Source organism: Typopeltis vanoorti, chromosome 21 (genome assembly GCF_054136105.1).
Source record: "Typopeltis vanoorti isolate ZY-2024b chromosome 21, IOZ_Tvanoo_1.0, whole genome shotgun sequence".
NCBI lineage: Eukaryota > Metazoa > Arthropoda > Arachnida > Uropygi > Thelyphonidae > Typopeltis > Typopeltis vanoorti.
Window position 1 is genome coordinate 79,328,520 of NC_143569.1, and position 144,179 is coordinate 79,472,698.

The window sequence follows — 144,179 nt, forward strand, 5'->3', positions numbered from 1 at the left end:
TAGTAGGCTTGATTACATGAACAGGGTACTTCGTAGACTCCTGTTTTTTTTTTTTTTTTTTTTTTTTTCCAGATAGAGGGTGCCAAAATCAGGACTCTAGTCTTTGTGTTGCTGCTACAATTTTGTTTAACTAGTCCGTTGATTACAGTCCATGTTGTTATAGTCTTGCGTATTGTGACAAACTGTGTTTTTGTGCTCTGAAGATGCTGGAATGAGAGAGCACAATAAAGTAGAGACCCCAGCATATGAGGAACCTGAAATATCAATAAGATTTCTTTGAAGCTTCCAACTATTACAAAGTAGAATCTATTTTTTTTCCCCCTGGCATTCTGTCATGCACGACAAAAAAGAATTAATGTATTTATATGTTGAAGATAAGAAAAAATTTTTTTTAACCATTAATCTGAATTTTGTTTGTTAGAAAATTTGTGAAAGAAAATTATAATTTCCTTTCTATCGATGTCTTAATTTAGGTCAGAAGCAAGAGAAATGAAGCGGCTTAATATGGTACAACTGAAAATACTTCATGCATGAAATGTACTTGCCAATGGTTCTGAACTGATCTCTATGGTTACTTCATTATAAATTCTTTCAATTTTCTATATTATTTATTGCTGTTGCTATTTGCTCAGTAAGAAAAAATTACATCACCAGAAACAAATGTTTCCCTTATCAGTCAGTATTAAAAGAAGGGGAATAATTAAATAAAGAAAATAAAGGCACAATTTTTAGTGAAGATGGTAAATTAAATATGGAATTAGACAACAGAATTAGTAAAGCTGGTATGATAAGAAGTCAACTGAATAAATTTATATGAAATAAGAAAGAAATTAGTCAAAATATTAAATAGTTAGCTGTATACAAGACAGTGTTAAACCAATTTTAACTTATGGATCTGAGAGCTGGGTTAGAAATAAAACATTTGATCAAAGATTGGAGACCTCTGATATGAGAGTTCTGAGAAAGATTAGCGGAGTGAACAGATGGCATCAATGAGGATATTAGGAAAGAGCTTGCCATTTTTAGCATTCAGGAATATGTTAGTAGAGCTGATCTCAGGTGTATGACCACTTAAATAGAATGAGAGAGAGGAAAGATCAGCTAAACAAATATTCTTTGCCAGATTGGCAGGGAAAAGACCAAGATGTAGATGGATTGATACAGTAAAAAACACCTTACATGACAAAAATATAAGATCTGATAATATTGGAATCTTGACAGATAACAGATTAATTTGAAGGAAAATTGTTGATCAGAAGTTAGTAATGGTGTAACTTTTAGTACCATCACCATACTACTCTCATAATTATCCTGTACCCCCCCCCCCTGCCTCCCCACAAGAGTACATATCAGGAGTTTGACGATGAAGAAAATTAACTTGCACCTGATAGGACAGCATGAGAAAAAAATAGCCTAGAAGGATAAATACTATTTCTGGGTAATGAAATGTTTGCTACACTGTACAGTTTTTATGAAATAGACTATTTCACAACATGGCAACATAATACATTGCAAGTGCTACCTGCAATATGATCTGAGGTAAATAAAGGATGGGATAAAAAAAAAACAATTTCATTGACCTGTTCAAACCAAGAATGCTGAGAAGAACTGAATGTTGGGTGTGAACCAGATACAAAGCCATGGTTTACAAAAGTTGTACCACAAGCAGTTAAAAGGTCATATCACAGGTGAATTGCAACAAGAACCTCAGCTTCATACACAACCTATGTCAAAGCATGCAATGCAATACAAAACCATTAGCAAATCAAAATCTGACTTTGCAAGGGTTAATAGCAGGAACTCACTTCCTATCCAAATGGAAGATGTGCCTTCTGGTCCTCCTGCAAAAACCGATGGATACAACTTCTGCTCATCTGTGCTTCCAATTCTTTCTCATCCAGATAACATGACTATTATAAAATAAATCTCCTAACATCATTCTTCAACTCCTGCATAGATGACCAATGCAGATTACCTCCTACCATATCAAAAAGAAACAGAGCACCATATGATTCCTGTGGTTTTTTGACACACACACACACAAAATCTGGGATGCTCTCCAGAAGAACCCCTCATCAAATGTCCTGCAAATGCTATTTTTCTTCTTTGGATACTAGCCATATAGTCTCTTTTCATTTTGAATCTTTTAAGAACCTCTTCATTGCTCACTCTTTCAGTTCAACTGATATGATCCATTTTTCTCAAGCACCACATTTCAAATGCATTCACTTGGTCACTCATCTCCTTATTGATCGTCCAGGACTCGCATCCATATGTCCCCATGCTCCAGATGATTGCCTTGAGGATTCTAACTTTCAGCTGTTTATTCAGATTTCTATTTCCTAATATGTAGTATATTTGGAAAAATACTGCTTTTGCTTTTTTAATTCTGTTCTTAATTTCATAATTAGATCTATTATCTTCTGTTATCCAACTCCCAAGGTATTCAAAACTTTTTACATTTTCTATTCTTTGTCCGTTCAAAGTGATTTCCATCCAATCATTTCCTTTCCTTGAAATCTTCATCACTTTTGTCTTCTGAATGCTTATTTTCATTTCACATCTCTCATTTCTTTCCTCTGTTTCGCTCATAAGTACAATGTCATCTGCATACCTTATATTATTTATCAGATGTGTGTTTATCTTTATTCCATCCTTCAGATCTCCCAAGGCCTCCCTCATCATCCATTCACTATAGACATTAAAAAGGGGTGGGGATATCCCACACCCTTTCTTATGGGGGATCCATTCAGTATCCTCTCCTTCAAATCTGACCCTGGCTTCTTGAGTTTTGTATATTCCGAACAAAATTCTCATAATATTTTTATCTAATCCTATTTTATGCAAAATATCAAATAAAACAGAGTGAATAACATTATCAAAAGCTTTTTCATAGTCCACAAAGCATAGATATAAATCTTTATTGCACTCGATCATTCTTTCCCCCCAATATTTGTAATGTTGTGATAGCTTCCCTGGTTCCCCTGAAACCAAACTGTGATTCATTTAATTCCCTCTCTATCATCTGTTCCATTCTTCTATATATATATATATTATGTTGATTACGACTTTTGCAACGTGGCTAATCAAGCTGATAGTTCTGTGCGTGCTGCAATCCATTATTCCTGTAGTCTTGGGAATAGGAATAAAAATAGATCTTACAAAGTCTTTAGGTATTCTATCCTCATCCAGACTTCTATTAAAGATGATGGAAAGAATTATTCCTTCCTTTCCCAATGCCTTCAGTAACTCTCCTTGTCCACTCCTGGAACTTTCCTATCCTTTATTCTTTTAATGGTTGTTTCAGTTTCCCATTCCTTAATTTCTGGGGCATTATCATTTTCTATCTGATCATATTCCAGATTATCTACATCATAAAGTTCTGTAACATACTTCTTCCATCTTATCATTTTTTCTCAACAAAATCTTTCCTCTTTCATCCTTTAAAGCAGTGCTTTGAAGGATGAAAGCAGTATACTACTGGTCACCTTAAATCTGGCAGATTCACACCTACTGTATACCAATTTTTTATCTGTCTGTCAACCATCCACTGATCCAAGTCAATATTTTATATTCCAATCCTATATTCTCCAGTTTATGCGACAGTCTTTCATGTCCTATCAAATGCCTTAGCAAAATCCAACATTATCATAGTGTATCCAATCCCTTTATCCAACTCAGCCATAACATTGTTATAAATATGAGCAAACTGCTATGACATGACATTCCTTTAGTAAAACCATGCTGCTCCTTGCAGAGTATAGCTCATTTGTCTACCCATTTCTGAATGCAAGTTCTTATAAACTTCTCTGAACTCTTCACTACCACACCAGGGATACTGATAGGTTGGTAGTTAGACACATCAGTTTTTGCACCACCCTTGTACAATGGAACTATCATACATTCATTCCATTCCTGAGCTGAGACTCAAGTTATATAAACATGTTGTTATACCCTGATAAGCTTAGAACGTCACGATTCTACTTATCACCGTTAACAGAGTATAAACTATATACAATGCTTACTGAAAATACTTGTTATCTGGATAATAGTAATGTGTACTTTAAATACCAAGTGTATTAACAAGAAAAGAAAGGAAGAAATTGTAAAATATCTAGAGGAAAGGTTATGTACTAGTGTAAAAAGAAAAAAAAAACGTGTTTACTTTAAGAAATGGAAAGAATATTTAAGAAGATATGCTAATGTTGTATTGATAGTAATGCTTAAATTTTGGTCAAATTGTTTTTTCATTTTATAAAAAAAAAAAAAAAAAAAAAAAAAGGAAAACAATCAAGAAAATTCTATGCTTACATATACTCCAAGAGAAGAAAGGGGGAAAGCAAACCGTTACCCCATACTGTCCCGTGCTAGTAGTGGGAGAATCAGAAGCTGTGACGTCACAAGCATGTTCGTGCCTCAGGTGAACGGCCAAGTTTACGGTAGCGACCGATAGGAGAGTGGAAAAGTTTTTTTTTATGTTGCAAGTAAGAGGAAAAATGACTATGGTAGGATGGCTTTAAACAATACTCATGGTAGGAAGGTGACAGAGGTAAAAAAAAATAGTTGACTTGCTGAATGATCATTTTGCCAAAGTGTATCATCCAGGCAGAGACTTTGCAGTTGCTGATGTGGCAGACGTATATCAAAAAATATGAATGTGAACACAGCAGCAGGACTGGATGGCACATCCTGTGTGATACGTGAATGTGCAAGAGAATTGGCTCTGATGAAGTTGTTCGATCTAAGTTTCATCTCTAGCAGGGTTTCAAGGAAGTGGGAAGGGGGTAAGATAGTACTATTGCATAAAGGCAGCTTCAAGACAGAGGTAGCAAACTACAGACCAATTAATATATTGGGAGTGGTTGTTAAAGTATTGGAAAGGTTGGTTAAAGATAAAATCCAACACTGGGTGGACAGGGATGCGATACTCTATAGTGGGAAGCATGGCTTTGTAAAAGTTAGGTCCTGTCTTAGTAATTTATTCACATTTTATAATAAAATGACAACAGAATTGGATAAAGATACTGACTACACCATGATACTGCTGGGCTTTGCAAATGCATTTGAGAGAATACCACAGGAAAACTATTGCAAAAGTTGGAGCAAATGGGAATGGGTATGAAGCTAGTAGCATGTATGGGAGAGAGGCTGACAGACAGACACCAGAGAGTAGCATTTGGTGAAATGGAATCTAGGAAAATTAGGGTGACTAGTGGAATACCTCAGGGTTCTGTACTAGCAAATTAAAGAGGCAACTCTTTAATTTGTATATCAATGATACAGAGAAAGAATTAGGAGGAGATATTCAGTTGTTTGCTGATGATACAAAACTAGGAAGAGCAATAGTAGATAAAGGTGATATAGATATCCTGCATGATGATTTAAATAAATTGGCATTATGGGCAAAGGATAATGATTGTATGAATGAAGGATAATGATGGGATTGAACTGCAGGAAATTGATGAGGCTAGGATCTTGGGGATAATGGTGGACAAAGAATTGGAATATGCCATCTGAAGTTCAGAGGGCATATTGCAAAAGTTGGTAAAATGACTCAAAGGATTACTTGGATGTTGAAAAACACGCCAACAAATAAAGATAGGGAAGTTATTACCCCTCTTTTTAAGGCTATGATTCAGCCACATCCTGACTACTGTGTACAGATTTGATCACCTGGGTTTCTTGGGACCAGGAGGTGGGAGAGAAGAATCAGAGATGAGTGACCAAGCATGTGATAGGTCTGTGGAATCCTCCCTATGATGACAGGGTGAAAGTTTTTGGATCACAAAGTTTAGTTAATAGGTAGAAAAGAGGGAACATGATAAAAACTTTTAAGATATTAAAGGGAATTTATAAAATTGATGCAAAAGGAAATTTTTCAGTATATGACAAACAGAGAACTAGGTGCCATCTGTGGAAGCTTTGTAAGAGTGTGGTTAGTAAGGGTGTGCAGACCAGATTTTTTGCATGAAGAGTGGAATGAATTGCTAGAATTAGTTGTAAGTACCCCAACAGTGAATGAGTTTAAGGAGAGGTATGATAGGATGTGTGTGTGAGTGTATGTATAATAGTTTGGGTCTCCCATAATGAGTCTCTGAACTGCATGGAGATACCATATAATAATAAAAAGAACTGAGTAGTCTCTGAATCAAACCTACCAATAAAGAATTTAAAAAATATAAATATACATTTTGTAAATGATAATTATTGGCAGATCATATATGCAAAACATTAGAAATCAGCATAGAAAACTAAAATTATATGACATTTAATACTATACATACAAAAAATGTTTCCTCAGTGTAGCACACAAACAATTTTGATTACATTTGGAAGAGCAATTCCCATATAGCTGAAGTCCTTGCCTTCATTTTTAATGCATTATTGGCTGGCACAGACAGACTCAACTTATACTGTAGACAGACAACAGCCACTGATATGCTAAAAATCATTCATAAGACATGAATATAGCAAAGAAATCTTGTATGTAGGACTACTTTTGTATTCTGTGCAGTTTAAAGACATTTGCAAGGAAATGATGAATGTTGCAAAGCATTCTACCATTAAACCTAAATTACAAGACTTAATTGGCAATAGAACAAAAGTGATGTTTTATTTTATTTTAATCAGTTTTGCAAAAACAGCTGATGCATCATTATACAATTACTATTATTTTATAATTCTGCATTATTACAAAACAGTATAAAAAGAAAATAACTCATGGAAAGTCTATTAAGAATGTGAAAGAGTGACATGATAACTAAAAAAAAAAAAAAAATGAAGCTCACCTGGGTAATTAAAAATTAAAACTTTTTTCACATTTTACTTTAGATCTACTGAAACAGTGACTTTTAGCTGTACTTCATGGATGGGTGGTTGAATGTGCTTCCATAACAGTGATCAAAGTAAATAAAAAATATGTCACATATCTAGAACTCTCCCACATACATAGTTTTTCAAGCATTAGTTCTGGACTGAAGTAAAGGAGTTTTATCATCACAGTAATTATAAGAACTTGAAAAATTCTGACTAGAGCTCTGTTCACAACGTAATGAATTTTTGAAAGAATCATATAAGCATTCAAAAAAAGTCCTCGCCACTGGCATTTCTGATTCGTGGAAATCAAAGTCAGCAACTTCAACAGAATACCTGTTTTTATTATGTATGTAAACAGCAACACCAACAGAAATGATTATCACTGCCATAATACTACATACAACTGGAATAATTATCACAGACAACTGTGGCTGATTAGACACTGAAAAATAAATAAAATTAACAGTTAAAAGTAATTCATAAAAAAAAATTGATATTTTAAATGAAACATACTATTTAATACGGTATTTAAAATTTAAATACTTAATAACATTGAAGTGATTGCTTCTCTTGGTAATTCAGATCACAGTCTTATCTGAGTTTCATCTCTTGTGGAACATCCTCCCCTCAGCTATCCATGAGTGTGTACTTTTGACACAACAGCAATAAGTACACACTCATGGATAAGTACTCACTCCTGCTTTCCATGGTCAGACTACTGTTTCTGTTCTTCAGATTCAGATACTTCTCGCACTTTTAGTTATGGAAATTATCAATGCTGGAATAGAGGTTTTTATTCTTCACTCCATTCAAAATTCCCAACCTATATTCAAACCATGGTTTTCCAAAAAAGTGTACCAGGACAGTCTAAAATAAGAAAACAGCTTATCCAATGTGGCTTGAGAAACTCCAGCTTCACAGCCTACATTAAAGCTTGCAATAATTGCAAGCTTCAGTGTTCATCTATCTTGGAATAGAGGTTTTTATTCCTCACTCCATTCAAAATTCCCAACCTATATCCAAACCATGGTTTTCCAAAAAGTGTACCAGGACAATCTAAAAAAGAAAACAGTTTATCCAATGCTTAAGAAACTCCAGCTTCATTCACAGCCTACACTGCAGCCTTTTTAATAATTGCAAAGCATTATTAAAAAGGCTAGATCTTATTTTGGTAGGGATAAACGTATCAAGCTCACCAATTGTTCCAATGGCAGTCATTGCTTCTGGTCCTTTACAAGAGACACTGGGTGTCAGTTTTGTCTATCTCTGTGCTTCCACTTCTTTCTCACTCAAAGAATCATTCTTCACATCTAACTCCTACATATATGAAGGCAAATCATCTCCTTTACTTGGAACATTGAAATGTATGTCTTAAGCAGCCACAGAAAGCCATCAGAAGAATCTCGAACAACCTGAAAACAAAAAAAAAGAGGCTTCTAGCTCCTGATGTTATCCAAAGATGATAAGGTGTACTAGGTTTAGTGAGTCTGCAGTTTAACTGTAAAAGGAAACGATGTTGGGCAAATGCTATATGCCTAAGGTTTAGCAGAAATGGGAAGCATAATAGATGCTAGTTCTGCTGAATAGTGCCCATGGAAATATCTGTACAAAAGACACAATATGGAAAATGACTCTATGAGACAGTGGCTGGAGAGAATCTGTGAATGAGAGCATCCACCGAACAATCTCTTCTGAATCAAGAATTTTTATACAGGTCTTAGGTTTTGAAAAAAGGTTGCCAAGTTTTCTGGAAGCTGAAGAGGTGATTATGCCACTGTATAAGTTTGACTATAAAGATGAGGGGAGAGTGCTTGCATCATAAAAATCTGTGGGTAGGATTTGAGGTTAGTGAGAGAAAATCATTTAAATATATATATAAAGAAGAGGATGGGTGAAATTACAGAGCCCTGAAGGAAATGCATTAACAGGAAAATCTGAAAAGGGAACACTTTCCACCATCATATGTAGTCAATGAACCTGTGAGAAAACTGGCAATCCAACATTAAAGGGAGGACGGCAGACAATAACATAGCAATTTGCTTAGAATCCCTCATTCCTTTTTGGATAAAGACCATTGTATTCCCATGATTTCTGAAGTATTTGTCTTAAAAGTGAAAATCTGATCCTAACAACCTCTAGTTTGCCTGAACCCACTTTGTTCTCAAGCCTCCCTGAAACAATTTTTCTTTTGAAGTATACTTGCATAAATCTTACCTGGAACTGCCAATAAGGAAATTCTTCTGTAATTCTCACATTTCCCTTTTTATAGATGGTTACTATAAAAGCAGTATTCCAATACTACTCTAGTTCTGGAATTTCACTTCCTGCCCATGATTTCTATATTATGCAATGAAGTAAACAGTAAATCTTGCATATCTCTATATTTGAATATTTTTGGTTGATTATCAACTAAGTAGAGCTTCTTTTCCACATTTGAGGTTATTGGCGATTTTGTGTATACCACTAATATTGATATGTACTGCTGATTGCATCCCTTGTGAAAGTTTCCTACAACTATTCTATCACTTCTTGTTTAATTTAGCAATCTTTCAAATTAGTGCAGACAAGTAGATATCTTCAATTTTATATCCAGTTTATCTCTAATTCCTTTTATAGTACTCATTCCTCCATTTCTAGCCTTTCAGAACAATCTCAAGATCATTTTATCCCCTTCCCAATATTTATCTTCGTTATTCTTACCAAGGCTTCTCATGATTTTGTTCAGCTAATTTACACACGATACTTTGCTTTCTTACATTTTTCTTTGTATTCTTTCGAGAACATGCTGATTTACTTATTGGAAACTTTCAATATTCCTTCTTTTCCATACCCTACCTACCTTTAACTTCCTGAGAACAGTACGGGGTTCTGATTTTTCTATCCTTGCAGAAAACTTCACCAATGCTTCCCGATAAGTCTCTAAGGTTAGATTCTTGTCTTCATACTCTTTAATATTTTCCTGAGTAACCTTTGTATACTAGTCTACAGTCCATTTCTGAAAGCTGCTGAAAGTTTTAAAAGCTGTTTTATTTTTTTTAAAAACTTTATTACTAATTTGTCATTTCAATATGTCATTCATTGGAACCCAAGTCTTTTCAACCAAAGGGTATTGTTGGTAATGAATGAATTATGCAGGCTCACTAATTGTAGTGTCTTGACACCATATCACATGCTTATCCTGATCTACAAAAGTTAAATACTGTTGTTATATTCCCATGATTTCTCAACAACTTGCCAAAGTAAAAATCTGATCATAACAATCCTCATTTGGGTTGAAATAGCAGTCTGATTCTTTTTAAAATGTGTGTATACAGTAGATTCTGGTTAAATGGGACACATCAGCACTAGAATATTCTGGCACAATTAACTAGCTGCCCCAGTCATGCAAGCGAAGTTTCATGTTAATAGTTAAAAAGACTGAGCGACAAATCACTTATTCAAATTAATGACAATAGTGAAATATATACATATATTTAAATTTTCCTCATTGTCAATATCAACAGAGACCTGTTTGTTTTTCAATGTAATCCTATTAGAACAACATACACAACACATTAGAAAACATTTGATATTTAAACATTAAATATATATAACTTGAATTTAATATGTCTACATTTCCAACTAGATAACCAACCATCTGTTGCTTTAAAATCACCATGACTCAGCTTGTTCCTCTGACTTCTTTTTTAACATTGAACCACTGATTTAGGGCATCCTCAAAATCATCCTCCCCCTCTTCTCTATGGTGTGTCCATTCTTCTAACAGTTTATCTTGCTGTTGTATCAAGCACCCAACTGTAGATTTCAGCCAGACAACAATGATCGCATTTAGCAAATGGCCTTTGATTTGATCTGGTAAGGCAATTTCTTCAGATAGTGACAAATTTTTATGTGGCATCTTGGTAAGAGTCCAAACTTTTATCATCATCATCATCAAATTCCTGACATGTACCCTCAAGGGGTGTACAGGATGTGATAGTACTACATGAAAAATTTACATCATTACTAACTTCCTATCTACAATTTTCCTCCAAATCAGTCTGTTACTTGTCAAGACTCCAACATTATCAGATCTTATATTTCTATTGTCTAAGGCACTTTGTACCATATCAATCCATCTATATCTTGGTCTTCCTCTGGGTCGTTTTCCTGCCAACCTGGCAGAGAACACTTGTTTTGCTAATCTTTCCTCACCCATTCCATTTAAGTGACCATACCACCTGAGATTAGCTCTGCTAACGCATTCCTGGATGCTGACAATGTCAAGTTCTTTCCTAATATCCTCATTTTTAATATGATATTGCCATTGATGCCATCTGTTCACGCCTCTAATCTTTCTGAAAACTCTCATACTTCACCCAGCTCTCAGATCCATGAGTTAAACCTGGTTTGAACACTGTCTTGTGTTCAGCTAATTTAGTGTTCCGACTAATTTCTCTCTCATTCCATATGAATTTATTCAATTGACTGCCTACCATACCAGCTTTGTTGATTCTGCTGTCTATTTCCATATTTAATTTACCATCTTCACTAAAAATCGTACCTAAGTAGCTGAAATGTTTTACTTGTTCCACAGGTTCCCTATTCACAACACAGTTGACATTTTCAACAATTGTACCTATTTTCGTTGTCTTTTTAATGCTGACCTTCATACCATATCTATTACAACAGTTATTCAATTTAGTCAGGGAATCTTGCAAACTTGTAGCGGATTTATTTTGAAGTATAACATCGTCTGCATAAAGCAATGAGCTGAGACCAACATCTCCAATTCTGAAATCATGTTTAATACCACTTTCCTTCATAATGTGATCCATATAGATAATGAATAACAGAGGGGATAAAGTACATCCTTGTCTCACACCAGATTTAACATTAAACCATATTCCTGTACTTCCTTCAATTCTAACTGCTGACTTACAACTCAAATAAAGACTAAGTATTGCTTGATATAATGCCCCATTGACACCATATAATTGTAGCGTATTGAATAGCTCCTCTCTTGGCACCTTGTCATATGCCTTTTCCAGATCGACAAAACTTAAATATAGATCCCTGTTATATTCCCATGCTTTCTCAATTTTTTGTCGTAAAGTGAAGATCTGATCCTGACAGCCTCTATTTGGCCTGAAACCAGCTTGTTCTTCCACAATTCTTCTCAAGCGTTTCTCAAGTATACTTGCATAGATCTTGCCAGGGAACACTCAGTAGGGAAATACCTCTGTAATTCTCTTTATGTTGGAGGTTTAATGGATTTTTTACAACACTCAAAAAGAATTAAAACAGAATTTAATACTTCCTATATTTCGTCCTAGTCACTAGGACATCAACGGGGATTACAAAAACAATTAATGTAACATGCACACAAAAACTTACAATACTAAGCCCAACCACGTGGGTGACACTAAAGTCCTATCTAGGTGGAGCGCCCTCTAAGGGCAGTAGTAGGTGGCCTGGAATGTAAGGTGGGACCTCTGGTGATGAGCGTTTCCCAAATCTTCGGAAGCTTAATGCAACCGTATTTGTTAAGATTTGGTTGGTTTCTGAGAGCTGCTGCTGCTGCTTCTAAGAAAAGTCTCTCTTTCTTGAATTTGCTGTGGTGCTTAATGCAACAAATACGGTTGCATTAAGCTTCCGAAGATTTGGGAAACACTCATCACCAGAGGTCCCACCTTACATTCCAGGCCACCTACTACTGCCCTTAGAGGGCGCTCCACCTAGATAGGACTTTAGTGTCACCCACGTGGTTGGGCTTAGTATTGTAAGTTTTTGTGTGCATGTTACATTAATTGTTTTTGTAATCCCCGTAGATGTCCTAGTGACTAGGACGAAATATAGGAAGTATTAAATTCTATTTTAATTCTTTTTGAGTGTTGTAAAAAATCCATTAAACCTCTAACATAATGTCCTCACAGCACTTAAGCCTCTACACAAGAATCTGTAATTTTCACATTTGGTTTTATTTCCCTTTTAATATATGAGTACTATTAGAGCTCTACTCCAATCATCGGGAATTCGTCCCTCTGTCCAGGCTTTCTGAACTATGCACTACAGCCACTGTAAGACTCTTATACCACCATACTTCAGCATTTCTGGTCGAATATCATCTACTCCTGCTGCCTTTTCACATTTCAAGCCTTTGATGGATTTTTCTACTTTAAGTATGGATATATATTCCTGACTGTATGCCTGTTGAGTGTTTTTTATCACTGTGCACTCACTGCTTGTTTCATTTAGCAATTTTTCAAAGTAATTATTCCATACTTCAAGGTTATCTTTTTCTCCTGTTTTCATGTCACCTTTATCATCTCTAACTCCTTTTACAGTACTCTTTCCTCCATTTCTAAGCTTCTTCAACAACCTCCAGATTAGCTAGTTTTAGACAGTGTTTAGCTTCTTACATTTGTCTCTGTATTCTCTAAGAGCAAAAGCTGACTTATTTGCCAGGAACTTTTGATATGCTTTCTTCTTTTCCTTCTGCCTCTTTAACTTCCTGTGTCCACCATGGAATTCTGATTTTTCTATCCTTGCAGACAACCTCACCACATGCCTCTGGCTGAATCAATCAGGGTTTTCTTCAAGGCTTGCCACTGAATCTCCAAGGTTTGGTTCCTGTTCTCAAACTATTTCATTTTTTCTTCAATAATCTTTGTGTATTTTAGTCTACAGTTCACATCTGAGAGCTGCTCAACTTTTATTCGCTTTAAAACTTTCTTACATGTTATTCTTTTCAATATGAAATTCAATTTTATCCTGCTCAAGACTAAATAGTGATCACTTCCAATTTCAAATAATTTGTACACTCTGGTGTCCTGCACCAGGGAGAAAACATCACTATCAACAATAACATAGTCAATGAGACTTTTCTTATTCCTTACTTCTTCTCTCCATGTGAATTTGTGCACATTTTTATGTTGGAACATGGTGTTAGTAATAACCAGTCCATGTCCTGAGCAGAAATCCAACAGGTATTTGCCATTATTATTAGCTTTGCTCTTTTCTCCAAATTTTCCCAAAATATTTTTGTATGGCTGACAATCATTTCCTACTCTGCTATTTAGATCCCCAACAAGGACCAACTTTTCCTTTTTCATTGTGTTAGTTGCTTTTTCTAAAGCTTCAAAAAATTCCTCCACTTCTACCTTAGTAGAACCTTCTGTGGAACCATAGGCACAAATAAGTCTCATTGTTCAATTCCCCATTCTGATATTTGCCCACATCACTCTACTTGAGACTGCCTGCCATTCAAGAAGATTAGCCTCGTATTTTGTGTTGAATACTATGGCTACTCCTTCTTTCCTTGATTGTCATTTCCTGAATATAACATTTTGTATTTATTGCTCAGAAAGATCTCACCAGTTTTGGTCTTTTTTGTTTCAGTCACCCCTATTATGTCGATCTGGTACTTATCTAATTCTTCAGCTAGCTCCATTTCTTTGCCATTCAGGTTTCTTATGTTGATAGTACCGATCTTTAGCTTTGGTGATGTTGAGTTTGGGGTGTGCTTTCAGATTTGTTCTAGTAGCTGACTTTTCGATGTTCGCCCTGGTTCCCTGGAGAAAACTTTATAAATTTAAAATTAAAAACAAAATGATCAAAAAACAGAGCACTAAAAAATCTCTACTTTTCTGATTAGGCATTGCTTAGCATGAAAGATGATACAAGTGCATTCAACTAATGATAGCTAGAAACAGCCTTCCCCTTTTTTTTTGAAAGGGGGGGGGGGGCTGTCACCAGCATTTAGGAATATTTATTTATTGGAAGATGGCAGACGTTTAGTGAGACCTCATAGCAGACTGAAACTGATACATTTCGGACTATTAATTTTGTTTTGTGAGAGAATGTAAAGATATTTACTTCAATAAGGAATTTGTGTTTGGAGTCTCCAATATGGTGAAAATAAACCAACAAGACCAAATTCTCCTGAACGGAAACAGACACTAAAGAGCAATAAACTCAATTCTTGCTTTATGAGTTTTTTTTTCTTTTTCAAATATCAACAAAATCAAATACATAAACATTAATTGCAATTGGTTCAAGCAGATATGACTGTCTCATTCAATGATATTACAAAGAGTGATTGTGCTATGCTTCATTTTCCTTGTATTCTCTTATTTCAAATTTAAATCTCTTATTAATACTGTACAGCATGCCAAAAATGACATAATACTGCAGAGGGTGATGTAAATAAAAAGAAATAGTGAAAAGGGATAATAATGAATTATAATCTTGTTGCTTATAAGATCATAAGCAAACATGCAGTTAGAATGACTGCTAAAAATCTTTGTGCTATTTAAATATCATCTAAGTGCTTCAACTATGTACAATTTTAAAGGATATGTTTTCATTTCTTTGGAGACAAATAAATCAATATTTAATCATAAACTTTTTTGTTGACCTTGATTTAACATTACAATGGACAAATAAATTTGAGTGAGAAATAAATTCCCACTTTATGTATTTTCATGTTTACAAGTGCACTAGGATTTAACGCATAAAGTCAGAAACTGCCTGTATATTCAGAGAACTAATTACTGGTTTTTGCAATCTTTCTAATTGAAGATAGAGAACTTTGAGAAAGCTATTTGAACTAAAGATGACAAGTTACGTTGCCGTTATCTCTATGAATACATATCAAGTATATACAAAATATTTGCTGTTTCTCATCAAAGCACAGGGAAGCAATTCTTATTTATGTTACATTTGACAACAGAAAGCTAGTAAAAATTCAAACCTAAAATGTAATATTATCATGGAATTTTGCACACTCTTGAAGGTACATATAAAGAACAATGATGATAATTATTGCATGTTTTCTCTTTCTTTTTTGGGAGGGGGGTCACATTATAAACTGATTATGTGATAAATTTTAAATAAATTCAAGTAAATTCTGTGAGCCACATGACTTCATCAAATTCTGGTTTGGGGAGTTTATCTGCTCTTCACATTTGAGAAGAGATGGCAGAGAGACTATATATAAATGTATAATTCAAATTTAATTAAAACACAATTCATTCTCCCCCCCCCCCCCAGGTAATTATCCATGCTCTGCTGTTTGATGCATTTTGGAGTTTAAGAAATGAAATATACTTACCATCATAAACTTGAACATCAATAAGCCTTGTCTTAACACTTACATCATTTTCTATCCGAAGAAAGAGTTTATGAGAGCCAAGAGAAAAATAACGTTTTATGTCCAGGTGTGTCTGAGTTGTCATAAATGCTGGGCAAGATTTATTAGTCTCTGTTTCATTATTTTTAAGCACAAACACGCAGTAATTAAAGGGCCCACTGGATGAAAGAGAAGGGAAAAAAGCTTTCATCAATTTTTTTATAACAAATGATTAATAAAATCTTATGTGATATCAAAAAATAAAAATCATGATATACAGAAAAATGCTGAATATCAGATATGGAGAATTGAAGAAATATATAACATCTGACTAAATTAAGTGGTTTATAGCTAATTTAACTATATATATATATATATATATATATAGGTAATGGGATTGTGATATAATACTCAATTTTTAATGAGAAAAAAAAACTAAATATTTACAAACATAATTAAAAGAAAACATGAAACTAGTAGGTGCAGAGAAGAGATCACCAAATGGTCTGGATGTATGAAACAAAACTGCACATTTTTCCAAATCAATAGCATTCAGTGACTGCCTTAATGCAATTTTGTAGTCTTCACATAACTTACTGTTATGGTTTTAAGGGTGTGCATGGAAAGCGGGTGGGGGACAGCCACTACTAATTCTTTCACAAATCTCTGATCAATCCACCTAGATTTGAAATTTCCTCTGAGCCTTTTTTTTCTCTCTGAATCTGTCTGGGTCACAAATAACTTTTTAGCTAACCTTCCTCGTAAGTTCTGTTTAATGGTGGATGTTAGACCATCTCAGATCAGCTTTGCTCACATATTGCTGAAAGCTAATAACATCAAATTCTTTCCTAATATCCATCATCATCAATGCTAACAATGTCACATTCCTATCTAATATCATTGCTTTTAATATGATTCTGCCACCAATGATGCCATCTGTTCACTTATATAATCATTCTCAGAATTTTCATATCTGTGGTCTGCAATCAATGATCAATCATTTTTATTTCTAATATAGTTTTCAGATTTGTTAAGTTAAAATTGGTTCGAATACTCTCTCTGTTTTATAAACAGTCAGTTTAGTATTTTCACTAATTTCTCTCTTATTCCCTATAGCTTTATTTAGCTGATTTATATTCCATATAAATTTATCTAGCTTTCATCCTTTGTTAAGAGTCAAAGCTGATTAACCTGCAGGAGACTTCCAGATAGCCTTTTAAGGAATGTGGAGAACAAATTAGTGCTTTTTACCTAATGTCTAATATCTAGATACTGAATGAACAAGGATGGAGTGAGAATTTGGGATTTAGACAACCAAACTGTATTCATCACGGCATAAACCAAAACAAAACGATGGTACAACATGAAGAGAATATACACACCCACATATACACAGTAATTCCTCCATTATTAGATCATTATTATTATTATGGGCAACTCCAAGGAGTCGACAGACTCATCGAGGGAGGCCCTAACATCATGTCAAGAATAACTTTGTATCATCAGCATATTCGTCTTTCTCACAGTATCTATTATACCTCGCCTTAAACTCATTCATGGTCATAGCACCCACAACAGACTCTGGCAGCTTATTCCACCCATTTACCAAGTAAAGAACTAGCTCTAACACCCCTGTTAAAAACATTTTTGCCCAGCTTCCATGTATGGTCCCTAGTCCTCCCGCCAACAGCCCTATTCTCAAAAATATCTTCTGGATTAATCTCATAGAAACCCTTCAGTAATTTGAATGTCTCAATCATATCACCCCTTTTCCGCCTATTAACCAATTTTTGCAACCCACAAATCTTCAATCTGTTCTCATAAGGTTCATTCCTCAGATCTTCCACCATCTTGGTCACTCATCTCTGGATCCTCTCCACCTCCTCCCCATCAAGAAGAAACCCTGGCGCCCATATCTGGGCACAGTAGTCCAGGTGGGGTCTTATCAGGGCTCGATACAGAGGAACAATAACTTGTTTGTCTCTGCTCATTAAAGTATTTTTCAGTAACCAAGTGATTTGATGAGCTGTTTTAGCCACTTTTGCAATGTGTCCCCTAAACTTCAACTCCCTATCCACCAACACTTCCAAATCCCTGGCCACATCTATCTCCTGGAGTACGGTTCCACCAATGTGATATACTGCTGCTAATCTTTTCACTCCAAAATGCATAACCTTACACTTTGCCACATTAAATTGACATCCATTTTCCTTAGCCCAGTCCTCCAAACTATCCAAATCATCCTACAAAATTTTGACATCCTGTGCACTCACTATTGCTCTACCCAACTTTGTATCATCAGCAAACAAGTGAACACTTCCTCTCAGATCCTTTCCTATATCGTTAATAAACAAATTGAAAAGTAGTGGTCCAAGAACAGAACCCTGCAGCACACCACTAGTCACAAGCCATCTTTTGGACTCCACTCCTGAATAAACTACTCTCTGGTATCTCTCCATCAACCACCCACCTATCCACCTCACCAACCCTATATCCATTCCCATATGTTGCAGTTTACTGATTAGCATACCATGTGGTATCCTATCAAAGGCCTTGGCAAGTTCCAGTAGAATCACTGAAAACCCATTACCCTTATCCAGTTCAGTCATTACTGTGTTATAAAACATGAGCAAATTACTGAGGCAGATCTACCCTCCCATTTTCATCTATCCAATCCTGTATTCTTCTCTTGACTAGTTTCTCCAAGACCTTGACAACGATTCCTGATATGCTAATCGGTCGGTAATTTACAACAGCAGTCTTGCAACCTCCTTTATGCAGTGGAACTATTTTCCCCTCTTTCCACCCCCTCAGGACTAACCCAGACCCGAGACTCAGATTAAACAGAATGGTCAAAGGTACTGACAATTCTTTAGCCACTTCACATACGACACAAGCTGGTATACCATCCAATCCCACAGATGTATTGACATTGAGGTTTTGTAATAGACCACTCACCTCCACCTCATTCACCACAATTCCCGTATAAACTTTTGGTTCATTCATTCATTTCTGCAATGTCACCACCTGGATGATATACTCTTGCAAAGTGCTCACTCAGTCACTCAGTTTCCCAAATCAACTATATCAACTGATTCAGTTACCTCCCTACGATCGGCATTCTTTAAAATCATTCTGCCATATACATTTTTTCTTCTACTTGCAACATATCGAAAAAACTGTTTAGGACTGTCTTTAGCCTGTATGCCCAATGTTCTTTCGTAATCCTTTTTTTGCTTTTCTTACCATACTCGTTACCCTTCTGACCTGGGCTTTATACTGTTCGTGTGTCTGCCGGTCATCTTTCTCCTTAAATTCCCTCCATAGTTGTTTCTTTTTTTTGCAGCTCAAGCTTAATGGTGTTATTCATCCATTTAACTCCTACTTTATTATTCGGACTCTAGGTATACAGTCAGCCATTGCTTCATGCAAACACTTCTTAACCGCTTCCCATGCACTGTCAACTTCTAGTCCTTGCAATTTTACATGCCATGGCACTGTACCAATCAATCTCCTAAGCTTGTCATACTTACCAGCCCGTTAATTCCACATGTACCCTGTCTTAATTGTAGATTCAACACCTTCAGCCACCTCCCAAGTAAAGATCATATGACCATGTTGCCACCATTTGGTGGCAACCTGGTCATATTTGTTACAGCCAAATTCTCAGATGCAATTACTAAGTCAAGCACTCTCTGACCCCTAGTATTTTCCATTACATGTTGTTGCAGATAGTTATCCCTTAATAACCACATAAAATCCAATTCCTTCCTCCCATGTGTCCTCTCCTCCTTCCAATCAATGTAACCATAGTTGAAATCTCCCATAATAATTACCCTCCTTCCACTCATATCTTATATTTGCTTATGCATACTATCTCCACCATCTATTCCATCACTTGGTCTATAGCAGCACCCAACTGTATATTTTGTTCTGCTAGTTTCACTCTCACACCTTATAGCCTCAAATGTACTCTTATCTCTATCCTGTGGTTCCACTTCAATTCTCCTTGGCTGTAGCTCATCCGTTATCATCAATAACACACCTCCCCCCATTTTATTCTCCCTGTCTCTCCTGAACACACCATACCCCTCACATTCAATCCCACTAGCTGTATCATCTTCTGTCAGCCATGATTCACTAATGCCAATAACCTGTGGTCTGGAAGTGCAAACCAAGGCCAAAAATTCTTCCTTCTTGTTCCTAATACTTCTGGCATTTGTATACATGAACTGAAGAAGCCGATTTGTCCCATCCCTATTTTGATGCCTTATACTAACTATCCCATTCTGATTTGTGGTCTTTCCTACTCGCTTGGGCATATTACACACTCAACTGTTTCCCTAAAATCTGCATATCTACTCCCCTCCCCCCTTAATAACTCTAGTTTCCCTGGTTCTGTACATTCACTTCCACCACATTCAACAACACCTTTTCAAATCTCTGCACACCAAATCCATTCAAATGTAATCCATCCATTTTATATAAATCCTTTTGCCCATCGAACCCATTCCACACCACTCATCAAACATAATTCACGCATAAAGTTATTAGCAATTATGGCCCTCCTTCTATACTCTTCACTGCCATGCTGTGGCAACAGACTCACCTAACTCTCTACTCTTTTCTTTTGCTACCTCAAGCAATGTCCTCACTCATAGCCTTTTTGTTTCCTTTCAAATCATTTGTACCCGCTACCACTATCAGTTCCTTCACCTGCTGCTTTTGCATTCTAATTGACTCGCTTACATTCTTTACAGTCGCACTGGGTTGGTACGATTTTGTTAAACTCTCAACTAACACACCTCTTTCTAGGGAATCTCCATACAACACATGCTCTTTCATTTTGTTTACACTCATTATCATACCCTTATTTTTTCTATCATACTTTTGGCAATTATTAGTCGGTACGCTTGTTAAAGATTTTTGTCACCGTTCCAGTTGCTGGTTAACTTCATGTATTGCTCCGCGTAATAGAGCTATTTCACTCATTGCGTCAGTGTCATCACTTTTATTTTCCGATGATTCATTCAATCGTTCTGTATACTTAACTTCATTCTCTCTTACAATGCCACTCTCACAGCTATCAGGTACTACCTCTCAAATATCCTCATTCATACCTCGAATAACGCTGTTATCTAGATTCTCACTTCCGACAATGTTATCACTCACATGACCTGAAACACTCTTTAAATCCTCACATTCTTTACACTTTTTGCACACATTCACTCCACAATCGTTGTTTAACCAGACTCCAACCGCTTTCCTCGATGCATACATTTCGCAAACGGTACACTGAATCAAGTCTTTTATGTTAAGATTTTCAGACAAATATGGCGACCTGGATGCCACCTTTTATTCCTCTTTATGGGAGCTATGTGCACAGATAATCGATCTATCAATTTACTATTAAATACTCAAAAACACACACAAAAATCACCTAGACACGTTATACTAAAAGTAAACAATACTATGCAAATTCATCAATTTTTACTCAAAATATCACTTATCTGATCAGGAGCTATCCTGACACTACATACTATATAGCCCTCTCCAGTGGCATTATAACTGAAGAATCAGTTAATTGAAGATACAATTACATGGTGCCATACCAGAAGTTGTTTGACTAACTAATCCATTTAAGTGAAGATTTTGTTATTTGACGGTCAGATTGGTTGGTTGGCTATCTTCGATTTACAGTTTAAGTAAGAAAAGCTATGAGTCTAGTCTATCATGTCTGTTAATCCTGTTTTTCTGGATGGGTTATCTGTTTTGTGGGATGAAACGTGTTTCATCCCACAAAATCTCACACCAGCTCCATATGATACGAAGGTTGGGTAACGGAGAGATTACTGTCTCGGTGTTTAAGAAATTTAAAATGTGTAATGAGAAGAAATTTATTTTTCTCACTGAGTACACAGGTTTGAAAGAAAGAAGCATTTCAAATTTGTTCTGTTGTCACTAACAAAATTGTGATTTCTAGTCTTATTCAATTAAGGAACTGTATATTTTACCTTGAAGATGTGAACTTTAATGCAAATTCTGTACATCAACACAAAGAAATCGGGTAAACTGTTTGTCGTTTAGAACAGGAAAGGCATCATCTAATGCCCACTAGTTTGTAAGTTCTCACTGTTCAGCAAACCTTACTACTAATTATCATAAGGTATCTTTTGCTTGTATATCAGGGTGAAAAACCAGATTCAAAATCATACCACCTTTGTGCAAGGCTGGCTAACTTACCTTTAGAGGAAAAGCCTTTATAAATGTTCCTAATGTCCAAGTCTAGATTTAACCCTATCTAGGACATTAGGAAAGGTCATTCTCTCCTAGATGAATTCAAAGTTGATAATTTCTGGTCCATATAACATTGAATTAACTGCTACCACAGTATATAGTTTAATAAACTATATGTTTTTTTTTTTTTTTTATCTCAGTGCTTAAAAAAAAAGTAAACAGAAATAACTACATATCAAAAAACTATAAAGGTTAGTTTAATTTAAAAATGAAATATTAAAAAAAATGTTAATGACTAGAACCAAGGTTTAAATAAAAAAAACTTTAATTACACTACTAGTTTTGTCTAAAAATTAGACTTCACCAGGTGTTAAATAAAAAACTTTAATTACACTACTCTTCTTCTTTCACTACGCATTATTCCCACTTCCTATGCAGGGTCCACGTGTTACTTAGATGCGACTCTTTGTTAGTACCACTCCCAACAGACCTGTCGCCTAGCCTGCCACTGGGGGGGGGGGGGATATTTTTTGACTGTAGAAGTGTATGATCATGGGGCCAGTTTGCCTGCTTGCGGGATGAAAAACGCCAAATAAACTGGCGGAAAAAATCCTACTGCACAAGACCGACTAACTTGGCTATGGCTGAGGAAGATCCTCAAGTTCCTCACATCTTTGACGGGAATCGAACCTGGGACACTCCTTCCCCAGGTATATGATTGCGAAGCGCAAAGTCACTAGGCTAACTGCGCGTTAGCCTAGTGGCTTTGCACTTATGAGAACTTATAATACTACTAGTTTCATCTAAAACTTCATCACCTGATGAAGTCTAGTTTTAGATGAAACTACTTTGTTTTGTCTAAATTAAGTGTTAGATACGTTACTCTGTGTTTTAAAAAATCAATTCCATTAGATTAGTTACTGGTATTTATATGTTTATCTCGCACCTGAAGTCTAGTTTTAGATGAAACTAGTAGTGTAATTAAAGTTTTTTTTATTTAAACCTCAGTTCTAGTCATTAAAAATTTTTTAAATATGATATCAAACCGAGTAAATCTTCAAACACACACACACACATTAGATTAATTACAACAAAATAATTTATTATAATATGCTTATTTACTTGTATTTGAAAATTCAAAGGTCTATGAGTTTGTGAACTTTTAATACAGGATGTCCATAAATTTCATTCTGGCATTAGGAGCATATATCCACTCACTACTACAATATCCACATTACTGTGGTTTTTGTTTTGCAATGCATGAAAATAAAATCGCAATCAAATCCACTTGATTATGATTTTCTGAGGCACAAGGTTTTATTTTAGTTGAAATGAGAACAACTTCATATTGTGTATTAGTGACAATATGTACTTAGGGATAAGGCACTGAAACCTTAAGATGTCATGACAAAATAAATATTAAACAGATACATGCACTTAATGTATATTTTTATACTGACCAAATGTTTGAACCTGTTCACACCTCCTGGGGTAACAAGATTCCATATAACTACAACAAAGCTAACAGACTAGAAGGAATATGGAAGTTTTTTCACTTGGCTATGCTACTAATTATATATTGGGTTTTATCTTTTATCCAAGTGTTAGCAAACAAAGTTTGCACCTGAAGTACTTTCAGGACTGGGGCAACTTGCAGGAAAGGTGATATAAGTTCTCATCACTTGCCTTAATATCTCCCATAATGCAAAGCACATCTCTAGGACATGTATATAGGGTGTGACACCCTTTGACAACTCGTATGGGTAAATATGACTTCTCCATTACTTGAACCTTAGTATCACCACCTCTGGGTCTGGCTCCCACTGATGAGACCTCAATAAAGGTCGAAACCAGTCTGGGTAGTGGCTTTTCCCTTAATGCATAGTATTATACATGTCTGCAAGGAGATTTGCTTTGCATTATGGAAGATACTAAGGCAAGAGATAAGAACTTATACCACCTTTACCACGAGTTGCTCCAGTCTTGAAAGTACTTCAGGTGCAAACTTTGTTTGCTAACACTTGGATAAAGGATAAAACCCAATATATAATTAGACTAGAAGAAAATAATTTTGAGATCCATAAAAACAACACTAGTATAAAATGGTAGGATAAAAGTAATCTTACTTCACACATTTACTCAGAACATGGCAAAATGGATTGCTCCATCAAGACAATCAACAAATGGATTGTCTCAATGCCTTATCTGGAAGACACTCTCTTAACAAGGATGATTCAGGAATTTCCTGAGGGTACACTTTAATATATATACATCTTAAACAGAAACCAGAACCTCGTTCTTCATGATATTTGGAATCTCTCATGCATTTATGCAATGTGTCGGTTCTCTATTATGCTAATGACCATGTAAAATGACATACATGAACCAATGCATATTTCAAAACAACTGTTGTTAGAATTGTTCAGATTTTCTGTATATTCTTTAGTACATTTTTCTTAACAAAGCTGTTAGTTAGCAAACAGTAAAACATGTAGAAATTGTATTACTATATTAAATCTAAAACTAAATCCCATATATGCCATTTCTGTTAACCATTGTCCTAATAGTTTGGCTTCAATATATCAAAAGAAACTTAAATAATCAAGACTTTGATTTTTTTAAATTCTGATTTGATTTTTATGGTGCAAAACATCCAAGGTCATACTGCCAGGACAAAGGTTAGAGCGGTACATATGGTAAATAGTTAGTAGAACAATCACAAACATCCATGTCCTCAGTGGGATTCAAACCCATAGCCTCTTGGCTGGAGAGCAGATACACTAACCACTCAGCCAACCAGGCCGGTATAACCAAGACCAAAAGTCTTCTAGTTCTGATTATATTTCCCTCCCTATTTGTACTCAAATGTCGTGTTCTGGAATTAACACCCATCCTGTATATCTCTGCACCCTGCTGTATATCATAGATATCATCAAATTCATGCCATGTGCCCTCAAGGGGGTGTACAGGATATGATAGTACTACATGAAATATTTACATCATTACTAACTTTCTGTCTACAATTTTCCTCCAAATCAGTCTGTTATTTGTCAAGACTCCAACATTATTAGATCTTATATTTCTATTGTCTAAGGCACTTTGTACCATATCAATCCATCTATATCTTGGTCTTCCTCTGGGTCATTTTCCTGCCAACCTGGTGGAGAACACTTGTTTTGCTAATCTCTCCTCGTCCATTCTATTTAAGTGACCATACCACCTGAGATTAGCTCTGCTAACGCATTCCTGGATGCTGACAATGTCAAGTTCTTTCCTAATATCCTCATTTTTAATATGATATTGCCATTGATGCCATCTGTTCATGCCCCTAATCTTTCTCAGGACTCTCATATCTGCAGTCTCTAGTCTTTGGTTAAGTGCTTTACTTCTGACCCAGCTCTCAGATCCATAAGTTAAAACTGGTTTGAACACTGTCTTGTACAGCTAATTTAGTGTTCTGACTAATTTCTCTCTTATTCCATATGAATTTATTCAATTCACTTCCTACCATATCAGCTTTGTTGATTCTGTTGTCTATTTCCATATTTAATTTACCATCTTCACTAAAAATCGTGCCTAAGTAGCTGAAATGTTTTACTTGTTCCACAGGTTCTTCATTCACAACGCAGTTGACATTTTCCACGATTCTGCTTATTTTCATTGTCTTTGTATTGCTGACCTTCATACCATATCTATTACAACAGTTATTCAATTTAGTCAGGGAATCATGCAGACTTGTAGCAGATTTATTCAGAAGTATAACATCGTCTGCATAAAGCAAAGAGTTGACATTAACATCTCCAGTTTTGATATCATGTTTAATACCACTTTCCTTCATAATCTGATCCATATAGATAATGAATAACAAAGGGGATAAACTACATCCTTGTCTCACACCAGATTTAACATTAAACCATCTTCCTGTACTTCCTTCAATCCTAACTTCTGATTTACAACTCAAAGACTAAGTAATGCTTGATATAATGCCCCGTTGACACCATATAACTGTAGCATATTGAATGGAGCATTCAATACGCAGACAGGAATGAAGCATTACTAACAGAAGAGTTGGAAATCAAAAATAGATGGAAAGAATACTGTGAGCAACTGTACAGCAGAGTGGATAAAGAAAATGTGGAACCCTCTCAACAGGAAAATTTTGATTCGGAACCTCCTCCGCTTAGGCATGAAGTTGAAAGAGCAGTTACGCAGCTTAAAAGCCATATGACCCCCAGATGCAGATGAAATCCCAGCAGAGTTAATTAAAGCCACAGGGGATGGAGGGATAAGAGCATTTCATAAATTGATTACAAGGATATGGGAGACAGGATCATGGCCTAGAGACTGGAAGAAGTAGGTTTTCACCATTACATATGAAAGGTGATATAAAGGAGTGCAAGAACTATAAGTTTAATATCTCACGCAAGCAAAATTTTATTGAAGATCATACTAAATAGGATTGAGGCCAAAGTTTTCATACCATTACATATGAAAGGTGATATAAAGGAGTGCAAGATCTATAAGTTTAATATCTCATGCAAGCAAAATTTTATTGAAGATCATACTAAATAGGATTGAGGCTCAACTTTACCTTTCCTAAAACAAGCAGGTTTTAGGAAAGGTAAATGCACCGGAGATCAGATCCTTTACCTTAGATAGATTATAGAAAAATATAAAGAATTCAGACTCCCTTTGGTAATGTGTGTTTCTTAGACTACTCTAAAGCTTTTGACTATGTTGAGCATGTGAAACTGTGGGAAGTAATGAAAAGAATGAGTTTTCCTTAGCACACTATCAGGTGGATAGCCAATTTGTACAGGGAGCAAGAAGCCATGGTAAGACAGGTGTTGGATTGACTGACTGGCTTCAAGTTGGAAAAGGAGTTGGGCAAGGATGTTTACTTTCTCCTCACTTGTTTCGTATATATGCAGAGGACATCATGCATGAAACATTGGATGATCTCAGGACAGGAATTAGTATAGGAGGTAATTTAATCAGTAATCTCAGGTATGCTAATGATACAGTAGTACTCCTTTGTAATGACATGGAAGAACTAAGACTAATTCTTGATAAAGTTAACAAGATCAGTAATAACGGACTTCAACTCAACCCTAGCAAGACAAAGATTATGGTTTTCAAAGGAAATACAAACAGAGAAGCTCTTGAGAAACAAGTGTACCTTAATGGAGAAAGAATTGAGGAAGTCAGCAAGTTTGAGTACCTGGGATCCATTATTAATGTGAAGAATCGCTGTTTCAGAAGATATCAGAAGGAGGTTAGGAATCGCTAAAACAACAGTCAGAGATCTGTCTAAAATCTGGAAGGATGGATCTATCTCCATGGGAACAAAGTTGAGGAGTTTGGATGCAGTTGTTTTTCTAACAGTGACTTATGGATGTGAGACTTGGAACCTAAAGAAGTCAGATATCTGCTTTTGAGATGTGGTGTTACAGAAAGCTGTTGATGATATTCATATACTGAAAGAACTACAAATGAATGGGTGTTAGAAAAGATCAGTAGAACTTTAAGGCTCCTTAAGGATATTGACAAAAGAAAGTTAAAATATTTTGGACACATAGAAAGGATAGAGGGGAGGGGGGGACTTCTCAGAACAGTAATAGAAGGTAAAGTTCCTTGAAAAAAGAGGAATGGTTAGACAATCAATGAGATGGATGGATGGTGTGTGTGTGGAGTGACTGATCATCAGAGAGTTGAGGCCGCCAGAAAAGCAAACAACAGGACTACGTGGCAAGGCCTGGTGTGGCACATCACCGAGCATCGGAGTGACCATACAGCATCTGTAGATGCCCAGTGAACATATAGATAGATCAATCAAGTCATCCGTTATGGAAGACCATGAAGATAAATGTTTGAGCAATAAGAGGTGAAATGGAGTATATATATTATCAGAAAAAAACTAAGTCTAGTGAGAGGAGGTCACTTACATTATTGAATGTAATGTAAGTGACCAAGGATCCCTTGAGTATCAGTTGCTGGAAATCTGGTCATCCAATTAGAAAGGATAAGAAAACAAGGAACAATTTGCTAATTCAACTTCTATGAAAAACCTTCAAATGCCTTAGAAGTGTAACATGTTTCTCAGTTGTGTTCATAGTTGGGTGATGTGAAGTAGATTTGCTGTATAGCAAAATAGTGATAGTTGCCAATTAACAGATGTTGTCACTTGATGAAGAATTTGACTGGTGACAACTATTATTTATTATTATTTTTGTGAGAATGAGAATACGAGGTAATAGTTTGGTGTCCGACTTTTATTCCCTATTTATTTATTTTTTGGAATGTGCTGAACCCTTGGCCTTTTTCTATGCTAAAGAAGAGATGCTAGATGAGCATTAAAGAGTGCAAGGATGATACATTAGTTCAAAACTAATGTATCATCTCAAGACAAATGTCTTGAGCTAGACATGCAGGGAGGGGAAGGATCATAAAAGCATGAAGACGAAACTGCTATTCTAAATCATTCAAAATTTTTCTTATAGCTTTCTGGCAAAAAATGGTGTGGGGGGGGAGGAAGTAAAGAGAACATTAAATATATATATGCCATTCTTGATATAGTAATAGATGATTTGCTTAGGTTACCTACTGAGGATTCACAATGAAGAAGGGAACAGAATACCAGGAGGTGGGCAGCATTCTTTGGGTGTTATGATGGTAATGTCTGAGTGAGAAAGAGAAATGGAAGGTCAGAATCATGCCCAAATGGTCTTAGTAAGTGACCAAAAGGTGTGACTGCCATTTCAGCAGGAGGTAAGTTTTTTGCACTTTTGCCTTCTCATAGTCAAAGACCCAAAGTACCATTCAAGAAAGAATTATTTCAGTGATATGATTAGAGCAAGTGAATAAGAGACTGGAAACAGCAATGAAACATTACTAGGGGAAGAGCATTCCACAGAAAAGTAATGTTTGAACAAGGTTCTAAGACACAGAGAGAAACGACACTGCTGGTATATTGAAAGAATAACTGGTTAAGAAAAGATCACTGGCATTGAGAGCATGTCAAAGATTATTTAGTATTCTGGTGGATAATCCATTAGATGTTGATTATCACTCATGTTGATGTTTAACGGAGAACATAGATGTCTAAAGATAATAATTCTTCTTCTTCTATTGGCACTACAGCCCCATGTAGTGCCTTGGTCTCCCATTTTTTGGTTTTCATAACTCACTACAAGGTGAGGTCATTATCCCCACACTCAACCATGTGTAATTGTCTGTGAAGCACTGTGTTCTTAAGACCAGTTTGCCAGCTTTGCGGGAGAAAAAACCAAAGTTAAACTGGGGAGAAAAACCAAGCAGTCCACGCCCAAAACCGGCTAACTTGGCTATGTCTGATCCTTTCGGTGACGAGAATCGAACGTAGGACACTCCTTTCCCAGGCATATGGTTGCGGAGTACGTAACCACTCGGCTAACCATGCGGACAAAGATAATAATTAACTTACTAAATTTATTTAGCTAATTACATTATTATTATTGACACCTCCAGGGAGTCAAAGACTCATCGAGGGAGGGCACCTACTCTACAACTCTCCATCTCCACCACTCAACCTCATCCACCAATTGCATTATCTACACCAATGCCATCTACTGTCCACCACCACCACCACCACTAGTATTTTCACAGACAATCAAAAACATCCATGCCCAAGGCTAGATTATTAAGCCAGTAAAGATGCTTGGCCACCAAAGCATCTTTAGAGGCATAAAGAAATATACTAAGCACGTGCACACAGGCATCAGTAAAGCAAATACAAACTTAAGTTGTACTAAAGTGCAACTTCAGTTTTGCAACCTAACTCTTTCTCAGTTTAAGTTACTCACTGTATAAGAAGTTTCATAAGAGACCAGTCACAAAAATGTCAGTTGTGGCTCATCTGAAACTGAGTTTCAGTGAATATGTACTTGCATTACTAAGGGAGCCTATATGGAAATTTATTAACAAAACACGTTATCTGATAAACCTCTTTCTGCAGTAACCCTAGGATCCATAATGAACATCTGAGTTCTAAATCTTTTTATATAATCTTCAACTATGATATCTTTATATACATTGTGTAAATATTTTAAATTATTAAATAAAAATAATTTAATTCAAATTTTACAAGAGTTAAGTTCACATTTTGTTTAAAAATCATTTCCAAAAAGTTGAACAATATAGAGTTATTCTGGAGATAAATAAAAGAAAATAAACTTAATAATAATTGATATATAAAAATATGTAATTACATACGTTCCATTCCAGCTTGCATGTAAATTAAAAAGCTGACCTCTGTGCAGAACTGGTTTCATATCCAGTTGAAGAATTTGGATGGAATCTAGGAAGGAAAAAATAAACATTGAAATGCCAAATATCAAAACTGAATGAGGTGATGGTGTTCATATGTTTATATATCAATTTAACTTTGCTTCAAAGTTTTAAGATCAGAAAATGTCTTAGTTAATAATGTACCCATTCCTTGAAGTTTCAAATTAAGTTCATTAGGATATGTTATATCCACAAACAAAAACTATTGTAATGTTGCTGGTATGACCACAAAATAATTATTAAATTAAAATGTATTTATTTATTTATTCAACTAGTTTCCTGTGTACTATGGCATACTTCATAAGGATAAAGTTACTTTTCAGTTTGAAAACATAGCAGCAAAATGATTTTTAGTACAGTAATGGTATAGTTGTTAGAGTGATAGAGCTTATCATATCCAGATGTCACATAGATATACTTTATTGTTGATCTGCGTTGTATAATGCCTATCATAACCTGGTTTTGTTTATTTTAGACATTCTATAGACTGACACACACACAAAAATTTATTAACAAATAACAATGGAACAGTTTTTCATCCTTTCTGTCATGAAACTGTCTATTACAGATGATAAATAAAAAAATCTTTTAAACGATCTCCTCAACCACCTCAGTCAAAATAATAACCAATATTCATCATATTCTGTTTCAATATCTTCCAAAAATGGATAGTATGTCAGTGGACATTGCATAAAATGTATTTCACTGATGAAGTAACATCTATAATATTCTGAAATGAAAAAATGTTGGTGCATCTAATGAATGATGCAGTGAAAAACTATCAGAATTTCAGAGCTAACTCTCATAACTTCTCCCACTTAAGTTGTCTTAGAACCATGCATCTTTCTTCCACAATCTATCAATTAACTCTATAATAAACACTTAGGAATCAAAGGAATAGTCTATTAAATATAGTGGATAGTTAGCTACAGTGGTGAATTTCATTTAGCAGGACAATGACGCCATATCTGGCTAAGATTTCTTGGTAGTTTGTAAGGGTAGACAATTCATTATTGCATATCCAATTCCAAAAAAAAAAAAAAAAAAAAAAAATTTTTTTCTTTTCATTTGGTGAACAATTGAAGTTGTTCATCAAATTCAAATGGAAAAAAAAAGTAATTCTCCATAAATGACAAAGGTGCTATGAGTCCATAAATCAATATTAACAACTACACAATATTCATGATATTATGCTTTCAAGAACTGAGTGTATAACCATGATTCTACTCATATAAATTTGCAGTGAATTCTTTATATACACTTTGCTACAGTTCAGGTAGATAGCATTATGACTTGAATTTTTTTTTTTTTTTATAAATCTCAACATGTCTGTTCAGCCACAGATAATAAGCACTGCTTCATAAATTTAAATCAACAATGCTTGCTTATCTGTGGTAACAGAAATATTTTGAAATTACAAGATTACAAATACTGCATATTCAGCAAACATTGCATTAAGAATGCAATGTTTCTTAATGAAGTTTTGTAATTAATCAATGAAGCTTTCAAAATGCTGAATTTATTTATTATTATTATAACACCTCTAGGGAGTCCAAAGACTCATTGAAGGAGGGCACCTGCTCTACAACTCTCCGTCTCCACCACTCCACTAACTGCAACTACCTTCATCTACACCAATGCCATCTACCACCACCACTATTTTCACAAATCACAAACATCCATGCCCACAGCGGGATTCGAACCCACAGCCTTTTGGCCGGAGAGGGGATACGCTAACTACTCGACCAACCAGGCCATACCACTATTTATCTTAAATTCATCATATCAAATTCCTGACATGTACCCTCAAGCGGTGTACAAGATATGATAGTACTACATTAAAAATTTACATCATTACTAACTTCCTATCTACAATTTTCCTCCAAATCAATCGGTTACCTGTCAAGATTCCAATATTATCAGATCTTATATTTCTATCTTCTAAGGCACTTTTTACTGTATCAATCTACCTATATCTTGGTCTTCCTCTGGGTCTTTTTTCCTGCCAACCTGGTAGAGAACACTTGTTTTGCTAATCCTTCCTCTCCCATTCCACATAAGTGATAATACCACCTGAGATTAGCTCTCCTAACACCTTCCTCGATGCTAACAATGTCAAGTTCATTGCCAATATCCTCATTTTTAATAGGATATTGCCATTGATGCCATCTGTTCATGCCTCTAATCTTTCTCAGAACTCTCATATCTACAGTCTCTAGACTTTGGTCAAGTGTTTTACTTCTGACCCAGCTCTCAGATCCATAAGTTAAAACTGGTTTGAACACTGTCTTGTATACAGCTAATTTAGTGTTCCGACTAATTTCTCTCTTATTCCATATAAATTTATTTAGTTGACTTCCTACCATACCAGCTTTGTTGATCCTGTTGTTTATTTCCATATTTAATTTACCATCTTCACTAAAAATCGTGCCTAAGTAGCTGAAATGTTTTACTTGTTCTATAGGTTCTCCATTCACAATGCAGTTGATATTTTCAATGCTTATTTTTATTGTCTTTGTATTGTTACTGCTGACCTTCACACCATATCTATTACAACAGTCATTCCATTTAGTCAGGGAATCTTGCAGACTTGTAGTGGATTTATTTAAGTATAACATCATCAGCATAGAGAGCAGGTTAACATCTCCAATTTTGATATCAGTCAAAACCACTTTCCTTCTTAATGTGATCCATATAGATAACGAATAACAGGGAGGATTAATGTACATCCCCGTCTGAAACCAGATTTAACATTAAACCATTTCCTGTACTTCCTTCAATTCTAACTACTGACTTATAACTCAAATAGAAATTAAGTATTGCTTGATGTCTCATTGACACCATACAAATCTGTGTGTTGAGGCTTAAGTGCTGTGAAGAATTAAAAACAATTTTAATACTTCCAATATTGTGTCTCCATCACAGAGACATCTTCAGGGATTACCACCTAGATAGGACTTTAGTTTCCCTCATTATTGTATTATATTTGTGTGTGTGTTGTTACAAAAAGTTTTTTTGTAATTGCTGAAGATGTCTCTGTGATGGAGATGAAATATTAGAAGTATTAAAATTGTTTTTAATCCTTTCTCAGTGCTGATAATATTCCATTAAACCTCCAACATGATACGTTGTATGGTGCAGTGGTGAGCTATAAAGGGCTCGCGCAAGCCTTTTGTTAAATTTTTCTCAAATTTGCAAGTCCCTTGTTCTTCTTGTTTAATAATCTTGTAGAACTAGAAAATACCACCGTGGAATGTATACATGCTATTATAATTGCTACTTTAAATTCATATGGATTTTCTGATAACTATATAAAAAATCCTTGGGGAAGATCACACTCTTACCAGGCGCGTTCCCTGGGTGGCGGAAACCCAAATGGGTTGCTCTGAATAAAGAATAAAGAGCCGTGGACCAAAGGATGTAGCAAAGGCATGGCAAGCTGGCTATATTATTATGCTAGTAACGTTCATGAGCAGGAGAAAGTCTACAAACCGAGATAGTGCTACTGCGTACGGGACAACCGACGCGCCCACTCAAAGACCACATAGAGTAGGTGAGAAATCAGCAATGTGGTCAGCCAAGGATGTGAAACATGTAGCCACCCTCAACATAAGATCACTATACCGACCTGGAAAATTGCAATTAGTCCAGGAAAATTTAAAAAGACTGAAATGGAGTATTTTAGGTTTATCAGAGACACATTGGTGTGGAGATGAATTCATGGATTTACCAGAAGGAAGACTGTACTTCTCAGGAAGAAAAGATAACGTACACAGAGAAGGAGTTGCATTATTAATTGAAAAGAAACTTACGCACTCAGTAATTGAAATAAACCCAGTGTCTCCTAGAATAATAACAGCCAAACTTCAAGCAAAAGAAAAAGGTCAAACAATTAAAATAATCCAAATATATGCACCAGACAGTAACCATTCAGAGGAAGAAATAGAAAATTTCTATGAAGAACTACAACAGGAAATAGATAATCCCAAAAATAGAGAACTCATGATAGTGATGGGAGATTTTAATGCTAAAATAGGACAGTTCACAGCAGACAAAAAAGATGTGATGGGGAAATTTGGATACGGAGAGCTTAACGACAGAGGAGAACAATTACTCCACTTCTGTAAAGCAAAAGATCTAATGATTACAAACACGTTATTCTATCAACGCCCTAATAATAAATATACATGGACATCCCCAGATGGTAATATAAAGAACTGCATAGACTATATCATCATAAACAAACAATGGAAAAGATCAGTAAATGATGTACGAACATTAAGAAGTTTTGATTTTGACACTGACCACGAAATATTAACTGCCAAAGTGAAAATAAAATTCAACAGGAAAAATAATATCAGAAAAGAAGAAAACATCAACCTATCAAAACTAAAAGATAGCTCAAGCAGAAGTCGATTTTTAGAACAGGTGTGCTTGAAATTAAAACCCTCCATTTTCCAGAACAGCAGAAAATACTGGGAAGAAGGAAAAGAAACAGTGTTATCAATTGCAAAAGACACTTTAGGTTCCAAACCCAAAATAAACAAACAGTGGATAACCCAAGAACTCATAGCTACCATAGAAGAGAAAAGGAGGCCAAGATACTTGTAAACCAACAAAACAATGAAGAGAATAGAGAAAAATACAGAGCATTCAAAAATAAAGTTGATAACCTATGCAAAAAAGCCAAAAAAAAAAATGGTTAGAAGAAAAAGCTAAGAAATGCCAAGAAGCACATGAACAAAACAACCTAAAAGTCTTCCATGATACTGTAAGAGAAATTACAAAGGAATTCTCAGCAAAAGCAGTAACAATGATAAACAACAAGATGACTGAAACCAGGAATATTGAATATATATAAGAAAAATCTGGTCAAACCATTTTAAGACTATCTTCCACCAAGAAAACAAAACTACAATGCCAACAATAGAAGAAAATAATGATCACCCAAAAATTTTACAAGAAGAAGTTAGATATGCAATAAAACAGATGAAAAACAATAAAGCACCAGGCATTTGATACTATCCCTACTGAACTGTGGTCATATGGAGGCAGCATATCAATAGAATATTTAACAACCCTATTCAATAAAACACTACAAACAGGAGAGATCCCAGATGACCGTTAAGATCATCCCAACATACAAGAAAGGAGACAAAAGAGACTACAGAAATTACAGACCATCAATTTACTCCCTCACACCTATAAAATATTCATAAGAATTATACAAAATAGATTAAAAAGCACCTATGAAGAACTGATAGGCATAGAACAAGCTGGTTTCTGAGGAAACAATTCAACAATAGACAAAATTTTCACATTGCACCAACTAGCAGAGCTCAGCTGGGAAGACCATAAAGAACTATATTGTTGTTTTGTGGACTTTAAACAAGCTTTCGATAACATCAACAGAGAAATCCTTCTTAAAATTCTACTAGAAAAAGCAATAGACAAATATATAATACAGTTGCTGATAAAATATTACTCTAAGACAAATGCAATAATTAAAAAGGACACACAACAGAATCCATAGAGATCCAAAAAGAAGTAATGCAAGGATACCCATTATCCCCATGCCTATTCAACATATATCTAGAAGAAGTTGTAAAGAAGGGAATAGACAATGAGCCTGGAATCAATGTCAATGGTTTAAACATAAATAATATCAAATATGCAGATGATCTCGTCCTTCTTGCAAGAACTCCAAATGAACTACAAAAGTTGATCAACAAGCTAAACGAAACCTGTAAAACATATGACGTGACAATAAATATACAAAAGTGATGAAAATAGGAAGGAAAGGAACTACCATCTCAGCCACCCTAAACGGAGAACAAATAGAACAAGTAGACAACTTCATATACCTTGGATCAAAACTAACAGAAACAATAGATGAACTCAAAACAATCAAACACAGAATAGCAATAGGATGGACCACCATGGGAAAATTACAGAAAATCTGGAAAACAAACAAGATATCTAAGCAAGCCAAAATCAAATTATATGAAGCAATAATTATACCAACAGTCATCTATGGAGCAGAAGCATGGACAGTTAAAAAAAAGAGAGGAGAAAAAACTGCTGGCATTTGAAATGAAATGCTTAAGAAAAATAAATAGAACAAGTTGGATAGAAAAGAAAACAAACATCACAGTCAGACAAGAACTATTGTATAAAAAGACAATAATAGAAAAAATTAGAAAACAACAACTGAGATGGTTTGGACACACTGTACACATGGACGCAGGAGACAGACTTCCTAACGTCCTAATCAATACTTTTCCAACTGAAAAAAGAAGACCCAGAATTACCTGGCTGAAATTAATAAAGAACATCTCGGGATGCAGAACATACAAAGAACTTGATTAAGAGGGAGATGTTAAATCCCGTTTTATTTTATAGCCGGGTACGAAACTCGGGTCGAAATCCATAGAGTTTCAATACCGAAAAAACTATCGGCGGAACCAAGTGCCGATAGCTTTTTCTGCATTGAAACTCTACGGATGTCGATGGATTTCGACCTGAGTTTTGTACCCGGCTATAAAATAAAACGAGATTTAACATCTCCCTCTTAATTAACAAATTCGCCGGTAAAATAGCCTTTTGGCTTATTATCTTTGTAGTGAACAATTTTTAACAATATATAGTACACCACTTCGGCAATTCGATAGTAGAGGTATGTAAGTTTCTGTTCACTTAAAACCTTGATATTCCAGGTCTACCTACTCACTGATGAGACCTCAAAAAAGGTTGAAACCGGTCTGGGTAGTGACCTATTCTCATAATGTAAAACAATATATTTACATCTCTTAGGAGCTGGGTTTTACATTATGAAAGAATATTAAAGTTAGTGAGGGAGTTTGCTCTACTATCGAGTTGCCCTGGTGTTGTACTATCCAAGTGATCGTTTTCACTTGGTTCTGCCGATAGTTTTTTCGGCAGTGAAACTCTACGGATGTCGATGGATTTCGACCCGAGTTTCGTACCTGGCTATAAAATAAAACGGGATTTAACATCTCTCTCTTAATTAACAAATTCGCCGGTAAAATAGCCTTTTGGCTTATTATCTTTGTAGGATACAAAGAACTTTTTCGAACAGCAAGGAATAGAGAAGACTGGAAGATCCTGCTCAAGAGAAGACTCAACCCGTCTTAGACGGAAGAGAAGAAGAAGAAGAAGACATAAAAAATCATTTCATTGCATTTTGTTCTAATGGAGCTAGTGTATGTTAGGAAACAAATAAGGTGTTGCAATCAAACTTCTACAAAAATTTCCTAACGTTGTGATTTGGCATTCCACTCATCGTTTACACTTAGCATTAGACGATTTGATAATAAACATTAAAGAAATTAATCATTTTGAAATATATATGGATAAATTATATGCTTTTTATCATCAATCACCAAAAATTCAACAAGAATTAAATACAATTGCAAAAGACCTTGGTATCGAAATTTTAAAGATCGGCCATGTGTTCAGACTACGATGGTCAGCTTGCAGTTTACGAACGGCTCTTGCTTTGTGGAGAAATTACCTTTGGAATTTTTAAAAGATCTAGCATTAATGATTAATATCCTACAGGAATTATCATGTTTGTCAGAAGCTCTACAAAGTTGCAATATAAATATTATAAGGGCTAGCCTTTTTTTGCTCGACGATGCGAGCCCTTTGTTAAAATTTCCATAGCTCACCACTGCATACAACTGTAGCGTTTTGTATAGCTTCTCTCTTGGCACATGCCTTTTCTAGATCTACAAAACTTAAATACAGATCTTTGTTATATTCCAATGATTTCTCAACTATTTGTTGTAAAGTGAAAATCTGATCCTGATAGCCACTATTTAGCTTGAATCCAGCTTGTCACCAAGCTTCTCGTTTGCAATCCTTCTCAACCATTTCTCAAGTATACTTGCATAAATCTTACCAGGAACACTCAGTAGAGAAATACCTCTGCAATTCTCACATTAATATGGATACTATGAGAGCTCTACTCTAATCATATTGAATTTGTCCCTCTGTCCAGCCCTTCTGAACTATGCAGTGCAGTCCCTGTAACTTTTATACCTCCATACTTGAGTATTTCTGGTCGAATATCATCTATTCCAGTTGCCTTTCCACATTTCAGGCTTTTTCTACTTCAAGCATGGATATGTATTCCTGATTGCATGCCTGGTCAGTGTTTTTTAAAACTGTGCTGTCACTGAATATTTCATTTAGCAATTTTTTTGAAGTAATTAAATTCATTAATAAAGGAATCAAATTTTCCTTTATGTTTATTCTGGCAATCATGCTTTATATTTTTTCATAAGAACATTTTCTGGAAGATAAGACTGGTTTACATTTACTTTTGAGAAGAAAAAATATTTGCCAATTTAATCAACTTTAAAAAACACTACCTTTATCACCAGCTTTTCCATTTTCTCAAGATATGGTTTAATATGCACCAAAACTTTCAGCTAAATTCCCTTTGCTATTATTATCATCATCAAAGATCATGCATTTGCTTGTTCTAGTATCATTAGTGTTTCTATTGTGTAATTGATTTTGTTAGAAATCTAAATTCTTGTATTTCACTTTGATCTTTTATTTTTTAACTGCTGATATTTCTGAACTATATAAAGGAGTATGGGTGGCCACTACCTTCTAAAATTTAAGTCAGCTTTCTTGTAATGTTTATTTATTTAATTTCCTTTTAATTTTGGTTCTGTCTGATTTTCTAGTCTCTGTTTTCAAGCCTATACATATATATATATCTTGTCTTTAAGATGTTTATGCAATCAAAATGATTAAACTATCATGGTGCTTAAGCATCAAAGCTGTATAACAGAGAGGAGACCTCCACATAGCCTTTAAAGGAATGCGGAGAACCGACCAGGGCTTCTGACCTAATGTCCAATCCTCACCTTCTAGTGGTGCACCCTGTTGGGTATCTACTTGGATACTGAATGGACGAGGATGGGCTGGCAATTTGGGATTTAGACGACCAAATTGTATTCTTATTGGTTAAACCAAAATATAGAATGATGGTACAACATGACAAAATTTCATGCCGGCTGGGGCGTCACCCAGTTAAACAAGACTCCAGTTGTTTTCGCCAGGAAACAGGGCGAACAGCGAAAAGTCAGCTACTGGAACAAATCTGAAAACATACCCCAACACAACATCACCAGAGTTAAAGATCGGTACTATCAACGTAAGAAGCCTGAATGGCAAAGAAATGGACTAGCTGAGGAATTAGATAAGTACCAGATCGACATAATAGGGGGTGACTGAAACAAAAAAGACCAAAACTGGTGAGATCTTTCTGAACAATAAATACAAAATGTTATATTCAGGCAATGACAATCTTGGGCAAATATGAGAATGGGGAACTGGACAATGAGACTTATTTGTGCCTATGGTCCCACAGAAGGTTCTACTAAGGTAGAAGTGGAGGAATTTTTTGAGGCTTTAGAAAAAGCAACTAACACAATGAAAAATTGGTCCTTGTTGGGGATCTAAATAGAAGAGCAGGAAATGATTGTGAGACATACAAAAATATTTTGGGAAAATTTGGAGAAAAGAGCAAAACTAATAATAATGGCAAATATCTGTTGGATTTCTGCTCAGGACATGGACTGGTTATTACTAACACCTTGTTCCAACATAAAAATGTGCACAAATTCACATGGAGAGAAGAGGCTAGGAATAAGAAAAGTCTCATTGACTATGTTATTGTTGATAGTGATGTTTTCTCCCTGGTGCAGGACACCAGAGTGTACAGAGGATTTGAAATTGGAAGTGATCACTATTTAGTCTTGAGCAGGATAAAATTGAATTTCATATTGAAAAGAATAACATGTAAGAAAGTTTTAAAGCGAATAAAAGTTGAGCAGCTCTCAGATGTGAACTGTAGGCTAAAATACACAAAGATTATTGAAGAAAAAATGAGAGTTTGAGAACAGGAATCAAACCTTGGAGATTCAGTGGCAAACTCTGAAGAAAACATTGATTGATTCTGCCAGAGAGGCATGTGGTGAGGTTATCTGTAAGGATAAAAAAAATCAGAACTCCCTGGTGGACACAGGAAGTTAAAGAGGCAGTGAAGGAAAAGAAGAAAGCATACCAAAAGTTGCTGTCAAATAAGTCAGCTTGTGCTCTTAGAGAATATAGAGACAAATGCAAGAATGCTAAACACTGTGTAAAACTAGCTAAACAAAAGTCATGGGAGGACTTTGGCAAGAATATAGAAAATAAATATCAAGAAGGTGGCAAAATATTCTGGAGGTTGTTGAAGAAGCTTAAGAATGGAGGAAAGAGTGCTGTAACAGGAATTAGAGATGATAAAGGTGAAATGAAAACAGGAGAAAAAGATATCCTTGAAGTATGGAGTAATTACTTTGAAAAACTGCTAAATGAAACAAGCAGTGATGACAGCACAGTGGTAAAAAACACTGACCAGGCATGCAGTCAGGAATACATACCCATACTAGAAGTGGAAAAAACATCAAATGCTTGAAATGTGGAAAGGCAGCAGGTAGTAGACGATATTCGACCAGAAATGCTGAAGTATGGTGGTATAAGAGTCTTACAGTGGCTGCACTGCATAGTTCAGAAAGCCTGGACAGAGGGACGAATTCCCGATGATTGGAGTAGAGCTCTCATAGTACCCATATATATAAAGGGAAATAAAACTGCATGTGAGAATTACAGAGGTATTTCCCTACTGAGTGTTCCTGGCAAGATCTATGCAAGTATACTTGAGAAACGGTTGAGAAGAATTGTGAAAGAAAAGCTTGGTGAAGAACAAGCTGGATTCAGGCCAAATAGAGGCTGTCAGGATCAGATCTTCACTTTACGACAAATAGTCGAGAAAGCATGGGAATATAACAAAGATCAGTATTTAAGTTTTGTCGATCTGGAAAAGGCATATGACAAGGTGCCAAGAGAGAAGCTATTCAATACGCTTCAGTTATATGGTGTCAATGGGGCATTATATCAAGCAATACTTAGTCTTTATTTGAGTTGTAAGTCAGCAGTTAGAATTGAAGGAAGTACAGGAAGATGGTTTAATGTTAAATCTGGTGTGAGACAAGGATGTACATTATCCCCTCTGTTATTCATTATCTATATGGATCACATTATGAAGGAAAGTGGTATTAAACATGATATCAAAATTGGAGATGTTAATGTCAGCTCTTTGCTTTATGCGGATGATGTTATACTTCTAAATAAATCCGCTACAAGTCTGCAAGATTCTCTGACTAAATTGAATAGCTGTTGTAATAGATATGGTATGAAGGTCAGCAATAAAAAGACAAAGACAATGAAAATAGGCAGAATCATTGAAAATGTCAACTGTGTTGTGAGTGGAGAACCTGTGGAACAAGTAAAACATTTCAGCTATTTAGGCACGATCTTCACTGAAGATGGTAAATTAAACATAGAAGTAGACAACAGAATCAGCAAAGCTGGTATGGTGGGAAGTGAATTGAATAAATTCATATGGAATAAGAGAGAAATCAGTCCGAACACTAAATTAGCTGTGTACAAGACAGTGTTCAAACCAGTTTTAACTTATGGATCTGAGAGCTGGGTCAGAAGTAAAACACTTGACCAAAGACTAGAGACCACTGATATGAGAGTCCTGAGAAAGATTATAGGCATGAACAGATGGCATCAATGGCAATATCATATTAAAAATGAGGATATTAGGAAAGAACTTGACATTGTCAGCATCCAGGAATGCGTTAGCAGAGCTAATCTTAGGTGGTATGGTCACTTAAACAGAATGGGCGAGGAAAGATTAGCAAAACAAGTGTTCTCTGCCAGGTTGGCAGCAAAACGACCCAGAGGAAGACCAAGATATAGGTGGATTGATACGGTACAAAATGCTTTAGACGATAGAAATATAAGATCTGATAATGTTGGAGTCTTGACAAGTAACAGACTGATTTGGAGGAAATTAATAATGATGTAATTTTTTTCATGTAGTACTATCATATCCTGTACACCCCCTTGAGGGTACATGGCAGGAATTTGATGATGATGATTTGATCTTTTATGTTCTATTTCTCACGCAACATGAGCTTTGCTTTAAAATGGCATAATTTTTGTTTCGTGTTAAAAATTGTATTATAGGCTTATGTAAGTCATTAATCGATGTTTGATATCTTTTAATATAATAAGCTCATCTGCATACAGCATTGTATGCTTTATTTGAAATAAGAGAAATTTTGCCTATACCATTCTATATATACTAAATAAAAATACAACTGCATCATAGCCTTAGTCCTGGATTAATCTTTATAATTCTTTTAATTACCTAACATTATTTTTGGTCCTTGGAGATCCAAACAGCAGTGGAGGAAATTATTATTAACATCGGACCTCCATGAAGTCATCATGGGTACATACAGGGTGTTCGGGATAAATTTGACAGTTTCGTAAGGAAAAAGAAAATCTTCTTTGTATCTATTAAATTTAATGAATTGACAAAAAAACATTACAGGCAGAGTTAATTACAATACTATCAACAAGATTTACTCAAAATAACCACCATTAGCATCGATCACAGCTTCAATTCTGCTTCGGAACCTCGAACAAGCTGATGCTACAGTCTCCCTGGGAAGGGCCGCAAAAACTGTTTTAATTTTATCCATTAACTGGGCTTTTGTATTACTGGAAGTGCAATTGGTGTCTTTTTCAACTGCGCCCCATACAAAATAATCCATGGGGTTAAGTTCTGGGGAGTTTGGAGGCCAAACATTTGGACTGGTGAAGTCGTAGAAATTTTCAGACAACCATTTTTGACTTTTCCCAGAGGTGTGGCAAGGGGCCGAATCCTGCTGCCATACATACGGCCTACCATTGGCTACCCTTGTTATCCAGGGCTTGACTACAGTTAGCAACTCCACGAACAAAGCCCGAATTCCAATGCCAGGGTTCTTCAACACCTGTTCCTGCAGATTTGCGAGGAATTCTGCTGTACGAACGCAATCAGATCGTCTGCTAGGGATCTTTCTTCTTGCTACATCCTCGTAGTCACCATTGCAAGTCTCTAGTTCATGCCTGATTGTTTTTACTGTATTCAGGGAGCATTGGGCAGCAGTCGTAATATCCTTATTTTGATGGCGGGCACGAATCATCATGATACAAGTTATTCTCTTCCATGATTCAGGTGGGTTCCAGCTATCCATCCTTTCTAACATCTTGTATGTGAATGAAGAAGGGTCCAAACTTTTAAATGAAGAGAAGTGTGTGTTAATACATGTAACTTACGGAAAAATATAATTAATTATAAATATGTCAAATTTATCCCGAACACCCTGTATTATTGCACACAATGCTCATCCAACTGTGGCTTATAATGATTCTAATATAATTATTAGATTAGCAGGAAAGTCCAAGAGAAAGACTGATTAATGCACTTGTCTTTAGCAACATTAGTCTTTAGTGTCTCTATAGGGTGAAATGGAATATTTGAAAATATTGCAAACACAACAAATAACAGAATAATTTGGAAGGAAAATGCTGAGAGGAAGATGACATTAACATAAATTCAAATACTACACACCTCTGGAGCATGCCTTCCAGAAGAATTGTATAATTTTTAGATCTCCAAAACTTATATATATGCACAGGGTTTCAAATATTTTATGGTGGCTCCCAGTCAGGAATTAGGCTGGATGGAATGCCATTATGGCCAATCTAAGTGTTTTTGTCAATGCCACAACTAATTTTTATTCTCTGTTGAAGTAATGTTGTTAATTTATATATCAGAATGTTGAAAGTTTTTTACTTGCTTATACTATAAATTGAAGATGCCAAGAAATTACATTCTTGGTTTAATCCTTTATCCAAGTGTAAGCAAACAAAGTCTTGAAGATATTTGCATGTGAAGTATCTTCATGACTGAGCTACTTGTATAGAGGCTAATGACTTCACATCAAGTGTCTTAGTATCCTATAATACAAAGCAGACATCCTGATGTGTATGGAAGGTATAATTTCTTGACATTTTTAATTTATATCCAAATGTGCATGAGAGGCATGAAGAAAAAATTCAGATTCTATCATGATCATCAAGCAATAAATAATTCATAAAATATAACAAAAAAGTACGTAATTTAAAAACTATTTGTATTTAAAAACTAGTTTTTAAATACAAATACATATTATGATATAAAAACTAATACAGATATTATTACCATAATAATATGAGAAAATAGTGAATATTGAAAGAAATAAATCATATAAAATTCAAAATGTTTTGATGTAAATCATCTGCAGTAATTATGTAATAATAAAGAAAAAACATTAGTTTTTTGTGGCCATTTTGCACCACTGATAATTAATAACTAGGGGTGCTTAAGGATCAAAGCTATATAACTCAGAGGAGACATCCACACAGCCTTTAAAGGAATGTTGAGAACCGACCAGGGGTTTCTAATCTAATGTTCAATCTTCACCTTCTCGTGATGCACCCTCTTGGGTATCTACCTGGATACTGAATGAAGGAGAATGGGCTGGCAATTTGGAATTTAGCCAACCAAATTGTATTCCTATTGGTTAAACCAAAATACAAAGTGATGGTACAACATGACAAAATTTCATGCCGGCTGGGGCGTCATCCAGTTAAACAAGACTCCAGTTGTTTTCGCCAGGAAACCAGGGTGAACAGCGAAAAGTCAGCTACTGGAACAAATCTGAAAACATACCCCAACTCAACATCACCAGAGTTCAGGATTGGTACTATCAAGATAACAAGCCTGAATGGTAAAGAAATGGAGCTAGCTGAGGAATTAGATAAGTGCCAGATTGACATAATAGGAGTGACTGAAACAAAAAAGACAAAAACTGGCGAGATCTTTCTGAGCAATAAATACAAAATGTTATATTCAGAAAATGACAATCAAGGAAAAGAAGAAGTTGTAGCCATAGTATTCAACACAAAATATGAGGCTAATCTTCTTGAATGGCAGGCAATCTCAAGAAGAGTAATGTGGGCAAATATGAGAATGGGGAACTGGACAATGAGACTTATTTGTGCCTATGGTCCCACAGAAGGTCCTACTAAGGTAGAAGTGGAGGAATTTTTTCAGGCTTTAGAGAAAGCAACTGACGCAATGAAAAAGGAAAAGTTGATTCTTGTCATCATCATCATCATCATCAAATTCCTGCCATGTACCCTCAAGGGGTGTACAGGATATGACAGTACTACATGAAAAAATTACATCATTACTAACTTCCTATGTACAATTTTCCTCCAAATCAGTCTGTTACTTGTCAAGACTCCAACATTATCAGATCTTATATTTCTATCGTCTAAGGCACTTTGTACAGTATCAATCCACCTATATCTTGGTCTTCCTCTGGGTCGTTTTCCTGCCAACCTGGCAGAGAACACTTGTTTTGCTAATCTTTCTTCTCCCATTCTATTTAAGTGACCATACCATCTGAGATTAGCTCTGCTAACGCATTCCTGGATGCTGACAATGTCAAGTTCTTTCCTAATATCCTCATTTTTAATATGATATTGCCATTGATGCCATCTGTTCACGCCTCTAATCTTTCTCAGGACTCTCATATCTGCGGTCTCTAGTCTTTGGTCAAGTGTTTTACTTCTGACCCAGCTCTCAGATCCATAAGTTAAAATTGGTTTGAACACAGTCTTGTATACAGCTAATTTAGTGTTCCGACTAATTTCTTTCTTATTCCATATGAATTTATTCAATTGACTTCCCACCATACCAGCTTTGCTGATTCTGTTGTCTATTTCTATATTTAGTTTACCATCTTCAGTAAAAATTGTGCCTAAGTAGCTGAAATGTGTTACTTGTTCCACAGGTTCTCCATTCACAACACAGTTGACATTTTCAATGATTCTGCCTATTTTCATTGTCTTTGTCTTTTTATTGCTGACCTTCATACCATATCTATTACAACAGCTATTCAATTTAGTCAGAGAATCTTGCAGACTTGTAGCGGATTTATTTAGAAGTATAACATCATCCGCATAAAACAAAGAGCTGACATTAACATCTCCAATTTTGATATCAGGTTTAATACCACATTCCTTCATAATGTGATCCATATAGATAATGAATAACAGAGGGGATAATGTACATCCTTGTCTCACACCAGATTTAACATTAAACCATCTTCCTGTACTTCCTTCAATTCTAACTGCTGACTCACAACTCAAATAAAGACTAAGTATTGCTTGATATAATGCCCCATTGACACCATATAACTGCAGCGTATTGAATAGCTTCTCTCTTGGCACCTTGTCATATGCCTTTTCCAAATCGACAAAACTTAAATACAGATCTTTGTTATATTCCCATGCTTTCTCGACTATTTGTCGTAAAGTGAAGATCTGATCCTGACAGCCTCTATTTGGCCTGAATCCAGCTTGTTCTTCACCAAGCTTTTCTTCCACAATTCTTCTCAACCGTTTCTCAAGTATACTTGCATAGATCTTGCCAGGAACACTCAGTAGGGAAATACCTCTGTAATTCTCACATTCAGTTTTATTTCCCTTTTTATATATAGGTACTATGAGAGCTCTACTCCAATCATCGGGAATTCGTCCCTCTGTCCAGGCTTTCTGAACTATGCAGTGCAGCCACTGTAAGACTCTTATACCACCATACTTCAGCATTTCTGGTCGAATATCATCTACTCCTGCTGCCTTTCCACATTTCAAGCCTTTGATGGCTTTTTCTACTTCAAGTATGGATATGTATTCCTGACTGCATGCCTGGTCAGTGTTTTTTATCACTGTGCTGTCATCACTGCTTGTTTCATTTAGCAGTTTTTCAAAGTAATTACTCCATACTTCAAGGATATCTTTTTCTCCTGTTTTCATTTCACCTTTATCATCTCTAATTCCTTTTACAGCACTCTTTCCTCCATTCCTAAGCTTCTTCAACAACCTCCAGAATATTTTGCCACCTTCTTGATATTTATTTTCTATATTCTTGCCAAAGTCCTCCCATGACTTTTGTTTAGCTAGTTTTACACACTGTTTAGCTTTCTTACATTTGTCTCTGTATTCTGTAAGGGTAAAAGCTGACTTATTTGCCAGGAACTTTTGATATGCTTTCTTCTTTTCCTTCACTACCTCTTTAACTTCCTGTGTCCACCAGGGAGTTCTGATTTTTTTATCCTTGCACACAACCTCACCACATGCCTCTCTGGCAGAATCAATCAATGTTTCCTTCAGAGTTTGCCACTGAATCTCCAAGGTTTGATTCCTGTTCTCAAACTCTTTCATTTTCTTTTCAATAATATTTCTGTATTTTAGTCTACAGTTCACATCTGAGAGCTGCTCAATTTTTATTCGCTTTAAAACTTTCTTACATGTTATTCTTTTCAATATGAAATTCAATTTAATCCTGCTCAAGACTAAATAGTGATCACTTCCAATTTCAAATCCTCTGTACACTCTGGTGTCCTGCACCAGGGAGAAAACATCACTATCAACAATAACATAGTCAATGAGACTTTTCTTATTCCTAGCCTCTTCTCTCCATGTGAATTTGTGCACATTTTTATGTTGGAACATGGTGTTAGTAATAACCAGTCCATGTCCTGAGCAGAAATCCAACAGATATTTGCCATTATTATTAGCTTTGCTCTTTTCTCCAAATTTTCCCAAAATATTTTTGTATGTCTCACAATCATTTCCTACTCTACTATTTAGATCCCCAACAAGGACCAACTTTTCATTTTTCATTGTGTCAGTTGCTTTTTCTAAAGCCTCAAAAAATTCCTCCACTTCTACCTTAGTAGAACCTTCTGTGGGACCATAGGCACAAATAAGTCTCATTGTCCAGTTCCCCATTCTCATATTTGCCCACATTACTCTACTTGAGACTGACTGCCATTCAAGAAGATTAGCCTCGTATTTTGTGTTGAATACTATGGCTACTCCTTCTTTTCCTTGGTTGTCATTGCCTGAATATAACATTTTGTATTTATTGCTCAGAAAGATCTCACCAGTTTTGATCTTTTTTGTTTCAGTCACCCCTATTATGTCGATCTGGTACTTATCTAATTCCTCAGCTAGCTCCATTTCTTTGCCATTCAGGCTTCTTACGTTGATAGTACCGATCTTTAACTCTGGTGATGTTGAGTTGGGGTTTGTTTTCAGATTTGTTCCAGTAGCTGACTTTTCGCTGTTCGCCCTGGTTCCCTGGCGAAAACAACGGGGGCCTTGTTTAACCGGGCGACGCCCCAGCCGGCATGAAATTTTGTCATGTTGTACCATCATTTTTTATTTTGGTTTAACCAATAAGAATACAATTTGGTCGGCTAAATCCCAAATTGCCAGCCCATCCTCATTCGTTCAGTATCAAAGTAGATACCCAACAGGGTGCACCACGAGAAGGTGAGGATTGGACATTAGGTCAGAAGCCCTGGTCGGTTCTCCGCATTCCTGTAAAGGCTATGTGGAGGTCTCCTCTCAGTTATACAGCTTTGACCCTTAAGCACCCCTTGTTGATTCTTGTTGGGGATCTAAATAGCAGAGTAGGAAATGATTGTCAGACATATCAAAATATTTTGGGAAAATTTGGAGAAAAGAGCAAAGCTAATAATAATGGCAAATATCTGTTGGATTTCTGCTCAGGACATGGACTGGTTATTATTAACACCATGTTCCAACATAAAAATGTGCACAAATTCACATATAGAGAAGAGGCAAAGAATAAGTAAAGTCTCATTGACTGTTATTGTTGATAGTGAGGTTTTCTCCCTGGTGCAGGACACCAGTGTACAGAGGATTTGAAATTGGAAGTGATCACTATTTAGTCTTGAGCACGATAAAATTGAATTTCATATTGAAAAGAATAACATGTAAGAAAGTTTTAAAGCAAATAAAAGTTGAGCAGCTCTCAGATGTGACCTGTAGACTAAAATGCACATAGATTATTGACAAAAAAAATGAAAGAGTTTAAGAACAGGAACCAAACCTTGCAGATTCAGTGGCAAGCCTTGAAGAAAACCCTGATTGATTGCCACAGGGGGAATCTGGTGAGGTTGTCTGCAAGGATAGAAAAATCAGAACTCCATGGTGGACACAGGAAGTTAAAGAGCAGTGAAGGAAAAGAAGAAAGCATATCAAAAATTCCTGGCAAATAAGTCAGCTTGTGCTCTTAGAGAATACGAGACAAATGTAAGAAAGCTAAATACTGTGTAAAACTACCTGAACAAAAGTCATGGGAGGACTTTGGGCAAGAACATAGAAAATAAATATCAAGAAGGTGGTAACATATTCTGGAGGTTGTTGAAGAAGCTTAGAAATGGAGGAAAGAGTGCTGTAAAAGGAGTTAGAGATGATAAAGGTGACATGAAAACAGGAGAAAAAGATATCCTTGAAGTATGGAGTAATTACTTCGAGAAATTGCTAAATGAAACAAGCAGTGATAGCACAGTGATAAAAAACACTCAACAGGCATATAGTCAGGAATACATATCCGTACTTGAAATAGAAAAAGCCATCAAAGCCTTGAAATGTGGAAAGGCAGCAGGAGTAGATGATATTCGACCAGAAATGCTGAAGTATGGTGGTATAAAAGTCTTACAGTGGCTACACTGCATAGTTCAGAAGGCCTGTAGATAGGAAGTTAGTAAAGATGTAAATTTTTCATGTAGTACTATCATATGCTGTACACCTGATGATTGGAGTAGAGCTCTCATAGTACCCATATATAAAAAGGGAAATAAAACTGAATGTGAGAATTACAGAGGTATTTCCCTACTGAGTGTTTCTGGTAAGATTTATACAAGTATACTTGAGAAATGGTTGAAAATAATTGTGGAAGAAAAGCTTGGTGAAGAACAAGCTGGATTCAGGCCAAATAGAGGCTGTCAGGATCAAATCTTCACTTTACCACAAATAGTTGAGAAATCATGGGAATATAACAAAGATCTGTATTTAAGTTTTGTAGATCTGGAAAAAGGCATATGACAAAGTACCAAGAGAGAAGCTATTTAATATGCTACAGTTATATGGTGTCAATGGGACATTATATCAAGCAATACTTAGTGTTTATTTGAGTTGTAAATCAGCAATTAGAATTGAAGGAAGTATAGGAAGATGTTTTAATGTTAAATCTGGTGTGAGACAAGGATGTACATTATTCCCTCTATTATTCATTATCTATATGGATCAATTTATGAAGGAAAGTGGTATTAAACTAATATCAAAATTGGAGATATTAAATTCAGCTCTTTGCTTTATGCGGACGATGTTATACTTCTAAATAAATCAGTTACAAGTCTGCAAGATTCCCTGACTAAATTGAATAACTGATGTAATAGATATGGTATGAAGGTCAGCAATATAAAGACAATGGAAACAGACCGAATTGTTTAAAATGTCAACTGCATTATGAAATTAGAATCTGTGGAACATGTAAAACATTTAAGCTACTTAGGCACGATTTTTAGTGAAGATGATAAATTAAATATGGAAATAGACAACAGAATCTACAAAGCTGGTATGGCAGGAAGTCAACTGAATAAATTTATATGGAAAAAAAGAGAAATTAGTCGGAACACTAAATTAGCTGTATACAATACGGTGTTCAAACCAGTTTTAACTTGTAGATGTGCATTCAAAGTTGTTCATTCCAGTTTAAGAACTGGAATATCATCATATTCTCCTATTTATGGAGTACTGGCCAATGAAATGCAATGCCAAAGATCACACTAACTTACATATACAGGGTGTTCGGGATAAATTTGACAGTTTCGTAAGGAAAAAGAAAATCTTCTTTGTATCTATTAAATTTAATGAATTGACAAAAAAACATTACAGGCAGAGTTAATTACAATACTATCAACAAGATTTACTCAAAATAACCACCATTAGCATCGATCACAGCTTCAATTCTGCTTCGGAACCTCGAACAAGCTGATGCTACAGTCTTCCTGGGAAGGGCCGCAAAAACTGTTTTAATTTTATCCATTAACTGGGCTTTTGTATTACTGGAAGTGCGATTGGTGTCTTTTTCAACTGCGCCCCATACAAAATAATCCATGGGGTTAAGGTCTGGGGAGTTTGGAGGCCAAACATTTGGACTGGTGAAGTCGTAGAAATTTTCAGACAACCATTTTTGACTTTTCCCAGAGGTGTGGCAAGGGGCCGAATCCTGCTGCCATACATACGGCCTACCATTGCCTACCCTTGTTATCCAGGGCTTGACTACAGTTAGCAACTCCACGAACAAAGCCCGAATTCCAATGCCAGGGTTCTTCAACACCTGTTCCTGCAGATTTGCGAGGAATTCTGCTGTACGAACGCAATCAGATCGTCTGCTAGGGATCTTTCTTCTTGCTACATCCTCGTAGTCACCATTGCAAGTCTCTAGTTCATGCCTGATTGTTTTTACTGTATTCAGGGAGCATTGGGCAGCAGTCGTAATATCCTTATTTTGATGGTGGGCACGAATCATCATGATACAAGTTATTCTCTTCCATGATTCAGGTGGGTTCCAGCTATCCATCCTTTCTGACATCTTGTATGTGAATGAAGAAGGGTCCAAACTTTTAAATGAAGAGAAGTGTGTGTTAATACATGTAACTTACGGAAAAATATAATTAATTATAAATATGTCAAATTTATCCCGAACACCCTGTATATATATTTAAATTTTTATATAATGTAAACTTTGTATGTATTCATTTAACAAACGAATTCAAAAAATTTGCTTGAAAAAATAGATGGTGCCCGTCGCCCTACCGGTATTTTAGAATGTGCTCTACGAAACAAAAAGGTTGGGAACCCCTGCTCTACTGCATATAATAGAGTAAAAACAGAAATGTGATATCAAATATGAATATTATTTCTGGGAAAAATCCCATGTTACTCCTCTTAACAAACTATTATATTTACGGCTATTTGCCTGCTTCTGTTAAGGAGTGCCCCAGTTTAAAATGCCATTGGCTCTTTTCTCATGGATTCTTAGGGCATTGTAGATGTATATTTATCAATAAATATATGTTGCAAAGAGGACAAGAAATTTGCCCATACCTTTTTCTGGGTGTTGTGGCTCTTCTTCTTTCGCGTTGTCCAATCTACTGTGTGTGTGTGGGGGGAGGATTTTGGTGAGTGGGAGAATTGAAATAACAAATGGAAAAAACCCGGGTTTTTTTGAATAACATATATACGCATATATATTATAAGGGATGGGTGGAGCGTTTTTTATATATTTATATGAGGTGGGAAAGGGTGAAAGGGGTTGAAAACAGCAACTGATTTTTGGAGGTGGGAGGTTGATGGGGTGCGGTCCGTTTCAACTATTCGTGGTCATCATCTGAACACATGGAGGAAGTGGATGCTATGTCAGGTCGGGTGGGTGCTTCTGCTTTTGAAGTGTTTGTGTTATCGCCTAAGAGCCAATGGCATTTTAAACCAGGGCACTCCTAAACAGAAGCAGGCAAATAGCTGTAAATATAATAATATATCAAATATGATTTTATTACATTTAAATACAACCTAGAGGGGGAAAAACCCTTCAAAATAAACAATACAAAAACAGAAATTGGGAAACATTTTATTTTTGTATCACCTCATCATTCTTTTTTCTTCTAACTTTTTCTTCTAACAATTTCTTCTTCTTCTTCTTTGAAGCCATTTTCTGTCCGCTGCTGGATGAAGGTCCCCTCCATTCTTTCAGAGCGCTTCAGTGGTATGCACTGTTTCCAACCAAGTCGGCCCTTGTATGAATAAGGCTTTCATCCACACAAATATATTGTTGTGGTGTATAAACTTCCTGAAACTTCTTTTTGAGAGTCCAAAAAATATACCATTTTTTTTAGTTTTGGATTGAGATAATCAGAATCCTTGTCAGCAAAGTGTAAAAATTTCATTATGCTTACATTCAGACATCACTTCTGAAAAAAATAGTGTCTCGATCATCCTTTTTTTAGACCAATATCATTTTATTTCTAATTTTTGTACTATGCCTTGAAGCAGTGATAATGCTAATAACACCTTCAGATTCACTGCTGTCTGTGTCTTTCCAAGAAAAACAACGAGAAAAACTTTTGAAGTTTATAGCAGCAATGAACTGCATAGCTTTCTTGTTTGTTTCCTCAACTAAAATGTTCATTATATCTTCATCAAAATAATTCAAATAGTTCCAATGAGCAATTACTGATAGGATTATCTTGAGAAATACCAGGTGTTACCATAAAAGAAAAGTGAGGATGATGTAAACATACCAAGCCAACAGGTATACAGCACCGTCTCCTAGCTTGGGACAAGCCACAACTGTCTTCATCACTATCAGAACTTTCCGATGAGATATCAGCATCGCTGTCATCACTTATATCTAAAAAGAATTCTTCAACATATTCTTCATCTGATTCACCATCAAAATCTTTAGCAAATAACATGACAGACGTCTTGTGCTTCTGCAAACTTGATGTCAAAGCCATTTTTTTTTGACACCACATGCATCCTGATTACTTTCATTTCTAGCAAAGTACTCAAAGTTCTTTTCTCACAGTGAACAATTGCCTTCTATGTATAAGCAAGAAAATTAAATCATAAATGCATCTAGCACAGTTATAACAAATATAAAACGAAAACATTTCCGGAAAAGTGCTCACAGCATTAGTAATGTTACCAACGAATTACAGAAATGCACTTACCCTGTTAGTAACAATAAAGAAATGATACCAACAAACGTGCACAGTGAGTATGTAACGGTCAAAGGTTTAAAGCTACTAAATCATGCGCCCTAACTGTATGTTATTCCTATTATTGTTTAAACTACTGTACTGATGATGTCCTAAGATACGTCGGATGAAATATTTACAATTAAATATTTTTCACTGTGGTTAATACGTGTGTTTCTTTTAATTAAATTGAAATATTTTTACAGGGATGTATTCGATTACACCATTCTGGTGCGACACTACTATTAGTAAAGAAATATGGTATTAAACATAATATTAAAAAATTTTAATTAATTTAATTCTATAAGAGATATGAATGTGAAGGATAATGATTATGGATAAGTGTTCAAAGAATAATGATTGTCATTATTCTTTGTACACCATCGTTGAAAAGGTTGCATACTGTGCATCACAACGATGGTACCAGATTGAAGGAAACTGATGAGGCAAGGGATTATGGTGAACAGAGTTGAAGTTCAGAGGGCATATTGCAAAAGTTGGTAAAATAGTTCAAAGAATTACTTGAATGTGTTGAAAAACTAACTAGCAAAGATAGGGAGGTTATTATCCCTCTTTGTATGGCTATGAATTAGCCACATCTTGACTACTGTGCACAGATTTGGTCACATGGGTTTGTTGGAGATCAGTAGGTAATAGAGAGGATTCAGAGATGAGTGACCAAGCTTGCAACAGGTCTGTGAAATGCTTCCTATGAGGATCGGTTAAGAGCATGTGGATCACCAAGTTTAGTTGAATAGGGAGGAGAGAGGACATATGATAGAAACTTATAAGACATTATTATGATAGTTTGAGTGGTGAACAAGTAGAATGGATTGCCAGATTTAGTTGTGAGTGACCTGGAAGTAAATGAGTTTAAGGAGAGGTATCATAAGTTTTTTGTATATAAATATTATCGTTTATCTCCTACAATGAGCCTCTGGGTTCCATGGAGATACCATATAATAATAATAAAATCCAAGATTTTTTTACCTGTGTTCATCAGAATGAGGAAACTTAAAAAAAAAAAAAAAAAAGATACCTAGGTAAATAACAAAGACAATTTGAGGTCTTGGAATATTAGCTATGTTCTCCCCAGGACCTTTTGAATGGGCAAACCGCCCGGCTGGTTTTACTGACCACCCGGATAATGCTGTGAATTGACATGACTAAATAATGGGCAAGAATGGAAAAATAATTTTTGTATGCCTGGCCAGTAAAAATTTCTGGGGAGAACACTGATTAGTTATGACAAAAGATTGAAAAAATGTAATTTACAGTCTGGAGGATAAAAGAATGGGTGATATATATAAGATGTTGAGAGGTTTGGCTGATGTTTAGAATTAGGGTTGAAACAGCTAAGGTTATGAAACCAATGCATTATATCTGTTAATTGTATGTTGTTTTACAGGATGAAAAACCCAAGTTTCTGAAGGAAATGCTACTGAAAGATTTAGTAACATCTCTCTTTTCTGAAGAGAAGGGACAACATCAAGGGACATTCCCTGAATATTGTGCAAAGGAGTGAAAGTAGTTTTGTTTTTCCCTTCAACTGTTGTGAGTTGTAGTACAGGCTCAATGAAAAGCCAAAGGTTTCGTGTACATTTTTCTGGACTGCTCTGGCACATCTGTTAAAGAACCAAAGTTACCAGGAGAAGAAACTGACATCGGCAGTATATCTGAAGAGGAAAACTAACTAAGAAAAGGTGAAGAGTATTGGTGAAGGTGAAGACTACTTACCCAATAGCAGTTTTCATGGCAGTGCTTTCTGCCATGAAAACTGCTATTGGGTAAGTAGTATTGATCTTATATAAAGAACTCAATTGCAATATAAGATTACCAAGTTCAATCTCATTTAACTCACAACCTGATGGATATATAAATGGAACATTCTGTAATAAAAAAATCTCACATATATGCAATTTCTTTTTATGTTGAGCCCATATACGAGAGGTTGGCTGGTCAACCTATAGTACGTTAGTACCGTATATGGGTGGGTTGGGAAACTTGTTTACATTTGATTTAAAAGTTTGTATGTTGTATTCCTTGGGAGATATGTTAGGGGGGAAGACTGTTCCCCAGTACCGCAGCAGCAGGGATGAAGGAGGAGGAAAAGAAACGTTCGGTGGGTTTCAAGGTGTACTGTAAAAGGATGTTGGACGGAGTGTTCCAATGGACTTAGTACAGAGTTAGGGAATTATTGATGCTGTTTCAGATGAACATTTCCCTTGGAAATATTTATAGAATATACAAATTGCAGAGACCAAGCGTCTATGTGAAAGTGAGGGGAGCGAGTTGGTGAGAGATGGGTCATTTATCAGTTTAATTGCTCTCCTCTGTATTGAGTCAAGCATTTTGAGGGAGATTTCAGGAGCCCCACTCCAAATGTGAGAGCAGTATTCGATAGCTGGGCAGATTTGTGATTTGTATAATGTTAACAGCTGTTTAGAGGTGAAGTAGCGTCTTGAGTGAAAGAGAAAAACCTAGTTTTTTGGAAGCTGAGGATGCAATGGTTGTGATGTGTTTATGCCAGGAGAGGCTTGATGTCAGGGTAATTCCGACATCAAGGAATTACCCCGATGAAGAAGAGAAATCTGATCTTGTCTGGGAATTTGAGTTATCAAAAACAATGCTGCAGGAAAATGGTTCTTTTTTGGAAGAAATAAGACAGAACTGGTTTCACTAGCATTGAAGTTGACGAGGTTATCTGGGCCACATTGGAGGATGGCTTGCAGGTCAGAATTAAGGGCAGTGGTGGTTGATGTTCTGTGGGTTGAAGTAAGTTGTGTAGAGTAGGAGTTTGTCAAATGAAAGGGAGGAGTGTAATGTGCTGTCTTCTACAAAACTGTATTGGGTTAGAGGTCAACTGAAGTAGGTCATTGATATATAGAAGGAAGAGGGTCGGTGAGAGAAGTGAACCTTGTGGGACCCCAGCATTATTTGAATGGTGAGAGGATAGGGAGCCGTCTACTATCACACAAAGTGTGCATCCAGACAGGAGCTGGCAATCCATCTGCAGAAGTCCTGAGACAGTCCAAATGATGGGAGTTTGCTTAGTAAGCTTTTGTGCCAGACCTGGTCAAAGGCTTTAGAGATATCAAGTGCAACTACTTGGGATTTGCCGAATTTCTCCATGGCATTTGTCCAGTGATGGGTGATGTATGAGAGTAGATCTGTTGATCGGTTTCGACGGAATCTGTACTGGTCATCGCTTAATAGCTGGGTACCTTCAAGGTAGATTAGGAGTTGAGAGTTGATGGTTTTCTTCATCACTTTAGATAGGACTGAAGTGAGTGAGATAGGGCAGTAGTTAGATGGCAGCGATTTGTCACCCTTTTTAGGAATGGGTTAAATATAGGCTAGTTTCCAGGCTTTGGGATATATACCAGTGGAGTAAGAGTGTATACAGATGGCACAGGAAAAGAATCAGTTCTGGCGCACAGACCTTCAGGACAATTGGAGGAATGCCGTCAGGGCCAGGAGACTTTTTTGTGTCTAATTTAGACAACAGGTTTATGATAGCTATTTGGCAAAAGGATGCGGGGGCATTGTATGTTGGGCAGTTGGAATGACTGGAGGGCATTTGCCATTGTCAGTTATGTGTGCATTGGAAGCAAAGTGTGAAGCTAGGAGGTTAGTTTTTTCAGTGGGTGTTGCAATTGAGCCATCTGAGTATGATAGAGGTTGGAATAGTGTAGGGCAAAGTTACAACCTTGGCAAGAGACCAAAAGGCATGGCTGCCATTTGGAACAGGCTGCAAGCTTCCTGCTTTTTGCCCGTTCAAATTCTGTTTTGGAAGCATTGAAAATTTTTTTGCATCTGTTTCAGGCTTCAATATAGGCACTGAAGGAGGATGGGGTTCTTGAATTGAGCTAGTTGTGGTATGCCTGATTTTTCATTTGTACAGCCTTGGCACATCTTTTGGAGAACCAGGGTTTAGTTAGGGGACAGCAGTTCTGTATCACCAAAGTAATCACTGAACGTATTACTTTGGTGATACATTTGGTGCATATGTTTGGACTGGAAGACCAGAAACAATAGTCCAACCTTGGGAATGAAGCGTAGTAATCTCGGAGACTGTCCCATTTGGCACCGTTATAATGCCAAACTACTTTTGTGTGGGAGTGACTGTGTAAGCGTTGTTGCATGGGGGGGGGGAGTACTAGGTTGTGGTCAGAATTACTCAGGGGGCTCACTACATTCGCTGCATATTTGGAGGGGTCATTAGTAAGGAAAAGATCTAGAGTATTTGGGGAGTGGTTCAGGTTATCTGTTATTCTGGTCGGTTTTTGAACAATTTGTGTAAAGTCATTAGTGATGGCAAATGTTTCAGCATCTCTGCCTGCAGAATCTGTACAACTGGAAGATGAAAGCCAATTAGGAGAGTGGTAGAGACAGCAGATGAATTTGACAGTGTGTGTGTGGGTGGGGGGTGGGGATATCTTCAGGTAAAGAAGGTCGAAGTTGGGCGATTCTAGGTTAGGTGCTCTCTAGCAGGGTATGTCAGAGCGGATATATGCACAGACTGAGATTTGAGTTTCTGTTAAAAAGAGTAGACAGGGTTTGGTGGTTCTACTGCTTCCAAAGCAGCATTAAGCTAGATATGCTGGAAAGCAGTATGACTGTCTTACTAGGATAGCTACTCCACCACAAGCCACACAATCTCCAGTTCTTCCTTACGAAGATCAGTAAAATGCCTTAATGTTGGATCGTAATGGGTTTTAAATACATTTTCAGCAGACAGAAACCGAAAGTTTGCATTTCTACAGGAGAACCTTAATATCATCAATATTAAACAAAACCTACGACAATGCCACTATAGAAATTTTCCAATTATTTTGGCTTTGTAGGCTTGTCTGGTGTTGGAGATGTTGAGGACTTTTTTTTTTTTTTTTTTTTGTTAGGTTTATATTTATCTATTGATTTAGGGAAGTAGAGATGGCCAGTGTCCATCTATTCTACCTGATACTTGATGTGTCAGGATCGTTTGGTGAGTTTACTTTACTTTTGGTGGATACAGAAGTATCCATTTTGTTTACAGGATGTCTGTTGGTTTATCTTTTTTAGTTGAGATTACTGGCAAGTGGATTCTCATCAAATTAGATTATTTCTGGAGTCATTTCAGGGTGAGACTATAGGTAAGTAACTGATGCACACCACAGAGAAGCACTCACAATTATGAAGTTCAGGTATGGGGAAATTAGAAATTAACAGATGATGGAATAGACATATGGATTTCAGTTACTACTGATAATTTCTTAACTGTCGCCTTTTTAGCAAAGTAGATTTTGGTATATGTGAAGTGTGGTGGAGGCTAGCTTCTTCTTTGCATCCTGAAACAATATATTTTGTTCTGTTTTTACCTTTTGTATTTCTTTTTCATCTTTCCACCTCTGGCATGCACAGGAGTAGGCTGGATGATCTCACTGACAGTTAACACATTTAGCTTTCTTTGCAGAGCAAGATTTATTATCATGCTCTTTACTACCACAGTAGGCATGTGTGACAGAATCACGACTAGCAGTCTAGACATGCCTGTATTTACGACATTTAAAGCATGTCAAGTGGATTAGGTTTGTACAGCCTAACAGGACAATTAAGATACTCTGCTTTTACAGATATTAAGAAGTTTGGATGTATCAAAAGTAAGGATTATATTTATTGGTTGGAACCAGTTGAACCATCTCTATATACAAGGATGTGTCTCATACCAATCACCCCCCCCCCCCGATGTTTAAGCTCTGAACATCAAGAAGATCCCATTTCGATATCACTCCTCTAGAAGAGTTTAGCAATTTACGAGATGATACTGTAATTGGCATTCCACCCACTGATGTTGAACTGAGTGATTTTTCTGAGTTGCTGACATGATGCTTCCACAAGGATATCACCAGATCTAAGTTTTTAACTGTTCTGAGAGATCCTGCCAGTATCTTCTAAACTCTTTTTAATAAAGAAGGGTGACATTTTCTCTATTGGCTTTTCACTTGTTGCATGGATGATGAGAAAAACTGATACATTTATACTGTTGTAACATCTTTTGTTTGTTACTTCTGTAATTAAACGATACATCAACAGTATCAGTTGGGACCTTGTGAGGGCCCCTTAAAAATCTGAGGATGAAAAATTATGCTTAAGACCAATCCTGGCTGGGCCATCCAGGATTGCCTGTCTGCTGAAGCAGAGGCCAAAGTAGTACAAGACTGCCAGGAGTCCCCATTCTGGATGTCCACAGGTTGCACTTCATAGCAAACACATCAGCAGGGCATTAGATCCCAGTGATGGTGGTGTGGAAGACAGGATAATGTAAAAAACTCTGGAGAAGTAGAGTGAAGAATACAGAAGAAAAGCAAAGAAAAAGAGGAAGCATGAAAAAAGGCAGCATCATCGTCAGTGGGAGGTCCCCTCCACTATGGACAGGTGCCCCAGCATAAGAAGAGGTTTGAAGAAGTGGAAGTTAGTGAGTTGTGGATACTTAAGTTCCCAAAAAATTTCAATATTTGGAGTAGTAAAATGAAGTTACAGAAATAATAACACAATTACAGTGATTATTCCAATTCAAAGAGCAATAAAGAAAAATAAATCATCTGAAAGTAGTGGAGGTGGCAGCAGCAGTCTTAGTGAAGCCACTAATAAAGCTAAATGTTTCAAGTGTTACATGGCTCGGACATTTTTGTTTTGTTTGTTTTTTTGCATCAGTATAAACTATACATTTTATAAGAAATAAGGAGTAGGAAGCTTTCCCTCTTTTATACATTTTTTTAAGCATGCAAAACTTTATTTCCTACTGTTGTTAAGAACAAGCTTTCCATTAGTTTGTATGATGAAACAGAAATCACTTACCTTTAACTGTAACATTTCTCTTAATCACACCCATAAGTTGCTGTGATGTACTAGATGCAAATGCTATTACTCCAACTGGTATGACACCAGCTTGAGTAAAATTATATGTTACAGTCTCATTTCCGATAAATCTGTGGTTATCAACAGACCATATATAGTATAATGTTGAATTTTTCAAGAAACCACTAGGATCATTAACAGTCACTGTAATATTTGTTGGAACACCTGAAGCTACACAGCTGACATTTGAAGGCAAGCCATCTTGATGGACTGTAATTATTCCTGTTAGTTCATCTGTTTTAACAAATGAAAATTGTTTTTAAACAAATAAAAACTAAAAAAAAAATATGTACAAGGTAATTTTTATTTAGCATTAAATTTCAAGTAAAGTTTTCTTGCAGCTAAATATGTCTTAATTATAATACTAACTATTCTAAAAATCTTTCTAACTGAACTAAAGACCTTCAAATATAATCTGAAGTGGCTTATGCTTTATGCTAGTGTTTCTTCAACAACATAAAAATATTTACTTTATGCAGAATTCCTATGAAAATCTTCATAAATTATCAGAAAGCAATTAGGTTAATAAACTATTACCAGCAAAATATTAGGATGTGATGTGAGCATAGTCAATAGATGATGCATACAACTGTAATTCATCAACATCACCCAAAAGTTTGATGAATTAGTCATTAGCAGGAAAATAGTAGGGAGGACTGCCTCTATGTATATGAAGAGGAGGAATTGTGGAGACAAATGTTAATCCTGGTATAACCAATGATAAAGCAAATTTTAAAGGTATTTTCCACTGCTGAGCAGTGTAAAATGTCTTTAAAAGTAAAAGTATACCTAATACAAGTCATAAATGTTTATATTATCTGGGAATCCCTGTAAGTTTTCAGGGAACCCAAGAGTTCCACAGAACACAGTTAGAAACATTGTTCCACCCAGTACACATAAAATACTAATCTTTATAGGTATACCTGTGGTATAATACCAGCACAACAAAATTATAAGATAACCAAAGTAATAAATTTCAATTAAAGTACAGATATTTATGCTGAAAATAACAGTACATCATCACTATGTGGAAACAACAAGCAATCAAAGAATAGGAATACAAAGTACATACAACAATCAGTTTACCAATTAAAATGATGTTAATATTTAAAATTGTTTCTATGGTGCAGACTAATTTCATTCAGGATACTGTTTAGTGTCAATACCATGCTGTGCCAGACTACACTTTTGAGGTTTCACGTATTCAATGTACAGATACTGTACATCACTAGTGTACAATCCTGGATGAGCCCAGGAAGTTTTGCTGGCCTGGTTGGCTGAGTAGTTAGCGTATCTGCTCTCCAGCCAAAAGGCTGGAGGCTCAAATCCCACTGTGGGTATGGATGTTTGTGATTGATTGTAAAAATACTAGTGGTGGTGGTGGTGGTGGCAGGAAGTAGATGGCATTGGTGTAGATGATGATGGTGGTGGTAGTTGCGGTTCACTGTGTTTGGTGGAGTGGTGGAGATGGAGAGTTGTGGAGTGGGTGCCCTCCCTCAATGAGTCTATGGACTCCTTAATATGTAGTAATAATAATAATAATACTGGCCACTGAATTAGTTATATAATACTACATTGGACCTCTTTTAGCCTGAATTACAGCACATATGCAGCTTGGCATTTGGTACAGATTCCGCAAGTTGTCAGATTGCATCTACATCTATGACATATCAGGTGTTCACAAGACAATCGTTTAACTGGCTCAGATTTGATTAAAGAGGACTTTGCTCCTGGATCTGTTTTTCTAACATGTCACATACATTCTGAATGGGATTCAGATCCAGGCTTTGTGGTGGACAGGCAAGATGGTGGAAGTCACCATCATGCTTGCTGAACCACTGCTGAACAATTCTTGCACAATGGACATTAGCATTGTCATCCATGAATCAACAGTCACCTGTTGGATAAAAAGTCAACATTGCAGGATGGACTTAATCAGCAAAAATGTTCACATATTCTTTGGAGGGCACAGGACCTTCCAGCAATATCAGGGGACCTGTTCCATACTAACAGACCATGCCTCACACCATAACAACACCCTCAGAACCTTGAGATATGTTTACAAGGTAAGCTAGGTTCATTGCTTCATGGGAGTCCCACAAAACTCTCTGCCTACTGTCAGTACAGAATAAGGTGTACCATGACTTGTCAGACCATATGACTTTTTTCCAGTCTTCCAATGTTTAGTAGTGGTGTTTCTTATACCACTGTTAGACAAACTTTCTGATTCTTCACAGAAATCAGTGGTTTCTGTATAGGCATGCAACTGACAATACCAATCCAGTTCAATGAGATATGAGTTGGGAACAGCCTTTATTAAATGCTGCAGTCAATTCTGCATACTGGAAATTGTGTTTGTCCATACAAGCCTTCTCAGACGGTGGTCTAGTTCCTGACAGACTGTCTTAGGACCACAGTTATGCTTCTTACAGAAACAATGTGGATTATTTTTACACCAGCTGAAAACCCAGGATATCTCACCTTTAGAGAAACCAGTTAGCTCTGCTGTTTTAAAAATCATGGCTCCACCCAGATGGATATCCACAATAATTTTCAAATTCCTAAAGATCCTTTGTTTTTCCCATTAGGATCAACATTATTGGTGATTATTGACCAGCAGCATTCTTAAATGGTTACCTAATAAGTCCAAGATTTCATCACACGATTTTGGAAGAGTCTCTCTTTCTACCTGCTTTCCCCCAAAATCTACAAATTTCAGCTATCAAATTAACATATGAGTTCCTTCTTTAACAAAAAGATCACCATCCAATTTCCATAACTTATTATGATATGATTCTTCCACACACTGCAAATTTTTTCTGAGAACAAAAGAAAGAAAGAAGGAAATAAAAGTACTTCTTGAACTCATGTGAAATGCTACATATTGCAGATTTTTTTAAACTAACAAGGAAAAAAAAAACACTAGAAAACCTCAAGCAAATGAAAATAGATATTTTTTTTGAATATGTATTGATATGAATATAAACAGAATAGCAATTTGTAGTTGTCAGGCAATCTGTTCCAAAATAGGAAAATAAATTAAAATTTTTGTTTATTTTTAGCATTGATATTAATCTACATTAATATTGATTATTATTATCTATACAGCTGATTTAACGAGGAAACACTTGATTAAAGAATATAAATCAAAATACCTCATAGTGTCCATTATTCTGTGTCAGAGATGTCTTCAGATAAACAAGTAACAATATCTCTTTTAGTAACCTAAGGAAATCTGTTTTACCTTAGTTTACTAAAAGTTGTGGGCAAGTTCTACTGATCTTCCAGATAATGAAATCTGATATGACCAATACTTAGGGTGCAAATTAATCTGAGTGCTGTCTTTAGGAAAATGCCACTCATTTTTATTTGTGGAAATTAGTTATTTTTTTTCTATATTTTTCATTTTTCGACTAACTCACCTTTAGTCGAAAGAGACCAGATAAAGGTTCCTCACATCACGGACTTGAATCAAACACAGGTCTTTCCAACCAAAGAGCTTTGTCTATGCCAACTGAGTTACAGAGGCTCTCATAGTATAACCAAGTGGAAAAATAAAATATAAAATTAAAATTAAATTCTTGTTTTAATCCTTGAACCAAGCATAAACAAACGAAAGTTTGCAAGTGAATTATATTGGCTATGCTGTTGAGATGTAGAGGCTCTTGTCTTCATTACAGATTAACTTTTGTATCCTATAGTGCACAGTACTTCCCCCTTTTTAATTGAGATGTCATTAGGAGGTAAGACTTGTGAAGCTGCTGAAGCCATATTTTCCCATGTACAAGAAGAAAAATACTGAACATATTATTAAGATGCTTGTAGCCATTTTTTTGGTAGATATATACTCGTCTGATGGGGAAGGGAGAGGATGGACCGTGCATTATTGTATACTGTCACAATTTTACCTAAAGTCAACAGTCTCTCTCTGTGGACAAGTAGCCTACTCGTGAAGACTTTGCATGTGTACTATTGTTTATTCCTGCTTGAGTAAACGATTAAAACAAGAATATAATTTTTCATCAAGTTTAATTTATAATCTAATAGTGCTTCATAATGTACATAATAAGGATTACTGCAAGTAAGCATCAGTAAAAAACAAAATAGGGTAAAGTTGTCTTTTAACTAGTTTGCACATGCCCCCTTCATGACTAGTTTACTTGCATATAGTGGCTGTTGACTTCACATTATTTGCCTCAGTATCCCATAATGCAAAAACTAGAAAGTGTGTAACTTCTGCATTGATTAACCTTCATATCTTACTGGATCTAGCTACTACTTCAAAAACCTCAATAAATGTCAAACTGGTCTGGATAGTGACTCCATGGTGTTTTTTTATGGAATCCTGAAGCAATTGATGTGAAGTCAACAATCTCTATATACAAGTAGACTAGTCATTAAGATACTTCGCATGCAAAGTTTGTTTGCTTGTACTTGGAACTCTTTCAAGGTCATGGCACCCACAACAGACTGGCAGCTTATTCCACTCATTCACTACTCTTGCTCAGTTTCCATAGACGGCCCCTAGTTCTTCCACCACCAGACCTGTTCTAAAAAATTTCCTCTGAATTAATCTTGTAAAAACCCCTCAGTCCTTCTCTCCATCACCCTGGCACCGAGATCTCAGCACAGTAGTGAAGATGGGGTCTTATCAACGCTTAATGAAGAGGAACAATAACCTTTCATCAAAGTATTCTTCAGTAACCAAGTGATCTAATGAGCTGATTTAGCCACTTTTGTTATATGCTCCCTAAATGTCAACTCTCTATCCACTAACACTCCCAAGTCTCTGGCTTTTCAATTTCCTGGAGTATTGTTCCACCAATGTGGTATACTGCTGCTAATCTTTTCATCCTAAAATGCATAACCTTACACTTTGCCTCATTAAACTGACATCCATTCTCCTTAGCGCAGCCTGCCAATCTATCCAAATCATCCTGCAAAATTTTGACATCGTGTGTATTCTCTATGGCTCTACCCAACTTTGCATCACCAGCAAATAACTGAACAGTTAACTATCACATTCGCTGGCACGCTCCTCAGACATAGTTTGTTACCACACCAAGCGCTTTCACTCCTTCAATGTCAGTACGAATAATCTCGAAGCCGATGGTAATCAACATACGAGTATATTCGTAAGTTGGCTTGTGAAGCTCATATACCAGTGATGTTCAACCTTTTTTACTACACGAGCTACTTTTCTATAATAAGTTATTCGCCGATCTACTCTTTTATATATAAGTTATTCGGCAATCTACTCTCTTATATAGATCACGTCCCCCCAACCTGATATCTCATTACACACAAATAAACAACTAAAAACTTTGTGTATTTAAAAATTTATTTATCACTTTTAATTATTTTAATACAACAAAAAAAAAAATATATATATATATATATATATATATATATATATATCGGAATAAAATATTTATTTCTCCATTTTGGAAAACCAAAGTTAGAAAAAACAACAGATTGATTACAAACTCACAAGTTACAGGACATGCTAAATGCTGGCTGATTTAAAAAAAAAAAAAAAAAAAAAAAAAAAAAAAAAAAAAAAAAAAAAAAAAAAAAAAAAGTGAAATTTGGCATTGTTTGGACCTCGCAATATTTTCATAGTCAAGTTGATATGAAGAAGTGACCAATCGCAGACAATCATCCAAATGATCATTTATAATTTGGTTTCTTAACTGATTTTTTATGACGGTCATATTTGAAAACGCAGATTCTGACAAGTATGTAAACACTTGACAGAATTTTTCGATCCGAAACACGACAGAATTTTTCGCGCAATATCAGTTAATATTGGGAATTTTTCATGTGCATACTTCCAAATGACTTCACTGTGTATTAATTTTATATGTAAACTATTCTGAATGTTTATTATCTCAAGTTCTACTTCAGATTGGTTTATATCAAACAGTCCACAATTTTATTTGAAATTTCTACAATGTTCAAGTTTTCTTGAAATGGATTATTGATAAAAGATACAATCATTTGATTTTATTAAAATCTTGAATTTATTTCTTCCTCAACTAATTCTATTTCACGAATAAATTCTTTTAAATCATAGCGAAGCATTTCTTGATGTTGTTCAAAAAATTTTAATAAATATGGGAGATGTCTAAATTCGCAGTCATTTATATTTTTCTTTAATAAAAGTATTGTTGAAAAGTTTTTATTGAACTTAACATATCAATTAAATTTTTATCTCTACCTTGTAACTCTAAATTTAAATTGCATAATTTCGTACAGAAATCTACTAAAAATGATACGTATAACAACCATCTTTTATCACTCAATTGTGGATAAATATCTCCTTTTTCATCCAGAAAATTTTTTATATCGTTAATTAATACAATAACTTTCTAAAAATTGACTTCTGCTGATCCAGCAAACATTATTGTACAACAGAAGTTCCCTATCATCGTCTGCCTGTAATTTAAATAACCACCGTTGCAGGGTTTTTCCTCGAACAGAATTTACAATTTTAAATGTAATATCCCAAACATCTTTTGGGTTTAATCTTTTACTACACAGTACTTGTTGGTGAATAATACTGTGGTACATTAAAAAATATGGATATTTGTCATCATTTTTACATAATGAAATGAAACCTGATTTATTACCTATCATTGCAGGAGCACCATCAGTAGTAATAGACACAAGTTGAAAAAGCGGAAGTTTGTGTTGTTCCACAAATTCATCACTTAAACAGAATGGGAGAGGAAAGATTAACAAAAACAAGTGTTCTCTGCCAGGTTGGCAGGAAAACGACCCAGAGGAAGACCAAGATATAGGTGGATTGATACGGTACAAAGTGCCTTAGACGATAGAAATATAAGATCTGATAATGTTGGAGTCTTGACAAGTAACAGACTGATTTGGAGGAAAATTGTAGATAGGAAGTTAGTAACAATGTAAATTTTTCATGTAGTATTATCATATCCTGTACACCCCTTGAGGGTACATGTCAGGAATTTGATGATGATGCCATACAACAAAAAAAAGTTTAACAATCCAAAGTAGACACTCATTTTGTAATATAGTACTGGCACGAGCTTATTTTCACAATTCAGAAGTGAATTTGCTTAGTATAATTGTATACCTGAACATTTTGCATAATGAAAATGCTCTTCAATACAATTATTTAAAAAATACAATCATCATGCATAGAGAGCCATGTGATCAACATATAATGAAAAGTGAATCTAGTTTTTAGCTTAGTTAAACTACTTTTTTTACTGTTTTCGAACATTTTATTATTTGTCTTTTCTATATAATGCATGATATTTACGGATAATTTATGCAAATTCATCTTTTATTATGAACAATAAATGAAAGTCAACATAAACTACACTTTAGTTTTGTGAAATGGCACAAAACTGTAGGTGAATATGATGGACCAGGAAGTGTTAAAAACACTGGAGGGATGAAGTAAAAACAAAGGAATAAGATGTGTTTTCCAAGATAAACGGGTCTTAAACAATTCAAGTGGTTGTACTGCAAACACAAAGTTGCATTTTGTAATATGTAAAAATATCCTGAGCTGCCAACAGTAATAACTGTAGATTACTACAAGAAGACTTCTCATTAGATTTCTTGAGGCATTCAATTCTCACAAGATACTGTAACATATCTTGATAGAAATCACCAACAGACTGTAGGTGCTTTCCAAAGATAGATGGATGAAATGTTTGAATATCTCAAGGACCTTTTTGCTGCAGTCTATTATATAAGTACATTCAATAAAACATTTGCTGACTTCCTAAACTTGATATCCCTGCTAAATAAACAGTAGCAAAATGATGAAATATATCCAGCATCTAGATCAGAACATAAGTCAGATCTACCAAATGAATATAGAAGAGACATAATATGTCACATAATATGAGAACAAAATTGTATAAAGGTTTTGTAACTAAGGAAGTAAAAAGCAGATGTTAACATGGAAAGAGCAACAAATTAACTGAATCTGTTGCCTGAGTGAATGGTGAGTGCACAATACTAATTGCAAGAAGCAATGAGAGATTGTTATCTTTAGTAGACATTACAATATCCATTGTACCTTGAAGTTAGTATTGTGCACTCACCATTCACTCAGGCAACAGATTCAGTTAATTTGTTGCTCTTTCCATGTTAACATCTGCTTTTTACTTCCTTAGTTACAAAACCTTTATACAAATTTGTTCTCATATTATGTGACATATTATGTCTCTTCTATATTCATTTGGTAGATCTGACTTATGTTCTGATCTAGATGCTGGATACGACCGCCCCCCCGAATCTAGATACTAGATTCGACCCCCCAGCCAAAAGGCGGGGGGGGGGGGTCGAATCCTGTCACACTGGCATGGATGTTTGTGATTGTATGTGAAAATACTAGTGCTGGTGGTAGTGAGCAGTAAATGGCATTGGTGTAGATGATGTGGTTCGCTGTAGTTGGTGGATTGAGTGATAGAGAGGGAGAGTTGCAGAGTAGGTGCCCTTCCCCTCAATGAGTCTTTGGACTCCTTGGAGGTGTCACGTAATAATAATAAGCCTAATATCATAATCAGACATGTAGAAGACAGTGCCCCAGGCAGAATAAAAAATTTTTAATCCTTTCTTTTCTCTACGTCATGTCATATGGCAATTTCTGTAATTTTATACTAGAAAATTTGACACCATTATTTTTCTGCATTACTGACACAACACACAAAAACCTGCATTAATAAAAACAAAATTTACTTACCTGTTAATGTAAAATAAGTAGAGTTTGAAGCTATTTCCATGAAAAGGTCACTCACTGTAACTTTCATTTCATAAGTACCTGGATTGTATTGCTTACTAGAATAAATCCTTGAGAAAACAGCTTTATTCCTTCCACGAATTTTAGATTCCCCACCCACTCCTGTGTTGTCCTTAAATATAAATACATACTGACCATGTGCTTCTTGTTCTTGCAAGATTGCTGTAAATGTGAGCTGTGAATCCACAATTGCTGGACCATTATTAGTAACTAACAACAATGGAGATCCTATAGATAGAAGATTAACATAAATTTGTTTAAATAACAAACATTTATGAATAATATGAAGCTAAACAAAAAAAGACTAGTTAAAACAAGTCATGTTGCTGCAGCAAAAATAAAAATAATTATAAAATATACATTTAAGTCATAAAATCTCTCTCTCTCTACATATATAGTATTTGTATGATATTGCAGATTTTAGAACACGAGGACTTTAATGATTTTTTTTCAGAAGATTGAATCAAAAGTTTAAACCCAACTAAGCATAATTAAAAACATCAAACATGTCAAAGTCTTGCTGATTACAGCACTTCCCATTCCTCTTTATTCATTTGAGAAACCCTGTAGTACTCAAATGACTGAAGCCTCAACATCTTCCATAACCAATGATGTAAATTTTGATCTCCATCCCCCTTTTCTTTTGATAATCCGTAGCGCAATTGGATAAATGACGGTACGTTGCACCCTTCGATTAGAAAAGGCCTAAGTTCGATTCTCTTCATGACAGGAGGAATCTTTATATGGACTTTTTCAATTGAAGGTGAGTTAGCCAATACGGAGGTAGCAGGGTTTTCTCTCCTGGAAACTGATTTTTCATCCGCATACAGACAAATTGGCCCTTCAGAACACACACACAATTTAGAGACAAAAAATACTAGTGGTGGTAGTGGTTGTGGGCAGTAGATGGCATTGATGTAGGTCATTGGTAGTAGAGGTTCTGTGTAGTAGCGGAGATGGAGAGTTGTACAGTAGGTGTCCTCCCGCGATGAATCTTCGGACTCCTTGGAGGTGTCACGAATAATAATGTTCCAATATCTTTTCAATATAAGTTTTTCTCTTTTTGGGTTGATTGTTGCAGCCAGATTATCCTGGCAGAAACAAATTACATCGATAGTCTCCCGAGCTTCTAACAAAACTTGTTCTTTTCCATTCAAAACACTATTTTTCTCCTGCCTAATGCCTAATACTTCATAAGTTTCAGATCAGACCAACTTGGAATACTGTTCTGACATTTGGGATGGTGCACCTAAAACCTCCTTAAGAATTTATGATTTTTTTTTTCATGTAATTCCCACTCATAAAAAATGGTAAACTTATAGTACATTGCAACCATGAGTGAGGCAAAGATTTCCTCCCCTATTTTTATTAATTTTTTTTTACATAATCCAGAAACCCTGCTCTAGGGACCAAACACGGAACTTTCTTCAAGACACTTCAGGCCTCCAATAGCAAGGTGGTAGTCTCATGCCAGGCAATGAAATTCATCTCCCAATGACAATCACAAATATCCATGTCCACAGCAGGATTCAAACGCATAACTTGTTGGTTGGAGAGTGGATATGCTAACTAGGAAGGCATAATGATACACAGAATGTGATCCACTTAATAGGTGACCCCTCTTCCACAGACTCTCTGCAGTCACTTCACATTGTGCCTTTTCTATAGGTACTTTCATGGACAACGAAAGTACCTATACTGGGCATAACTATTCCTCCACTTTCTTCTAATCATATAAGGGCTAGAGCAGCTGCTGGTCAACACTTATACACAGTTCAATTCCAAACATACCGAAAAAATTTCCTGTCATCTTCCTTCATTCCATCCATTTCTATTGTTTGAAACAAACTCACTCATACCGTTTTTCCCAACAAGTACAACTTCCAACTCTTTAAGAAACATATTACTAGATTATTTCTTTCTCCTTAACCACTTGTTCATTTAAAATGAATTAAAAAAAAAAAGAAAACTCACATAAAACACTTATTTAATGTAAAATTTTGTAAAATGTAAAATAATGAAGATGCCTAAATATTATAGGCATCTTCAGCACAAGATAATATAATGGCAAGTAAACAATAGCAGACAATTCAAAAAAGGCACCACTTTTGTAAGATAAGTGACTAATGTAAGATAACTAAAACAGGTCAATAATTTCCTAATTTAAAAAAAAAAAAAAATTTATATATATGTGTGTGTGTGTGTGTATATATATATATACACACACACACACACATATATATACACAAGTATCCCTTAATTAATCCCTCGATGTAACACATATATATCAAAATCGCGTTAATCAAATATAATAATCAATGGTAAAAATTACAATTCATCCGTGATCAATTACTGTATTAATAATTCGTTTTATATGGTACTCTTTTAGGAAAGATAAAAATGAATACAGTGTAAATGTATTCATTTTGTACCTACATTAGTTATTGCAATTTTTTTTTAATCAAACAGTTATCAAGAGTCGTTTGAACAGTTTTAGTTTTCCTATCAGAATAAATTCTAAGATAACAAGCAAAATGACTCTCAACCTCGGCAAGCAAACATTCTTCGATTAACATCTGGATATATATATATATATATATATATATATATATCCATTACTTGCTGCTTAAGTGATACTAAAACTGCGACATATTCCACCCAGTTCTTTGATTGTTATCTCCTTTGGAACCGCATCTTCACATTCCATTTGTTCGTTGTCTTCATATGCACATTGTGGATTTTTGTGATTTTTGTTGATTTATTGATGTTTTGGATTCAATGTAATGGACTTAAGTGTGTAATTTTGGTATATTATTGGAGCTTTATTAGCGTGGTTAGTGTACTAAAGTGTTTTATAACATAATCTATGTCGGGAAGTCGCCGCTAGATGAATTCGTAATGTGCAGTGTTCGTGCAAGCTCCAGATAAGATAAGTATCATTTTCAGTTATCGATACAAATTACTTAATATTGTGTAGTTTTGTTTTGTTTGCCTTGCGTATTTTAGTGCGTCTGTTTTTGGTGTGTTATAACGTATAATTTGACAAAACACGTTGCAAATAAGTATGGCACCTGTGCGAAGGAAAATGGCGGCCAGTAATGATGGTTCACCATCCTTATCAAAGAACGGTAGTATAAAAGAAATGAGTCAGTGTACTAGCTGTGAAATGTACGCTTTGCGGAGTCCGGTAGGAGTGTGGTTAGATGATAATAAAGGATTGAATGTGTGTAGAAAATGTAGGGAGAATGAGGAATTGAAGTGTATTTCGGATCGTGAGTGTGATATTTTTGTCAACCTTCAGAATGAAGGTTGACAAAAATATCAATATATTTTTGTCAACCTTCATTTGTCAACATTCATCTGTCAACCATAAGGATATGACAAGAAACAGCAAGGTTGTACATGAAAATTGTGAATGTAGAAAGTGTGAATGATAGTATAAATGGTTTCTCAGAGAATAAAAAAGATGAGATAGATGCACTGAGTGAGATCGCGTTGTTGAATAGTGCGATAGAAAGAGCAAAACAACAGCTAGAGTGCATGAACAAAGTAGACTGAATGAACCAACCAATAATAAAAGGTATGACAGGAAAAATAGACGTATGAATGTGAACATGAACAAAATGAAGGATAGAGTGCTGTATGGAGACTCGTTAGTACGAGGTGTGTTAGTAGAGGATTTGACAAAATCGTACCAACCTGGTGCGACCATAAAGGACGTAACTGAGTCTATTAGAGAGCAAAAGGAAAGGGTGAAAGAAATGATTGTTGTGGCAGGTACGAATGATTTGAAAGGAGATAAAATGGAAATGATAGAAGACCTGAATGAATTGTTTGAGGTAGCAAAAGAAAAGAGTGAGAGAGTTAGAATGATTAGTCTTTTGCCACGGTATGACAGTGAAATGTTTAAAAGGAGGGCCATAATTGCGAATGACTTTATGCGTGGGTTATGTATGACGAGTGGTGTGGAATTTGTGGATGTGTGGAGTGAGTTTGATGGGCGAAAGGATCTATATAAGATGGATGGCTTGCATTTGAATGGTTACGGTGTAAGAAGACTTGAGAAAGTGTTGCTGAATGTAGTGGATGCAAATTCAGGGAAACTAGATTTGTTAAGAGGGGGGGGGGGGAGTAGATATACAGTCCTTATGGAGGCAGTTGAATGTAAGAATGAATATAATATGCCAGAGCAAATAAGGACAACAAATTTGAGTGGGATAGTTAATATAAGGCATCAAGATAGGGTTGGGGCTAAGGGGTCTTAAATTCATGTACACTAATACTAGGAGTATTAGGAACAAGAAAGAAGAGTTTTTGGCCATGGTTGGCACTTCCAGACCACAGGTTATTATAGGTATTAGTGAAACATGGCTGACTGTAGATGATATAACTAGTGGGATTGAATGTGATGGGTATAGTGTGTTCAGGAATGACAGAGAGAATAAAATGGGGGGAGGAGTATTGTTGATGATAGCTGATGAGCTCCAGCCAAGGAGAATAGAAGTTGAATTGCAGGATAGAGAAAAGAGCACATTTGAGGCCATTTGGTGTGAGATTGTGGCTAGCAGAACGAAATATACAATTGGGTGCTTCTATAGAAGCACCCAATTGTATATTTTCAATTAAGACAGGGTACATGTGGAATTATCGGGCTGGAAAGTATGACAAGCTTAGGAGTTTGATTGGTTCAGTGCCATGGCATGTACAACTGCAAGGACTAGAAGTTGATAGTGCATGGGAGGTAGTTAAGAAGTGCTGGCATGAAGCAATGGCTGACTGTATACCTAGAGTACGAATAATAAATCAAGTAGGGGTTAAATGGATGAATAACACCATTAAGCTTGAGCTGCAAAAAAAGAAACAACTATGGAGGGAATTTAAGGAGAAGGGTGACCGGCAGGCACATGAACGGTATAAAGCGCAGGCCAGAAGGGTGACGAGTGTGGTAAGAAAAGCAAAATGGATTACGAAAGAACATTGGCCATGCAGGCTAAAGAGAATCCTAAACAGTTTTTTAGATATGTAGCAAGTAAAAGGAAAAATGTACATGGCAGATTGATTTTAAAGAATGCCGATGGTAGGGAGGTAACTGAATCAGTTGAGATAGTTGAGTTACTGAGTGAGCACTTTGCAAGAGTATATCATCCAGGTGGTGACATTGCAGAAACGAATAAACCAGTAGATTATACGGGAATTGTGGTTAATGAAGTGGAGGTGAGTAGTCTATTGCATAACCTCAATGTCAATACATCTGTGGGATTGGATGGTATACCAGCTCGTGTTGTACGAGAAGCAGCTAAAGAATTGTCAGTACCCTTGACCATTTTGTTTAATTTGAGTCTCGGGTCTGGGTTAGTCCCGAGCGGGTGGAAAGAGGGGAAAATAGTTCCAGTGCATAAAGGTGGTTCCAAGACTGCTGTTGTAAATTACCGACCGATTAGCATATCAGGAATCATTGTCAAGGTCTTAGAGAAATTAGTCAAGAAAAGAACAGGATTGGATAGATGAAAATGGGATATTGTATGGGGGACAACATGGTTTTGTGAAGGGTAGATCATGCCTCAGTAACTTGCTCACGTTTTATAACACAGTGACGGCTGAACTGGATAGGGGTAATGGGTTTACAGTGATACTACTTGACCTTGCCAAGGTCTTTGATAGGATACCACATGGAACCCTAATCAGTAAACTGGAGCAGATGGGTATAGATATAGGGTTGGTGAGATGGATAGGAGGGTGATTGAAGGAGAGATATCAAAGAGTGGTTTATTCAGGAGTGGAGTCTAAAAGACGTCTTATGACTAGTGGAGTGCCACAGGGCTCTGTTCTTGGACCACTGTTTTTCAATTTGTTCATCAATGATATTGGAAATGATCTGAGAGAAAGTGTTCACTTGTTTGCTGATGATGCAAAGTTGGGTAGAGCAATTATGAGTGCACAGGATGTCAAAATTTTACAGGATGATTTGGATAGTTTGGAGGACTGGGCTAGGAAAAATGGATGTCAATTTAATGTGGCAAAGTGTAAGGTTATGCACTTTGGGGTGAAAAGAATAGCAGCAGTATATCGCATTGGTGGAACCATACTCCAGGAGATTGATGAGGCCAGGGATTTGGGAGTGTTGGTGGATAGGGAGTTGAAGTTTAGGGGGCACATTGCAAAAGTAACTAAAACAGCTCACCAAATCACTTGGCTTCTGAAAAATACTTTAACATGCAGAGACGAACAAGTTGTTGTTCCTCTGTATCGAGCCTTGATAAGACCCCATCTGGACTTCTGTGCTCAGTTATAGGCACCAGGGTTTCTTCGTGATGGAGAGGAAGTGGAGAGGGTCCAGAGACGAGTGACCAAGATGATAGCAGGTCTGTGGAATGAACCTTATGAGAATAGGTTGAAGATTTGTGGGTTGCAGAAATTGGACGATAGGCGAAGGAGGGATGATATGATTGAGACATTCAAATTACTGAAGGGTTTTTATAAGATTGATCCAGAAGATATTTTTGAAAATATGACTGGTGGTGGGAGGACTAGGGGCCATGCATGGAAGCTGGGCAAGAGCATGGTTGACAAGTGTGTTAGAGCTTTACAGGTTCTTTACTTGGAGAGTGGTAAATGAGTGGAATAAGCTTCCAGAGTCTGTTGTGGGTGCTACGACCATGAATGAGTTCAAGGGAAGATATGGTAGATACTGTGTGAATGTTGAATAGTTGTTCCAGACATGATGTTAGGGCCTCCCTCGATGAGTCTGTCGACTCCTTGGAGTTTCCCGGAACAATAATAATAATAATTGTTGTTCAATTTCAAGTAGATCATTGTCACTGAAATCTTTTGAATTTGAATCCAATAATTCTTTAACACCTTCCTCAACATCATCAAAACAAAAGTCTTCACCAATTGCAACGATTCAAAATCCACGTTGTTCACAGGATTTTGAAAACCACTAAGCCATTAGTGCATTCTGGCAAAAAGTTTTTCCAAACAGCTTTCATGCAGCTAGAAGACACTTGCTGCCACGTGTCATGAATGTTTACAATTGCATGTTTAATGTCAAATTTTTCCACTTGGAGCCTAATCACATTTTCTTTCATTGTTGTTTTTACTGTCTTTGAGAATGTCTTTTTAAGAAAATAGGCTTTGAAAGTTGCAATGGCGCAGATGTCCATGGATTGTAGCAATGATGTCATTAATTAAAACTCTTGCTGTGTATATAACGGGATTGTCGCAATTAAATTTGCCGTGTTAATCAAATCCCGCGTTAAGCAAAGGATACCTGTATATATACGTTTCTTAAAGAGTTGGAAGTTGTACTTGTTGGGAAAAAGAGTATGGGGAGATTGTTTCAAAGAATAGCAGTGGATGGAATGATGGGAAATTTTTTCAGTATGTTTGGAATTGAACTGTGTATGAGTGTTGACCATAGAGCCAAAAGGTTTATTTCAACAATGCAAAATTATACAAATGAAATGGATATTAAATCCAGCATTATTTCAAAGTTGAATGCAGAACCTATGAGAGTTTCGTATGAAATTTGACCAGAGAGCTTACAGAAGTAGCTCTCTGGTCAAATTTCACATGAAACTTTCATAGTTTCTGTATTTGGCTTTAAAATAATGCTGAATTTAATATCCACTTGATTTACATAATATATATATGTATGTGTGTGTGTTAGTAAAAATTACTATCTCTCACTTGAAGAACAAGATGGGATCAGGCAAAATAGAGGCTGTCAAGATCAGATTTTCACTTCAAGACAAATAGTTGAGAAACTATGGGAATATAACAAGGATCTGTACTTATATTTTTCAGATCTAGAAAAGGTATACTACAAGGTATCTAAAAGAAAAGAGTTTTAAAACACTACAAATATGGGCTAAATGAGACATTATATGGAGCAATACATAGTCTATATTTCAACTGTAAGCCAGTAGTTAGAATTAGAGGGTGTACAGAAAGATTGTTTGATATAAAATCAGGGATAATACAAGGATGTATCTCCACTCTTATTCATCATCTATATCAGCATTTTTCTCAACCTTTCTAAGCCCAAGGACCAGTAAAATGCCTAAAACAATTCTGGACCACTACATTACAGAGGTGTAGCTGGGGAGGGGAGCATTAGCCCAGGGCAACACTTTTTTGGCGTTTAAGAAATCTTGCCATACTGTCAATAAAACAGCAACTGAGTGATGAAATAGACTTTGACAATGTCATTGATGATTTTGCGAATAGAAAAGCAAGAAAAATAACATTTTAGAATGTTGGAATTAGACTTTTACTTCAAAAATAAACATAGTGTTTTTAATTTATTTCCCTATACGTCGTTTTGACTTTTTGTAATTTTTTTAAAACCTATGTAGGAATTACCAACATTTCAGAAAAACTGTGCCATTTAAAAAAAAAAAAAAAAATCAGCTCGTATACGGGAGTAGGCGAGGCCATTTAGCCCTATCTAACTTTTGGAGACTGAGTGGGCAGTTCAACCTCCACTGGTGCCAATCAGAGATAGACGGCCCAAGGCTATCACTAATTAAGCGGTACACAGTGAAGAGAGATGGCTCAAATGTGCCGCCATCTCCCTAACCCTAACATAATATATTTAATGTCTGAAATAATGTGCGTTCTATGGTCGATTTTCTTGTGTTTATGGGGCGAAAAACCCGAGTTTCCAGGAGGAAAAACCCGAGTTTCCAGGAGGAAAAACCCGCTTGCCCATGCCAGAGATCAACTAACTCGGGAACCGGTTGAAAAAAGGCTTAGAAAAATTTCCTCTAGTCGCCGACTAGACTCGAAACCAAGTCTTCCTTCATGCGGCCAAGCGCCGTGGTGTGCAAACGCCACACCCACTGAGCTACACAGGCTCACTCGAAATGTTGAGAAACATTTCTCAACATAAATCCACGACACGTGTATTGTTTCACGCTCAGTACTATTTTGTTATTGTATTAGAATTGTCAGTTAACGTCTAGCTTGTAATTTACTTTGCCTACCTTATTGTACCCTGAAGAAGCCAACAGCAATAGCTGGCAAAATTAGTTGGTTATTAAATAGTTTATTAACAACCAATACTTCTAAATAAGAGTTTAGCTCAGTGGATGTGGCGTTATTCATTATTCGGAAAATGTTTCAAAATTCCATTTCAGATTTTTGAGTGGTCACAAAACCTTTCCAAAAACTCAGAATCAACAAAAATATAATTTTCCACTAAAAAGGATTCCAATGTTGGAAAAGGTGCAAATTGTCCATCTTTTACATAATCCATAAAACCAGTTTTTTCTCGAATGCCTTCATTTTGTCATAGGCATCAAGAACAGTTGAAGAATTTCCCTGAAGGGAGAGATTTAATTCATTTAATTTCAAAAAATGTCGGAAAAATAGGATAGTTTTGATAACCATGCTTCGTCAACAACGAGTGTTGAAAAATCAGAATTACGTTCATTTACAAATAATAAAACTTCGTGCCTTAATTGAAATAATCTTGTTAGGGGCTCTTCTTAACTCTTTCAATTAACTGAGATTGTACGTCACCTGCCATATCATTAATTCTGCAACCAGCAGTGTCATTTGAAAGAGGAATCAAATCAACATCTTTTAGTAACTTGCCAAACATAGTTTTTACCACACCTTTTATAGCTGGAAGTAGCAAATTTTCCCTGATAGAATGAGAATTCCCTGTTTTCGCTATGTGCAAACTTAAGAGATAGGATTCTTCCAGTTCCTTGCTATTAATGGAAACCATGGCCGAAACTATATCTTTCCCATGATTTAATGTCCCTAAGCATCGCTGAAAAAATTCAATTCACTTATTTTTCACATCACAATGTTTAATTTCTAAATGTCAGAGTTTAGCGGGTTTCATGCACCCGTTCGACAACACTTCATAACACAAAAGACATTGAGGTTTCTGTTCACTTTCATCTCCACACAAGTAAACCCGAATTCCAAACATGAACTGTTATATTTCCTACTGTATTTTTTCTTTGAACTGCTTGTTTCTTCTACTTTAATGGTATCAGATTTACTTGCCATTACAACACGTATATCACAATTAGGGTTAGCATCACCTGTTTCATTTGCTCTTCTTTTCAAAGTCCTAGTTCTAAGCCACTTTTCCATTATTAAAAAACGTTTCTGAAAAATATATAAATACTGGGGTTAACTCACAACAAACTTTGTCCGAGTATCACTTAGCACTTCTGAAGATATACTGAGACTTGGTCGAAGGAGAGGAAACATTCAATAATAAAAATCAATAAACAACAAGCAATTGGTTGAAATGTGGATAACACATGTTCACTTCAAATCGGACAAAACAGCAAGGAAAGACAGAAGCAACAAAACTATATTGTTGTTCACTTCACCCCTCTTTTATTATTCGTCATTCTGCCGCTACAAATTTATCGGCAGAATGATGAATAATAAAAGAGGGGTCAAGTGAACAACAATATATTTTTATTGCTTCCGCCATTAAACATTCAGATGCTATTTGTTGTCATTTTTTAAGTCTCCATTTGATTTCAATAATTTTTACTTACTTATTCAATTTTTAATTTGTTTTGTTTGGATAATTAAAAAATATATATTTATTTATTTAAGTCTGCTTGCGGACCACCTGTCCCATCGTAGCGGATCACAGGTTGAAAAACACTGATCTATATGGTTGCATTATGAAAGAAAATGGCATTAAACTGGATATTAGAATCGGAGCTATCAAGTTTAGCCCTTTGTTTTATGTAGATGGCATAGTACTCCTAAACACATCCAGTGCAATCTCTAAATTGTATAATATAACAACTGCAACAAATTTGCCATGTAGATCAGCAATAAAAAAATACAAAAACTATGAAAATAGGCATGAACACAGAAACCTTTTGCTGCATTCTTAATGGAGAACATACAGAAGTAGAATATTTGAATATTTAAACACGGTGTTTATTGAAGATGACAAATTCAATTTGGAAATAGACAACAGAATAAGCAAAGATGGTCTGATGGGGAGCCAGTTGAATAAATTTATATGGAATGAGAGAGAAATTAGCCAAAATACCAACCTAGCAGTATACAAGACAGTGTTGAAACCAATTCAATGAAAGATTCGTATTAAAAATGAAGAAATTAGAAAGGAACTTCTTGTTTGCATTTAAGAGTGTGAAAGCCAAATAATCTAAGGTGGTATTGGCCACTTAAATAGAATGAGTGAATAAAGGTTAGAAAAACAGATGTTTGATGCCAAGAAAGAAACCCAGAGGAAGACTAATGTCTAGGAGGATTGATTCAGTCAGAAGTGCTTTAGAAGAAAGAAATGTTAGATATGACAATATTGGAATGCTGACGATTATTATTATTATGATTCAAGGCTCCATGGATTCACAACTCATCATGGGAGACCCACCCTAGAAAAGCATAATAGTCTATTATGGAAGAAAATTGTTGACAGGAAATGAATAATAATATAAACCTAATCATGTATTGCCATCATAGTAGACTGAACACCACTTGAGGATAAATATCAGGAAATTGATGATACTAAAATTTTAAAGTACTGCCACTTAATCTCTTTTACTGTTGTTGTTGTTGTAGCTATCAAGACATGTAATGGTAGGTTGAAAATGAACAAAGGTATAGTTTGGACATTGTATTACTACTGAGTATACAAAGAAAATCTGTAAAATATTACTGCATTTTGTGCTTATGGGACAGCAAGAAAAGGCACCTATAACAATTACATGATGAACATGTGACCTTCCTTAAGACATTTTACAACAGTGAATAGGTAACATAAGCAAATAGCCCTCAGTGACACTCTCCAAAAATATTTTCAGCACTGTTGCATGTTAAATTTCGAGTTCATGAAACTTTATTAAACCAATAAGCAGAAATGAGCATTTATTCTAATACCCAACCATCATGGGATGCAAGATGTTAAAAGTTGTTAGATCTTGAATGAGGCAAATGTTTAAAGATGAGGAATCTGAAAACAGTTGTAGTCAGGTTTTTGTCAGGTAAGGTTTTTGGAGAACAGTAAAGCTAAAAAATGCAAAGAACTAGAAGTTGCTGCAGGATGTAATTCAAGATTTACTTCATACTTCTACTTCTTTCATGAAAACATAGTATAGTGCGCATGACACCATAGTACTGTAACAATTATACCAATTTAAAAAAAAAAGTATGTTAATATGATAGACCAGATTTCTTCAACAAGAGCCACAGAAAGGTGCATGTTATGCATCTTAAATATGTATTTTTAACTATTTTTTTTCTTACTTCTTGCTGCTTTGTGGCAGCAATTATTTGAATTTTAGTTATTTATAATAATTTTACAACTAAATTTTTTTGCTACATTTTAGCAAAAAATATATATATTTACAAAAAAAAGTATGAAATTCCTCTAATTCTCAGATGCACTTATTTTATTTTTATTTTTGATTGAGTCTTATGAATTGTAATCACTACAAAACTTTTACATCTTCATATTGGAGCATTTCAGGTCTGCAACAATCGCAAAATAGCTACCAAATATGTGATGAATTTGCTAAACTTGTAGCTGACAAACACCTCAGTTCTGAGCATTGTAATGCTGATGAGACCACATTACATTGGTGATTAACACCATGAAGGGGCATTTTGCTGGAAAATTAGTCCTGCACCTGTTGAAAATACACTGAATAATGACCTTGTACATTCCTGTTGGCACTATACCACAGTGTGGTATCCATTAAAGTCACCCATGAAAATTATGGACCCAGGCAGCTGCAATATGAAGTTATCAAGGTCTATCTCATTTTCATTCAGAACCCAGTGTTAAATAAATAGAACATACTGTGATAAGAAGTCCCACAGCCATGCAAATGGCTACCACAATAATAAGCTGGACTCACCACTAGGATAATGATTGTGCCATGAGCTGGACAATCTCCAGTTCTGTCCTTATGAACATTGATATGCCTTATGGTGAATCCTCACTGGGTTTTAAATGTTTCCTGCAGACAGAAACAGGCTATGTTTCTGAAGCAGAACCTTCATATTGCAAATATTTTGGCAAAACCCATGACAGTTCTACTGTAAAAACTCTTATTTGTGAGAGGATGAGGGTTTACCTTTGTAAGGGTTTATATTTATTAATCGATTTGGGGAAGTAAGAATGGCCAGTGTCTATCTCTGCCTTTGAAAAACTGTTAAACACATCAACAGATGTATCAGGATCATTTGTTTAGTTTAGTTCACTTTCAGTGGGTAGCGAAAAGTCAATTTTTTTCTGTGAGGGTGACTGGTGGTTTATCTTTCAATGATACCCTTGCCATAATTTTTTTTAACAAGTAAGGTTTTTCACAACTCCAAAAGCAGGATCACTTTTGTAGTTGTTTTAGGAGTGAGATCATAATGTCCTGTAACTCACTCCATAGAGAAGCATTCACGATTGTAAAACTAAGATATGGTTAAATTATCAGATAGTGGAATAGACACGTGTCTGAGTTGCTTTGGATATTTTCTTAACTATCAAGTGTGGTGGCTAGCTAGCTTCCTCTTCACATCCTAACATGATATGCTTTATTCTATTTTTACCTTTTGTATTTCTTTTTTATTCTTCCACCTTTCATATGTATGGAAGTAGGATGGATGATTACTTGAAACACATTTAGCTTTCTTGGAAGAGAAAGATTTATTATCATGTCCTGCCAAAAAAGATAAATGTGGCTCTACGACAGACTGTTTGGGCATATCCATATTTCTGACATTTAAAGCATCTCAGGAGATTAGGGATGTACAGGGCAGAAGTAGCCTGCTTTTACAGATGTTGGAGGCTTAGGTGTATTAAAAGTAGGGATGATGTTCTTGGGTGGAACCAGGCAACCATCCCTATATATCAGGATGCATCTCATACATGTCACTCCTTGATTGTTAAGCTCTAAACATATCTCTTCATCTGGAAGATCGATTCTAATATCACTCCTTTAGTGTTTAATGAGGTATGCTGTAATTGGTATTCTACCCATTGATGCTGCTCTCAGGAGTCATTCTGAGAGTTGCTGACATGGTGTTTCAACAAGTATATCACAATGACATAGTTTTTCACTGGTTTTGGGAGTTCTTGCCGGTCTTTCTTAACCCTTTTGAATGAAGCAGCATATATTTTCACTATTGGCTTTTCACTCATTGCATGGATGATGAGAAACATTGGCATTTTTATATTGGTGTTAGATGTCTTGTTTTTATTATATTTGTTATTAAACGATATATCTATGGCATGTGCACTCGATGGGAGCCTTGTTAATGACTTATGTTCAAGGGATGTTTTGTTTGGCACCAGAGCTCCCTGCTCACTATGAAGCCACACATAAATGTCCACTATTCAGCAAGAAGTAAAATGAAGGGTCAATCTGTATGCCATATACCAACAATGCAGCAAGCCTTGAGTCCCATCCCTGGACCATGGGGAAGGAGACTTACTGCACTGCTGTTAACACTTTAAAGCATGCCAATTAGCTAAATGATCCTGACCAGACGATCATGACGAAGCAGGGGCCCAAAAATAATTATCAGGATCCCTCTTTCCAGATGTCATATTTGCCATGCAGTGTGGGGTCTGTGGGATGTCAACAGATCACACATCACACGGCACATATGACAGTTGTATTTCAGGTGTAATGAAGAATCGTCAATCTTTGTCAGCAAATTTCATTACTAGAGTTCGAGCTCATACAGGTTTAAAAAACTACACGTGATCTTATGTTACATCAATTTTAAAATTATTAAAGAGATACACCAACCTTAGTTTTATACACAAAGATATTGGTCAGCCTGGTTGGCTGGCATATCTGCTCTCCAGCTGAAAGGCTGTGGCTTGAATCCTGCCATAGGTATGGATGTTTGTGATTGTCTGTGAAAATACAAGTGGATAGTGTGTGGCAGATAACGTTGGTGTAGATGACGGTAGTTGTAGTTGGTGGAGACTGAGTTGTGGAGTAGGTGCCCTCCTTTGATGAGTCTTTGGACTCTCTGGAGGTGTCACGTAATAATAATAATATGTCCATGTATGTCACAATTTGCCAGTTTTAAAAAATTTAAATTTAAATAAATTAATAGATGACTCTAATTGAAAACCAAAATAGTGCTTTTACACTTACCTTTCACTAAAACTGCTATCGATAATAAGCCACCTATAATCCACATAAGCATCTTATTGGATTCAAAAGAGTTAACTGCTATATATATATATCATATGCTTGATATAAGTAGCCAAATATACTTCCACATAAAAATTGTCAAACTGAAAACTTGCAGAATTTATCTCCACGTGATTCCTATCACACGTTAAAAACGTAATACACATATGACTATGCGAAACCTGATTCATAACTCATCCTATCCACCGAAATATAAAAAGAGTTGAATGGACATAAACTTAAAAATGTCTTTCATTTTGGGAAACTATTACTGTATAATATAATAGTTTAACCACAAAATAAACTGAACTACACAACTCACTGACAAACCAAAACTTAAACACAACCTGACTGCGACTCTGGACTCTGTAGCCTCGAACCCCGTTGCTCTTGGTAGTGAGGCAGAGCCACAGTAGGAGCAATTATGAACTACTTGAATTCATAGGTAAATCGAAAAAAAAGGAGCAAAATTACTTAAGAGTATTATGAGTACAGTACATGGAGATATTTGGACCTTCTTCAGATTTTTTTTTAATTCACAAATAACAATTTTTACTGAGGTTCATGAGACTTTTTTTAATTAAAATCGGATATTACTATAGTAACTGTAGAACCTACTTGTTTTGTTATTATTATTATATTACTTTATTCACATAATTGATACACAGTCAAAACAAGATATCTTTTAAACAATTTGACTGTGATACAGAGCAATTCAGATTCTGCCCAAGAATCTAAGAATAGTCTGTCAGCTAGCGGCGTAAAATGTGGACTGTTCCAAGTAATGCTGTTTTTTTTTGTTTTTTTTTTATAGATCATATGGGATCAATTCGTTGATATCTAATTCTTGTAAATAGTCGGATAGTTTTTTGAAATTGCACCAAGTGCACCGATAACTATTGGAATGATTTTGATGTGTTTAAGCCATAGTCGTCCAACATCGATTGCCAGATCTCGATATTTAGTACTCTTTTTCAGTTCTTTCTTGTTAATGTTGTTATAACTGGGTACAGCGATATTAATAATCCAAACTTGCCGATGTTCGATAATTGTGATGTCAGGCTTATTGTGTTCCAAATGCCGATCAGTTTGTATTCTACAGTCCCAGAGAAGGCCTGTGTAGCTCAATGGAAATGGGGCTTACTAGGCGGACTGGAAGAACCTTTTCTAAGTCTTTCTTTGACCGATTCCCGAGCTAGTCGAACTCTAGCACGGGCAAGCCGATTTTTTTTTTTCGGAAATTCAGGTTTTTTTTTTTTTTTTTTTTTTTTGTCCCGTAAACTCAAGAAAATCGACCGTAGGACCGACATTGTTTCAGACAGTAACATATTCTGTTAGAGTTAGGTACCAAAGACGGCAGCACTTGTAAGCCGGTCTTACAAAAATAGGCACATATCATAGCCGCGGAATATAATTACAAACGGAGTCCCTCAAGGAGCACTATGATCAAACATGCTGTTCAGCATATACATAAATAACATTCAAAATTGACCTTACAAAGTCAAATATATCAATAGGCAGACAACGCAGCACTACTGAACAGTTCACACAGACATAAACACTACACTTTCCAAACCACAACATGATCTCAACAAAACAACTGGTTACTTTTACCACAATTCAATTATAGTAGTAATATAGAAGAAGTAATAAAAAAAACCTAGAATTCTGCACCCTGCACTATATACAGTCACAAATACCATTGCATTAACAATGGAAGCTGCTACTATTACGAAATTACACCCGTAAAACACGCTAAATACTTAAGTTTATATATTGACAACCACCTTAAATGGGCTGAATACATAGAAAACTTTCATAACAAACTATGCACTATTGCTGCAAAACTCTTCGAAGCAAAAGATATGATGCCGACTACAGTAAAAAAAAAAAAAAACTCATATCATATAATTTGTGAAACAATATTAAGGTACGTTATGACTATCTAAGTAAACACAGCAAACGGTCACTTATCACATTTAGAAAAACTTCAATGAAGAATCGATTCAACGGTGACAGTGATTTGGAGATCCAGTACGCACCAGAAAATAACAAAACCCCTAATGGTAAAACACAAAATTCTGAGTATAAAGAATTTTGACACCACGTACTGTTACTAATATGCTATTTCAACAACGCTTACCCCAATAACAGAGAAACCTACTGCGTAACTAGACCAAACACAACTCTCTTCACAACCACAGGCATTATAGAAATTTGTATGGAGCAGCAAAGAGGGAGCATCTTATATCCATATTACTCAACAACTTGCAATATAAGATAAAACTTCTGAACAATTATAGAAGATTTAAAGCAGAACTATGGAAAAATTGTATCAGCACACTTAGAACTGCAACAGTTACCATACATTTCATATAAAACATATTAAGTACAATAACAAACGCTAAGAAAAAAGAAATAAAGTTTAGTTAATCGTTAATCACACTGGCTTCAAAAGAGCAAACTCAAGCTTCGAATCACTGGATTAATCCACCTCATCATCCATTTAACGAAAGTAGTAGGGTAGCCACTCTGAACAAGATCAAGATCAAGATAAGATAAGGAATCGTGACGTCATTGGTTGATAAGAAGATGACGTCATTATGGGCGTGACGTCATGGGATTGGAATGTTTGGAATTTCCCTGGGGGCATATGTGTCAATGACGTGATATCTTGTGTTTTGGTTCGCGTATGGAATTATGGGTGATGGTAGAGAAAAGGATTCATGTTGTGATTGGTGGTGCACTTCTGACAAGATCGACATCAAGATAAGATAAGGAATCGTGAAGTGGGGGTGTGTTGTTATGAGATGTAGATAAGTAACGTCATTTGTTAGTTGTAAATAAGTGATGTCATTTGTTAGTTGTAAATAAGAGATGTTATTGTATTGAATGGAAAGGATGATATATTAGTGGATAAGGAATCGTGTCGTGATTGATGGGACACTTCTGACAAGAGCAAGATCAAGATAAGATAAGGAATCGTCACGTGGATGTTTGTTATTATAGATTTTGGAATGTTTGGAATTTCGCTGGGGCCCTTGTCTGTCAGGGACATCACGTGGTGTGTTTGGTTCTTTTATTGCCTTGTGGGTTATATTTAGAGATAAGAATTGTGACGCTATGTGTTTGGAATTTTCCGGGGAACATATGTTTCTCTGTGATATCACATGGTGTTTTGGTTTGACTATGGAATTGTGGCTAATGTTTTTGAGATAAGATATCTTGGAATTTTCCCAGGGTGACACACATCCGTCATTGTCGTCATGTTTTGTGTTTGGTTGTCTATAGATGGGTGTACTAATTTTCCAATACATTTTGGGGTATTTCTTTCTTGTTAAAGGGTGGGAATTCGGAGAGTAGATCGTGATGGCGGCCATGTTTAGGTTTTCTGAATAATTTAATTATATGCTAATGTCACTCAAACATACAGTTTTTTTTTTCTTCTATAGATGGCTGTACTACTTTTTCAATATATTTTGGGGTATTTCTTTCCTGTTAAAGGGTGGGAGTTCTTAGAGTAGAGTAGTGATGGAGGGTGTGACTAGGTTTTTCTGAATAATTTAATTATATACTGGTGTCCCTCAAACACACCCTTTTTTTATCCGTAGTTCATCCGTATTTTCTTCTATATTCATATTCTAATTCAAGTTCATATTTTATTCATAATTTATCCGAATATTTTGATTTGTCTAAAATTAAGATCTTAAAGTTCAATAAATAAATGAATAAATCATGTGTGAATTCACGGTGATTTCAAAAGTGATCTAACTTAAACATACATAACACATAAACGACACTCTTTGATCTTTTAAGTTTACACATTTTATTGCACAGATATTATTTACAATATAATATGCAAAAATAGGAATTTACAGACATCATCACTGTCTGTGAATGAAATTGTGGGCAAAGTTTTTGAGATAAGATATCTTGGAATTTTCTCAGTGTGACACACATCTGTCATTATTGTCATGTTTTGTATTTGGTTGTCTATAGATGCGTGTACTAATTTTCGAAACATTTTGGGGTATTTCTTTCCTGTTAAATGGTGGGAATTCTTAGAGTAGAGTCTAGTGGCGGCTGTGTTTCGAGCTTTTCTGAATAATTTAATTATACTGGTTTCTACGGCATTTTAAAATAAATTAAAATAAAAGCACAGTTAAATGGATTACAAAACCTTTTGTATGTATGTATTCTAGAAATTCTAATGATAATTAAAATTACTTACTATCTTTCCAGAATGGTTCTTCTAAATGCAAATATTCCAAAATAGTTGAATTTTATATCCACACCACAACACAAACAAAAACCATAAAGAAAAATTTCTGTAAATACTGTAACCTTAAATAGTTGAGTAATTCTTCCTTTAGATTTCAGCCCGTAGGATCATGCTATGTTATCGTCATGGGTAATAGCTCCCAGCGAGCGGTTACTACAAATCACGGTTTTCTTCAAAGGGGTCTTTTCATGAAGATGACATGAGTCATATCCGTAAATTGCGGTATTTTTCAAAAGGTATCGTTTTCCCAAGTTTGTATGTTTCTCAAATACTTACATATGACTAAGTGATTATCATTCACATGATTGAGGAAACATATCCTAAAATTATTCATTCCTGAATTGCTGTAGTAAATTAATGCTTACATTTATTTTTTTTAAAACCAATATTGACAATTAATTTTATCTGTGATTCCTTGTGCTCTTAACCTATTTCTGTAACTGAAATTTATTTATTTTATTTATTGATTTTTTTCTTTAGCATTAGTAATTTAAAGGAGCGGATATGCTATAAACGAGGTTTTGAACTCACCATTGCATCTTCTTTTAGAAATTACTTTTGCCAGCACAACAAATAAATAGTTATTTCTTATTATTTCAAATGAATATTAGCTCTGAAATAATACTTTGTTAATTTCTATGTTACCTTTTATTTGACTGTAATATTATTCACAAATGGCTCAGGAAAATAGCCAAATTTTTACAGTATTGTAACTTTTCAGGTGAAATCTTCTCCACTAAAATTCTGGCTCTTAATACCAGATTAATCGTTTTGCTTCCAAGAGTTGACAGTTTCATGAAATATTTTCGGGCTGGCATGAACAAATAAGACTTTTAATTCAGTGAGTCAAAAAAAAAGTCTGGTTAATTTTTGGCATGAAATTTCACAAGGAAAAAAAATGTTATGGTCTTACTTAAATTTGTATAACACATCAACAACACCCAATTTGTTCATTTAAATTTACACATTTTATTTGAAAGAAATTTACAAATTTTATTTACTGGAAATAAATGAAGTGAAAATACAATCTTTTTTTGTTGTTCCTTATTCTTCTTATTGTTAAATTTGCACTGTTGTTCAAAGCTTCTTCCCATGCTTGTGGATTCGCCATCATATAGTTTTTGACAATGTGACTCTTGTCTGAAAGTTAATTTCCATCTGGTGATCGTTGGGAATTTATTACTGTAGTAAAATTAAGGGTTGAATATTTATTTTTTTAAGCCAATACATATATTTCTGAGAATTATTAAAAGCACAGAAACTTTCGTTATGTTTACCAAAGCATTTAAAAGTACACATTATGTTTTCACGTTTTGGGCATTCAAATTCATTTAAAGCAAGAACAGGCTTCCCTATTAACCTCGTTAATATTTTTGATTTTTCTCTTCCAATTGCGAATAATATTTGATATTTGCATGTTGATATTATCATCCAATTTCTTAGTTTGTCCAGCGAGAGTCAACCAATTTCCCACTTCACCTGATGGTTATATTTTATTAACCAAGAATTCTGTTTTTTAACTCTTTCAGGTAATTCTTTCCAACTACAAGGCGATTTTGTCAATGCATGTCTCACAATAATTCCATCAGAAATACGAACTTCTTTAGGAAATAAATTTGAACTCTTATTCAAAAATCGTTTTCAAATGTCTTTGCAGTTACGACAATTCGTTCATCCCGTGCAGCTATTGTATTGTGTTGTGGTGATTGGCATCCAGGAAAGTAAAGTAATATAATGGGTAAGCCACAAAAGTCATTGAAATTTTCTTTCTTCAGGAAAATAGCACGAGATAAAACTCTTCACTTAGCTCAAAAGGATGAAAACCGATTATTATTTTAGAAGACACGTACATTGTGATGTATTTATTCAGTACCACTTGGAAAAAGTATGCAGGAAGTGTCTGATATCCTCGGCTACTTGCAAAGAAGAGTTGACTACAAAATGGACCTCGGTGAGTGTTATATTCTGAAATGCCAAGATGGGAACTAATACTTGATGATACAGCAGTTGATGGAGGTAAAGCCTTTTCTATTAGTTGCGAAGAAGCTGAGAGATTTTCACCAAAAATGTACGACATTGATAATCATTTACTATTTTTGGAAACTTAATTACCATCTATTCGTATCATGGGAAAATTATCGATAATCATTTAAATTCATCAATGGTAAAATTAGACTTTCAAGATTTTATCCAATTCGATAATGATTCTTTATTTTGGGACATTTACGAACATTTTACAAAAACTGTTTGTGTATATTTGCTGACAAAAGAATACACAGAATGTTTAGGGAGGCATGGTGTCATTTCCAGACTGACACAATATCAAATTTATGGAAGTGTGGTTACCATGATATCTGATTTAAAAACTCTTTTGCATGGACAGCTATTTTGATGTAATGTAACCAAGAAACAGTGAGTAACAAAAATTTTATTCATTGAACTCTTTGGAAAATGTTAAGAGTCTAAACTAAATATTGTGAAATATTTTTAGGTAATTACATGTTTCGAATTTTTCTCAGTGAATATACTTGTAAATAGTATTTCAGCAAAATAAAATATGAATTTTTAAACTTAAATGAAGAAAGCTGTGTGCTTTTGTTGTTGCGTTTTTCCACAGTGAATTTAAATATCAAGTTCTGATTAGAACTTGATATTTAAATCCACAACTTTATATCTTAATGGAATTCTGTTTAATTATTTAAAAAATCACAACTGTGAAATCATGCCAGGAACAGGGGAAAAGTGTTGAAAACTGAAATCCATGTATTGATTATTTTAGAAATTGTCTAATCTGCTAAATATTGACATTGTTTGAGTTATCTGACAACAATTGGTTCACATAATCGAAAATCCGAACTGTTAGAATTTGATTGTTTTTCAGAGAGAGAGCAGATATTTAACCCAAAATTTGACTTTAACTGTTAAAGTTTGGTATAGAAAAAATGTTTGTACTCTCCAGATAACACATATACACATTTTACCTTCCCCCACACAAAGTAAGATAAAAACACACCAACAGTATATCCATCAGCATGCGAAAACATGTCATTGAGTCATCTGCACAAAAAGTTCATTTTTGAAGGAACAGTCAAGGTAGGGCATGGTAAGAATAAACAGTACTATAAGAAAATACCATAGAGTCGCGTGACTTTGGACTTAAGGTAATCGTTCATCCACTGTAGCTGCTGTTTTGTGTTGTGGTGTTTTGCGTTTGGTAATGTAAAAATAATGGGTGAGCCACAAATTCTTTAAAAGTTTCTTTGTGAAAAGTTCTAATTGTTTAGAATTTTGTAACAGACAGTTAGCATAAAATATATGATCAGTGCTAACAATCAGTTAAATAATAATAATAATAATAAATGACTATTTATTTATATGAACAGAACCAGCGCTAGGGTCTTTGGCGCCCGCATGCAATTTCTATCTAAGTGCCCCTGTAACGATTCGGGTTTGTGTGGTTCTTTCACGATAATAAAAATGTAAATTATTTGAAATTTTTAAATAAATTTTGACAGAACAGCCACACGTTGGTTCGCTAAATGTAACGAACTGGGGGTGTTGACTGGGCAGGATAATCGTTAAAAACCCGAATATTCAAAAAAATTTTAAAAGTTAATGCAAATTTTGACAAAGCCAATTCACTTTTATCGTTGAATATAATGATACAGGAATTTTATTTGGGCCTTCTCACCAACCCAAATCGCTAACAAAATTAAAATGAATTTTAATTAAAGTTAAAATTTATTTGAACTAAAGTTTAAAAAATTCTTGCATTTTACAAGTTAGTAAATTCTTAGTAACTTGTAAAAAATTATTTATTAATTTTTATAAGTGGAACTATCTTTTAGGAAAATAAAAGAAACTCAAGATAGATGGGAAAATAAGGAAAGAATTCAGAAATAATTAGAACATTTACTATAAGTATTCAAAAAATAACATCTTTACAGAATAACATAAATAATTAAATTATTAAATATACTTGAAATTTTTTAAATTAAAATTTCAGGGTTTTTGATTTCATATTCACGAAATTAGAAATAATGGCCTTAATGTCTAATTCCGCACATATATCATTTTCAATAGCTATTAACTCCACATTAACATGCCTTTTATGTGACATACTTGCTCTTAAGTAGGTTTCAATCAATTTCAACTTGGAAAAGTTCACCGCTCACTGATGCTCTTAGTCAAATTGTCGTGTCTTCTTTCGTTGTCGAACTTCCGTACCAGTTTTAAATTCTTCTCCTCCATTCACCTCTTTTAGAACTTCTTTAAAATTTGTATCTGATCAATACTCTTGTAAGAATATTTTTAAGTTTTCGACAGATTGTTAAGCAAGTGTAATGTACACATTTTTGTCTTGAAGCATTTTACTCACAGGTTTAATCTGTTAAGTAAATCATGCCAAGTTATAAAAGAGCAAATAAATTTGTAGTCCTTTATTTTAGCACATAATGTTTGTGCTTCATACTAAGTTTCTTTATTAAAATTTTCATTATTTAAAACTTCAAAAAGTGTATCGTAAATTTCTCCTAACTGATATCGTAGAGGGAGGATTACATTTATTTTACTTTCCCATCGCGTTTTTGATGGCTGTTTCAATGTTAAATTTTATACAAACTTTAAAAGGATTGCCCAATGTTTCTAAGAGAATGAAAAGAAATTGTATATTTCTTGAATAATTGCAAAGAAACTAATTGTATCTGCATTCACTTTGGCTGCATCGTTAATGATTAAATTTAGAGTATGAGCAACAAATGGCGAGGAAAAAGTTCGAGGATTTTTGTTCAAATGGAAATTTTGGAGGTCATATTTTTTTCCCGTTTATATTTGCTGCATTGTCATACCCTTGACCTCGCATGTCTTCAATGAGGATGTTCCATTTTCCCAGTTGTTCCATTATTGTTGCACATAAACCATGTCCTGTGGAATCTGATATATCTACAAAACGTAAAATGTTTTTTCCTGATCCTGACAATTCCATAGTCACAGGAAATAAAGCGAATAATAATGGTCATTTGTTCTTCTGTTTTACTTGCATCACGTGTGCAGTCTAAAATTATGGAATAACATTTAGATTTTCGAATTGATAATAAACTTTTTTTCCTGATTGACTTACTTAAAGTTTCCAATATTTCCTTTTGTCTGTCTTTACTCAAACAGTGTTCTCTATTGTTTTGTTGTAGGGCCCTTTCAACATGATTTTCCATAACAGGATCAAACTTCGCAAACAGTTCAACTAATTTTAAAAAATTGCCGTTATTCCTTTCATATAATTTATCAGATGATCCGCGAAAAGCTAAAGTTTGGCTACCAAGGAATTTTATAATTTCAATCAAGCATTCCAAAATACTCATCGAATGTTTCTTTTCCATTTCATACATGCTTTGAGTCTGGCAATCAATAGTAGTTTTGATTATTAAATTTTTATCAAGTTCCTTCCATTTTTAAGAAATTTTTCATGCGAGTTAAACTAGTCTCATGTCTATGCAAAGTTTTACTTAAATTTTTCCAATGGTTATAACCTTCTGCAAGACTACTTGATTCAGTAGGTGCAAAATGTTTGCAACAAAAGCAAAATCAGAATTTAATGTTTCGGAATAAATGAGCCATGTTCTCGGCATGAGCTCCCATTTTTCCATTTTTCTATTATAATATGTGTCGCCAAATTTACGACCTATGTATCTCTGGGATATATTATATTTTTCTTTTGAACAGACCCCATTTCAATTAAAACAATTCGTAATTTTTCATCAATATTTCCCCATTCACCTGGATCTTCTAAATTTACAGAGACTAGCAATGTGTTAGTTTCGTGGTCAACTACAACTAAATTTCTCCTAACTGTTTTTCACTTAAATCATGCATCTTGTTATCTTGTTCAGTTGCAATAGTACTTTCATGAAAACTGGATGATATGCACGGTTCTTCAACTCTGATTTCTGATGTATCGAGTTGGTTACAATCTGCATCAGAATATTTTAATAATTTAACAAATTTATTAAGAGCCCCAGTTTGTTTCTTAATAACTGCTCTATCGCAGCATGATGCTTACAATTTTGTGCAATGGATAACTTTTTTTTTAATTTTTGATTACATTTCTATTTTATACCCACAAGAAATTATTACACAATAGTCCGCGCTGCACTGCTATCAGTAGCCTACTGAGATGTGTACCATATGACTGGCTAACTTGCAACAAATGTTTTGTACGAAAGTTCGTTTCTGCACATAAAAACCGTTCACCATTTCACTTTAGATAGACTGCAGTAGATACAACATTCTACAGCAAAATTGTAAACAGCCAGCTGATCATAGTGGCAGCAATATACAATTTTTTAAAATTTTTATTCGGTGTATCTGGCCTTATTTATTTTAATATTGATTATTCTAAGAACTTTTTGTTTTTATGATAAAAATTTTGTTTCTTAAAAATGAACTTATTAACCATGCCCTGGCAGCATGCCCCCTTTGTGGCTCCGGCTGCATGCACCACATCTTCTGCATGCCCACTTCTCCGGCCCTGCATATGAAGTAACCTAAGAAGAAGAATGAAGGAAAACGATTATGAAAAATCGACAGTGGGTGAAAAATACGGATTTTCAGTTATTACTGGGATAATTGATTACCAATTTCTTTTGAATAAGAGTTCAAATTTATTTCCTAAAGAAATTTGTATTTCTGATGGAATTATTGTAAGATATGCATTGACAAAATCACCTTGTAGTTGGAAAGAATTACGTGAAAGAGTTAAAAAACAGAATTCTTGGTTAATAAAATATAACCATCAGCTGAAGTAGGAAATTGGTTCACTATCTCTGGACAAACTAAGAAATTGGATGATAGAATCAACATGCAAATATCAAATATTACTCGCCAAAGGAAGAGAAAAATCAAAAAACATTGATGAGGTTAATAGGAAGGACTGTTCTTAATTTAAATAAAATTAGATGCCCAAAATGTGAAAACATAACGTGTACTTTTAAATGCTTTTGGAAACATAACGAAAGATTCTGTGCTTTTAATAATTCTCAGAAGTATATGTATTGGCTTAAAAAAAATAAATATTCAACCCTTAATTTTACTACAGTAATAAATTCCCAACGATCACCAGATGAAAATTAACTTTCAGACAAGAGTCACATTGTCAAAAACTACATGATGGCAAATCCACAAGCATGGAAAGAAGCTTTGAACAACAGTGGAAATTTAACAATAAGAAGATTAGAACAAAAAAAAGAATTGCATTTTTCACTTCATTTATTTCTGTATGTTAGATTCAATAAATACAATTTGTAAATAATATTTCTTTCAAATAAAAGGTGTAAATTTAAATGAACAAATTGGGTGTCGTTGATGTGAATTATACAAATTTAAGTAAGACCATAACATATTTTTTCCTTGTGAAATTTCATGCCACAAACTAACCACAGACTTTTATTTTTGACTCACTGAATTAAGTCTTATTCGTTCATGCCAGCCCGCAAATATTTCACGAAACTGTCAACTCTTGGAAGCAAAAAGGAATAATCAGGTATTAAATTAATAGCCAGAATTTTAGTGGAGAAGATTTCACCTGGAAAGTTACATTACTGTAAGAATTTGGCTATTTTCCAGAGCCATTTGTTAATAATATTACAGTCAAATAACAGGTAACATAGAAATTAACAAAGTATATATTTCTGAGCTAATATTCATTTGAAATAATAAGAAATAACTATTTATTTGTTGTGCTGGCAAAAGTAATTTCTAAAAGAAAATGCAATGGTGAGTTCAAAACCTCGTTTGTCGCATATCCGTTACTTTAAATTACTAATGCTAAAGAAAAAAATCAATAAATAAAATAAATAAATTTCAGTTACAGAAATAGGTTAAGAGCACAAGGAATCGCAGGTAAAATTAATTGTCAATATTGGTTTTAAAAAAAATAAATGTAAGCATTAATTTACTACAGCAATTCAGGAATGAATAATTTTAGGATATGTTTCCTCACAATCATGTGAATGATAATCACTTAGTCACATGTAAGTATTTGAGAAACATACAAACTTGGGAAAATGATACCTTTTGAAAAATACCGCAATTTACGGATATGACTCATGTCATCTTCATGAAAAGACCCCTTTGAAGAAAACCGTGATTTGTAGTAACCGCTCGCTGGGAGCTATTACCCATGACGATAACATAGCATGATCCTACGGGCTGAAATCTAAAGGAAGAATTACTCAACTATTTAAGGTTACAGTATTTACAGAAATTTTTCTTTATGGTTTTTGTTTGTGTTGTGGTGTGGATATAAAATTCAACTATTTTGGAATATTTGCATTTAGAAGAACCATTCTGGAAAGATAGTAAGTAATTTTAATTATCATTAGAATTTCTAGAATACATACATACAAAAGGTTTTGTAATCCATTTAACTGTGCTTTTATTTTAATTTATTTTAAAATGCCGTAGAAACCAGTATAATTAAATTATTCAGAAAAGCTCGAAACACAGCCGCCACTAGACTCTACTCTAAGAATTCCCACCATTTAACAGGAAAGAAATACCCCAAAATGTTTCGAAAATTAGTACACGCATCTATAGACAACCAAATACAAAACATGACAATAATGACAGATGTGTGTCACACTGAGAAAATTCCAAGATATCTTATCTCAAAAACTTTGCCCACAATTTCATTCACAGACAGTGGTGATGTCTGTAAATTCCTATTTTTGCATATTATATTGTAAATAATATCTTTGCAATAAAATGTGTAAACTTAAAAGATCAAAGAGTGTCGTTTATGTGTTATGTATGTTTAAGTTAGATTACTTTTGAAATCACCGTGAATTCACACACGATTTGTTTATTCATTTATTTATTGAACTTTAAGAACTTAATTTTAGACAAATCAAAATATTCGGATGAATTATGAATAAAATATGAACTTGAATTAGAATATGAATATAGAAGAAAATACGGATGAACTACGGATAAAAAAAGTGTGTGTTTGAGGGACACCAGTATATAATTAAATTATTCAGAAAAACCTAGTCACACCCGCCATCACTACTCTACTCTAAGAACTCCCACCCTTTAACAGGAAAGAAATACCCAAAAATGTATTGGAAAATTAGTACAGCCATCTATAGAAGAAAAAAAAACTGTATGTTTGAGTGACATTAGCATATAATTAAATTATTCAGAAAACCTAAACATGGCCGCCATCACGATCTACTCTCCGAATTCCCACCCTTTAACAGGAAAGAAATACCCCAAAATGTATTGGAAAATTAGTACACCCATCTATAGACAACCAAACACAAAACATGACGACAATGACGGATGTGTGTCACCCTGGGAAAATTCCAAGATATCCTATCTCAAAAACATTACCCACAATTCCATAGTCAAACCAAAACACCATGTGATATCACAGAGAAACATATGTTCCCCGGAAAATTCTAAACACATAACGTCACAATTCTTATCTCTAAATATAACCCACAAGGCAATAAAAGAACCAAACACACCACGTGAAGTCCCTGACAGACAAGGGTCCCAGCGAAATTCCAAACATTCCAAAATCTATAATAACAAACATCCACGTGACGATTCCTTATCTTATCTTGATCTTGCTCTTGTCAGTAGTGTCCCACCAATCACGACACGATTCCTTATCCACTAATATATCATCCTTTCCATTCAAAACAATAACGTCAATTGTTTATAACTAACAAATGACATCACTTATTTACAACTAATAAATACCGTCACTTATCTACATCTCATAACAACACACCCCCACGTCACGATTCCTTATCTTATCTTGATGTCGATCTTGTCAGAAGTGCACCACCAATCACAACATGAATCCTTATCTCTACCATCACCCATAATTCCATACGCGAACCAAAACACAAGATATCACGTAACTGACACATATGCCCCCAGGGAAATTCCAAACATTCCAATCCCATGACGTCACGCCCACAAAGTCGTCATCTTCTTATCAACCAATGACGTCACGATTCCCTATCTTATCTTGATCTTGATCATGTTCAGAGTGGCTACCCTACTACTAGCGAATATTAGCACCTCATTCATTTTCATAAACATATTATTTCCGTTCCATAAATCACATTACCCGATTATGCATGTAATCAAATCTAAAATTTTTATTATTGGAGCAAAGTGGAGGAAACTCATATTCATTAATATATCATTTCCGTTCCTTTATTTTATGTGAGATATACACACACATACTCAAACATACTTAATTAAATATCTTTTGCTGGATGAGTCTGATGAAAAAGATTCTAATAGACGATATCCTTTACTTTGGTAAATGTGTTAAACACCGATTCCTGTCAATGTGCTGCCATTAAAGTCTATGATAATTGCATGGTAAGTCAAGTCGGGAGTATTTTGTATAGTATGGATAATCAGGTTTTGCTTAGTGCTAGAAAAACTGATTTAAAAAAAAAGTTATAAGGAACATGTCAAAAAATTATGCAGCATTTATGTGCAGTAATAACAAGGATATTTCTCTTAAATATAGAGTACTAATGTAATGTAAATCGAGTGATTTAGAACTGGATTATTAGCAGCAATTATTTTATCATCAGTTAAATAACATAGTCTCATTAATATAATGGCGAGACTTGACAAGAGGAAAGTCATGATTAGAGAAATAGCAATTAATCTGATTTAAAGTAAACTGTGTGCTGATTTAGTAAGTTTTAGAATGATCAGTTTGATAATAATTGGAAATGGTCAAATGATAGTAATTATATCCATCTAAATAGTCGTAGATCCAAAGTTGATTAAGGCTATAAAATCAGTAATATTTTAAAATGATTTAGATATGATTTCAAAAGAAATTTATTGAAAATAACTGGATGTAGTGTGTATTATATAGATTAAGGAAATTTTAAGTAATATTAGGAGTGTTCGCGTTACCGAAAGGGAATATTAAATTGTACTTTGAGTGATATCGCGTGATCGTATACTAACGAAGCTTAACCCGGTCGATTGGTAGAGCCTCTTCTACTAATGGCTCAGCAAAAAGTTAAGGAAGTTTTGAGCGCGGTTAGTAGTTGGAAGGAAAAAATCGTTCGATGCTGTTGGCACACTCTTCTTCGATGAGTCCAAAGACTCATCGAAGAAGGTGTCATATAATAATAATAGTGGAGGTGTCATATAATAATAATAATTAAGCCGCATACTAAGAGGATTTTCTCGTGACTTCAAGAGTGACCTTGCTGTCGGAAAGCGTAATGTTAGTTAGAGGAAAATAGAAAGAGGTAATACTTAACAGGGAATCTTTACAGTGAGATTGATGTTATGCTGAATTCTCGTTCCAGAGTGTATATGTGTGTGTGTGGGGGGGGGGGGGGGTTTGAGATAATATCTAGTGCTAAATAATCATGCAGTTTCTAGAATCCCATCAAAAATAAGTATTGCGCAAGTATATGTGTGAACATTGGTTAGTTTAGTGAAAAAATGAAATATTTTTAATAGACAATTAAATGATTTGGTAATTTATTTATTCGTATGGGGGGGTTCTCCCGTTTCCTTTCCCGTCATTTAGGGAAAGGAAACGGGGGAACCTTTCCCTAAATGAATGAGTCCTCCTAATGAGGGATGAAGTATGTATTTTATGACTGTGGATCCGTGTGATCATCAGGATGATTTGCCTGTTCTGAGGGAAGATAAACCCGAGTTTCCGGATGAAAAAACTCTCTGTCTCCGTATGAGATCGGCTAATTCACCTTTATTCGAAAGATACCAGATAATGGTTCCTCGCGTCAAGGACGAGAATCGAACGCAGTCTTTCCGACCAAATCGCTTCGTCTATACCGACTGAGCTACGGAAGCTGTATTTGGTAATTGATAAGGTTTGAGGTAAGAATAATAGAATATTACCTTATAATCAAGGGTTATTTTAATTCACTAAGAATAGTTTATGAAATAAAGTGGAAAATTATAAGCAAGTTCATCTTATTAGCATTACATTTTTATTGGGAAAAAAATAATTAAGAATCGCATCTAGAATATTCTTGATTGGAATCAATTTTGTGTAGAACATGAAATGGTTTCGTTAATGGAAGTTTCATTAGGTAAATCCTTCTTCTTAAACTATTCCTGCTCTACAGACCAAATATGCAACTGTTTCAAATTAAAGCGTGGTCATTTAGGCTGCATCAATCACGTTGCTGTTGCTTCTCTTGGTAAAAGTGTTTGCTTTTTAAGTTTTTGTTTTAGAAAACACATGATGGTCTCCTCGAAACTGCGAATAGACTTCTTCTGGAGGGGAAAAAAAATTTCCCTCCATAAGAAGTCTATTTTAAATGAGTAATCTTTAGCACCCTCTCTTGACACTTTCATTGAAATGATAATTTTAATTACAGGCACCTATAGGTTTCGATTTATAAACAAACCAACGATAATAATTACATTGGATACTTGTAACAAGTGAATAATCAAATTAAAATTTGCCTACTATCCCCGGAATTAGGCTTTTGGGAAAAATCAAGAGAAATAATTACTGCAACCACTATTACTACAAGAAATCTGAACTGTAGACTGAAACAAGCAAAAATTGTTAATCACCAAATTCTTGAAACGAATGAAACTTCATTGGCCCTTACAACAATCGATGGAGACATTTGCTAATACAGGAATTCAAATAATAAATTCAAAGAATATTATGCCAGCTTGGCATAATAAGCTGGAATAAATGAAATAAGCTGTTACTGCTCTTAAACCGGAATTTATTTCAGGAGTGGTTTGTAAAAATATATGGCAGTGATAAAAATGTTTTGAAAGATCATTTGAATTTATAAACAAAGGTAATGTTTTAAGGTTACCACTAATATTTATAGGAGAAAACTTATTTTTCATTAAATTTATTTTAAAAATTAAGCATTAAATACTGTACGCCCACAGATGCGAGACCCTTCGACACTTGTACGCATGTCAAAAGAAGGAGAATCCATTCCGATAATAGGGTAATCAATGCGTTTCGTGGGATGAGTGTTTATTATTATACATCGAAAAATTAGCTTTTATTTTATGAACATTGTAGTTCTTAAAGTGGTAACTATTTTGCTTGTACAACAGTTGGAAAATTTAAGTATAAAGCGTGTGATTTCGCGTGTTGGTGACCAATTCGCACATTCCTTAATATCTTTCTCCCCTTCAGCATGCTGAATGGGAGAAAGAATTGACTATTCTTGGCACAAACGTCACTGACGGGAATCGAACCAAGGCCTTTCCTGACCAAAGGGCTTCGTCTATACGACTGAGCTAGGGAGGCTCTTGATTTGCCACATGCATCATGGATTTCTTATCCCTGACCCTATAAGTTATTCGTATTAGGTGGGTTGAAGTTTAGGCAGTCTGGGAATCTACAATTTCAGCCACAGTCGAACAATGTTTTTTTTTTTTCTTTGACAGATGAACGTCAATAATCTCATTCCCTGCGGTGATTTTATAGCAAAAAGAAAGCGTTATTGCCTCGAACTAGTGAACGAGAAGAAAGAAGTTATAATATATATTTTAAATAAATAAAAAAATTAAAAAAAAAAAAAAATATATATATATATATATATATAATTTACGCTTCAATATAGACTGGAACTCTAGATCCTTAGGTTAAAAGCCTAATGCCCTACTGATCGAGTCACCTGAGGAGAACGCAGTAACGTCTATTTAATATCAGATATAGGGGATACTTATTCTTTTATTTTGTTTTTTTTTTCTTTAAAGTGTAGGACTTACTGGCAGATCACCGTAATTAATTGGTTATATAAACCTGATTAATGCTATCGTGCGCATTTGTCTTCCGTTTGTTATGAAGAAACAATTAATAACACAATTCGGTGTATAATCTTTTATCTGTAGATAATAACACAGATAGGTTGATGTGTTACACATCTTCCCATTTAGTTTGTAAAAGTTTCCGACATTTTAACATTCTGTTAACTTTAAGAACGGCTCAGTATTCAATTTGATTTTTCGTTTGTCTTCGTAATAATGTTTATATGATTTGGGTAACTCTGGGAATGCAAACTTTATTTATTTCTATGGAAGTCAGATAACATTAACTCTCCCAGGTGGCGTCACTGTACCACAGTAGGGATATATACAAAATGTAATTTTGCATATATTATTATTATTATTATTATTATTATTATTATTATTCCTGATACCTCCAAGGAGTCCGAAGACTCATCGCGGGAGGACAATCTTCAACTGTCTCTACACCTTACCTCTACTACGAATCAACGCCATCTACCGCCCACCTCCAACACCACCACAACTAGTAATTTTTGTCTGTAAATTGCGTGTGTTCTGAAGGGCCGATTTGTATGTATGCGGGATGAAAAACCCGAGTTTCCGGGAGAAAAAACCCTGCTACCTCCGTATGAGATCGGCTAACTCACCATCGATTGAAATCGACCAGATAAAGATTCCTCCCGTCGCTATCTCTCTACAATGCAAAATGAAAGGGTAGATCTTTAAATAAATAATTATTTATTATTAAAATACCTTCAATTATAATTAAAGGTATTTTATTGTTTAATATATTTTAAAGAAATGCAAAACTTTTATGAAGTAGCTTTTTTTCGAACTAGAGAATTTTTATATTTTTTCCAACTCTTTCCACAAGCTTAACTGAACTTAAACAATTCAGCCAAAACAAGACGAAGTAATGAAAAAATCCAATTAATAATCATATTCGTGCTATTCTTGGTAAGGATCATTTCCTTAGTATAAAATAGAATGGTTTCGTTAAGGGTAGAATAACTATGCCAATCCTTCTTACTACAGCAATCCCTCGATTAATGCGCCTAATGCGTTCTTTAAACAGGCGCAGTAATCGAATATAATAACCTATGGGAAAAAGTATAATTCGTTCCTCAAATTTCTTTTTTATCTTAATATTTTTATAAACGAATTAATAACTAATATTTAAGGAAATTGACAGCGTATACTGGAAATATAGATTAAATAAACTTTAATATACACTTTCCGATATTTCGGCGAACGTTACGTTGCCATCTTCTTGGGAACTTACTAAAAGGACACGTGCACACAAGTACTAATACAACAAATGAGACTGAGGCTAGGACGCTAGCGTTTTCCTAAAGTCCTGATGGTGCCCCCTGGCGGGCTATATTGGTAGTTCTTGGCCTTTGGGCTGAAGTTCTTTTGATAAAAGTTTCCCAAATTTGGGGCAGTTTCATGCATCCAAATTTGTTGAGGTTTGGCATGTTCCTAAGGGCCCTTAGGAACATGCCAAACCTCAACAAATTTGGATGCATGAAACTGCCCCAAATTTGGGAAACTTTTATCAAGCCCTTAGGAACATGCCAAACCTCAACAAATTTGGATGCATGAAACTGCCCCAAATTTGGGAAACTTTTATCAAAAGAACTTCAGCCCAAAGGCCAAGAACTACCAATATTGCCCGCCAGGGGGCACCATCAGGACTTTAGGAAAACGCTAGCGTCCTAGCCTCAGTCTCATTTGTTGTATTAGTACTTGTGTGCACGTGTCCTTTTAGTAAGTTCCCAAGAAGATGGCAACGTAACGTTCGCCGAAATATCGGAAAGTGTATATTAAAGTTTATTTAATCTATATTTCCAGTATACGCTGTTAATTCCTTAAATATTAGTTATTATGTCTAACCAGCGTATAAGCCTCTCAACAAGAATATAAACGAATTAGGGTATGTCTCAGGGCCTAGTTAAAGGAAAACCATGAAGCTGAAAGATAATAAAACATATTCAAAATATAAATTTATTATTCTACTTCTTAACAAAGAATTGAGCTAACGTAGTTACTTTGGCGGGCATTCTGTTTCTTTTTTTCATACAACTGACGGTATGGCCCTATTGCCTCATCTGCAAATTTCACTGGTTCTCTCTTCACTAGGGTCCGTCTCTAAGCATTGCTGCTTAAAAACTTCGATTATACGAAAAATATTGCAATTTGTTTCTGTGAAATCTCTTTGGGCTTGTCGGTGATTAGATTTTCTTCATATTCTTTGGGATCTTCCCGCTGTGCATCTAAATTTAGCAGGTCGGAATCACTCAATTCTTCAGAATGAGATTTAATTGACTTAGACTCATTTGAAAAGCCTCTAAAATAATTGCACAATGTGGAAGAATGTGATTCCAAACGGCTCGCATATTGCTAGCAGTAATTTCATTCGACTTTGCGACTTTATAACCAGGCTGCGATTTCTCTGATTTGGCAAGAAAAGTCTTGGAAGGCGTTCCCTTCCAAAAAGCCGGTTTTATCGACATTAAATATTTATTGGTCAAAATAGCCCCCCCTTCGTCCACAATTTTCTTCAAAATCTCTGGATAATTTGCGGCCACTTCCTTCTCTGCACTTGCAGCTTCGCCTGTGATTAGAACATTATGTAGGCTATTTCCCTTTATGAAACGTTCAAACCACCCAGCTAGCGTGGAATTCTTCTTTTCCATCATTGATAGCCCTTTCTTTCAAGTATGCAAAGAGATTTAATGCTTTTGATTTAATAAGGTCAGTGGATCCGTTTTTGGTTACAATCTTCGATCCATGTAGAAAGACGTCTCTCTCATTCAATGATTATAATACTTTGATTTCGAGTGCATGCAGGATGAACTTCAAGCAACCTTACCTTTCTCTATGTATTCAGCAGTTTTGCTTAAAATCTTATAGTTGATTAACCCATTTTTGTGTTCTTGTCCTATCTTTGCTGTGGACTCGCCTTGTTCACTTTCTTTATTATTTCAAGTTTTTCTTCCAATGAGATTACTTTTCGAATCATTTTCACACTTCCACATTTTTGCTGACTAATTCTTTTACTCATGATGAAAGATTGGGAAAATACTTTAAAATAAAAAAAAAATAAGGAAAAGAATTGCAAAGAAGGCACGAGATATGATCATCAAAATGCTATGTAATTAGCAGACGACATTAATTTAAGCGTCAAATTTGAAACATAGTCTAGATAGAAATAATGTAGTATGTCATTAAAAAAATAACTTTGTAAAATGTTTTAAATCGGTAGTTAAATTATTTCATCCTGGTGAGTGATTTTTTAAAATAATTAGCCATAAAAAATGTATAGATAGAAAATTTTTAAAATCGGTAGCATTTATTTTTAAGATGTATATAGGCGCGCTATTCGAATTTGGGCATAGAAAAAAAAAACGTACTAATCGGGAACACATTAATCGAGGGATTGCTGTAATTTATTTTTGCTTTAGGGACCAAATAGGAAAATTTTTCAAGTCACATCATGTTTCCAGTTAGTAAGTCGGTGGTCTCACAGCGGTCAACGAAATTTGCTTTTTACCTAAAGACATTCACAAACATTTAAACCTACAATCGGTTAGCTGGAGAACTCATTAATAATATCAAGTCATTATATCAAAACAGTCGATGGTATGCAATAAAATCGAAGTTTTATACCAGGAAAACCATGTTGAAAAATGGTTCATAGACTATATTTGGAAGTAATTCAGACATTGTATCTACAACGATCTCTAAGTAAATAAATTGATTTCTTTATTCCAAATCGATCGTAGGACCACATTATTTCAGATAAATATATTGTCTGAAAATATATTGACTACGCAATGTGGCCACTGTCTGCCGTCATACCATATGCCGTTTATAATTACTAATAGGCCAGAGTCAACTATCTCTGATTGGGTACTGGAGGAGATTGACCCCCCCCCCCCTCAGCCCAAAATAGGACTAAACGGTCTCGCCTGCTTCCTGTGGTAGCATAATGGCATTAGCAGATTTAATTTTATTTCCTTTTATTTATTTACTTTATTTTGTAAATAAATTAATTCATGTATGTACAGGTAAAAAGAGAGACAGACAAATAGAGAAAGAGAGAGGGGGGGAAGCACTGAATGAAATGCATATAAATAAATAACTAAAATAATAAAATAAAATTATTTATTAAATACTGTGTTATATACATCATGTGAAAACCTTATAATCACTGTCGTGACCAGTGGCGCACCCAGGATTTAATCTTGGGGGGGGGGGGGAGTTGAACGGATAAAAATATTTTTAATACAATAATTTGTATTAAAAATATTTTTATCCGTTCAAGTAAAATTCGTTAAATTTCATTCATTCAATAAAATTCATTAAATAAAATTCATTAGGTGATTATAAAAATTTATTTAAAGAATAAAATCCAGTTTTCTTTTCTTTTTACAAAGCTCTTGAATTATTTCAGTCGTGGTTACATTAATCTCTCTCTGTGTGTAGCAAAGCAAGTCCGTGCAATCGTGATTGTGCCATGGTGGATCTTAAATAGGTTTTTAAAAGGCGTAAGAGTTAGAAAATGACCTTTGACTGACGAATGTTGTTACTGGAAGCGTTGCAAATATTTTTAATAAGTTATAGATGTTAGGATATATCATTTTGTCACACTTTCAAACTGCATCAACGGCATTTTTGCATAGAGCTATTGCAAATGGTTTTTCATTCTTATACCATAACTTGAATTCGGCGTTCAAAATTGTATAAGGCAAATCACCGGCATAAAATTTATACAACTGACGAAAATCTTCCATTGCACTTGCTGTTGGAGCATCTTTTCCATTTGGTAGAAGAGAAAAAAATATATTTCAAAATGTTGTGGTGCCGAGTGAATCTGATGTTTCACGAACGGTAATTAATTGAGCCACAACATCATCAACAAAATTTAGGGCAATTAAGAGGTCACTGTGAGATTTTTGCTTTATTTTAGGCAATGGTAAGGTGCACGCAAATATTTTTTGCAAGCTAAATAAAGATATTAATATTATAATATTATAAACAACGAGGACGTCCTGTCTTTTAGGGGCATTGAAGAAATTGTGTACCTTTTCAATTATGCCAATGCAATTTCTTATTTGTCACAAATATAGCATTTCCAAGTACCACATTCAAACTATGTGATGCACAATGAACATATAAAGTTTGTCGATATTATTATTACATAACACCTCCAGGTAGTCCAAAGACATATCGAGGAAGGGCACCTACTACAACTCTCCGTCTTCATCAACCACAACTACAATCATCATCATCATCTGCACCAACGCTGTCTACCACCAACCACTACCCACTAGTATTTTCACAGACAATCACAAAACATCCATGTCCACGGCGGGATTCGAACTCGCAACCTTTTGGCTGGAGAGTCGGCCAACCAGGCCGAATATATAGATAAAAAATTAAAATTTGTGGATAAAAATTGTTTTATCCACAAATTTGTTTAATAAAAATTTGTTTCATTTTTATTAAACAAATAAATAAAATGATATAATTATGTTACTATTTACTTTTAATGAAATGGATGAGCTTCTCGACCTTGCAGAGTGTTGATGGATATCTGGACAATATTGGTCAACTTCAGTCGAAGATCGGCACACACATTAAGACGAATTCTGTATTTTGTTTTTATTTGAATGAGCGAAAAATCCTTTCTCGCAAAGATAGATTGTAGAAAACTGCATGACGATTTTCGACTTCTTCAAATAATTCGGGAAATTCACTTCTCACTGAAGGCGAGATCCAGAATCGAGCCAAACCACGATCACGGAATTGCATTTTAAGCCTACTGTCACTTGAAAGCTCAATTAGCTGCTCTCTTTTCGATAACGAAAGGTCGTTTTCGTGATTGCAAGGCTGAAATGGATCGTGAAATCACAGAAATTTCTTATAAAAAGTTATTCGGAAAATCCCAAGGTAAAAATACTTTCTACATTTATATCTCCTCCTGAGATTTTTATTTAATAAGGTTAAAACACCTTATTAAATGTTCTGGTAAAATATTTATAAGCCCTGTATTACTAAAATCTTGGTATTTCTAGCCTGGCTCCCACTGATGAGACCTCAATAAAGATCGAAACCGGTCTGGGTAGTGGCCCCCTTGCCTTTAATACAAAACATCATACATCCCCTTCTTGGAGATGTGTTTTGGCATTAAGGGTAAATATTAAGATTAGTGATCAGAGCTTATGCCACCTTTACCACGAGTTGCCTTGGCCTTGCACTACCTGTAGGATCAGCTAGACTTGCATTATTCGGAAAATGTTTCCAAATTCTGTTTCGGAGTTTTCAGGTGGACACAAACCCTTTCCCGGTGGTTAAATTCTGAACTAATAAGTTTCGGGGCGCTATACAAAATAACCAATTGTATTTACCTTTTGAATACTATCCGGGGAAGCTCTAAACCTCCCCGTCTCGTGATCACACGTTCGTAATCAGGCTACTGTTGACATCGACTTTATATACACATTCAAAACTGTAAACAATTGTTGAATAATAACACAATAATGTAGGCATAATTACCGTGAAGGAAGAAAAGTCACAAAACAGAAAAATGTTCCTACAAAATAACCAATTGTATTTACCTTTGAATGCGATCCACTGGTCGAGTGTCCAGCAAGTCAGCAAATCTTTCCTTTCGTTCAGCGTATTAATATTATCGCATTGCAACTGATGGGGTTTCTGTGGATTCGTTACAGACCTCTTTCTCTTCAGAAACTACACACAAACTGTCATTACAAACTAAGAAATTTGTATTATCACTGTCATCCGAGATATTTTTCCGTTTAAAGAAGGTACCAATGTACTTATCCATAATTGAAATACCGTACTTGTTCGCATATAACTCTCATCCCTGATTTTACTTTTCGAAAAAAAATTAATTAAAAAGTTTCGCATATACCTCACAAATGAAAAAAAGCTGAAACACGTTCAGAGCAGGGCGATAGTAACTTGCTCCCGCGGTAAACAACAATCCCTCCCCCAATAGCCACTATATTGCAGAGGCAAGAAAAACAAGTACTTTTATTATGTCAGTGAATAAGGTATAAGCAGTCTGTGTAATACATTTCTCAAGAAATAGCAATTAGAGACAACTGGGATAAAAACGACACTAATTAATAAATCACATGTTCCCTCATCCAGAAACTATGCTGTATATATACTCAAGCAAAACCATGTGTTGCACCGGCAAACACAGTATCTAACTAAAAACTATTGTTATTAATTAGATTGTGTGAGTTCACTCGGCAGCAATAAAATTCAACCGAAAGTGTTAAAATTCGTAAACGTGTTAAAACTAAGATATATATATATATATATATATATATATATATATATACTGTATATATAGTGAAGGCTGTTATGGCAATTTCACATATTATTGGAATTCGGTTGAAGAGAGTTAGCATTTCAACTCGATTATCAGCTTGCTTTTCGCGCGATTTCCGAAAAATATATCAATACTGGAGTTAACTCACAACACATTTTGTGCAAGTATTACTTAGCACTTCTGAAGATATATCGAGCCTTGGTTGAAGGAGGAAAACCTTCATTAATAAAAATCAACAAACAACAAGCAATTGGTTGAAATGTGGTCATGTGGATAACACATGTTCACTTGAAATCTGGCAAAACAGCAAGGGAAGGTGGAAGCAATAAAACCATATTGTTTTTCACTTCATCCCTTTTATTACTCGTCATTCTGCCGCTAGAAATTAAAATAGTGGCAGAATGTTCATGGAATGAACATTCTTCCGCTATTTTTTTTTTTTTTTTAAGTACAGGTAACCCTCATATAACGCGGTACTTATACAACGCGGTTTCGATATAAGACGGTCTATAAACTGTACCCTTTATCTTTTCATATATTTTTCAACGCGCGACTTAAAAAAAAAATTTATCTTCGTTAAATTTGCGTCTGCCCGTATCGCGCATGTAGTTATAAGTAGCGAATTTATATTAGGGGAAATACCCTTTAGCACATGTACGTCAATTGTTTACCGTATAAAGTGGTTGTTGTTGAAAATTGTCTTCGTTTTCAGCCAGGAAAGTGCATTAAAAATGATAAGTGTGTTAATCTCAAGCTGAGCACTTTATTTTTTGGTGAGTTACATACAATATGTAATGCTTTTTTTTATGTAAAAATATTTTTTATAGTAATGGTCACTTAGATCGCTTTTGCGATATACGCCTTTGTTAATAGGGATAAACCCACCCACTGTAAACTGCCAAGGTAACAATTGAACAAGACTGAAGATACATTCTGTTTCGATCAGCACATGAGACTCAACCTTCGCGAACTTCTTCATAAGTGCTCAAATCTCTTCAATAGTGAATTAATTGATGGTGAAATAGATTTAAATGAGGAGGAACTGGTACAATTAATAGATGACGTCGAACCAAATGGCGGGGAAAGTTCTGCCGAAGATTCTGGTTGTGATGAATCCGTTAAAGAATTCAGTTTAAAGAAATTAGCAGAAGGAATGGACTTGGCAAGAAGGTTATTTTATGGTTAATGATCCCTCAATGGAGCGCTCCGGAAAATTCACAAGGCAATTGGATATTTGTTTAGCCCCATACTATATTAACTTCATAAAAAAAGTGCAGCATAGTGGTAAGCATGGTCTTATTACTGAATTCTTGATAACTAAACCAACCGAAGTATGCAATGAGAATTATACAAATGATGTCCCAGAGATTTCAAGTGATGACGAACTCCGGCCACTCGTAAATAAAGAATGTCTACGAAATGCTCGTTTTGAAGAGAGAGAGTGATGACGATTAAAATATGCACTTTATTTTATTTTGCGTAAAACACTTATGTCATGTGCAATGAAATTTACGTACAATTTATGATTTTTTATAATTTTATACTGTGTTTGTTTCATAGTTTATATATTTTCTTAACTTACATGAATTACCTGAATTAAATAAAAATATTTTTTTGTTGGATATGTCATTGTTTATATAATCTTAAAAAAAAAAAACGATTTCGGAACCTAACCCTACTTTTTCTATGTGATCTGAATCTCGCATAATGCGATTCATATAACGCGGCATTTTTGTGGAACCTAACATCCGCGTTATACGAGGGTTACCTGTAATTCATTTTATTTTAATAATTTTTACTTACTTACTTATTCAATTTTAATTGGTTTTGTTTGGATAATTAAAATATATAGATCTATTTGGTTAATTTAAGCTTGTGGACCACCTGTCCCATCGTCGCGGACCATAGGTTGAGAAACACTGCTATAGGGTTCTCTCACTTTATGTGACCCCTAATTCATAAGTAGTATAGAAATAGAAGACATGACACAACATAAATAAAAAATAAATTTTTTAATTAGGAAAAGTATTTTGGAAAATTTTCTAGTATTTTTTAACTTTTTCTTTTTTTGGGGGGGAGGGGAGCATGGCCCCTTGTCTCCCTCCCTGGGTGCGCCACTCGTGACCAAATTAGTAAGAAATAGTAGGAACATTGCGGTCATCGGGAGTTCTGCAATATTCTGTAACCAGTTTTGTGCCATGAAGCGTAAAATCCCAGAAGACTACCTGCTGCCAGGTTACTCACAGAGCAGAATGAGACTGTAAAGGATAAAGCCAGTTTCTTGAAATAACGCTACATTGGATTTTCGTGTTATGTGTCTCCAAGAAAATAACTATTTAAACATAAACTGTCAAGCTATTTTCAAAAAAAAAAAAAATCTTTATTAGATATAATTTATACTAGAAAGATTATTACTAAGTTTGAATTATATAAGTTTTTATCAAATTTTAAAGTTTAAAAAAGATAAAGATAATTAATATTACACCTTTCGGAGAATAACAAAGCCTAATGCTGGATTTAATGATTTCAGCCAAAGATTTCAAATTTTTTACCAGAAATAAGCATTGTAATTGGAATATCGAATTATCAAAAAATGCAAACGAAAACCGTGATGAATAAAACCAACATAAAGAATAAAACTGGATAACAGAATTATGGCGCGCAGTCAGTGAGTGGATGGTCTTTGTAATATACATTTATTGAAAACTTAATGATAGTTCTCACTGTATTGAATCTTTGAATATTAAAAAGTTTTTATCATTATTCAGAAATATTTAGAAATAAAATAAATATTAATATAAAATTAATATTAAACGTATTAACAAACATCATTATGGATGGGTCCAAGTAGGACATATGATCTTGTACTACTGAGCAAGTGGTCACCCAGGTCCCCAGACCTGATCCCTTGCGATTTTTATCTTCGAGGATTCGTAAAGATTCCGTTTCCGTGCCACCCCTACCTACCACATTGCAAGAACTTCGCCTTCGAATTGTAGAAGCACTGAATTTAATAACTGTTCACCAGTTACAAAGAGTCTGGCAAGAAACAGACAATCGTTTTGGTATACCACCGAATTATGAAAATAATTATGTGGATTAACTGAAGTTTAAATCAAAGATCATTGATTTAGGTTTTTGTTCTTGGAGGAAATATAAAGACATAAATTATGAAAATGTTTGGGATGCCTTGGCATTGTAATAGCTTTTATTATTGTTCATTTTGTAAACATCTACCAACTGGTAGTTATAAAAACATGTTGTGTCCCACTACCAATGATACAACAGCGCCCTCTGAGGTAGATAAATCACCTCGTATAAATATGACGAAATAGTTATAATTCGTGTCTGTTATTCCTTCATAGAAATGATTTAAATTTATTTTATTAATTAAAATATTCTTAGATACAATATTAAAAATTAAATAATATATTTATCGAATACACTTTTACAAAAAGAAAGGGGGGGAAAAAGAAAAAATAAACTAATTATACATTAACAATATCTTTCTTTTTTGTTCAACAAAATCGTTCAAAATTTTATCAAATATTATATTTCTTGCTTCAGGTGCTGCCTGCGCCCATTTGGTCTAGTCAGCTTAAGGCTGGCCCTGTTTACGAATATTTTTCCATATAACATCGATGTAATGATGGGATAGATATCGGAGTATTTTCCGGTTGTAACGAAAGCGCGATTTCATTATAAATAGCAATTCTGGTGGTGTTTTCCGGAATCGAATACACTTCACACATAAATTACCAACGCTGAGTGGTTTTAATTACTATACTAAACTACTATAAGACATTGGCAAATGATTTCATTATTTTTGTCAAATGAGGTCAGATTCGTTTTTCATTGTGGAGTAGGATTGATCAGGCAAGTCGGGTTAGTCTCTATGGCTATTGTAAGACAGTCGCATTTATACTTTCCATTCATTTTGCGATGTGACTGAATAATACTGCATAAAGAAATTAAAATCAGCCTTTGATTAGTCTCCACGTCTATAGTCTTGAGTGATGAAGGAGTGTTTCTAGTCTCACTAACCAACAGGGTTGTCTGGATATGCTTAGATATGGCGAAGTCCATCTTGTTTGTATTATATGAACTGAGAATTATTCTATAAAACAGGAAGTGTTTGGATTGCATGTGTCAGCACGAGATGTAATCATGTTGTCTATGAAGTGATGAACTTAAGCATTTGGGAGAATCTGTGTCTTAAAGATGTCACAGATTGAAAGCTAAGGAATGGATTTGTGAATATTGGTTTCATGCATTTTACTTTGTATTACAAATATTGAATCTCATGTTCAACTGTACTTATCTGCTGAGCAGATATTATTTTGACTTTCTCCATAACAAGTCGACCTTGATTGTAAATTTTATTTTTCATTCCAAGGAAAATTCATTTTTAATCGACATATAATCCAATTAGTAATTATTTATATATTTTTATAGGCACAACCTTTAATTTTTCTAAGAAATCGCACAAATTATAAAGTGCAACAATTTATGGGTCTCTAACCTCTAATTTAAACGTCAAACATTCACAGTATGTGACGTCATCCACTGTAAATACCATCTCATTGTTGCGCATAGCCACTGCTGCAGCATTAGTGACATAGCTTAACCAAGGAACGCAGATATTCAAATTATAATCCAACCAGTCATCTTTCGAGGACGTTTCCTGTGCGAATATTGTATATAAATTTACTTTCCGGCAAGTGAGTTATAAAGCGTTGTTGTAAGGTCACTATGCTGGTACCAGTGATCGTTCCTGATTATCGATATCGGAACACAATCGCCATGTTGCAGAAGTGGTTTCCCATCACACTGATCGTTTGCTTTCCTGTATTAGTGAGACTCTCGATCATGTTCTGCCAAGTGCTTGATTTCTTCCAAGCAGTCAGTCACGAGATTTACCAGAGAGTATTTCGCATCATATCCAGAATCTTATTCTGGTATCTGGAGTTGATAGGAATGCCATCTAACGGCGATCAGTCACAACAGCCTACTATTCACAACGTGGAGTTAGATGTCCGGTTGGTGTTGTATGTTTTGGCCCATGCTCTTCTATTAGAGTGTCTGCTTGCGACCAAGAAAACCATCACTTAATTTCTACATAACTTTCACTTACAAAGAGAATTCGTTGTTCCGTGTAATAAAAAGATAATATACCACTCTGAATTCTTCGTCACTGTTTTCTTTATGTTTTATTACAGAACAATGTATGAATACAACATTAACTTAGTAATATCCTGCTGCATCACTAATTTTTTTGAATGAATCACTATTTTCAATATAACTTCAAAAACAGTCATTTGTAATGAATTAAACCCTGAATTTTGTCGTGATATAGCTTCATACTTGAGAGAAACCTTTTTCCATGTTAGAAATTAAAAAAAAAATAATTTAAACGTTCCTGGTTGGAAACTAACAAAAAATGGTGGGATTAACTGACTCTCATAAATTCTTTGTTTATTACAGCCTTGCATTGCAAGGTAAAAATTATTCGATATATTTGTGTATAGTTCTGCATTGTACGAGGACTTATAAATCCCCTCGTGAACTGTTTACAGAGATGGTTCGTTTAAGTTTAGTGAACCACTTGTTCAAACATATCAAACACGTCCATTTCGTTCTCTTAGCACTTGATAAGTAGAAATGCAGTCTGTGCAAAGGACACTTGAATAAATTAAAAAATCGCATGAAAATCTCATATTTTGGACACAGTTTCTATATACTGAAAGTCTTCGTTTTGGGAATGCTGAAAGTAATGGTGAACAAGAAATCTCTCTTGTATGTAAGTGAACCATATAAGTCTCTCTTGTAGATGAATCATGGACCATGGGAGTATATCCCCCCACACACACATACACTATCTCACTATACATCGGGTCAGCCTTTTATGTATAAAATACGGGATAACGAGATCGTTGACGACATAATAACACTTACATTTTCGACTGTTTAAATTTTCATTTCTGTTTACAAATGAGAATTATCTGTCGTGCATCAGTCGAAGTATACTGCACAAGAAGACGCTCTACAGTTTTAAGTTTTTGTATTCTATGTGTGAAGTATTTCTCTAGTGAGCACTCTCCATCTTTTGCTTTATTAGATGAGTAGCTCTTCGACAAATGAGTTGCTGGTCATATTGGCTCTGTGAAGTAGAAGTATAGCTTCCGGAAACAACCCAGGATCAACTAAAGCCAGTATGAGTTGTAGCCAAGACGTAGATTTGAATAGATTCCCAATTAGAGATTGGATATGTTAACAAAAAAATGTAAATGAATGTGCTGTGACAATCCCTTAAACTTTTTGAAGGGTTGCTTTATATTGAATCATATGCGAAACACTTGTTAAGGAAATGCTAACGGTTGTTGCTGTATGCCGAGATAATCAGAAACTATTTTCACAGTCAAATTTCGTATGCCTTTCCAAGATTATGAAATCACGTGTTCTTATTTGAATATTAACTTTGAAAAACACCTTTTTATGTGAATGGTCACACGATCTGGAAATCTGCTCCAGACACCAAACACGGAAATTTTTAAAGCCACTTCAGGTCTCAATTAGCAGAAGGGTGATCTCACTGCAAGCTACGAAATTCATCCATCATCTGAAGACATTCCCAAATATCCATGTCCGTAATGGGATTCGAACTCGTGACCTCTTGGTTGGAGAGTAGAGACGTTATACGCTTGAGCAAACAGACTGGCAAGCGTGCTCTATATCGATGAATTTCTAAATGATTTTTAATAGGCTACACAGTCGAGCTGTTTAAAGTTTATATTATTAGGTTGAGAAAATCGAAAGAAAATTTCTCTCTCTCTCTCTCTCTCTCTCTGAGAAAATTTTACTATAATATATCGAGATTTATTGTCTTAAAAACGAAATCTTTCTTCTTGAGTAAGTGGAGAAAGGGATCGAATATTCTACAGAAACTAAACTGTGTAATACTCCACTGTCAAGGTTCAATCATTCCATCTTTTTTTTTCCAGTGCCAAGTTTTATTAAATGGTCAAGTTGATTTAGAGATATTCGAGTCATTTTGCTATAAACAATAGTGTAATACGTTAGCTTGATGAGCTGAGTTTTTCCCGAACAACAAACAGAAAATATTTATATTTAATTTAATTTCATAAGTTCAAATGTAAGAGGGAAAATATATGTGGGGACTATTTACGAAGTGGACTGTTTCCTGGAAACTATTATAAAGCGAGAAGTTCTAAATCGTACCTTTATTCGCATAGGCTCAGAGGTGTCACGAATTAGGGTTGATTACTCTTTAAATTTTAAATTAAACTCACAATGAACTTCGTACCGCTGGTTGTAGCCAATTTTTAATGCAGATATGTAGATGTAGATAATATGTTGTAACGTAAAATCTACGTGATTGAATAACCAAATAAGCTATGCTAATACAGTTACTAGAATATTTCAACCAAATTAGTTGAAATATTCTCCGTTGTACCCTGTGGTAACGACCTGCAGTTGAAGTATAAGAATACCTCATTCCTGAGGCCAAGCATTTCAATACGATCCTAACATAAAACAGAAAATTTAGGCGTCGAGTCTCGAGCACATCCATCCATTACAATTATTAATAGGAGTTTTCGATAGAATGAAATCAACTTTGTTTCTTTTAAAGCAAATTATACTATTACACAATAGGCGTGGAAAACATGAAAGCCTTTTCTGGTGATAATATAGCCGAGTTAGAACTAATTATCTTTAGAAATTATGTTGTACGAATATTAACTGTAATTAGAGAAAGTTGTAGGAAGTTTTTTCACTTGGTTATACTAGAAATCAAAGATACCAAGAAATTATATCCTTGGTTTAATCCTTTATCCAAGTGTAAGCAAACAAAGTTTGTGAATGGAGCATTTTCAGGACTGGGACAACTCCTATAAGGAAGCTAATCGCATCACTTGTCTTAGCATCCCATAATGCAAAGCACATCTCCTTGCAGACATGTAGGCAACTCGTATATGAAAATATGATTTCTGCATTACTTCAACCTTGGTATCACCTCTGGGTCTAGCTCCCACTGAAGAGATCTCAATAAAGGTCGAAATATTATACATATCTGCAAGGAGACGTGCTTTGCATTATGGGACACTAAGGCAAGTGATGTGAAGTTTTAGCTTCCTTATACGAGTTGCCCCAGTCCTGAAAATACTTCAGGTGCAAACTTTGTTTGCTTACACTTGGATAAAGGATTAAACCAAGGATATAATTTCTTGATATCTTTAATTTATTAACTGTAGCATTAATTCAGAAAAAAATATTATATACGAAAGTAAACTTTAAATATTAATCATTGATTTCACATTCGGTGATGTGAATGAATAATTATTGCTATGTAAAAAAAATAATAAAAATTTTAGCAAAGTAGATATCATCAGTATGAAAACGAAGAAAAAAACGGCGTATGACAAAAGGACAAAGCAAAAATGACTTTAGTAGACAAGCACGATATGTCTGAAACTAAACATATATATATATATATATATATATTTATACAAGGTATAATATTTATAATACAATATAATATGTATAATCCTGCGTGAAATGCTGAGGTTTTCCCCCTACAAGATCTCCCATACTCAAGCTTTCCTTCATGGTGATGAGGAAATTCTATTGCAGTCTTCATTGACGTTCTTAGCTCGAATAGAGGTGGAGGATCCTGTGGGCTGAAGAGGCACACTTTTATCTGAACGGTAGCGTTAACTCACACAATTGCCGCATTTGAGCTGCGAATAACCCTCAGGTGTTCCATTAGATCCCTTTACACTCACCGAAAGTCAGTGTGGTGTAGTTTCACTGCATCGTTTATTATTGGTCCGTACTTTTTCGAAGAACTTCGCCCTGCCGGACGAGTGACGTGTACCGTCTCTGCTGTTAAGGATCCAGAGATGCTGCGCAACTTTGTCGTTCCGCAACTGCAGCAGCGAAGATGCCTTGACTCTACCATATTCGTGCAGGATGGAGCACCAACCTCACATTGGATTGTCGGCGCAGCGAATGTTACGAAAACACTTCACAGAACGCAGAGTGATTAGTCATGCATTTCTCACAGCATGGCCGCCTCGTTCGCCTGATCTCAACCCATTTGGGACCTTTGGTTGTAGGGGCCTGATTTAGCAACCCTAAAAGAGAGAGAATAACGCAGCAGGTGAGGCAAATCAATGCACATCTGCTGTTCAGCTGTGGAAAACGTCTTTCACAGAATGCAGTTCTTAGAACATCTGAAAGGAGGAATTTCTTCCAATATATTTTTCGCTACACCTCATCTGAACACTTCTTTAATTATGGCCATCGATGACGTAGTAATGCTTTATAGCTCTGCTGTTTATATTACGCATATGTATACTGATGAGAGTGTAGTACATACAGATAGAGGTTACATGCATCTTCTTTTCACTATATATATATATATATATATATATATATATATATATATATATATATATATATATATATATATATATATATATATATATATATGACTGAACAATTCTGTGAAGGAGTCCTTTTAATAACGTCGTTGCAGACATCATGTAGTTCTTCAGAAAACAAATTGTCTCTGAGCAGCATAAAAGTCTTGTGCAATAAACAGTGTTAACCTTAATATCTGCTGTATATATATATGTGTGTGTGTGTGTGTGTGTGTGTTCACTGTTTTCTTTTTTTGCTATAACTGGCAAAATTATAATCACAAAGTATTCGCCTTTTTTATTTTTATTTTTCTCTCCGCATTCATTTCCATTCTGGTTGACTTGTTTGCTATGCATTTATGTGTTCTTGTTCTTAATTTCGCAACTCCAAATGGCCTGATTGAAACCGACATTGAGATGATTTGAGACAGAGATCCGAAGTACCATAAAAAGAATTCGGTTCTTCTTTTTATACAATGCGTAATTATTAGCAAATGGGTGAATCCAAAGTGCCAAATTTCGCCAATAAAAATTTCGATTGACACTAAAATCGAACTCCATGAAATGTTTTTCTCCTTAGTTGCTTCGGCAGTAATTGCAACCAACGAAAACCAATCCACTTACATATTTCTTGCTTACCACTTTAAAGAGAACGATCTACGCACACCAAAGATAAAGGAGCTGAGTAAAAAAAGAAATGGCAGCGGATAGTGCAATAGTATTCTAACTGACTGCCTATAGACATCATAAAATGACCGGCATGCTTTGTAAAATACGGTTGACCTCGTAATCGAGTTGGTTTCCGCCTGGAGAAAAGGTCTCCCTTGAAAACTCAAGCTCTTCCTTCATGAAGCCTTCCTGGATTCTTGTTCTCGTGTCGAACAAGGATTATAGCTTTCTTTTTATAGCAGCTGGGCTAAGAATTGCATGAACATTATATAAGTAGTTGATGTGTATTCCGATGTTTAAATCAGAAATCGATTACACATATTACTAGCAGTTTATATAATCAGGACGTGCTAGCAGTAGACTAATAAAGACATTGAAAGAATAATTGTATTAAAATAGAACATTTATAATGTTTTTTTCTCTTAATTTTGGCAATACGTGCACATAAACGTGATATTATTTTACTCACATATACAAGAGTAATCACGAAATACGATATAGTAGAAGAAACGGAAATCCTATTTCATATACACGCTTTCGACAACAAAAAGATACAACAGGTGGCGCCACTAGTTTCTTCTATTTTCGAAAAGTTCGGTTTCTTTTTGGACAAAGGGTGTATTTCCAACACATTTTTTGTTGGGGGGGGGAGATGGACTGAGTCCTTGACTTTTCATCCCTTCATCTGATTAAAGAAAATCTGTGTGGATGGGGTGTTATTGAGCTAAAAGTTCTAGTCATGGCTGGGTAACGGCAATAGCCGAGCCTCAGTTAAAACTTCGTTGGCTACTGAATATGTAAAGCCATCTCTAAAAATTAGGCGATCACCCGGACCACTCCCTACGAGTGGCCGAAAGACCGTCCAACTCAGCGTTGGTTCCAGGGAAAACCATCCACCGACAGGGCCCCCTCACCGGGCCATGCCGTAGAACACCCTCCCCGAAGACTCAAAATGCTCTCTCAGGGCACTCCCCCCCCGAAATCTAAGCCTCCCCCCTCACCGGGAGTAAAATTTTGGAAGAAACCTAAGAGAGCAAAACTCAGCGTCCCAGGCCCATGGTAACGGCAATGCCGAGCCTCAGTTAAAACTTCATTGGCCACAGCATTGCCCTCCGTTACGCTGGATTAAATTACATCCACCTTTCCAACAGATTGTTTATTTCTAACACATTTTATTATTATCAACTTATTTGAAAAAATTAATGGTGTATTAGTATATATCCTGAATAAATAATATATATTAAAAAAAGGACAAATAATGATATTTAGCTACATTTTTCTAGATCAAGTACTGTCTGAAAAAAGTAATGCATATCTTTGTGAATAAAATAAATAAACTAAAAATAGAATAATAAAATAAATAAATGAAATAAAAATAGACCAAATAAACAAAATTAAATTTAAAAAAATAGAAATAATAAAAAGTATTAAAAAATCCAAAACGAATTATTTGATCCTATAAAAAAATCGTTTGCAACGATGATGCCTGTGCTTCTTCAGGCCGTAATCTTGAATCTAATAAAATGGTAAATATCGAATTCACAATACACAAATGCACTGGTTCAATTGGTTAACTTATTGTTCTTCATTATTCTTAATTCACTGCATACTGATTTGGAACCAAAATCCACCACACCCCCCCCCCCCACCCCCCCCCCCCCCCACCCCCCCCCCCCCCCACCCCCCCCCCCCCCCACCCCCCCCCCCCCCCACCCCCCCCCCCCCCCACCCCCCCCCCCCCCCACCCCCCCCCCCCCCCACCCCCCCCCCCCCCCACCCCCCCCCCCCCCCACCCCCCCCCCCCCCCACCCCCCCCCCCCCCCACCCCCCCCCCCCCCCACCCCCCCCCCCCCCCACCCCCCCCCCCCCCCACCCCCCCCCCCCCCCACCCCCCCCCCCCCCCACCCCCCCCCCCCCCCACCCCCCCCCCCCCCCACCCCCCCCCCCCCCCACCCCCCCCCCCCCCCACCCCCCCCCCCCCCCACCCCCCCCCCCCCCCACCCCCCCCCCCCCCCACCCCCCCCCCCCCCCACCCCCCCCCCCCCCCACCCCCCCCCCCCCCCACCCCCCCCCCCCCCCACCCCCCCCCCCCCCCACCCCCCCCCCCCCCCACCCCCCCCCCCCCCCACCCCCCCAACCCTGAGATACTCCACTGATTACCTTAAATCTTGCAGATTCACACCCACTGTATACCACTTTTTGATATCTGTCTGTCAACCATCCCCTGATCCAAGTCAATATATTATGTTCCAATCCCATATTCTCCAGTTTACGCAACAGCCTATCGTGTGGTATCCTATCAAATGCCTTAGAAAAATCCAACATTATCATAGTGTATCCATTTCCTTTATCCAACTCGGCCATAACATTGTTATAAAATATGAGCAAATTGCTAAAACATGACCTTCCTTTAGTAAACCCATGCTGTTCCCTGCAGGGTATAGAATGATTGTCGACCCATTTCTGTATGCGAGTTCTTACTAACTTCTCTAAAATCTTCACTACCACACCAGAAATACTAATAGGTCGGTAGTTAGACACATCAGTTTTTGCAACACCCTTGTGCAATGGAACTATCATACATTCCTGAGCTGAGACTCAAGTTATACAAATGTGTGAAAGGCCTACCCAATTCAGCTGAACATTGCTTTAATAAACGGGCAGATATTCCATCTGTCCCTATTGACAAATTCTTATCCAGGTTATGCAAAAGCTCTTCAACCTCATTTTCATGAACCACTAGTAGCTCTTCATCCAACGTAGCAGTAGCACTGTGCACCATACTACATACACCTGGTTGATATAGCTTAGCGAAGTGAGCACTCATTAACTGAACAATCTCCTTAGCTTCCAAAACTGGAGTACCATCTGCATTCAAGAAAGTTATTCTTCCACATTCATGCTTTCTTTTGCTTGCGGCATAACGATAAAATTCTTTTGGATTGCCTTTAGCTTGCATGGCCAATTTCTTTTAGCTTTTCTCACAATACTCGTTACTTTTATGGCCTGAGCTTTATATATTTCATAACTCCTCTCACTCGTAATCTCATGATACTCTTTTCACATCTTCTTCTTCTTGTGGATTTCTAGCTTAATAAGCCTGCACATCCATTTCACACCCACCCAACCTATTTACTCTTTGAACACTAGGGATACATTCAGATACCGCATCATTCAAGCACTTTTTGAAAGATTCCCATGCATTGCTGACACTTGTTCCATTCAGTAACTGATACCGTGGGACCAAAGATAGTATTCTTCTAAGTCGATCATAATTTTCAGCTTTGTAGTTCAGCATGCAGCCTGTTTTAATCGGAGCTTCAATACAAGTAGATACTTCCAAAGAAAGAACAGCATGATCACTGTCACCAATTGGTGGTAAAATAGCTATATTCTTGACAGAGATCCCTTCTGACGTTATGAGCAAATCCAACACTCTTTGACCTCGAGTTCCTTTTTTCACATGCTGCTTGAGAAAGTTATCCCGCAACAATTCAATAAATTCCTGTTCTTTCTGATCATGAGATTTCTCTTCTACCCAATCAATGTTTGGAAAATTAGTCACCCATAATGATCATTCGCTTGGTACCCATGAGGCTAAATTGGCGATGCACTTTTCGTCCCTTACAACTGAGCTGCCTGGTCTGTAGCAACACCCCGCCATATATTTCATTCTGTTAACCTCCACTTCACACCAAATAGATTCAAACTCATCGCTACATGGGACATTGTTACCATCATTGTTTTCTTGTATTTCTACCCTAACTGGATTTAAGTCATCTGATATCATTAGTAGCACTCCTCCTCTCCAATCTCTTCTGTCATTCCTAAAAATAGTAAATCCGTTACACTCGATCTCACTTACCATATCTGATTCTGATAGCCAGGTTTCACTAATGCCAACAATTTTAGGCCACATCGTATTCAATAAAGCAACAAATTCAACCCCTTTGTTTCTAATGCTCCTGGCATTTGTATATAGACATAATAAATTACGACCTAGCCTATTCTTATAATTAGATATGCAATGTATTTGGTCTTGTTCTAGAATTTTCTCTTTTCCCTCCCCAGACATAAGGTCCGAACCCAAAGCATATTTTTCCACTCCTTCGCCACATACATAACCATGTTCAAAGGCGTTTATATCTTTATCACGTTTGTATACCATAGCTGAACTTTCACACGCATCATTTTTCTCATTCCTCCCTTGATGATCTAGTTTCCCTGACTCTCTGCATTAAGTCTCATACCAAGAAGTAATTTCTCCAGGCTTCTGATGCCAAATGAATTCAAGTGCACGCCATCATTCTTATACAAATCTTTTCTGCCATCAAACACGTCTAAAAACTCACATCCATATCTTCTACATAGCCTGCGCGTGAAATCATTTGCTATCATCGCCCTCCTTCTTGAGTCAATACTATCATATCTAGGTGGTAATCCTACAATTTTTACTCTCTCACATTTCTTTCTCGCTTCTTCCAACAGACCTTTCATATCTTCTCTCATACTATGTTTGTCACCACTTAAACTATTAGTACCTACCAGCATTTCTTTTTTGGTTTTCAATTACGTGTCATGTTTTTAATTTTTGTTCCCTGGAAACTAGAAGTGGTGACTCCCTCGGCAAGAGCAAATTTTAAAATTGAGTCACCATACCATATTGCCTCTTTTTTCTTAGATATTAACTGACTTACCTGGTTGTTATTAATATTTTGATTACCAAGTTCAGTGTTTTCCTGTCTGTTCTTGTTCTCATCCTTTTTCGTATCCTGTCGAAGTTTAAACAAACGTTTTTCCACGTTTTCCAATTCCCTGGTGGATTTCCTGATAATTTCTTTTAACCGAGCTATTTCTAATGTCAGCGTATCCTCAGATAAATTATTATCATCACTGCAGCCGTGGTTTTGTTCAGGACAAACGCTCTCCTCAGTAGTAACTTTAACTTTAGTCACTGCCTTGTTACGACGAGATTTTGGCGCCATTTTTAAGAGTAGTAAAAACTAATAATTTTTCTGAAATTATGTTATAAAACACTTTAGCACAATACCTACACTAATAAAACTACAATAATATACTAAAATACACAATTAAATATAAGAAAACACTTAATAAATCAACAAAAATCACAAATCTTTCAGGAGCTCGCTGACAGGACGTCTTTTCACCTACTAACCTCGACACCGATCACTTGCTAGCCTCGACTAAATCTCAACTCTTCAGGTATGTATATAGTTACAAAGTATAAATATTAAAATCTATGTATAATGTCTGGTGATAATTTATCATTATTATATGAGTATCTCCATGGAAACACATTGCAGAGACCTACTAACCATTATTCCCACACCTATCGTGCCTCTCCTTAAACTTATTCTCCGTCGCCATGAATAAGTTTAAGGAGAGGCGTGATAATCAGTTTAAACCGAGGTTTGTTATCCAGAAAAACAGGCCTGCTGACCAGAAGAACACACGCAATTTATAGACATGACATAAGTGGCTCTTGGCATTAGCTGTTTAGGCCCTTAATCAAAAACAACCCACCAAATAAACCGGGTCTCTTTTCTGACCATTTAGATATTCTGTTTCTTGTAATGCTGTCATCTTTTCTCTGAATTTCATGTCGGATACAAAAACAACTCTTGGTATTATTCTTTATTGCTAATTTTCGCGATCTACCGTCTTCGACTTTTTTCTGAACTCTTTTGCCTACTCCTTCAAGAGCATATTTCATTCAAAATGCGCGAGGCAATTCTTACCGTGCATGACTAATGCTTTATTCCCTCCTCGTGCGAGGGTTGGGTAAACGTTTTTTCGACTCTGACATGTAATGAATTTTCCATTTTTATCAGGAATCTCATAATAAAAGAATTTTGTACCTTCCCCAAACAGAATTATTCTTTCGTGTGGATATTTTTCAAAATTTGTTACTTTGTGATAATCATTTCTCTCTCTCGTTAAATAGGACTCACGATTAGCTCCCCTAATGTGTGAACGAAAAATTAGTCCTGCATACGAGAGTGAGGGAACCTTTGTTCTTCGTTGGAACACACTACATTCACCTTCATGATTATTTAATGAAATATCCGCCTACCAGTTCGATTCGCTAGCATTACTTTGCCCTGAAAAGAGACCTTCGTTCGAATTCTATCAGTGATCGTAGATAATGTCTGTTTGGGAAGGAGGCAAATTTCTTAGCCTCGTGTTATGACATGGATTTCGTTTCACCAGAATATTTGAATTCATAAACATGTTCAATGGCAATTATTATTATTATTATTATTATTAGAAGTAGTAGTATTAAATATATTAAATTATTATTATCATTATCATTATTATATGTTTATTTGTATGACCATACATAATAACTCAGTTTAATTTTTTCCCTATTAGTTTTATGCATCAACAGGCATGAAAATGATTTGGTTAAATGCAAATAACGAAGTTTATTTCTTCATCTTTGATGACGAAATCTGCAGGCTTAAAGAACAAACAGAAAAGTTTAGGTGGACCAAACAAAAAATAAGTTAACAGATCTCATTACAAAATATGAATATTTTCCAGAGTTAATTAGTCCATTTGTTGAATCTTCTGATCAGCTTTTGATGGTAGGAGATGGAATTGCAGGATTTGAAATACAAAGTACAGCTTATGAAGAGCTACATGCTGAGGAACATAAACAAAATAAAATAAAAATAACTCGATACGGCGAGAGGTAAATTAATGCATTGTATAAGATAAAAAAAAACGAGATTCTTGCATGTGGAAGCCCGCTCCCAGAACTGCAGACAAGATGGGGGTTTGACCAGAGTGAAGCAGAAAATCCAAAATTCAAGCATCACAAAAGCACTTCTTCATGAACAAATTGAAATGGTAATTCGTAATCTGTTCAAATTAGTGAGGGTGTAATAGACGCTAATGAAGAAGATCGCTGTGAACTTCTTCAGAAAATTCAGAAGATTATTTTGGTTCGGCGAGAAGTAGGAGAAGAAACTAAAAAGCAAGAGGACGTCACATTACCTGCCGTCATGCCTTCGTCTCCCTGAGAATTCATATGTAATTCATAATAAAAAAAATTGAATATCATTCTCTTTCAAAGAAATTACACGAAAGAAGATAACAGTAAACATTCTGTTACAATTTTTTCTCCAAAGTAGAAAAGTGTGATTATACACACCACTAAATATATACAATTAAAATATTATATTCTTTTTACGGCTATTTTGCCTGCTCTTGTTTAGGAGAAAATAGCAACTGCTTTTTAGTGGAACGGGGTTTATGGGAAAAAGGGGGGCCGAAGAGAGGGTTGACGGAGTGCGAGTGGTTTCGACCGTGTGGGTCGTCGTCTGAACTCATGGAGGAAGTGGCTAGGAGTTGGCTTATTGCTGGGAATTTTCCCAGAAATAATACCTAAAATATTACATTTCCTATTTCGTACAAACATACAGCACAAAATAAATTCATTATTTGCATAAATTTTTAGTAATATTAATCAGTTGGTAATTAATGTAATATTAATACAAATTTTCTATGCAATTCTTTAAAGATTCCAAAACAACGCACATAACATTTGCCTGCTTGAATATGTTCGGCAGGATTTATTGCAGCCATGTTCGTGCGAGAGATGTGGTGTGCAGCGTGCTGTCTGAAGGACAGTAGTTTCGTCCTTCTGACGAAATGAATAGTTTTATTTCGTTGGAATATTTTTTTTTTCCGTGTTTGTTCTCCTTGCTTGATACAATTGGTTTTTGTAATGTGAGGTGCAGTGCTTTGTCATGTAGATTGGAGTTGAGGGTTGAGGATTGGATTTGCCTTCTTGCTTGCAGCTAGAATGCGATCTCTCAGGCTTTTACTGGTGAAGCGTGCGATCTCTTATTTTGTTGTGGTCCTCGCTTTACGAAGGCGATGTTTGTGGTTATGACCGGTACACCGACTGCTGTGCCGATCGATTGTATCAGAGTTCAGATCTTCTGACACTACTTTGGGCATTCCATCAATTTGCAGTTCTTTCTGCAAGACATTTTCCATTTGATATTTGGGGTTTTCCCTTCTTTTCTCAGTTCTTCGTTCTCGCGCTTAAGAGTTTGCTGCTCTTCGATTACAGCTGACATATTAGACTTTATGGATTGCACAGTTCCGAGCACTTCTACGTTATCATCTTTGTATTGTAAGTAGTGTTCATACTCCTACAATTTCTGGTTGATTCGCTCCATGTGGGAATTAAGCATTTCTCTCACCGTGTTCTTAAATTAATGTAAATTATCAATACCAGTGAGGTAAGGAATTGACTTCCCTTTTAATATTTTGCTGCTTTTGCCCGGGGACTGATTTCTGATCTCACTTTTTCTCGGCACATTGTGGACAACGCCTTCGGTAAGTTTAGTTAATCCTTTTGCCTTCCAGGTGGTTTCAAAAATTCCGGAGCACTCATAGTGTAGCCTCTGTTACCAACCTGTGCGCAGTGTGGTCCTTCCACTTCAAGAAAGTCTTGCAGTACTTTTACAGAACATGGTGTGAGACTTTGACCTTTAGGCTAGACCTGTGTTGAAACGTCGGCAGGAGGTTCACACTGCCATTGGGACAGTATGGCAGTTAATTCGGCATATAATAATAATAACTGTCAAACTTTGCAAAAAATTTGAATTCGAATTGAAACGTAATATTATTTAACATGCATACCTATGAGTTATATAATTGTAAATTATTACTGATATTATTAATACTAGCAACACATTAATGATTGTTTTATACCTATTACATGTCATACAAATTAGAACGATATGATTTAAAATCTGTATTGAGTCACATGTTCAAGCTGTAAAATGTAGCACATTCTTATCTAAATTGTACATGCACAATGTAATTACATTGATTTGTTTGAGAGATGCTAAAGTGTTTAAAAGTTAGTATTATTATTCGAATTGATATATTATTTTCTTTTCATTTAGCAGTAATGCGAACAAAAAATCGAGATATGGAGCAAGAAGAGAAAAATGGAGACAATTTTCCATAACCAAGCATTAATGAACAGGAAAATATTGAATTCTCTTGGGAAGGACCGACGTTTTTTCCATCAAGGAAAATTCTTGAAAGGTTCTATGATTCACTCCCTCCGAGGAGAAAAAGCCTCCCCAGTATGAGAAAAAGTGAAAGAATTTACCAATGTGTAGAGAGAAATGTTACGGAAAAGAAATGGGAGTTCCCCTAGGGTGGGCAAGGGTGGTGGGGAACTCCCCCTCCCCCCCACCAAAAAAAAAAGAAGAAGATAAAAAAAAAACAGAGAAGCACGGGAGATGAGAAAAATAATCTTGGAACTACATAATATACTCGAAGAAACTCCTGGAAAAATTGGTGATGAAAAAAAATGCTGGAACTACAGATAGGCGAAGAAATTCTTGGATTAAAAGCGACAAGCGATGGTGGAAAAAAAAGCTGGAACTACAGATAATCGAAGGCGAAGAAATTCCCGAATTGAAAAAGTGAAGAATTAAGCAAGCAAAGTATTTCTGTAGTGTTCTTTGAACATAAGCTTTGTATATTAAAAAGAAATAAATTCATTCGATCAAAATACCCGATTTTCTTAGACTATCGATAAAGTCGAATGATTCACAAAATACACATAATTAAAATAATTACAATGTGTACTGAAAAATTCGATCAACTGATTAAGAGTTGATATTTTTAATTGAATAGTCGGTTGATTTATCCCTTTTATTTCCTTGGATACTGTTTTTCACAGAATTGTTCTACATTTACGTTATATTCATTAGAAGCATATTGATTAAAATTAAAGTACTGATTAAGAATTAATATGTTGAAGAAAGAAATACTCTGAACATTAAGAATACATGCTGTACATCAGCACCAGTTTTGCAAGGCAAACATCTTAAAGTGATGAGTAAACTTTAGTCCTTGTGTATTTGTAGAATTCTGGTGTGTGACGGTGCACTTGATTCATCTATGACCCCACGTTCACTCGAGATAGACTGAATAAACTCGTATTGAGTATTTAGCGGCTTGTGAAACATCGTCGGGAAACTGTTGAATGAAATCAGCAACAATAGTGTTCCGTAAATGTTTAGTATACAGAGAACTGGCGTTAGGGTCCTTGCCGCCCGCATGCAATTTCTATCTAAGCGCCCCTGTCACGATTTGGGCGTGTGTGGCTCTTTTACGATAATAAAAATGTAGATAATTTGAAATTTCTTAAATAAATTTTGACAGAACAGCCACACGTTGGTTCGCTAAATGTAACGAACCGGGGGTGTTGACTAGGCAGGATAATCGTTAAAAACCCGAATATTCAAAAAAATTCTCAAAAGTTAAAGCAAATTTTGATAAAGCCACTCCACTTTAATCGTTGAATATAATGACACAGGGATTATAGCCTTCTCACCGACCTGAATCGCTAACAAAATTCAAATGAATTTTAATTAAAGTTAAAATTTATTTGAACTAAAGTTTAAAAAATTCTTGCAATTTACAAGTTACTAAATTCTTAGTAACTTGTAAAAATTGTTTAATAATTTTTATAAGTGGAACTATCTTTTTGGAAAATAAAAGAAACTCAAGATAGATGAGAAAATAACAAAAGAATTTAGAAATAATTAGAACATTTAATATAAGTATTCAAAAAAGAACATCTTTACAGAATAACAGAAAATAAATTAAATTGTATAAATATACTTGAAATTTTTTAAATTAAACTTTTAGGGTTTTTGATTTCATATTCACAAAATTATAAATAATGGTCTTAAAGTCTAATTCCGCACATATATCATTTTCAATAGCTATTAACGCCAAACTAACACGCCTTTTTTGTGACATACGTGTTCTTAAGTAGGTTTTAATCAATTTCAACTTGGAAAAGGAACGTTCACCGCTCGCTACACTAACAGGTAAGGTTAATAGTATTCTTAACGCAATTGAAAAGTTAAGGAAGATAAATTATTGGACACAATAAAATTAAGAATATCGAAAGGGTTTTGAATATTTAAATTATCCTTCCGAAAAATATCGCGGAAAGCACATAACTCGTCATATAGACGAGTTATGAGACGAACACATTGCAACGTCTAGAAGTGTATAAAACACATTCACTCCAAATTTATCCTCTGGCGATTGTGGTGTTTCGTCATGATACTCGTAGTCAAATTGAGTATGATACTCGTCTTCTTCTAGTCGAACTTCCTTACCAGTTTTAAATTCTTATTCTCCATCCACCTCTTCACTCAGTTATTTTGCCGTTTTTAGAACTTCTTTAAAATTTGTATCTGATCGATACTCTTGTAAGAATAATTTTAAGTTTTCGATAGATTCTAAAGCAAGTGTAATGTTCATATTTTTGTCTTGAAGCATTTTACTCACAGCGTTTATTCTGTTAAGTAAATCATGCCAAGGTATAAGAGAGAAAATAAATTTGTAATCCTTTATTTTAGCACATAATGTTTGTGCTTCATGAGGAGTTTCTTTATTAAAATTTTTATTATTTAAAATTTCAAAAAGAGCATCGTAAATTTCTCCTAACTGATATTGTAGAGGGCGGATTGCATTAATTTTACTTTTCCATCGCGTTTCTGATGGCTGTTTCAATGTTAAATTTTTTACGAACTTTAAAAGGATTGCCCAACGTTTGTAAGAGTGTGAAAAGAAATTGTATATTTCTTGAATAATTGCAAAGAAACTAATTGTATCTGCATTCACTTTGGCTGCATCGTTAATAATTAAATTTAGAGTATGAGCAGCACATGGCACGTAAAAAGCTCAAGGATGTTTGTTCAAAAGCAAATTTTTAGAGCCCATATTTTTTCTTTTTGATATTTGCCCCATTGTCATACCCTTGACCTCGCATGTCTTCAATGGGAATGTTCCATTTTTCCAATCGTTTCATTATTGTTGCACATAAACAACGTCCTGTGGAATCTGATATATCTGCAAAAAGTAAAAAGTTTTTCCTGATCTTGACAATTCCATTGTCACAGGAAAAAAAGCGAATAATAATGGTCATTTGTACTGTTTTATTTGCATCAGGTGTGCAGTCTAAAATTATTATTATTATTATTATTATTCCTGATACCTCCAAGGAGTCCGAAGACTCATCGCGGGAGGACATCTTCAACTGTCTCTACACCTTACCTCTACTACGAATCAACGCCATCTACCGCCCACCTCCAACACCACCACAACTAGTAATTTTTGTCTGTAAATTGCGTGTGTTCTGAAGGGCCGATTTGTATGTATGCGGGATGAAAAACCCGAGTTTCCGGGAGAAAAAACCCTGCTACCTCCGTATGAGATCGGCTAACTCACCATCGATTGAAATCAATATTTAGATTTTCGAATTGATAATAAAATTGCATCCCTGATTGCGTTACTTAAAGTTTCCAATATTTCATTTTGACTGTCTTTACTCAAGTAGTGTACTCTATTGTTTCGTTGTAGGGCCCTTTCAATATGATTTTCAATAACGGGATCAAACTTCGCCAACAGTTCGACTAATTTTAAAAAATTGCCGTTATTCCTTTCATATAATTTATCAGATGATCCACGAAAGCTAAATTTTGGCAACCAAGGAATTTTATAATTCAATCAAGCGTTCTAAAACACTCGTCCAATGTTTTTTTTTTTTTTTCATTTCATACATGTTTTGAGTCTGGCAAATAGTAGTTTTGTTTTTTAAATTTTTATTAAGTTCCTTCCATTTTAAGAAATTTTTCATGTGAGTTAAACTAGTCTCATGTCTATCTAAAGTTGTACTTACATTTCTCTAATCGCTATAACCACCTACAAGAATACTTGATTCAGTAGGTGTGAAAAGTTTGCAACAGAAGCAAAAAACAGAATTAAAGTTTCGGAATAAATGAGCCATGTTCTTGGCACGAGCTCCCTGTTTCACATTTTTTCTATTATAATACGTGTCGCCAAATTTACGACCATATGATCACTGGAATATATTATATTTTTCTGTTGAACAAGCCTGATTTCAATTAAAACAATTCGTAATTTTTCATCGATATTTTCCCATTCACCTGGATCTTCTAAATTTACAGAGACTAACAATGTGTTAGTTTCGGGGTCAACTACAACTAAATCTTCTAACTGTTTTTCACTTAAATCATGCATCATGTTATCTTGTTGAATGGTTGCAATAGTATTTTCATGAAACCTGGATGATGTGCACGGTTCTTCAACTCTGATTTCTGATGTATCGAGTTGGTTACAATCTGCATCAGAATATTTTAACAAATTTATTAAGAGCCCCAGTTTGTTTCTTAATATCTGCTTCTTTCGCAGCATGACGCTTACGATTTTGTGCACCGGATAACTTTTCCATTTCTATTTTATACTCACAACAAATTATTACACAACACGATACAGAGACGAAATAATAGTCCGCACTGCGCTACTGTCAGTAGCCTACTGAGATGCGTACCATATGACTGGCTAACTAGCAACAAATGTTTTGTACGAAAATTCGTTTCTGCGCATAAAAACCGTTCACCGTTTCACTTTAGACAGACTGCAGTACACACAACATTCTGCAGGCAAGCATTTAGCCTGCTCTCGCTGCAAAATTGCCGGCTGATCAAAGAGCCGGCAATATACATTTTTTTTTATTCGGTGTAACTGGCCTTATTTATTTTAATATTGATCATTCTAAGAATTTTTTGTTTTTATGATAAAAATTTTGTTTCTTAAAAATGAACTTATGAACCGTGCCCCGGCTGCGGCGCCCCCTTCGTAGCGGCGCCCGCATGCTCTGCATGCCCGCTTTCGCCATCCCTGAGTATACACTTGTTGGGAACAATTTATGCGACTATACGTGGGGGGGGGGGACAGGTATGTAACCAGACAGATGGCATTTTTGACAAAAGTAAGATGATGCTATTGCCTTGAAACGTTTACAACTTAAGAAAAAGTTTTCACATGACATTAGATTTAGAATGTGAGAATTAGTTTATAAATATTATTATTATTAAACTTTTAAAAAAATTAGACTTTTTTTAAAACTTTAAATCAAAGCCATCACAGTCGGCTTTGCTGATGACTTTGATTGGAAAGATCTGGATTCGAATCCCGTCTAGGAGTCTAAGAACCTTTTTCACAGCGTTTCAAGTGAGGGTGAGTTAGTCCGTCTCACAAGGGGGTAGAAGGGTTTACCCTTTCAGAAATTCCGTTTTTTCATCATACGAAACAGGCAAACTCTCAGAAGAACACACGCAACTTAAGACATAGGATTCTACGGGAATAGCGACTAACCCACCTCCTCCGTCAGACAGGTTTCCAAAGCCTGTGAGGTCTGCACATAAGCTTAGCACAAGAACGAAGGAAGGAAGTAAAAATGTCACACTTTCTTGCAGTTTTGCTGTTACTCCATACAGTTTGCAATCAGATCCACGTTGAATATATTTTTTTTTTTATTTATTTTTTCTTAAAACCACTTAAAGAATCAATCCCTGAAGTTTTGGCGATTTCCCTTGAATGCTCTCCATAAATGGTTTAAGGAATTCTGACAAATTTTGAACAACATGCTTTAATTGATTGTTAATTTTGTTTTTTTTTTCTTTAATCATCTCGGATATCTGAGAAACGCAAGTAATATTTACGAATCTCTTTAATGTTTTCGAAGAAATCGACAAAATTTAATATATACGAGGGGGGGGGGGGGGGCATGCTGAGAAGTTCTGATAAACCCTTAGAACAAAACTGATATTATTAAAGCAACTGATATAACCACAAGAAAGAAAAAGAACAAATTATTACAATTTGATGAAACATGGACGGGGGGGGATTAAAGGGTTTTACTAGATGTTCTTTCTTGTGGTTATATCAGTGCTTTAATATCATTTTTGTTCCAAGTGTTTATCAGAACTCTCCCCCTCCCATCTCGTGTACAAATAAATTTCATATATTATCTTTTTATTTCCTCTTAAGATTGTTAATTTTGCGCTGTCAGGTTAAAAAGTTATTCGTAAAAGAAAATTTAAGAAGTACAATATATATAAAGTTTATATTAGTCATTTTTTATTTTGTAGAATTAAATTTCTTTTACTAACAATGATCATTAAATGAAAAAAGCAAGCGTTTCGGTCTCATCTTGTATATTTATATTGTATGGTATTTCCACTACGTAATCCTAGAGTCGTAAAGATTCTATGACTTTTGCAAAGCGTTAGTTTCGTAATTTTGTTTGACGCTTTTCCTTGAAAGTAAAACTTGGATATTATTATTATTATTATTATTATTATTATTATTAGAAAATTTACAAATAATCATATATTCATAGCAAAATTCAAAGTCTTTTATGGACTATATCTCAATATTAATTAATTAATAGTACCATTAATAAATAGAAAAAATTGTATTATCAGTATAGTAAGGTGTCTGTGTTAATGGTAGTTATTAAGTAAAGAATTAGAAAGGTTAGAGATTAACTTCGAGATTTCAGTTGAAAACATTTATTAAAATGGTTTTAACGTAAATTAATTTTAACGTTATTATCGTAAATATTTTATTAAAATGTTTTATAATTTTCTGTCCTAATTCATACTTAATTTGGACAAAACGAAAATCTTAAAGAGCGTTGAGTGTTGGTATTTTGTGTATACAAAAGTTTTTCAAACCGAGAATACGAAGTCAAGTTTAAAATTATTAAAGAAGATAAACCACCTCCTCTTCTTTTAAATTTATGGAGCGTTTACATCTAGAACCTTTAAACTCCGTAGCCCATTTCTTAATTGTCGAAAACAAAGGAGAAGAGTTCCCATAAAGTTTTATGAACTTCGAATGAATTTCTTTGGGCGTTAAACCATCTTTAAAGAATTTTATAACCGCACGATACTCAATTTTATCCATTTCAAGGGATACAGACAACACTTCAACTGCTTCAGACAGCTGTATGAAACAAACTATCTGATAGAATGAGCTTCTATCAGATAAAATGAAGTTCTCGACTTCATAAAATAATAAATAAAACATAAAAAAAATTGTGCTGAGGTTGCTAACATTCCATTCACACTCAAATAGCTTTTATTACAGTATGTTATTATAATGGTTCTATTTTATTATTAGTTATTGTTCTTAATCTCTTACTGTGGTTCGGTACTATCCGCAGGGTGTCTTGGAACGTATCCCTCGCGGATGGGGGGGGGGGACTATTGTATCAATTATTTGCTTTTGTTATTACCATAAATGCATTCATTACTTCATCTTAAACCTCAATTAATGGAAACACGTTTATAATGTGGAAGTTGAGGTTTCAAAAACAAACAAAAAAAAAAACTGCATAACTGTGTCTGTGTTTATATAATGAAGATGTAATAAAATATACCAAATTCATTTTACAAGTGGCGCGAAAATTTCTTAACTCAGAACATGCTCGATTTGCACACATCCCTTGAGCTGTTAAAGTAAAGAAGGCTGCGTTTATACGAATTTGAATAATTCAAAAGCTTGTTTGCGATTGTTTAATTTCCACTGTCATTATATGAAGGTGTAAAACTTTGTGTGTGTGTGTGTGTGTGTGTGTGTGTGTGTGCACAGACACACACAAGGGGATAACTTCCAAGCACTCACCTGGAAATCTGGTGAAGTAACAATAATCCTGGATATGAGACCACCACCCCTAAATGTAGTCCACATGGAAGGAGAACGCATAATGCTCAACTGCCCAAGCGGTGAAGAAGGCAGTGCGTGAGATGTGGATCCACTAACCACATCAGCTCTACCTGTGACAAGACAAAATGTGGAAAGTGTAACAACCCGGGTCACAACATCGCACAGTGCTCATTGCCGTGCAAAAAATGTAACATGTAAACACAAAAAATGTAAACACATACCCTCTCAGAACAGAGGCCGAAAGATTAAGCGGCGCAGTCCAGTCACTGGACGCAAACAGGGACTTTCCACCATTAGCAGGGGACAGTCAGGAATGTAACACCTTTTACTATTTGAACATCCGCCAGCAAAACCAATCTAGACCAATAACAGATATAAACGATATTATCGACGGCAAACGACTGCTTCGGAGAAGAATGAGAAAAAGCAGACAACCTGCACGTGGAAAAAAGCTGTTAATCCTCCCCCCCCCCCGTACTCAGATTCCTTGGCGTAGGAAATGGAATTATAAGCAGCACAGCCAAAAGATCGGCACTTGAAAAGAACACATAGAAACAAAAGAGTAAGAGAAAAAAAAAAGGCAAAACAGACAACGCTAATAAGATGGAAGTTAATTTCTGCTTATTCAGCCCTTCTCCAGAAACAATCCAGGAGTCGGAAGAAGAACTCCTACAATCTGTTTTACAGAAAATAAAATAGCTCGAGATAACAGTGATGGAAGTCAGAGTTGGCTCGTATCGGTCCACCAAAGCTGACATTCGACAGCGAACAGAAGAAATTGGTAAAGTTCGAATGGAGAAAATTAGACTGTCACTATCTATCCGAGTTAACAGTTAATATACTTGGAATCGAGCTAGACAGCATATGCTCAACACTGCAAGAATCAGAGCAAGCAGCATTGTTCCAAGCATTACAAAAATACTAATTTAAAATGAGTGTCTTTATTAACTTCGCCACCGTAAACGTCAGAGATTTGTTAGCGTCCGAAAATATCAGATCTGTAAATTAATTCTCCTGTATAATATACAGATTCTAATTATACAGGAAATACATTTTACCAGATACAATAACACCAGGCAATTCGTGGCCCATTGTTATTTTCATTTTGGAGTTTTGGTGGACTGGTCAGGCCACCAATTCTGGGGAAAATATTTAATGTACATAGAGACCTAGAAGGATGCGCACTGGCAGTAGATTGGAAATACAGCCACCAAACCATCAGATCGCTACTGGCAACTGAAACTGTGTGGTAGACAGAATTAGCTGTAGTGAAGCAGCCGGAACAAGGGGAATTCAAGAACTTTGAACATTCCTCAAAAACCATCGAATAATGGACGTATTTTTGCAGACAGAAAGAGCAACCATAATTTTTTGTAAGTTTTTTGGAATGTTAAATCTCTTAATTGATTGATTATGGCTGGCTACCACGCAGCATCGATGGCTCCTTGTATATCGAGTGAAATCAGCTTTTTTTTTGCTGTAGACTGTCTTCTGTGAACTCTTTATCCTCCATAATTGCGTCTACTGCTTGATTGAGGTCTAAATGCATATTGGAAGATTGCTGCTTAATAGGTTTCTTGAGTAGACATTGTGCATTATTCGGTTTATCAGAAGGTTTTCTAACACCGTACCAGCAACGTTTGAGAAATTGGCCTGTATTTGCTAATTTCGTCGGATGTTTCTTTTCTGATTTAATTATGGGTGTAATTTTAGACCGTTTCCATATTAAAGTAAATCGTCCCCTTTTTAAGCATTCGTTGTAAATGATATTGATTTTCCAAATGTGAAGATATACTGTTTACTTACTCATGTTAGTGTAAACATAACCAAAGATTTTGTACTTATATCAATGCTCAAAAATATATGTATTGGTTTCAAAAATATAAAAATGCATGCATTAATTTTACTACAGCAAAAATTTTCTGGACAGCCAGAGAGATGAATAAACTTTGCCCCGATGATGTCACAAAGTAGGAAAACATCACTTCAAGATCACGCCCAGAAACATGAGAAAACATGTCCATGACTCATCTGCATTTTGAAAAAAAAAATAGACAGGGTAAACAACTCTATAAGGGACAAGACTCTAGTGCAGTCATGGCGAACCTATGACACGCGTGTCAGCACTGACACACTTGAGGGTTTCAGGTGACACACCTTGGATGTTGAAAGATATTGGTATTCTGATGAAAAAACTGCGATAAATCGTGTAAGATCGCTCTCAGTTAAGGCGAAGGTAGATTTCAGTTCATTGAAAGAATTATATTTTATGGTTAGCTTATTTCTATTTTATTTTGTAACTAGCCTATAAACAACGAGCGTTTTAAGTTTAAGTTTTCTTTCTTAATCATTATAATTTCTGCATAGTCATATGATATTATAAAAACTTATAAAAATTATTATCAATATTATATGATACAAACTTATAAATACGTGCTTTATATATTATAAACTTAATGTTTTCATTTGACGTTTGTGTGAAATTCGTTCATGCATGCATTCCAAGTCTCTCGACTGAGTAATACAAGTTCTAAACATATTTAAATCCACTTTAACAGAAAATATAATTCGCAGCATTAAATATTGAATTTATCTGAGTAAATAATGAAAACATTTTTATAGTTGCAATAAATTCAGTAGATTTTGTTAAATAATGCAAATAGTAACAACTTACGATGACGTCGCAACAAAACCAACTAAATAGCTGCTATTTAGTAGCATGATAGAGAGTAAAACGTAACAAGGTTTCTATGAACGTACTGGTAATAAATCTGGCAACCCTGCTGAAAGAAGTAGTGGTAGTCTTGCATGGTCTGCCACTTAAGTAATTTGAGTTGCTGGTGTATAATTCATTTCCAGTAATTGTTAGTTCTTATTAATTATTACTGCTTAATTACCGCTGTATATAATTGTGATCTTTTTTTAATTTGTGAACCCTTTTTCAATGGCAGCTAGCACTAATAAAAAAACTAAAACTATCACAGAAAGGAAGTGGAAGAAATTTCCAAGATGCCTGGACTGAACAATATGGTGTTATTGATAGAGGCGATAAAGTTCTCTGTAAATTGTGTGGTGAGCTATTTGTGAGTAGAACTTGGAATGTAAGAAGACATTTTGAAACTAAGCACAAATGGCTCCTAGAAAAAACTTTTGAAGAAAGAATACATATCGCAACATCTAAAACTGGCAGAATCACAATCTTGTCATCCCTCAAAACAGGCAAACTGGCCAAGTAAAGTGAACACTGCTACCCCACCAACCATTTTAATTAAATTTGTTTCAGGACCTTCAAATTTAGTAGCTGCAAGTTACAGTATTTCACATACTATTGTTGAACATGGGAAACCACTTAGTGATGGTGATTATATTAAAGAAGCTTTCGTAAAGTGTGCACCATTTTTATTTGAGGACATTCATAATAAGAAAGCTATTGTAACGCGCATGAAAGAGTTACCATTAAGTAGGAATACTTTTAAAGACAGAGTTATATCAATGAATGCTAGTATAGAAAATGAAATACAACAAGACTTGAGCTCATGCCATTGTTTTTCCATTTGTCTCGACGAAACTACAGATATTACGTCATCAGCTCGATAGGCTACTATTGCAAGGTATGTACACGGCGATTCTATGCACGAGGAATTGATAAAGTTAGAAAATTTACCTCAAAAGACGACAAATAAAGACATATGCGACTGTGTTTTTAAAGTGTTCCGTGAGAAACAGATAGATTTATCGAAAATATTTTCGATTACAACTGATGGCGCGCCTAATATGGTTGGCCGGTTTTATCAAAGAATTTACAGAATATGTTGGTCATCCCTTGGTTAGTTTCCATTGTATTATACATCAGGAGACACTGTGTGCGAAATCAGGCTTAAAGGATTTGGATGATGTGATGAGAATTGTGACAAAGGTAACTAATTTTATTGCTACCAGGGCTTTAAACAAACGAGAATTTAATTCACTTTTAAGCGAAGTTGAATCAGTGCACAATGGTCTATTAATATTAATGTACAATAATATTCGATGGTTGAGTCGTGGCCAAGTACGTGAACAGTTTGTTGAATGTTTAAATGAAATTAAATTATATTTAAATACGGGCATGGAGCAGGAATTTTCTCAGTTGAACGATTCTGCTTGGCTCAGTAAGCTGATGTTTTTCACAGATTTTTCATTGCACCCGAATGAACTTAATATATAATTTAATTGCAAGGTTTCGGAAAATCTGTCAATGTTATGTTTGGCACAATCAAGAGCTTTGAGAATAAACTCAGAATATTTCACCGTGATTTAGAAAGTAACAATTTTAAGTATTTCCCAAAAGTGAAAAATTGTTTTAACGAAACCAGCCCCAAAAATCGTGAACAACATATCAACCAATTTATTGAAGTTCTAAAGTTCAGTAACTGAACAGTTTTCTTCTAGATTTGAGCGGTTTCGACTGTTGGAACAAACAATCCAATTCATAAAGTATCCTGATGAAACAGAATTCATGTATCTTAAATTAGATGACTTTGAGTGGTTGGATTTAAAAGATCAAGAAATGCTAGCCGACTTCCAGTGTAATCCTATCTGGAAAAGAAAGTTTATTGCTGTTAGAAATGAATTAGAAGAACTTGAGCGGGAACGTCTGCATGACACCGCGTGTAAAAATTCAGACTGTGAAATTCTAAGCGTGTGGAACAGCCTTCTCGAAAACTTTCATACTCTTAAAATCTTTGCTGAAGCTCTTCTAACAATTTTCTCTGCTACATACTCTTGTGAAACTCTATTTTCTGCCTTAAATAATATCAAACTGAAAGGGAGAAATAGATTGAGCAAGGTTTTAAGCGCTGCCTGTGTAGCATTAAAATGTACACACTGTAGTCCTTCTATAAAGCAACTTTCTACCAGTACTCAGCAACAATTTGATATTGATATAAAATCTATGAATTCGTATTATTTCAGTTTATTAAATTAATTGTATAATATGAATTCATAGATTTTATATCAATGTCCTATTAAATAAATAGCCTAATATGATATGCATAAGTCACCATCTATGATTATGTAGATTAATTTATAATGCATGTATGCAAGTGGCACATCAACAACGTCAATATTTAAAAATAAAAGATGTTTGACACACCTGGGTAAAAAGGTTTGCCATCACTGCTCTAGTGCATTTTCAGTTTGCTGCAATTCGTTCGTTCAGCCTACGTCTTGTGTTGTGTCATGAGAAGATGTCCGGTCCCTAAGACCCAAATAGGGAGTAGGGTAAATGGGGGAATGTGACAACACTGTCATCCCTATCTGTTATCAGGTGTAGATAAATGACTTCATTGACCTGAAGTAGATATGTGACAGCATTTTTGAGCTGTAGTTTCTTGACATAATTGTAGTGGGCATCGTCACGTCATCTGTATTGTGTGCAGAGGTGGCTCGTCTATAGGGGCTGGGCCCCACCTATATTTGTATAACTAGCCCAATAATTGTAGCTTTAAAAATGTGTCTCTTGTAATTATTATTTTTTGATCTATTTCCAACACGTTTTATTGTTTAATAAAAAAAATCACTGTAGTATTTTGTGGCAATATTGTATAATGCGACTTAGTACGGTCTCTGGGGCCAGCCACGGCTGACCCTATTTTATACGTGTAGAACACAGGGCATGTATGAGGCAAGTACACTAGCGAGCGTGTTTGTTTACCGGGCGCAACGCTTATCTTGGGGCCAGTTTAGTCTGGACCAGTCACTGCGTTTGTACGTAAATAGCGGGCGATTCTTTCATTGTCTTATTATTTATTCTCGTTGTTAATCTGTTTTATTGTTTTTAGTGTGTTTAATTATTGTTGTCGTTTTTTGTTATAATTTATTTTAAAGTTTAAATTTTTATTATGTCCATAAATAATACATTTTAACTATGAACAAAATCGATAGTTTATTGGAAAAACGTTTCTCGTTATTTCTCGGAAGTTTCGACATTGATTTATAAAATAAATAATAGAAATAATAACTTTCTTGTTTTAACACTTGAAAAATGAAAACATTTTGCAGGGCTTCCAGCTGGAGTGGAACCAGCGCCTTTGGATTTCCGGTTCATTGCTCTAGTATGTTGAGCTTCTTTTTTTTTTTTTTTTTTGCTCTAGTCCGTTGAGCTATGCCCACAACTGCAAATCTTTCGAGTTTTCGTGTTATTAATACGTTGAGCCCGTATATGTTATGTCCTAACAATTTTAAAAAATTAATAGCTCAATGCATCAGTGGATTCTGACTAAACATTATTGGAATAGAAATAATAACTATAAATCAATAATAGAACCCACTATATAAATATAAAAAAAATTAAGTTGTTTTTGGCTCCTGGCCCCACCTGCTTCTATTGTTACCAGCCGCCACTGATTGTGTGTGTGTGGGGGGGGGAGAACACCACTGATATCCAGTAATTAATTATTTTAGAAAAATGTGTACTGCTACTCATTGACAAGAAAACTGAATGCAAAAAAAAAACACTGCTGCTGCCATCTCTTGACTCTAAACCAAAAATACCCATAGTCAAAATTAGGAATGAAATACCACATGTTTAAATTATTGGAAAACTCGTGCTGCCACCTATAGATAATATTCTCCTATAATTCCATACTCGAGCCAAATACACCAACACGTGACCAAATATCCTCGCCCAGAATTTTACATGCTAACCATTACCCATATTGCCTCACTCAAGACAATATGGGTAATGACGTCATTGACAGATGGCTGCACCAGAATTTCACACTCTAACCATTACCCAGAATTCCATGCTCGAACTAAAAGACACAAAGTGACGTCTTCGACAATTGGATTCACCAGACCACGACCTCAGAATTCCACACTCGAACCAAAGACAACGTGACGTCATAGAGAGATGGGACTCCGAGGAATATTCGAAGGATTCCATACTCTAAACATCACCCTGAATTCCATACTCGAACCATTACCCATAATGCACCACTATAACCAA

The 144,179-nt window shown here is 35.3% G+C and overlaps 1 protein-coding gene across 1 annotated transcript; it reads right to left on the bottom strand.

Moving 5' to 3' along the window:
* Positions 1 to 6,333: 6,333 nt before the first annotated feature.
* LOC150095021 (uncharacterized) lies at positions 6,334 to 85,372 on the bottom strand. Its single transcript, XM_090411415.1, has 6 exons — positions 84,982 to 85,372; positions 69,803 to 70,087; positions 61,006 to 61,299; positions 30,416 to 30,500; positions 15,911 to 16,107; positions 6,334 to 7,258 (listed from the first exon to the last, which is right to left on the bottom strand). The coding sequence occupies exons 1-6, from the start codon at positions 85,031 to 85,033 to the stop codon at positions 6,957 to 6,959; spliced, it is 1,215 nt and encodes a 404-aa protein (XP_090267541.1). The 5' UTR covers positions 85,034 to 85,372; the 3' UTR covers positions 6,334 to 6,956.
* Positions 85,373 to 144,179: the final 58,807 nt, after the last annotated feature.

What these genes read in the sequence shown, in the direction of transcription:
- LOC150095021 (XM_090411415.1), bottom strand. Translation starts at nt 85,033, where the DNA reads ATGCTTATGTGGATTATAGGTGGCTTATTATCGATAGCAGTTTTAGTG. An exon ending in GATAGCAGTTTTAGTGAAAG is followed by an intron (nt 70,088 to 84,981) that starts GTAAGTGTAAAA and finishes TTCTATCTATAG; the next exon opens with GATCTCCATTGTTGTTAGTT. An exon ending in TGATGTTCAAGTTTATGATG is followed by an intron (nt 7,259 to 15,910) that starts GTAAGTATATTT and finishes TTTATTTTTCAG; the next exon opens with TGTCTAATCAGCCACAGTTG.